This window comes from Corvus kubaryi, unplaced genomic scaffold (assembly GCF_017639235.1).
Source record: "Corvus kubaryi isolate FWS band 111438036 unplaced genomic scaffold, C.kubaryi_AGA036_p1.0 74, whole genome shotgun sequence".
In the NCBI taxonomy this organism is placed as follows: domain Eukaryota; kingdom Metazoa; phylum Chordata; class Aves; order Passeriformes; family Corvidae; genus Corvus; species Corvus kubaryi.
Genome location: NW_024582061.1, coordinates 12,368,401 through 12,512,579, shown reverse-complemented (window position 1 = coordinate 12,512,579; position 144,179 = coordinate 12,368,401). Strand labels below are relative to the sequence as shown.

The window sequence follows — 144,179 nt, the reverse complement described above, 5'->3', positions numbered from 1 at the left end:
TCATCATCTGATATGGATTCTTCTGCTCTGCAACACCGAAAGATAAAAAGCATGTTAGCAGATTGTTTCTTTCAGCTGCTCCATGACTGTCTGGGTAAATTCAGGAGCAAGGGAAGAAGGGGACTAAGGACATACACCATTCAGCAAAGTACTCACACAGGTATAAAAAAAGGACAATTTTCCAATATAATGTACAGGAGGAAGAAAAGATTGAGAAAAGATGCAGCTTACTTTTTATGACCCCCACCAGTGACATCTGAAAGTAGATTTGGGGGCAGAAACAGGTGAATTTACACTCTTCCTGAGTGAGTCCCCACACTACTTCCCACATAAAAGGAACATTAGGCTCTGCATGTAACAGGAGCAAGCCTGGACTGCTATTCCCCCAAAAGATGACTGAAAGGGACTGGGTGTCTGTGCTGGCATGCGATTGTGGATGAAGAGAGAGAAACTTTCACAGCAGCTATTACAGAAGCCAGAAGCTGTTACAGGGCCTCTCTATAAAATGAGGCACTGCAATTCCTGAATTCGGTTGTTTGCAAACCAAATGCTGTTTTTAATCCCATAAAATGGGCAATTAATTCTCCTTTAACTTTAGGGTAAAATCACAGGGCAGTCTGTAGATCAATAGAGAGTCACTGAGGTTTGATTTGTCCCAATTATGTACTGTCCAGTGTAGCTGCACTGGAGCAGGGGGTAAAGTAACCAGCATTGATGTGAAGAAAGATGTAATACAAAAAATATAAGGAATTTATTCTCACTCCTTCAGTGTACAATGCCTGTGCTGCAGTCTCAGTCTGCGTCCCAACATCAGTGTTCACACAAATCACTCACCCACCTTTGATTAAATTTGGATTTTGAGCTCTACTTCCATGGCTGGGTATGGATGGGGCAGCAGCTGCACTTTAGCTTGGTCTGCAACCAATTTATTTATTCTAAAAGGTTTATGTGCCTACAGTTTAATCATTGGGGCTCTATGTCCTTACAGAGCACTGAAGCCAATGGGATTTTGGCCTGAAGAGCACAGGGCTCACAGCAAGATGCAGTCTTAAGTGCAAGAAAATGGCCTTAAACCTCCTGGGAGGGCAGCAAATGCCTTAAAAATACTGCTACAACTTGGAAATTTTCTTACATCTACCTTCTTTCTAAGGGGCGGAACATTACCAACCATCCTTTCTGCACGACCACAGTGAATAAGGGTACACAGATCCTTTTAATAGTAGAGGCTTGGAGTAAATCTTATTATTTTGCAATTTTATTTGTGCAGGGCATAGCACTCTTCGTCTGCTGTCTGTTTACATCTTACCACTCAAGAAAGACTGATCAAGACTCATTCCCTGGCCCTTCTGCCACCCCTTCCTAGAGGAACTAGAGCCACTTCAGAAGGCATTTCCCATCTCCTGTCACCCCATGTGGTCACCTAAGTCATCTTACTGTCCTCACGCACACAGCCAGAGAATGCAGAGACATTTTTTCTTGAGGACTGTGAAGCTGCTCTGTCCTAGTGTGGGCCAGTTTCTCCTGAAGAAAATGGAAAGCCTGTGTATATCAGTGGGTGGAAACGAGGATGCATTTTCAGGAAAAAAAAAAAAAATTCTACTTTAAGAAAGGGACTTTGGGTCCCAAAAGATTACAGTCATTTCTGTTGAACCAACCGAATGTGTCACAGGACTGATTTTCTCATACAATTGGGAACATTTTCTGTAATCCAGATTAACCATTGCCCAGAGAAAAGAGTCCTTTAAAAGCACTGACAACTTCATGCACAGCTTGCAGCCTCTAAAATGGAGTTGTAAGAATAATAATCAATATTGTCCAACAGGAAATTAATGTCAATGTTTAAAAAAAAGAAAAAAATTCTAGTAGGAAACAGGGCCATTTTCTTCTGTTCCAGAAATGTTTTGTAATATGGCATCACAGATCATTACTCTAATTCTCTCACCAAAACAAATTATCCAGCTCTATGATTAAGCAGATGAGGGTTTTTAAACACTTTGCTTTCTTCCTTTCCTCTTACTAGCTATAAATCAAAGCAGTAATTTTGCAATACCTTTTTCTTCAAATGTACGACAGCAAAAATAATCTGGGATTGTACAGACCACAGCTCTTGGGCTGGGTGATGACTGGGGGCAAACTGTTGTGGCCCTGCCAGAAAAGAGGGAGTGAGCAGAGTTAGGAGGAACATGGGAGTGTGACAGGGAAAAGAAAGAAAAATTCTGGTGATGGCACTTAAGGAAGAAGCCATTTTACACACCTTTCTGGGGGCTCAGGAAGGAATGCTGCCCCAGTTTATTTACTACACATATTCACACACCTCTTGCCTTCACACATGGTGGCTCTGATGCCATGATGACTTTTTGCCTTTTCTTTTATACCCCTGTTATACCTTTTTTACAACTTCTGTATTCTTAGTGCTTTTTGCCTATATTCTTGGAGTCATTTGTCAAGCTGAGAGACTAAACATTTTAGAAGCTTCGTATCTAGGGATCAGTGTGCCCCAGACCCCAAGGTCCTCTCCAGAGCACATTCTGTAAACTGAGATAGAACCGTCCAGGGGAAGGCTCCTTGGGGAGGGGAGCTCACTTGAGCCTCTCCTTGGGGAATCTTTGATAGATATGCTAATTAGTAAAACCTATAATGTTATACCTGATCTTTTGGGGGTGTGCATTGTGGTGTGCATTTTGGTGCATTCAACCTGGACATAGTGCACCTGAGGATCCTTAAAATAAATACCAAGGTAAAATCTCTTTTCCCCTTCTAACCATGTTTGACTCTTGATTTTAACACCAGGAAAAGGCATGAGCTCAAGACCCCTTTTGAAAGGTGCCCACTAATTTCACACGTTTCCTGTCTGCTGAGCCACTGAGGCAGGTGCTGCTTCTGTGCCCAGGCTGGGTGAACACAGGTGGCTCTGGGGAGCAAAGCTATGACAGCAATGCTCAACCACGTGGGAGTGCGACTGGAGAGAAGCTCCTTTGGTTTCAGCAGTGCTCCCATTGCCAAGTCTCCTGGGCTCAGAGACATGGATACAGGAGTCCAGTAGTCCTGCAGGGAGAGCAAAGCTAGGATAAGCTTTTCTGCACCAGGAATAGACAGCAAAAGGAACTTAACAGTCCAAGGTGCTTTGTGCTGATCAGCTGCTGTGTCGCTGCCTCAGATGCTGTTGACATCTGCAGAAGAACTGAGAGCACAGTTTTCAGCAGGTAGCATGGGCAGTCCTGGAGCTAACAGGCAGATTTAACAGCAAGTCCATATAACAGCATTCTACTTTCAGCTGAATAAGTGTTTCTTTTGGTAAGGTTTTGTCTGTCCCAAGAGGCTTCCTGTCACCCAAAGTCTGAAAAACAAACTTTGTTCATATGTCAGCTTTTACATCCATCAGTCCTATGTCCATTTGATGGTAAAAGAAGCTACCGTTTCTCACTTATTTTAAATGTCAAATGACAGGCATTCACACTAACTCATTCCATCCACATTTTTCTTACCTCAGCTTTTATGACTCTGTTCGTGCTGAGCATTACACAGACTCTTTCTAGCTGTGCTCAGTAGTCCCACCAGAAATGATTCCTTGAACTTTGGACAAGTGACAGACAACTACTCCTCAGATTCTTGGTGTTTCTTGGGAACAAGGGCCTGCCATTTGTATTTGATGGATTTCCTCTCAATATTTTGAAACAGGCTTGAGCTGTTGTGTCCTTTCCTTCCTGCTGTAACTAATCTTCCCCCAGACTTAGCCACACACTGAATATCGCAGGCATTGCATTACTTTGCAGCATATCCTTTACTTCTCCTACAGCTAAGCTTTTCCAGTTAGCAGTGATGAATGCTTCTTTATTAGTGGGGCAGGAGCATGGGCTGAAGCTGGCTGACAGATTCTGGGCTGGAGCACGGAGGGCAGACGCATTCTCAGAGCATATGTCCTTCTTGTCGCCACACAGCCCTCAGTGTCACAGCGCTTTGCAGAGGAAGATCATATCATCATCCCTGTCTTACTGGTGGAGAAACTCCGGGCCCCTAGGGCAAAGCAGCTTCCCTGCAGTCACCCAGGAGGGCTCAGAGCAGGATCCAGCCCTCTCTCCTTCCATCTGGCTGCTTACTCCAGGAGACATGGTGCTTTGGCAATGAGTCACAGTCAAGAAATGAGAAATCTCACGTTAGAATAACCAGATTCAGTATCAGAGTATGCTGTAAGGATGGACACACCTAAACGCTTCTCTGGATCAGAACTGATATGACTGAAATTTGACAGTAAAAAAAAAAAGGGGGTCATTTAAAGAGAAGCTTTAGCTGATGAAAGTAAAAAGGTGTAAAAAGCTTCTGTGGATCTATAATGTTAGTTAATATAAATCTGCTTTGTTCATTTCTATGAAATAAAAATAATTTTTCTGATATTTTACTTCCTTCATAAAAATCTTTTGTTAAATATTAGAATGCCTGATTAGGGCTTTTGGGTCATCACTGCCATTCCTCATTAGTAGATCTGTGTTTCTAACATCTGATGAGAAGGTTTTAGAAGAAGATGCTATTACTCACATGGGTTGTTTGGCTGGCTCCACTATCCTTAATCTGAATGAGTAATAGCTCCAGGATTGACCCTTCCCCTTTGTTGAAGACTGCACTAGTAATTAATTTTTTTCTAAGTTATCTCAATACTATTTTGAAACATGACAGATGAACTCACACTAATAAGTAGGATGCTTCCATTTTAACTCCTGCAGCCTGGCTCTATAAATGCTTACACACATATAAACACAGTTCTACACATCCCCATTCCTTCAAGCACAGGAACATGCCTACTACATTCATAATTTAACAGTGCGTGCGATTCTGAAATTTAAAACTACTGATAAGCAAAGAGAAAGATGCAGTTCTAAGTCAGTCCTTAAATCATCTAAATTGAACAATAAAAAATATAAATAATATCAATTAAACCAGTGGGTTTGTAAATACAGAAGTACTGAGGGCAGTGATGCTGCAGGCTGCATCAAGAAGAGGTTCCTTACAAGATTGCCTTCTGTAATTTATTTATTGTCTGGCACTGCAAGCCCAGAAAACAGACTACAGAGGTAACACAGATCTCAAGAGTATCTGTGGCAACAGTGTTGATCAGCCAAGTGACACCTGTTAGTTCTCAGCTGTGCTCTGTAATAGCAAGGACAAGCCTGTTGTTAAGCTCTTCTCTCCACTTGTTTATCTGACTTGACTGCCCTCATTTCTACACCAGGATTCCTCCATCTAATTAGAGTAGTTATTCCAAGTGAAATAAATAAAACAGAAGAATGTTCCTGTTGCATAACATAACAATCTTTCCCAGGTCCCTCAGTTGCAAACTCCAGTGGCAAATACCAATTACATGAAATAGAAGAAGGCAAGACCTCGGGAGGAGTTTTTATGGTTTCCTTTGATAGAAAAATAAATTTATGGCTGAATAAAGCTGTGCCTGTACACTTCTGTATCAGCAAATAAAAATAGCTCTATAAAAGACTTTGCACATTTGGAGAAAAACAGGATGGGTAGGGCTGCCCTCTGCTAGCCTGCATCAACCTAATAGATACTATCTTTAATGCAGAGAATACCTAGAGAAGGTGGGTACTTTGAAAAGGAAGTTGGATGGGTTAGTGGGTCTCATACAAAGAGGGGAAATTTGTCTCAGTGGCTTTCTAAATCTCTCACTGGGCCTGGTGGAAATTTATGTGCTGGCTTCATACAATTACTTGGCCTATGGTAAAAGGTGCACTGGCACACGACAGGGAAAGGCAGTCTGAAGTAACAAAACCACCTCTGTGAGACAACTGCCTCAACAGAAGCAGAGAAAAGAAATTTCTGTTAGAGAAACAACAAGCAAAGAAATCTGTAGAAAAGTAAACAAGACAAGGAGTTGTTTTGTGGAGATGAAAGCTGTCACTAAAGACAGTAAACATCTGGTAGTGTTGATTATACGTTAGGAGCCAGATGAATCATGTATGACTAAATCTGGTGTAAGGCTAGTAGGACTGAAAATATGTCCAGGGTTATATACTTAAAAGAGTAGAGTAGAGTACTTACACATCTTTTGTAGTCCCTGTAGCACCTAGGAAAAAAAAAAAACAAAAGCCAAACATGTTTACCAGGTAATGGCATAATCCTCTAAACCAACCAACAGTGCAGTAATAGTTTTTCTGTCTTTCTGTCCTAAACAACACAGTAGCAACAAAAATTTGCTACTGTCAGATTGTTCAGATTATCCTTAATGATTATCCATACTATCCCTTAAATCTATCACATCTGGGCCAGACTCTCAGTGTGTGAAAATGATGCTGCCGTGGACCAGTGCCCAGGTGCAGTCACTCAAGATAGGAGCAGCATAAGAAAAAAATAATCCTTCTGAATTTTATATCCTTCACTTTGCTCAGTCCTCTGGTGGCTTTGTCTGCTACAAAGCTGGCACAACTAACCAAGCAGTTACTCCCAAATGCCTGATTATTCTGCCATTTGATGCAGTTGTAGAGCTGGCACTACGTGTGTAAAATGCTGCCTCGTTCTTCCTGCCAGATAAACAAAGTTTTATAAAATGACTAGACAGAACTAATATAAACATCGGGACCCAACCCATCCAAAGCCCGAGACATCTAAGGAGATCAACCAGCCCTTAATTCATCTTGGTATTTAACAAAAAACCAGAGACAAAAGCTGCCACCTGCCTGCCTGGTATAAGGGACTGACTTTTTTTTTTTGTGACTCAGATGTTTCTTGTTGGGAGAGAAACATTCACTGAAGTAAAAACTCTTTCTTGTTCCTTCCAAGTTCCTAATGTTATGTTGTTCTTGCTAGTCTATAATTCAGCTGAGTAACCAGTAAATTATCCCTTCTGTTAATTACAGAAGTTAGGGCAGACATTAGAAAAACCTTTCACTTCTCCTTTCCTCTTAGTACTTAGCTGGAAAAGGTGATCTGAGCTCACTGTGAAGAAAGTGCAGTAGCCAATCTCAAAGAATTTTTGAGTTTGGAGGTAGGTTGGGGTTTTTTCTCCTATGATACTTCATTTCTTGGAAAACTTTTATTTTTTCTGCTGCTGAAAAATATACATAAACAGCAAATACCTTTCATCTCACTTTGATGTGTAAGAATATGCCTTCTGCATTCTTATTTTAAACAGGAGGAAGAATAGTCCTGCAAGGCTTTCCAGCTCTGTCTACCTGAATGGAATGCTTGAATGGCAGAAAACATCACCCTCTACAGCTAATTCCTGAACATAATATCATTCCCATTTCCTATGACATGACTATCCCTCCTTTTCCCAGCAACAACACAGACTAGACTCGTACAAGACTGTACACATTTCTGTGGCTAGTCTTGCTTCCAGAGTCAGCAAAATGTCACTAGGGCTGTACATATCAGCAGAAAGCCTTAATTAAGTTGGACAGAGTATCTCTATCACAATAAGCTCGCCCTTGCTTTAGAACTTTACCAGGCAGCCTTCTGAGACTTTTTAGCTTTGCAGGCACATCTATGAAGCATTACATGTAAACCTCTCAAATTAATTGTGTCCAGGTGGAAGGCTAGCATTGCTGTGTGAGCTCAATCTCTGCCTCTGTACAGAGACATTTTCTGCTACCAAGGCTAGTTCATCCAGAGTCAGCTCAGCAATGAGCCTTCGGGGCACCACCCTGTACACCTAGACAGAACCCAGGCATCAGCAACACTTCAGACAACATGCGTTTTGAAAAGCCTAGCTGGAGCTAGCAGGATTTTTAATTTTTTCCAGAAGAAATTATTCCTTTGCTGTGCCTGTTCTGCACGAGGGCCGTGATTTTCCTATTTTTGGTCTAAACTTATTGCAATCAAAATCAGTTTCTCTAAAAAGGTTCATGGTCCTTTTTGAGGCCTTTGCTGAGACTTTTCTAAGTCTAAGCACCCTGGATACCCATCTGAAAAAGGTGTCTTCCTTGCAGGAAGTACAGCAAAAGTACGGAGTGTTTAATACACAAACTGAAATCTCAAGCTGAGTGAGAAGAATTGTGTGCCTACAGTACTGCTACACTCCCCAGAGGTGATTCTCAAGTTCCAGTCAATCACAGGGCACACTTCAGCATCATATCCATGTTCAGTGCCATGCCCTCTTCAATGCATTATGGTACCAACACATTCTCCCTCTGGAGACAGGAGATGTCCTTCAGACCCATCAGCCTGGGCTTTGTGTAGAGCTATACAGCCATGAACCTGTGTTTGGAAATATGCCACTAACAATCACACATGGCAGCACTTTTTTCCTTGGGACATTAGCAAGGGTACCACTGCTGAAAAATCACTGCAGGGTTTTGAAATGCATGTCACACAAAAACTTTGAGAACTGAGTATGATAAAAAAAAAATTCACTTTTTAAGAGATCAGTTTTACCTTTATAATAAATATTTTTTTAAAAAAACATATATAAAGAAATACATTGTTTTCTACTTTTTTATAAGGACAGCAAACCAGTTTATCCTCACATTCATTGATGGGATTCCATTAATTTCAGTGGGGTTATTTCTCATTTTCACCAGCAAAAGTGAAACAAGTGTTTGGTTCAAATTCCTTCAAGTACCACTAAGGTAGCTGACTACAGATCTGAAAGTGTTTCCAGTTAACAAAGGAGTTTTCTTCCTGTGAGAGTTCTGAGCTTGCAAATGAACATCATTTTACCTAGGTGTACCATAAAAAAACCTGTGTAAAAGCTTATAAGGTTTTGTTCATTAGGGAGCTAGAACACTCCTTATACACAGATATTATTTCTCAAGGAACCCAAAAACATTTCATTTCATAGGGACATGTTTATTTGTAAAGTCCAATCCATTCACCCTCACCCCGTTACTTCACTGACATATTTGTCTAACTCTTGCGTGTTTAGTGAGCAACACAATTTTATATCTACTCAAGTGCCTTCTGCCAGGAGTTCAGCCAAAGAATCTTGTTTACCACCAATCAGCAAACACTCTATAGCTCGTTCCATAGCAGCAAGGCTTAGTGCTCTCATAGATACGATGGTTTCCATATATGACTTGACAAAAGCCTCACATACTTAAAAGCTTGTCCATTTTTTCCCACTGTATCAGCCTGGCCTAAAAAAAGGCAGCACTTGACCCTACAAGCCTTGTCTTGATAGGCCCTTGTTCGTTTGGTTTTTCAAAACCTGCCTAACCTCAGCAAGAGATTGAAGAGTAGCCATGAAGCCACATCCATAAAAAATAGGCAATAGTGAATTGTCCTGAATGACCTCTCTGCTCACACCATTTACACAGCAGGACCACGGGTGCATTTTGGCATTTTAGAGCTGCAGAAGGAGAAGAAAGAGTACAGCCTGCAAATAAACATGGCCCATTCAGCCACACATTGCTCTGAGCCCCAGTGATTACAGAAGAAAAACATCCTGTCTAGAGCGTTGGAGCTGTGATCCCTCAAAAAACCCTCAGAGCATTTAAACAGTCGCAAATCAAAAAGAAGAAGAATTTATCCCAAAGCATCTTCCATTAGGTGAGAGGGGGTTTTGCTCTTCCAGAACAACAGCAGCTTCTCTCGGTGACACTGCAGGATTTCAGTAAATGCAGGCCTAATGTGAAAGACGGTTGAGAGAAATTGATAGCCACAGACGATATTGCTCTGTGCTGAGAAATGCATCAGGAGTGAAGTCAAGAGACAAATCTTCAGAAAAACATAAAAAGCATGAGAGGCAACCATTCACATGAATAAACACATGGATACAAAAAATGCCAGGACCTGACTTTAGAGCAGATTACAAAACATTTTCCTAATTTTTTTAATGGACAGTGCCCTAGGACATTTTCTTGCACATCAAATTGTTACAAAAAGCAAATAAATCCCCTCCAAATTATACATATGTACATGCAACTGTTAAGATTAAAAATGAGTTTTCTACTGTAGTCTCCTTTGTGATGTGCTCCAACAGTCAGCAATATGGAAGTGCGTTCTAACATCAACGAGTTTATTCTATTTATACCCCACTGTAACTGCAGACAGGATTATATCAATTTGTTTCAAAAATTATAAAAATTATTACTTCAGCTCATCAGGTGGGAGTTCTCAACACAGACTTGACCCAATCAATGGAATGGCACGATGTCTTCCTGGGCATTGCACCAAACTTGAAGTTAATAAATCTCTTAAAACTTGGTGTGAAAGTTCTCCTTCATCATAACGTGACTGTATTTGAAGCTTTCCACAGACTAACAGCTTCTCTATATATTTAAATTAAGGCTAGACTGACAGCCTCCTAAGAGTACCATAATTTAAGGTGCTGTCATTGCTACTGCAATAGATACGGAAAGGAGGAGGCAGTTAGAATTTTTTAGTGAAGAATCACTAGAATGAAGGGAAATGCCTTAACTCAGAAAAAAAAAGTAAATTAATGTTTAAGAGCATATTTTTAAAAGAAAAAAAAATGAGCTATTTTTGAGCTTCTAAAACTCCAGGAAATATCATGAAAGAAGGATATGTAAAATGAGATAACAAAACATAAGGAAAACAGCAAGTTGAGAAATAAAAAATAAGTATAATCCATAGCTAATACATAAAATAGCTAGGTAATTTAAGAAGGTTGTATATACACCAGTTTACTTAGATAACTGAAGTTGACATTTCCCAATTGAAGAGCTTTTTGCCACTGTCTGATACTCCATAAAGAACATTTGAATGCTGTGAGTTATAATGATGTTCTGGAGTACTGCACCACAGCCTGAAATGTTATTCTAGATCATGTCTATTAGTTTAGATCTCACAGACCATAGAGCTGAAAGCTCTGATGTCATTCTAGCCATGAAACAGAAGATAATATCATTAGCTGAACTATCACCATATATACATCTGCTTAGGAAAAATCAAATTAGGCTACAATAGAAATTTTACCAGAGTAAGAAAATGGGGATTGGCGTAACACATTTAATGTATTCCGTGAAGTACGCTACAATATTGTACTTAGTCATACGATATGACAGAGAGTGCTACAGGTTAATTACATGTTATGCACCTCTAGCTTTGACATTACTGACTACACAATAGTCATAACTTTAGCATTAAAGATGCAGTCATGCTGTGCACGCCACAAAATTAGGTTGTATTTACACAGTCTTCACATCTTTCGGTTAAATTGTGAGTTGCACTTTCCTTGAAAGCTCGAGGATTCAGAATAAAAATGGTAAGTCTTGTCCTTCCCTTCTATAAAATAATTTTAGTTTTATTAGACACACTTTGTAAGGAATGTTAAATGAAGTAAATAAATAGTAAACATCTGACATCTTACTTTTATTACTAGCTGTTCTTTATTGTAAGATCATAGACTGCACAGATTAATTTCTGACTGACAGTGGTGAAAGTGAGAAGAGAACTGGACCTTTCAGAGCTGCATTCAATATGGGGAGGTCTATCAGTGCAACAGTAATAATTCCATTATAGTAATGATGTGTTTTATGTGGCATGGTTGGTTTTTACCTGCGCTAAGCCCTTGGAGATCTGTGGAACATTTCTGAAGAGCATGTGAAAGGTTACCAAAAAATGCAAGTTCAAATATTTTATGTATAACGTTATAAATAAGTTTAACTATCAAAGGGGTCAGACCTTCAGTGAAAATACTTTATGTATCTACAAGCCAAAACCTGTTGAAGACAACTACCTCTAATGCAACGGGACACCTTTAAACAAACTTTGAGTTCAAAATAATTCACTAAATAGTACTGCTGTCAGAGTTAGTCTGTTTGACATTTACCCATTTGTACCCTGGTACAAGTTCCACAGGGCAGCCAGAGCAACATTAATTTAGAAACTACCACAAATGGACTAGTAATTGACTCAACATTTTTGTCTGAACGTCTCTGAAGCTTGCACTGGTGCTTTTAGCCAGCAAGCAGAAAAGGGATGTGAACAAGCATCACCCCAGTGGTATGAAACTAGACTGGTCATATACAGAAAGAACTTCCAGTCACAGCAGTGTGGGAATCAACTAAAGGGAGAGAATTCATGTGTGCAAATAGGGCAGCTCTAAGAAGAGCACTGAATGTTCAAGCAAATTCACACAGTGCATTCTTTATGGATGAGAGAGGCCTCTGATAGACAGACACAGTACCTAAAACCCAGCTTACAATCATTTAACATAAACCGAGTAAGGAATGGTAGAATCACATTCTCCTCTGAGTGTGAAGTGCAGAGTTGAACAGGTAAACCAGCAACACACCCCACAAACGTACACACATAGGTACACCCTAGAGAAGGCAGCATCATTCACATTCACACAGGCATGACCAAGTCAGCACTGCCCAAGGCACCACGGAAGCTCTGGTTAAAGCAAGTCAAAACAGTAAGAGATGGGGACCCAGTAATTCTAAGTGGTCCAACTATTATTTTGCTGTGTATTTTCAAGAGCTGAAAGCTCACTAGTGCATCTGAAAGACTTGATAAAGGTACTGGAACAGGTGGCAATGTTTGCCAAGTGCAGCTAGGATGAAAAATGATTGAGAAATGCTCATATTATAATTACAGGGTGAAGGTCCACTTATCAGTTTCCATGTACTTTCCTTTTCTGCGGGGGCTGGGGGGAGGAAGAGCACAACAGCACCATCTTCCCAGATCTTATCTCTTTTGAAAATAGCAGTGAACAAATAAGGGAGCCAGCTGGACGCACCAGCCAGCAGTACACATTAACATGCATGAAACCTCAATCATGAAATAGCCTCCAACTTCTCCAACAAGCAAAAGGAGAAGATGTGGCACAAATTCATTTCAGAAGTGGCATTCGTGGCCTTATAGGGAAGCGAAGAGGATGGAGCTGACACCCCCGGCGGGATCCTTACGTCCAGCTCCCGGCCTGGGCTTGCCGTGCCTTGGGCAGCTGCTGTCGGAGGTGGTGATTCTAGCGACAACCGGGCACCAGAAAGCCGCCGGTGCCCGCGGCAGGCCACATCACCCTCTCTCCCCTGAGCAAGCGGATCAGCCTCGGGAGAGGAAGATGCTCTTGCAAGAGGGCGGGCAGTGATTCCCGCGGCTCGGACGGGCTTTCCACGAGCCGGGGGCTGTATCCCCGCCGGGTGCGGGTGCGTGCCCGCCGCCGCCCCCCGCCACGCAGTCCCCGCAGGGCTGCCCCAGCACGGCGGGGATGCTCGCCCCGCCGCTCGCCCAGCCCGGCCCGGCCCGCCCCGCCGCCCTACCTCGCCCGCCCGCGCCGCCGGCCGTGGAGTTGCCGCAGCCCATGGGCGCTGCCCTGGCCGGCGCTGCGCCCGCCGGTGCGGTGCGGTCACGGGAGACAGCCGGCGGCGGGCGGAGCCGGGTGGGAGATAAAGCCGCGGGGACCCCTCCTCCTCCTCCTCTTCCTCCTCCTCCTCCTCCTCCTCTCCTCCCCACCCATCGCCCGGGAAACCGCCGGCCCCGAGAGCCGCTTCCCGGCCCCAGCCCCGGCCCCTCACCGCACCCCTGTTCGTCCCCAAGGAAAGCCACACCCCGCTTCCCGGGCTGTCCCCTCGTCCGGACGGGCTGGAGCTGCTAAACCGGAGACATGGCTCAGCCCAGGCTCAAGCCTGCAGGACTCCGAACGACCTCCACGGCAGGCAACAATCCTAGAGCCTCCCCGGGCAGTGGAGATGCTCCCCGGCTCACACGTTTCACGGGAGCTTTGGGACACCCCTCATTCACCAAGGGGAACATCGGTGTGACCACAGGACCGGGCTGCAAACCCTACATCTGCTATGAATAACATCCTGTTCACTATTTCAAGCAAGTCTTTATTGACTGGTTTGCATATTTCTCTTCTTATAAGAAACATGATGGTGAAACTGAAGACCCATTGAGTTGAGAAGAGCTACAGATTCACTTTCCCCAAGTAATATCAGCAGCACTGAGAAACATGAAAGATAAGTTTGCAAATTCTTCAAGCAATCATTTTCATTCAACATTTGGTTCATTTACCAAAAAGAAATTGACTTTCTGTTAACCCGAACCTGTCTTCCACACAGAAAAGTAAAATACTTTAAAACTTTGATGGCTTGGTTACCCTTCCTCTGTCCTCAAATGACCAGGAAGCTGAAATCCAATGGATACATCTAGATACAACTGCAAATACTCTACATAGATAGATACTACTGCTACAAAAAAATTGTTTAAGGGCTCAGAAAGATGTTTTAGGGGTGTCATAGAAGCACCAGTACGAGCAACACATATGCATATGAGTGATAATTGTCTACTACAAAAGGACCAGATATAAAGTGCTGCTGCCTGATCTTGCAGTCTGTTCAGAGAAGGGGAAAAAAACAGACATCACAATTCTCTTACAGGTTTCCCAGGAAGTACACATTAGAACAAAGCAGCTCCACAAGCAGCAGAGGCAGTAACATCCAGTCTCCTATGGATTTTTGCCCTAGGGAGGAGCACTTACATGGGCTCACTGATGTTCACCTCGGGACAGGGTGTAAGATCTTCCTCCTCTGACTGGCCACCTATTTTCATGTCAACTGTAGAAAGTCAGTATTTTCAGGGTCTTTGTCTATAACTTCCTGACAAATTGCCTGAACCTGAACAATTAGCTCAAAATTTAATAGTAAGACAGGGCTAATGGTATAGGCACATAGGTATGGCCACACAATTCCTTCACCACCACCAGCCCTAAAGCAGACAGACAGCACAAATGTGTGAATTTTTCTTCAGAAAAAAATCTCACAAAGGCTCAAAACCACCTCTTTTTGATGGCCAGTTTTCTGAAATTCACACAGAAAATAAACCCTCAGGCCAAGCTTTTAGCACCAAGCATCAGCCCAAAGCAAATTTTTAATGGCAGAGTTAACAAAGAAGACAGGGTGCTCTGAAAGCAAGGCTGAAAGACATCCTGCTTAAGACCCCCTGTGGTTTTCTAAAATAAAAACAAACAAAAATATCTCATCAACCCACACTGACCATAGATTTGCCACATTTCGATGTATCTGTGAACGTGTTTCTAATATGCAATTTACCTTGGAGGAAGCAGTTGTGATGAGCACAGAAACCGAGCCATGTCCTTACATATTAGAAGAGGCATCTGGGAGGCAAAAATCCCCTGGAGATGCCTTGACACCAAGCCATTGCCCTGCCCTGGGAGAAGATAAGAGGCTGGTTCAGAAACCTGCAGCGGTATTAAGGATGACAGGAAGGTGATGTAACTTCTAAGTGCTCTCACTCCTCCTACAAGTTCAGTGTATCGCACACAAGCCAAGCACCCTGTGTGCACAAACCAAGGGCTGCATTAAGTTCAGTGAGGCAAGAAATTTCCAGCACAACCATCCAAAGCTGGAGTTAGTAGCAATTTCAGGGGACTTCAGACAACAGAAGTGTGATGTATTCCTCTATATACTGTCTGGGATTGTAATGAGTCAGCCCCTCTCTTGGCAGCTCTATTGTAGTTGCCTCCTACTACAAATGAGAAGGTACACTTTAGTTTCAACTTTACTTGTGTTTTACACAAACAGAGCATTTCACTTCATTACTGAAAATAACTGGTAGCAAAATGCAGTCACCTAAGCAAGTTAATTAAATGAACACTTGACATTAAGGGAAAGGAGCAATGTGTTCCTCGCGTCAGCAAACTCTTGGTGTCTGCCATCACACACCCTGTGTGTGTCATCTCCTCTGGGAGATGTATGGATGTGAACTTCTGTAAGTATTTCAGAAGGTGTAGTGAAAAAAGATTTTGTTATTCTTTGCCTAAATCAACAAAAAATTTACCCAGCTGGGAAAACAGGTTGATTGATGGGATTATCCAAATCTGAAATACCAGTGATTTTCTGTTTTTTGGACATTTTTGCTAGTCTGAGTGCTTAAAATCCAAATAATCTGTCTGTCAAGCTGGTATGCAAGTCTATGGAAAGGATCTTTAGAACCCATTACTTCTGGGTATTAGGGAACAGCCCTTATTTGCACAATAATGTATACTTTTCAAAATCCTTTTTTATGTAAGTATCCACACAGAAACATTATTCATCCATGATTTCTTTCTAACAAATCATTTGCTTACAAAGGCTTGGATCTCAGCTTATGGAAGTATAAGAGCTAGACTTTGATGATCCTTGTGGGTCCCTTCCAACTCAGGATATTCTACAATTTAATAGAAAAAATATAGTGCTAATTAGCATCTTCTGGGTGTTTTCTTTTGAACAGCATCTTTTAGATATGGATGTTCTCAAAACCACAAATGTCCTGAAAAAATTGTCAGTTCTTCATCAGTAGTTAGCACTGTGAGATAAACTTTTCCCTAATCAAATCTACAACAGGAACTCAATTTAGACAAAACTTGCCCTCTTTAAGAGTTGCACTGCAAATATGTGCTCAGAGTTTACCAGTGCAACCACCTTGTTCATGGCTGATTCTCAATTCCACTGTTTTCAAGTTCTAATTCCCATGTTTTCAGGCTTGTATTATGTTTCTCCCTGGACAGTTCTACAGTCTTGCCACAGCACTGTTGTTTTACAGCTGGCAACCTGGGCTTGTAGGTTTCACTGACTTCTTCAAATATCATGGTAGAGCATAGATGGTGCTTGTGAACACTTAGCCACCAAAGGACAGACAGTTACGACCCAATCTCCCAGTAAACTTTCAAGGATGATTCTTCTTGAAAAAATTCAGTAGTCCAAGCCCCAGTCTAACAAAAAAATCCCACTCTTGTGTCGACTGGAGGTTGTTTGTTTTACATGTCAATAAAAAAAAAGACCAATACATCAAGATACTAAATTATTTACATTAATATAAAGAGAGGGAAAAATCAAGAACTTATTAGTAAAAGATATCATGATTCCGCAGCCCTTGAAGTTGCTCACTACATGGCAAAGGGAGACATTGAGAAGATGTCTACATTGCTGGGAACATTTTATTCTTAAAAGGGTTAACTAATTTGATTTGGGTTACAGAAGCCAAATGACAATCATAACAAAACCCAGAGGCCAACAAAAAGAAAGAAACCCACAACCCCCCGTGTTTCCACACTATTTCTTAATAATGGCTATGTTGTGGAAGCACTTGGTCACACCAGGCTGCTCCCAACTGTGCAAGGTACTATCTGGACACATAATGAATGTTCATCTTTGCTGGGAGTCAGAAAGACAAGAAACAGCTGATGGATGAGATAATAGAGAAGCCAAAGCAGGAAGCAGTGAGATAGCATTGCTATTTATAAAATGGATGTGCCTAACAAGAGCAAAAAAAAAAAAAAGCTGTATCAGGTCACAGGAAAGATTCACCTTGTTCAGGATCCTGACTCTGACAGGACTGAAAGAACACAGGAAACTCATATGGTATGTGCCTCCCAAACTCTCCCATCCTCCAGCGTTTTCAGGCCACAGTCTGCCCGAGGCAGGTATGGTTGCCATGTTTCAGCAACCCTTAACACATTTCTCTTCTATGAACCTGTTCCACCAACCCTTGAACCCACGTAAGACGCTGGCACTTGAAGCATCCTCTGTTCCACTTCTCAGCCACATGTGAATTGAAGAACCTACTTTTGTTTGCTTTGAGCCTGGCTCCTGACCACTTCAGCTGTGGGTGTTTTGTTCCTTGTACCAGGATAAACGCTGAAGAATCAATTCCCCACCTCACACCATTTATGATTTTTGTTCTTCATAGTAGAATAAACACCCAAGAATCAATATGCCATGTCCCCTATCCTCACCTTTAGTTAGCAGCAGTGGTAGCAAGTTGTCATTTTCTGGCAGTTGATCAATAGGTAGTTAAAACACTTTGAAAGAGATTTTCTGTGAAAGGATTTAGAAACCCTGCTCTAGAGACTAGCTTCTTCTAGTAATACCAAGTTTATATGAGAAGCAGTGCAGGGACCCTGCATGGAGGGAGCAGCCAAACTGCTTTGCCCATCATAGATTTATTGTAATCCACACAGTGTATCCCCCCTTGCAGTCCTTGTTAGCAAGGAGAAAATGTGATAAAAACTCTCTATATTCCACTCTCTCCCTTCTTCTGGCTGCCTGGCAGCCCCACACTCACCATGGGAGTTTTTCAGCACCAGCCCTACACTCCTCTGAGCCCTGAGCTGGTCTTGCCTCACCTTGAATCCGCCACCATAGTGAGTAGCCCACAGAAGGGCCAGCTACCATCTAACCTTAAATTATCTACATGGGCATTATTTATCATGGCAGAACCGTGAGGAACAGAATCAAACTGCAAGAACCTAGGAGGAAAAGCAATTTGTCTTTCTCCTTATAGTGACAGTAGAAAATCTGGCTTGAATATTTCTTTTAAACAAAAATAATGACTCCTTCTACTAAAAAACCCCCATAAAATGGTGGAATGTGTAGGTTTATAACAGTCCATGGAAGCAGACTTAAAAAATAATATTTAAACACCTCACTTTAAAGTAAAAAAAGAGTATTTGCCAAGACCAAGGGGTTTTTTTCATCTTAAGTCAAGATTTTAATTAATCTATCTGTTTCTGCTCTCATGAAAGTCATTAATAAAATTCTCATTATTGGGCCAAATCAGACATGAATTGAGACAAAATCAACAATTTCTCCTAAAACATCTAGTAAGCAATAAACTAGGAACCCACTGGCCAGTCAATAAGTGCCAAAGAAATGTGAATATTCTGTTAGTGGATATGACAGCTTTACAGAAATTTCTGTGCCCCCCCCCCCCCAGATCTCTGACAGAATAAATAACAATTAATTTTGCAATAATTCTTTCTGAATGTGATTATTGTCCATAGTCCTGAAACCCCCTTTGTTTTCTGAGCTTATGGGGCATACAATTCTTAGCTGATTTACAAGGAAGAAATGGAGTTCAGGACTAAGACTTTCATAGGTAAGTTGATGTGGGAGAAATAAGTCATAATTCAACATTCACATCAGTGTTATGTCTGTTCCTAAAAAGTCTAGATTTTAGCACACAGACCTGAAGAATTTGCTGTTGAGCTCAGCTATTACCCGCAGCCTCCAAAGATTTTTCTTTCAGAGTCATTTTCAGGTGCCCTTGAAAATAACAAATGGCCAAGTGCTTAAATTGGACATTCAGAAACAGTTTGGAATCCTTTTTGTGCCCAAAAGTTTGATATATATGATGTATTAGATTCTCCTATTAGAGGTTTCACAAAAATACAGGACGTAAGTAAGAGTGCTTCTTACCTCTGAGATCACTCAGGCTTCATTTTACTATATCTGCTAACAGTCTCCCAAAGCTCTGTTCCAGAGGAGAAAAGCATCTTACTCTCTTATTTTAATATACTATACAGACAGATTAATGTCTTTCCCGTCTCTCACTTCATAAATTAATTTGCAAGATGCAGCTAAATCAGCTTTTACAAAGACAGGATCACAAAATGAAAAGATGAAAAAATGGCAAAATGCTAGAGAAAGGACCTTTATACTGAGCTATCATGAAGATGTCAGTGCAGCACTGCATCCCTTTGAAACAAAGTGCGTGCATCACTTCAGGCACACGCGTACCTAAACCACACTTGCTCCATTTGAAAAGCCTAAATTAGTACTCAAGTAGTGTAAGACAACTAGATCCAGATCCAGGAAAGGAAACTCTCTTTTCCTCAGAACTGTGTATGAGAAAGGCAAATCTTTTGTCTGGAGTCCCACACTTTTATTTCAAGAGGCCCTTCTGAACACATAGCTCTTATTTGTGCAGTACCGTGGGAAGATGATATCCCTGCTTTATGATGTTTTATTTTCATGCACTTTTTCAGATGTCACTTTTTCCTCTGTTGTTGATATAAATTTCCATTACAGTTTTCCACACATAATAATTGCTTTTGCCCTATATTGGTTACGATGCCAACCAGCACAGTTGCTGCCTTGTTTTTGTATGCAGTGTGCCTGCAGACTATGGAAACAGCAGACACATCCTCACCATGAAAAATGTCTTCATCAAAGCTGTATATTTATACACCTCTGCTTAATTAATACCTTAGCTTTTGAAAACCGAGGGAAGCTAAAATTTGCCAGTCTTTTTACAGTAGCTATATATAATTCACACTGACTGGGACTTTCATAACTTGCATGTGACATTTTATTGAAGTAATTGAATTCTGCTCCAGCAAATACCAGCCAGGATAAGAAAAGATAAATGTACATCAAAACAGCACCTCTCTATCTAAATATGGGTTTAATACAAGAGGATGCTAACAATTTTGATTAATCAAAACTTCTGTCATACTAGGCATACAGTAAACAGAAGTTCTTACAATTAGCAACATGGAAGCAGTGTGTTTAAGGTCATTAAAAAAAAAAGGCACCCACAAACACTGGCTATATATTGTGCTTTGACTGCTTTTAACACATCATTTTAATTAGAACATGGTTCTTGACAGATAAAGTACTAGCAATTTTTAAGCACTTAAAGAAGGCTCTTGTATGCATAATTTCAAATATTTGTAAGAGCAGAGTATTTGTACCCATGAAATAAAACACACTGTAAACAATCAACAGTAGTTACACAGTGTCCTCACACGATGTTCTCATAGGAGACATCCTTTTAGCACCTATATAAGGGTGACAAACTCCTCTCATTTATATTAATAAAGATTAGGCAATTCACCCTTGTTAAACACAGAATCAGCTTCTGGATCCACAAGTACAGGCAGATGGTAGACAGAGACATAGAAATGGACAGTTTGGGAATTTCTGCATTAAATACTTTATCTAGTTTCATTTATTCCAGGTTTAACAGCAAAATGGAGGCAACACACCAAAACCATCTGTTCCTTAATATATACCTGGAATTACTCCCAAAACACTGCTGTTTTGTTTATTAATATCAGCCTTGCATTTCAAAATTCATGAGTTGGGGCTCCTAAAATGTACAGAATTGTGTGAAAATGATAAACGTAAGATTTAATTCTTTGATTTCTGACAGTGAGCATTTAAGATTCAAGGACTTGCTTTTCTCTTTCCTCCAGAATAAGAAGGGCCAGTCATTTTCCAACCAATCCCAAATCTCTCCCGTCTCATAATAAGAAGCACATGTCACTTGGGGAGGCTCTGACAGGGAGCTGACAGCCTGGTAGCCCCTCACAGTAAACCTGCCCTAGGAGGCTGCAACATGGTGAAACCACAGGAGCTGGCAGCACCAATCCAAATGTACAGCAGCATAAACAAGAAGAGATCTGGACTCAAACTTAACAATGACCAGAGCACTTATTTGAAACGAAGCCACTCTTTTTTGATTAGTTTTCAAAGTACTGAACATTGCTCCATTTGGCAATGCTACAACGCAGTGCAAATCATATCTGAAATTCTGTATGCACAAGCAGTTCTCTTCAGGAGAGGAACGAAAAACTCTGGTGACTTCTCTTTTGTCACAGATTTCTTTCAAAGCATTTGAGTTAGTTTAAACACTGATGAGAACATTTTCCATTGCATTATTATTCATGTTCTCGCAGTCACAGATATGATACTGCTCTTATGTTTGGGGCTTTTTTCTTTCTGCTATTTCATAAAAGCTTGATTTGAGAGGGTGAAAAACTAATTAGAAACCATTGGTCCCTTCTCAGAAAAACTCATGTATATTATTAGGTGCTGTTGACTCTGACTGCAGTACATGCTGTCTGCGTGCTTCATGGTTTTCACTGAGAGATACTTGCTGACCTAGGATCTTGTCAGCACTTATGTTTACAGAGTATTTAAAGATAATAACTGTATATGACCCTTGAACTAAATGTTCTTGTTTCAAAATGTGCAAGAAAAACAAAGAAAAGCAATGTGTTACCATAAATGAATTTGAAAGAACTGGGAAACTATTTACTGATCCAGCCAACATTTATATGCCTGATTAATCTCCAGGAATCTGACAGGCTAAACACAAGTTTCTAAGTTTGCAGGACTGGAGCTGGGTTGTCAAGTGCACAGGTAACATACAGCACTGCTGCAGGGTTACAAACCACCTGCCTGCACGGCAAATCACACGATGGAAAGCAAAAGGGCAGGGCAGCTTCTCAGCTGCAAGGTAAATTCTACACAAGTTCAGGCGCTTGAGCACTCACATACGGTGGGCACTTTATAGCCCAAAAGCTGCCCACAGCCTAGTGAGCTAGTTCACCTTGCTCCTACCTTGCTCACAGTGACCTTTATCCTGGGAAAATACTGAGAGAGGTTTGCCAACTGGAAGAATTATTTTGCTAACAGCAGCAGTCAGGCCCTGCTGTCGGCCTCCTAGGGGCTGTGCTCTCACCCATGCTGTAAGGGCAGCACACCTTGGAAAGACACTCCAAGAGCTACAAAGCTACAAAAGGCAATCACAATATGTGGCTTGCAACCTCTCCTAGAATGATTCAACTCTGCTCCCCTCATACTCCTCACGGGCCCCTACTGAAGCAAGTCACCAGCACACCATAGAGACAGCCCTGCTTCCAGCAGGAATGCTGGATGGAGTGTCTCAGTGTACATGCTGCAGAATTCCAGCTTTCTGGCATGCCCTTCATTTGCGGCAGTAGGTCCAGTCATATGACAGGAAAGGGTTTCCAGTATCTGGATTTCTCCAGACAGCAGAAGAACTTCTAAGTAGCCGCCACGGGAAGAAAAATTGGAAACATCTGATCTTGCGACACTGGAAGCATCTGAGCACTGTGGAGGAACACAGAGCTCATGAGAGGGTTCCTGCTGAGCTGGACTGGGGGTGCCCAGCCCTGCTGCCTGGGCAGCAATGCAGCACTGCATTTTCCTTGTATGACTGCACTTGCTTGTATACCTGTGCTCCTGACATTGTCTTGGCAGCCTGCTGGGAGGAGTCACTGCTGATAGTGGTGTCAGTGCCCATTTGGGTGCTGCCTAGAGTTTCCTCATTGCTTTCTGTATCATCCATCCTCTGGGGTTTTTGCTGTTTCTCTAAAAATACAAAAGACATGCTATTGCATCACCACATCCTGCTCTGCCTTTGCCCTGGGCAGCACACACAGGCTCTGCTCAAGGGGGAAGCAGGCCAGAGAGCTGTCTGGGGCCTCTGTGGTCTGCAGTAGCCTCAGTTATGGACCCAGACCCCTCTGTGCTATGCTGTGTATAGAGAACAAAAGGAGTCCAAACAGAAAACAGGAAGATCAAAAAGGATATAATCATGCTGGCAGACTTTTGTGGACTCCTAATAGGCCTTAAGGTATGTTCTGCTATGTATAAATGTTAAGACGCTATAATTCAGCTTTTTTAGCCTAACCAGCCATAGAAAGATGCAAGTGATCAGAATAAAGGGAGTGATCAGAATAAAGACAACATGAACTTTTCAATTGTGTTGTTCAGAAGGAAACACAAAAGTGCAGGGCCTGATCAGTTCATGTGATCTCATGATAAAAAAAAAAACTAAACCAAGAGCTGGCTTTAGATACAGTGATAAAATTAGACTGCATTTGCTTCTGATAATTGTATTGATGTTATGAAGACTACAAAAGCAGGTTCCTTCTGACAGTCTTTTCTACGGATCCAGCCTGCATTTGAATATGGTATTCTGACTTTTGGTAACCTCTATGCCAAACAGGTTATTTATTGGCACTTCATAATCATGTATCAGGCATTAGATGTCTCTTATTTTAATGTACAGAATCATACCAGATATGCCTTTCTTTGATGAAGTACCTGTATTATTCTTTCTGTCACTTCCTATACTTCACCCAAAGATTTTTCACCATTCCTCAGACAGCCCTGAATTCCATTGGACCATCACCCGAAGCAGAAGGTTAGAAAGCAACATACATCACAAAAAGCAGAGGAGGAAGGAGCCTGTATATTGACATTTCCATTGCAAAACCACAAAAATTTTAGCTTAAAATATTCCAATAATTGTCCAACAAACTACCCACTCTCCCATTGTTCCTGTTTCTTGCAAAACAAATGCAAACTGTTAAATCAAATGCCCTCCATCAGACAGGCACCCAAACAAAATTTCGTGGCAACACTATCCGAGTCCATGCAGCACAGGGCAGAGGCAGGCGTGGAGGAAGCGGTGGCAACACCTCTGCCTGGTATTGCCATCAGTGACTCCAGCATCTGAAACCATATTTTTATTCTGCATCTGGGTGGAGGCTGCTGCTGTGCTTGGTAACATGAGGGGACTTAATTGTCCTTCAATTACATGAAATTAAAGATGGCAGTTATACCCTTCACCTTCAATGAGGTTTTAATTAGATCCATCCCACCAGCCAGTCCATCTGTGCATATCCATTTTGGCATATTACTAACGTGTTTAATGGAAATAAACAAAGCCGTGTGTTTTACGTTAAAACAAAAAACATGACATCTTGGTTACATAGCAATTAATAATTTCAGTGGAATTTTATTTCAGCCCAATATTATGTTATGGTTCATACACAAAATCACAAGATACTCCTTTTCTATGTGTCCAAGACATGTCCTGTACATCAGATGCTGTATTATTAATTCAACCAGTAATTTATAAGAGACTGTTAAAAAATTTGGTTTGGGATGCTTCTGGTAGGGAAAGTACTAAGAGTTTTTTTCCCCATCTTTCAATTGTATTCATTTGAAGCAATTTATTGCTACTATCATATAACATATCCTCTGTATATATATATATTTATATAAAGCTGCACAACTTATGGTAAATTATTACACATCTAAAAGTCATCTGTAGTTCAAGAATTTCTTTGTTACTGAGCACAAAGAAAAAACATGAGGCACTGTTAAATGCATAAATAGACTCAGCTGACTTAGCAAACATGTGACTACCACACCACTGCTCAGAAATTTCTTGTAAAGTATAAGGTAGGAAGCCAAAAAGGAAGCATAATGCAACATGTTCTTTAAAGTTATAATGGAACATATGAGAATGAAAACACAATGCAGTATGACTTACTCTGTAACTAGTCTAACCAGAAAAAAATAATTATAGCCAGCTCTCCATTAATACTGGGTGGATTATCAAATTTGGAAATAAATTAGGCTAAGGATGCACAACAGCTGCCTTGTTTCCAAACAGCCCAATTAAAGCTGGCAAGGCTTATTAACTCATGCACGGCACCACCCAGGCTTGGCACTGCTGCTTCCAGCCCTGAGCTGGTGCTGGGCAGTTAGATGGGAAAGCTTGAGCAAACCTGGAAGCGCAGCACCGAGACCTTCAGTCCTGCAGAAGGCACAGTCCCAGCTGCCCATCTCACACCGTGGTCCTTTCTTGTTACATGGCCAGCCTTGACTGGCTGCTTACCAAGGGATGTTCCTGGCCATCCTCCAACAGGAACAAGACTGTCCTGTGTAAAAGCCCAAATCCAAGTTTGAAGATGCACCTACAGTGCACCTACAGTCATACTGGAAGATTTTACATCATTTTACCAAGAGATTTGTTTAGCAGACAAATCTGGAATTTCCAGATGAATTCAAACTTTCTTCTTCTTTCTTTCAAAATTGATCATTCTCCCAACGATAAGACTTTTTGACTACAGTCAGGCTTTTGCTGGAAGGAAGCATCGTCTTTTCTTAGAAACAGTACAATTAGTTTATGTAATGAATTATTTCATACTCAATGCTCAATTATTTATTGATTTTACTTGATGCCATGATTTCTCACTAGTTTTATAAGCAGTATGTATCAGTTTAATTGTAGCCATTCCAGGGGTTTTTCTTTAAGTTTCCATGCTCTAAGAGCCATATTTCTTAACATAATCAAGTCATCTGTAGGTTACAGAATACACATATAAAAATTAATTGTGCTGCTTCCTGGACGTGATCTCCAGCTCAGTTCACACTGCTGCGGCAGGTCTTTTGAGCATTCAGGTGACTGATTCTGGGTGCTGTGCCTACTGTTTCCCTATTCTCTCTCCATATGTACAATGTTCCTAGAACGGCTATAAGAGTCCTTTTCACTAGCAAGACTTTTTGTAGTAGCTGAGTATATTGCATTCAGTACCTGGATATAGAACATGGAAACTCAAGAAACCCAGAAACTGTGGTTTTTTGTGTCAAAGAATGAGACACCTCTACCCAAAGGACTGCCCATGCACAAGGTACCTAACTTTTTTTTATAATACTGCTAATGCTGTACAAATAAATTGTTGAAATGTTTGGTAGTAATACTGTGGGTTATTTTAATTCTTTCAAAAGCATTACTTGGAATTACCAAAACTGAAGAATAATCCTTGAGACCCAATAAAACCAAGTGACTAGGAAATTAATTTAAATTACTAATAGGCAATTTTTTAAAATTCAAAGCCACCTGGACTGCATTGGGAACATTCAATAAAATCATTTTGATCACTATAAATAAGTAATCTGCCAAGTTTATAGCTGTGTAAGAAATGATGCAACAAAGAGTGACAACTAGTAAAAAGCATCACCCTTCAGTAAGTTAATGAAGTGCTTTTTGTTTTATTTAAATAAAACTAGTGGAACCTGTTCTGGAAATAACTATCCTTTAGTTTGGAATGACAACAGGCTTCCACTCTTGAGCCTCAGACTAAACAAAGCCATCAAAAGGAAGAAGATAAAACCTTCCAGGTTATTGCACTGATGTGAAATAAAACCACAAACCACCTTGATGCTTTCCTGGTGAAGGAAATAGTTCAACCCAATGGGTAAGAGCTGTTGCTGAACTACTTCAAGACTAGAGGGGGAAAGAAAGAGGCAAGAATTGTAACTAAGGTATTTGGGAAATATTAAAAAATGCCCTGAAGCTACTTTAACAGATACAGAAAATCTGACGAAGTGTGGTTTTCTTGTTCTCCATGAATTTCAAATAACGTTTTCAAAATCTCTGATGAAAGAAAAATAAGACTTAACAGAGTCTGGCAAAATTGGCTCAGATGGGATCATGGATTCTTAAGCCTAATGCCTAACTGGTGCCCTATTTCATATTCTGTAGGAAAAAAACCCACTCTGACCTCTTTTCACTATTCTAAAATTCTCTGAAACATTATTACGATAAATCTGTATCTATTTTTATTTTCCCTTTATGTAAATACATACTGTCATCCTTGGTATTTTTGGTATTAGCTAGAGATTCTTATTCTGGTTCAGTGTCTTTATTCAGGCAGGAAAGGGACTGAGTGTGAGACCTCAGTTCTTACTCAAAGGCCTGGAACAGGGAGTCCAGCTTCAGGACTGGTGGAGCAGTCCCACTGTTACGGCTTGGCACATTGGGTTAAAGGTCCCATCAAAAGCTTCAGAAGCAATACCAATCAACGTCAGACACACAGAAATACCTTAGCCAAAATTACAGGGTTCAGTGGTCTTTCTCATACATAATTAAAGCAAACAATCATCCAGCCAATCTGCAAAAAGTCTTTTAATCAGAAAAAAACCCCCAATCTTTATTAGCAATCACCTTGTCATATAAAATGCTTGCTATTGCTTAAGAATGACAGAAGTGGAAAAATCCACTGGGACTTAGATGCAAAAGGCTGGCCGATATTAATGTTTGGAGTTCTTCTACAACTCAAGCTGCATTTTTCAAATTATTTTTCTTCTTTTAAAAGAGGTCAGCAATGTGAGTTATCCAAGATTGTGAAATTTCTTCGAAGATGCTAGCATCTTAGAGCCAGTATTTTTGTTTGCATAGTCTAATTGGCAGGATTCTTCCTAAAGTCTTCAGAAGTTGGTTTTGTTTTTTCTTAAATGAGATTCTGGATTTGAGTATCTCCATTTTTACCTCAAGGCACACTGGAGCAGCAAAAGCTACAGCTGACAAGAATAGAGCAACTTCCCTGCAAGATCTGTAACTCTGGACTTCTGGAGAAGCCAATGCATCCAAAAAGCAATGGCCACCCTTCAAAAACATGTACATAATCAAATACTCACAGATCAAGCTGTGCTTACTTTGAAAATACTAATTTTGTTTAACTAAGCATCCAGACAGTATCAAAGCAGTCATAAAAACATAGCTCTGTACATGAAGGACTAGGAACTTAAAATGCATCCCTTCTAACCTCCCAAGTGTTACAGAGTTACGGGCTATGGCTGTGCGGGAATTAGCCTGTCTGGAGCACAACGAGGCCCCACAGTTACACTTGCAGAGTCGTCCATGGACAAGAACGAATGCAGATGCCGCAAACGCGGGTCACTGATAAGCAAGCGGTTGTGATGATCTCACAAAGTGTCCCTATCGTGCACCTGAGGAGAGCACAGCAAGGGGCTCGCCCACAGCCGGACGTCCTCAAGCCCCACAAGCTCAGGCTGGAGCGTGCGATCTTCCCCTGGTTTTTATCACACCCACGCACCCTCAGAGCCTCTCTCAGCTGAGGGGGCATCCATGGCCCCTGCTCCATCCCTCCTTCCGCCACCCTGCTCTCCTGGGGCCGGGGCTGCGGGAGGCCGCTCCACCCTGCCACCCGCGCGGGGAGGAGAGCAGGGGCCGCCCTCCCTCTGGGCCCTCCGTCCCGCTGCCCGCCGAGCTAATGGCGGCAGGAAGCCTGCCCCCACCGGCCCTCCCCGTGACTCGCTTCCTCCAGCGGACGGGAACTGGGCGGAGTGAGCGGCCCCGCCAGCGGAGCCGTCCGGCCGTGCCCCGTGCCTGCAGAGTGCCGCGGCCGCCCCCGCGGGGACGGAGAGAGGGAGGGCCGCTGCCGAGCCCCGCCGCCGGGGCGTGCCAGCGCCGCGCACCCCGCTCCTGCCAGGGCTCCGCCGCGCCGCAGCGCCAACATGCCCGCCGTCGACAAGCTCCTCCTGGAAGAGGCTCTGCAGGACAGCCCGCAGGTAGCGGCCGCTGCCGGGACAGCCCGGACCCCGTCCGTCGGTCGGTCGGTCGTTCGGTCGGTGTGACGCACCTGAGCGCTCGGTGCCGGCGGGCAGCCCGTGGGTCTGGCCGGGCCGGTACGGGCTGACAGCTGGCGAGGGCCGGGGAGCAGCGTCCCGTGACGGGGAGAGGGGTGCCGGGGGCGGTGCAGCGGGACAGAGCGAGGCAGCACGGCGGGCGGGGAAGTGGGTCAGGGTGAGCTCGGCTGTCGGGGCCGTCGGGGAGCGCTGAGGCGGGCACACGACACCCGGGGGAGATCTGGGGTCCCGCAGGGCATTCGTCGGGGGAAAAGCAGGCAGAGTCTGCTCCTGGGAGTCTCCCGGGAGGACGGCTGTCCTCCAGCGCAGGGAGTACTGCGCCCTTTCTCCTCACCGCTCTCAGAGAAACTTTTGTGGCGTTTTTCTCGCACCGTCCCCCTTGGGTGTGCGCTCGGTGGCTGTAAGGGTTGCCCTGAGCAGCCGAGGTGTGTCAGGGAAGGACAGGTGGGCAGGGCTCAGTGCGCTGGCTTCCCCCGAAGGGAAAGGGACACCTGTGCGCGGTGTCACCTGGCCACGGCGACACAGTGGGCTGGAGGAGTGTCACCGCCAGCGTACCTGCTCCTCCTCAAGGGCCGCAGTTCAGGTACGGGAGCTCCCGTGAGGATGAATGAGGCGCATCCCACCGAAGATGACCTCCTTCTGAAGGGGTCTGAGGAACGAGGAGAGGCGGTCGCCGCCCTTCCCTTCCCGAGTGCAAGCACGGGGGGACGCTCCTCCTTTTGCCCCAGTGCAGCGCCCTGTGCCCCGCTGCCCGGAGCCGGGATGTGCCGCAGCTGCAGAGGGGACCCCTGGGACTGTGGAAGCCTCACAGCGAGGAACATGCCATGTCCTGATGTGTTCAGGGGCTGGTTAGGTGGAAGAGAGAAGTAGAGGGAAGGGGAAAGAGTGGGAAGTTCACTGAGGGATGGGGAAGGTGCGCTTGGGGACAAAGCGTGGGGCAGAGAGAGATACAGAAGTAATTGGTGAAGCAGGGAAAGACGTGAGGGCAGGGTGGATCAGCATGGATCCGGCTCCCAGGTAGCCCTGTGTTGTAAGCCTGACTCGTCTGCTGATGGATCAGGAGGAGGAATGAATAGGTAAGCTGTGGAGCAGATTGCTGCAAGGTGTTACAGAGTCTGTCATGAGACATTTTGAAGGAAGGATTGGAAGTGCACCTGTCAGGACTTAATAAGCCTTGGGCCTTATCTTAATTGCCTCATCTTATCCTCTTTTTTTGTAATTTCATGAAATCCCATTCTAGTAAGAAAGATTTCCATCATGTGTTTGATGTGGCGTATTTGTAATCATCCTTGGGAATTTTAAACACTGGATTGGAAAAAGCATTGAGTAACCTGATGTTACATCAAAGTCAGCCCTGCTTGGAGCAGAAGTTTGGACAAGGTGACCTGCAGGGTTCCTTACCAGCCCGAGCTTTTCTGTGTTCCACAGTTTACCGGAGTGTGCTAGATTTATTATGGGTAGTTAGTAACATTTTTAGTGTTAGCCTCCCCACTGCATCCTAAAGCTGAAGAACTTGAGACGCAGGAGAAGTGAACTAATTTACTTCTTCAGTCAACACTTCCTTCAACGATTAAAAATGTAACACTGACTGAAAGCAGCTGAACAATGCACTGAACTGAATTTGGAGGTCGTTGTCTTTCCTGTGTCCTGAAAGGCAGGCTGTTAACATCTCCTTTGCAATTACTGGAATACCAGGCTGTGCATTAACCTGAGTATTGGCAGGATGTTTTGCCTTGGTTTGGTCATTGCTTTTTCTTCAAGCTCTACAACTTTCGGAGGGAGGGACATGGTTTAATTTTTATAATGGCTCAGCGTTGCTAAAATATATTCTTTTGATATAAGAAAGCAGGAGTGGTTTTTTTCAGTCTTTTATATTTTTATTACTTTTTTCACTGGGGAGAGCTTTACATTCACAAAATCAAGGCAAAAAGTTAGTCTCTGTTCCAGAGAAATGAGCAGCATAGCCTCTTACAGGATTATTTGCTTCTGTATGAAGGAACCTGATTCTCTTCTGCTCTGTGCAGTGACAGGAGTGCAAAGAGATGGTGAAATGAGGATATAACCTCACTTTTTATAAACTGTGTGAAGCATGTGATTTACATGCAAGACCGAGGAGAATTAGGCCAAAGTTATTTCTTCATCAAATTTCTAAAACTTGATTTATCTCTCCCCATCAATACAGTACTTTTGTCTTGATTTGTCTCCAGACACTGGCTGAAAGAGGCCATAAGAAGTGTCTTAATTTTGAGGTGTTTGGCTACAAAATGGAGAAAAATTTATGTCAGCGGCCATGCTAAAATCAAAGGAAATACTTACATGAAACTAGAAAGTTTTTTCCTATCTTTCCAGAAGCTGAGATAATGTTGTGAATAATGGGGCCTCCTAAATGTTAGCTTAGTATTTGGTTTACTGGTTTATTTCAGCAGCCTTAGCTGCTCTTCCAGAATTTGTCAAAACAGCAGCAAAGAAAATGCACACATGCTGGTATTTTGTTGCAGTGATTTCAAATGGTATTCTTAAATGTAAAAGTTTCCAAGAATAACTTCCAAACTGTCTGAATCATTTATTGTTTTTATTATTTTTGAACAATGTGCTAATAACAGAGGCCAAGACTTTCAGAAATTGGTTGCTGGAGCTGTTCTACCTCAAGCCATATTTAGACAAATGAAAAATCTGAACCTGCAAAAATTCAGTAAGATTTACGAATGTAGCTGACATTCCTGTATTTTGGAACCTTTTCCAGCATGCAGAATTGTGTGATTTGTAGCCTATTCCAGGCAATTTCTTTATAACCTTTTAGTTTTGGCTTGAGATTTGGCTTGATAAACATTGTATCAAGTTTTATAATTTTTGCTTTCCCCAGATTTATGTTTTAACCATCTTTGTTCTCTGTACTTTTCATGTGCCATTGTAACTCAAAACAAGGCAGCTGAGCACTGTATAGGTACAAGATAGTTTGTTGATGTTATTTTGCTGGTTATAATACATCATTGAAGACAAAACATTTGGAATCAGATATTTTTGAAAATCAACATGTTTTCAGTTACTGAAGTAATATCTTAATGTGGAAAACTCTCAAAATCATCCTTACAGGGAAGTTCTGTACAAAGGTCCTTTAAACATTTGGGTTCCTGATACCCATTTCATTGACTTGGACTGCTCTCCATTCTCTGGTTTTCATGTTCTCTTTATTTGAAAACAATACTTTGTAGTGTGTATTCCCTTACATGCTAGGATCTCAAACTGGCTTCCCAAACTCTCGCAGGTAGGAAGTGTTGTAGCAGCCTAGCACATTAGCAGAGTGAACTGTTGAGAGCTTTTAAAGTTACTCAGAGTAAGAAGGTACTGAAGAGAACCCAAAGACTGACTTCCAGGCCGGGTATTTTAACCATTGAGCAGCACTCATTTCTGGCTTAGATACTTCTCAGCAGAGATGAAATGATAGTTAATCATAGGCCAGGATTCTTGAAGGATGCTGATGTTGTGTTTTTCAGGACAAAGGAAGTCTGGGCAGAGAGTTTTGCAGAGAATAAATGCCTTGGAAAAATGCATGTGCCTTCTGTTAAAATAGTGGAGTATCTTAAAACTTTAAAAATAAATTTCCCAAATTTGAACCTGGATACTTCAGGTATATTAGAGATTCCTGTAATGGGGGTAGAGATAAAGCACTTGCTCTTTTACAGGACTGACATGCCTATGAAAGTACTGGAGTTTATGCATGACCCTCATGTAAGCAGATGAAGCTCATTAATGTCATATAAGTCAGCTTACAGATGGAGAGACATTTCCAGTTAGCATCAAGTAGATTGGATTTATCAAAGTTAAGACTAAGGATGGATCATGACTTTGTTAAAGGGACAATCTTTCTTTAATTTTTGTAAAGATCTAGCAAATTCTGGAGCTCAGCATTATTCTGAGATATCTTTCCCTTCTTGGGAGCTGTGTCAGCAACATAATTCTTTATTCCTGACGATTCCACCAAAACAAACTAAGGGAATTCACGTCTTTAAGATAACACAAGTTCTTCCCTCCTCTTCCTGCTTGCTGACAAGCATGAGTTAGCAGAGTGAAGAGAGTACAGGGTATCTCCGGGTGGGTGTATCCTTGTGTGCCTGTTGGAGATGAGCACTCAGTTGTTTTGTCCAATGACATCAGCTCGCTTTGGCCGTGGCCCCTTAAGAGTTGCTCAAGACAGTGGAGAGTGAATAACAAAAGTGTAAATTATCTCACTGGAAAGGGGTGCTTTCAGTGCAGTCTGACACTGGAGAAGTAAAGTGAGCAAGCAGTGGTGTTTGACCCCCAGTCCTTAACATGGTTTGAATTACTGTCATCAGAAGGAAGATATTCAGGATGTTTTACATTCCTAATTATGTTGGAAGGACTGTGTGTTAGTAGAGGCAAGAGCCTGGAGTCAGGATGTAGCCATAGCATTTTATCAGTTCACTTCCTTGTGCCTCAGTTTACCTATCTATAATAAAAGAACTACTTTCCACATGTTTAGAGATTCTGAATAAACAGAATTGTGCAAGTCAAGGGTGTATTATTTCTGATTGATTTTTACTTTTTACTACCATCTCTTTGTAGCTGTTTGTGGTTCTTTTTAATATTTCCACTCAGGACTAAAACCATTTGCTTTTTTTTTGTTTTTTTGAAGACTCGTTCTTTGCTCAGTGTCTTTGAAGAAGATGCAGGAACCCTTACAGAATACACAAACCAGTTGCTTCAGGCAATGCAACGAGTCTATGGTGCCCAGGTAATTGTTCATTTGTATTTCTTTTGTTCAATGTGGAAGAGAAGATAAATTGCTGTTATGATGCTGTTGTTTACATTTAAGTTGCTAAGTACCTGTACCTTCTGTGGTTTAAGAGGAGTTGTGGGTGTTTTTCATCTCGTAGCTCAACCTCTTTCTGCCTTGATGCTCAGAAAAGTTGTATTCATAAAAAAAAAGAAAGTTACTTACTTTGTCTCCAAACAATTAATCAAAGTAAAACTGTGCTATGTCCTTACCTTATGGTACATTGGGAGGCCAGCCTTGACAAGATCGCTTGCCTGAATGTAGATACAGTTCCCAGGTCTGCACACTGACTTTAGGCACCTAACTTAGATGCTGTGACTCAGCTCATGGAGGGAACTGCCCATTTCCACTGATTACAGAGCAGATGTGCACTTTGGGTCTTGCTAAAGTCGAGTACCTACAGTAGTCGTGAAAAAAACACGAGCAGAAGCAGAAAAAATGACATTTTCTGGAGTATTTACATGACCTAGATGACTAAATCCCTTTGAAAGTAAAACCTGTAAAAGAAATTATATCCAGTGCTTTGGAAAATGTTACTGTAAATCTGAGTGATTTTCAGTGAAGCTGATTCCCATGTGCATAAAATTAGGTGTTTCAAAATGCCATTATCTGGGTCTTTAAAGACAAACACGGTGTCTCATGGAAGTTTTGCAAGTGTTTGTGTAGGTTTAGATCTTGAGTTCACTAAAAACAACAACTTTTCTATTCTTAAAGCAGTAAATCGGAGTACACAGAGAGATGAGGAGAGCAGGAGTATTTTGAATTTCCCTGAAGAATGCCTGATCCGTACATTACTAGAAATCAGCTCAACTATAAGTCTACTGCAAGTATATGTCCATTTGGTGGGATTGGTCTTTGGGTGACTGATAGTTTGACATGGAAGAACCATATGCCTAGGATTTGGCTGCCTACACCTGGAAGATCCAGCTTTGGAGAGCTTCCAAGTCTTCATGTCCTGGATGTTGTGCAAATGCAGAGCAACCAGAGGTTTACAGCACAGCTTAGGTACATAGGAAATGATGCAGGGCGTGGCTGGGGGCTCGAGAGGCAACGGGAAATCAGCACTGCAAGTCAGGGATGGCCATTTTGGTACAGTCACTGTGCTTTGAGAGTAACAAAGAGCATGGGCACGTTGGATGGTAGGAGTCTGACAGCAAAGACTGGGTAGGATTGAAATGGATGAAGAAGGGAATCAGGAGATCTGATTTTCAAGTGTCCAGCTTGTAGGCTGCATGTCCCTTTCCACTGCTGATTGCATTTTAGGAAGTGGTTGCTCTGGTCTGTGATTCAAGAAAAAAAAATGCTTTATCTGCTTTTGTTTGCCTCTTCCTTTTCATCTTGGTTTTTAGCATTCTCCATTTCTGTTTCACCACAATTACGACATTTCCTTTTTCTTCCCATCATCTCAGTACATTTACCCATCAGTATTTTGCAGTACTACTGAGTCTACTTCATTTTCCCAGCACTTTTTGGCCACTTCTTTCCTGAACGCTGCTTTAGTTTGATGGAAATATTCAGTCACTTGTGAATATTGGATATATTCTTTGAAATAGGTCTTTGGAGTTTGATGTAATTTTGAGATGTAGGAATAGAAGGGTAATGCTGAATTGCCTACTAAACATAAATGGACAGTTAAGAAAAAGGTGTGTGATATTTCTTGGCTGCCTAATCACAACTTGAGAGAAAAAGCACTTTTGTTGATGTGTTATCTGGGCCTCAATAGCAGCATATTAGGAGGTGTTACCAACCCTGTAAAAGCTGAGAGTATTGAGAAGCCACTTTCTGAATTTGCTTTTTTATTTTCCTGGCTTAAATTTTGTCTCTGCAAAGTCAAATTTTCTCTTTGCAAAGTCATCGTCATCCCCTGCTCTGATTTCTATATCTGTAAAATAGAATTTCGGTTACTGACCTACTTTAGCAATGGCCATAAAATGAGTGGGATCACAGTTGTGGCAGACAGACAAAGCAGCAGTGGGTTCTACCAGTCTCCAGTATTGAAAATTCAGGGTTTATGCCCCCTCAAAACACTTAGGACAGTTTAAAAAACATTAATTTTGGTTTCTTCCATAGTTTGTTCTGAACTTTCACATTTCCCAGATATCTTAACCATGTTTTCAAGATCTTTTTGACTAGTTTACTAGAAGTCTGGTGTTTTTTGTGATGAAAACTCAAATGTTTATGTAATTCAAACCACCGTAACCTGTGATCAAATAACAGTAGTTAATGGTTCTGAATGGATTCAGTGCAAAGTCTCAGGGGAGTAGCAATTAGTACCAACTGCATGCTGTTAATTAACCATGTGGATATATGCATATAGCTGTCTCATAACACTGCTCTGTGTGCAGAGCCACAGTAAATCTGTAAAGTGACAGCTCAAGCTGCTTTAAGCACTTGGATCAGCGCATTTGAAAGGAGTGTGAAAAAGAAATACTTGCCCATATTTTTAAAAAAACATTTAAGAAAATAGGAATCTTTTAAAAGATCTTTTCAGACTTACATGCATTCAAGCAGGACTTTAAAAAGAGTGTAAGGAGGGATGTGCAGCATCCTGTGCAGCAGTGGCTCTGCTGTCTGGGCTGCAGCTGGGTGGTGCATGGGTAGCAGGTTGCCTTGGCTGCAAGGCCCTCAGTGCTTTACGGGCCTCTGATTGTCCTGCAGGATGAGGACAGTGCTCTCACCTCCCTGGGCACCCACACCACATGGGATCAGGCGGTGACTCTTCTGCACATGGAGCTCTTTAGTGAAAAAGAGGCTGTGATGCTACAAGGAAGATGCAAGTGTGTGATGCCCTGATTAAGGAGAAGTCACAGGACCCAAAAGTAGCACTTGAGGAGTGAGGTTTGGTTGATCTGGCAAACCCATGTGATTAAATACAGTAAAGCATAGTGAAGCATTTTTATATCCATCAAATAAACCACACCCATGTGAGTACATAGTATATTTCCTGCTGTAGTTCTCCCAGCTGTGCTGTGGTGCCCTGAAGTAGTTACCACAGTAGTGGTCTTATACAGGAAATCTTCCATCCAGAGTTTATTCCTGTAGTCCTTCCTTCTTGCAAGCAAGCCCTGATGTTTCATCTGGCATTAGTGCTGATTTCTGTGAATGTTGTGTTTGTCTGGGGATGAGAAGAGTCTGGATGTTTTATGACCTGAGCAATATTATAATGCAGCAGCAAGCAAGGACTGTTAGCAAATTTAATTTGCTTAAGTTACAATGCTGAGGCTCTTGCAATGGTGTATGAGCAAAGTGTGCCCAGTTTACCTTCCTGACCACTGTCGTAGTAAATGGTTTTCAGAGCTTTACTATCATTTCCGGTTGTCCATCATGCTCTAGAAATGGCTGAGCTGGGAACCTTCACTTGAAACAAAATGCCTTTAGGAAACTCAGGAGACTGTCGTGTCTCTAGTGACTAGTAGGAGGGATAAACAGTTGAGCGGGTGAGAGGAAAGTAAAATGCAGTATTTTGTCATTGTAAAGTGATTTCATCTCGTGTCCTGACAAACCTGTCTGGATACTAGGGCAGTGATGGCAGAAGAGGAGTAAAGAGAAACACATGTTGTCTTTATCAATATATCTAGAGAGGGAACAGCGTGGGAATTGTGAAGCATAATCCTGTTCAGCATCTGTGTCTCTGTGAGAAGTTGTCTTGTGATTCCAGGCAAAGCAGCAATAACCTCAGTGGCTCACTGCCTTTTTATGTCCAGGCTCTTAGAGAAACTTCTGATAATTATTGAATAGTCTTGGTTTATAGGTACCACGTTACATGGGTGTCAGAACAGCTTGAATCTGTCAAGCTGTTTTAGGTAGTGCTTTATAAGTGTTATTTCTCTCTGCAAGTTAATGATGCCTCATGTCTGCATTTTTCAGCAGTGCTGCTTGCTTGACTTTCCTGTGTATTAACTTCAGTAGGCTGTAACTTGGTTGTTGGGTGTCAGGCTCTCTAGGGTATGCATGGACTTTCATATTTATTATGTTGCATAGCTAACTCCAAGTGTTGAGAATTCTTGTTTAATTAACAAGTAAGCACTGATGCAGCTTTTCTTTTAATTGCTTTCTTTTCATATCAGAGGGAAATATTGTATTACCTTTTCAAATGACAAGACTTTTTTTTTTCCTAAAACGTTTTGAAGGAACAAAATTTAAGTTAGCATTTTATAAACTTTCAGTTCTACATAGAGAAGCTTCAATAGAGTGTTAGATAGGACATTTGCAATAAATTGCAGTTGTCAGCACTGACTTCTGTGAAATACTGTGTGTATTATTGTTCCATACTCGGTGTAAGTTTGCATCATATACTTCTTACCTTCCTGAGGCACATTCACCAAATGTTGCTGACAGAGATAAGCAGAAAATTACCACATGAGAACTAATGTATTTACAGAGGCATGGGAGTTGGGTTTAATGCTGCCTGTAAGTCAGAATTGTCACTGTGCCTGGAAGCAAGTTAGCATTGTGCTAAGGAGGATCTGGAGATCCGAGGCAGCATAAATGTATGGATACCCTGCTGATAGTAATTGTTTTGACAGAAGAGATTCTTTCTGTACTGAGCTAACCATCCTATTGTAGTTGCTTTTGGTGTTTTTCAGCAGCTTTGACTGGCATCTTCTCTTCCTTGGAGCTATTGGAGGATCCTTTTTGGAACTGTTCCCATTTGTAAGGATGGAATGCCGTGCTGTGAATCAGCACCAGGGCAAGCCATATGTTAGCCTGATCTTGTAAAGTGCTGTGCAGCCTGAGCACCCTGGTGAGGCTTAGCTTCCTGCAACCCTGGATTCATGTTTCCAAGCCATTTAATATGCAAACCTAAGCCTGTAGGACTTTGCCATTTACTAGATTGCTGGATAATTCTGCTTTGTAGGAAGATAAGCATATGTAAATGGAGCTGCATAGAACTGTTGCCTCAAGACCCAGTTCTTTCTGTGCTGTGCCTGATTTTGAAGGTAAATGTGTTGCCCAATTCTGAAGGGGTGGACAGGGTGCTACTGCCTCCTGGGTCTTCCACTTCAACCATGTATCTGGGTCTTTTTCCTCTTTTATGAGGCATTAAGTTTTCCCAGATGTAAGCTAAAATTTATTATGTGTCATTCTGCACGTACAGAGTGCACGAATAAATACCTTTACCAGAGTCTTGCTTGTTTATATGAAGCAGCCTTTGGCAGTTCTGTGTGCTAGTTACTTTAGTTTTAAAAATTCCAACTATAGCTGACGTAGGAAAGTTGCTTTGCAGAAAGCTTCATTATATTGGGATTGCACATGCTGGAATAGTTCTGTGTCTTTAGAAGTTAATTTATAGCTCAGCTTAATCCTTTACATGCCCTCCAATCTGTAGTCTGTTAGACAACTGTCTACAGAAATATCTTTGGATTTCAGCAGATTAATCCTCAGAGTTTATTTTGGAAAAATACAGGGATCCTAAAAATGGATGGACTGCCTCACTAGGAAATAGTTAATGGCATGGATATTTTATTACAAAGAGGTTATAGAAAAGTCAGTCTGTTCTGAGGATATGAACAGCTTACTGAATAAAAGTGATAATGAAGAAGGTGGAATCAACCACATGCCTTTGCTCTGGGTACTAGCTCAGAAAATAAGTTGGACTTTTTTTTTTTTCTGCTGACTTTTTTGAAGGCAGGGTGAGATATTTCAATAACTTGAGAATTAAACAATATTTTTTAAGCTAGTTGTTTTTAATTTCTGGTAGATTAATGCTAGATTCAAGACAGCACTTCCATTACCTTTTCCATTTGAACTGGACTTACAGAAATCTATTCCTAGGGCTACCATGCCAGTCAAGGTTAAAGAAAAGGAAAAAAAAGTCAGCACATCTGTAATCACGAATGATTTCATTATACTTATTTACATACGGTCTTTTTTTCCTTTTGGTACACTTTTTTCCCATAATGCTGCCAAGATGTTTTCCCTGTTTAGTAGAACCATCTAGTGCAAATGAATGTATTTCCAAGGCCCATTACTGGTTAAGTTTGCCTTCATTTAGAAGGCTTCAATTTCTGTTCAGGATTTTATTGAGTTTTTGCTTGCTATATCATCTCATTGATAGCTCTCCCACTCCATAAATGCATGATGAATCCTAAAATGTCAAGGTAATGTGGAAGAGATGTGGAGTCAGGCTTGTATTGTAGTTTTTCTTTTGCTGTGGTGTATTGAATTGCAGTCACTTCAGGACAAAGGAAATCAATGTTGCTGTATCCATGGGAAAATGCCTTGGAAATAGATTAAAACCTGTTAAAATAATTTGCCTGGATTTAGTGGATCTGTCAAGTGAAGCAATGCAAATAACTTCTAAGTCTTGGAACTGAATGGCAGCAGGACAGGGGGAGGGGAAAGGGCTGATTAGGAAGAAATGAGAGGAGGATTAAACCAAACTTTCCCAGATTAGTGTGCTTAGCAATGCAGTATTACCACTAGGTCAGCAGAGCACTTTGCCTGCTTCCTGTTCCTAATGCAATGGACTGTGTTTCAACTTGCTAGCTTAATTTGTTTTGTTTAGAGCTTTTGGGTGTGTGTCTGTTTTGTTTTGATTTTTGTTTGGCTTTTTTCCCCCCAAATGATACAGTGAATGATTTTGTATCTCCAATGGGAACTAAGTCTGGCAGGTGTTGGGAGGGAGGATGAAGGACCCAGGATTAACTCTTCCACATGGGTAGGGATTGAGTAACAAGTTTCTTTGTGGTGTTCTGACACAAAGAACTGAGCCAATAAATGAAAAATGTGACCAGCTGGCAGCAGTGGGTTGTGAGTAATGCATGGAACTGTTGTCCCCAAATCAGCCTAAAATCCCAAAGTAAGTTTTGTGTCAGGCACATCTTTCAATTTGTTCTGTATCTGGAGTAGCATGCTATGAATGTCTGCTTGGGGTCTGTATTATTAACTGTTGTCACCTGATTGAATACTTGGTAAGATGTTATTAATTTACACCCCTTTGAGATCCTCGGGGTTTATGTATTCCCCCATTATCCTGTCACATTCTGGAGACTACTCCTGGGGAGTGATGATCACTGGAAGGTGCTTATTCCACACACCTGTTTACATTGCCCATCTTCAAACTGCCCCACATAGATGAGTAGAAACTTTGGGAATGGTTAACACTTATGTCTTTGGGCAGGTTTTGTGCGTTTTGTTTTGGGGTTTTGTTTGTTTTTCAGCCTATTATTCTGAAGCCTCTTTTAGTGTTAGCAAATATAAGCCAGAAGCATGTATTTTCCTGATTCAGAGCAGATCATGAAACTGCAGACTTTGCAGGAATAAGTAAATTGAAACAAATGGGGAAAAGAGGCATGTTTCTGATACTTGTTTATTTCAAAGGATTTCTTGCACCCTGATCCAGCTGTACAGCTTACAGGTGGCATCACAGTTGCTGTGTGAGGACTTAGAGCTGGGTAAGAGCTGCAAGAAGACTCTTTGAGGTTGTGCTTATGAAAAAGATGCCAGGTCTGAGAACCTCTGGTTCTTTTTGTAATCTTAATTTCCAGCCACATGCATACAGACAAACCTTTTAATGTCTTCTGTATACTTGCAGGGAGTCCCATCCTCCCTGTCATAAACTCATTGCTTGCTAGCTCCCACTTTGAAGGTAGAAAAGTCTCTCTGGTGTTCTTACTGCTTGGGGGCAGATAATTAAGGCTCATTTCTATCCATGCCTGAGCCCTTAACAGGGTTTGTTTTTTATAATAAGGCAGAACATCCTTTTCCATCCTCTGGCTTGGGAAATCCTTAAATACCAAGTGTTTGTGTAAAGCTTTTTCATTTTAAAAACTATGTACTCTGCACAACCAACCTGCAAATCTTACAGGAATCATTGACGTTGTTGTATGAAAGTGTAGTGCTTGTTACTAATTGGGCTGAGACAAGAAACAAGGCTAATCCGTCACTGTGAAGTGAGAATAGTCATGAGGTGTGCACGATCCGAGCGTGGGCCCACGTTATCTCAGCTCCGAACTCTTGTTTGTACCTCGGAAGGCCTCTGCTGTGCCATCTCCTCCTGCCTGTGAGTGTTGTCACCACGGCATTTTAAGATGATCAAAATTATCTCGTTCAGCTTTCCCTGTCATGTGTTCACATGCAGCTGCTGGTACCTAGGCTGTGGCTGGTTTCTTTTGGCTTTCTTTTTCCTCCCCTGAGCACTTGGGCACACTTTAACACTGACAGTGTTGGGACCCTGCTGTCCATATGAACCCCCATTCCTGGCATGCCAAGGCGGTGCGGAAGCACCAGGCTGTAATGCAGGATGTCACAGGTGGCAGCAGGCCAAAGCAAAGGGTGTTTCAGAGTCTCTGGCCCAGATAGTTTGCTGTGCTGTGCTCTGCTTGCTCAGGATGACAGGGACAATAAGAGAGCATACAAGCTCTGTCCCAGTTTTAATGGTGTTCTGTATCAGCCCTAGTATAAAGAGATCTATTAAAGTAGTTCAGATATTTGCTCCTAGTTTTACAAACTCTCTTTGGCCTTATATATTTGGAGACAAGAATAGTTTATGTTAAGGTTTAAAATTAAATTTAAAGTTACTAGTTTTCTGCATTACTGAGGATGAGAAGGATCTGATAGGGGTTAAGACAAATGCCAGTTACCCCCTTCCCTTTTTTCCTTTATTTTAGTTTTAAGTCCTTGTTAACAAACCAGGGACAGAGGTGTTGATATGCTAGTATTAGGAATACATTGATTAAAGATTGGCATATCCAAATGCTTGTCTGGTTTTTCCAGCTATCAAGCAAATTTACACACCTTCCCTACAAATCTTGCCTGGTGTAAGCATGTCTTAAGTGTGTGTGCACTTTCATTGGCTGGTGCAGCCAGGAGAAGAGAGATGTGCTGGTTTGTGCTCCTGTAGCCACTTAAAGTGCTGTAGTTACACTGGTACATTCCCTGAGCGTGAATGCATTATGGAGGCACACCTGCTGGTTCACTTTATTGATGTAGATTTTGGGGACAGATGATAACCCAGAATGAAACATTCTTATGCTGGTATGGCAGCCTACGTGTTTGAGGTTCTTCTAGTTTTGTTATTTTCTTGTGGTGGGGGGAAACCCAAGGCTAAAACTAAACCTCAAATCTTAGCTCTATTCAAAGAAGTTAAACTGTAGATCTGAAGTGTGTACCTCTTACTACTGCTTCCCTATTTTCATGGTTTAAGCCCAGCTGGAAATTCTGCCAGCCCTATTTCTGGGGCTTGTTCAACCCCCTTTCCATCCCCCTCACCCCAGTGGAACGGGGCAAAGAATCAAAGTAAAACTCGTATGTTGAGATAAAAGCAGTTTAATAATTGAAAATAAAGTAAAATACAGTAATACTCATTAATGATAGTAAAAGGGGGAAAACCCCCAAGTGATGCACCCTGCAGTTGCTCACCACCAAATGACCAATGCTAGAACCCCTCTTCCCGAACCCAGATTGGCCTCCCTTTGGCGTTACTTGTCCCAATTTATTTACTGGGCATGCTGCTCCATGGTGTGGAATATCCCTTTGGTCCTTTTGGGTCATCTGTCCCAGCTGTGCTCCCTCCCAGTTTCTTTTGTGTGCCCTCTCACTGGCCGAGCGAGACAAGGAAAAAAAAACCCTTTACTTAGGATAAACACAACTTTGCAAAAATCCAAAACATCAGTGTGTTAGCAGCACTATTCTTACTCTGAATCCAAAACACAGCACTGTAACAGCTGCTGAGAAGAAATTAACTCTATCCTAGCTGAAAGCAGGACATCTGTGCAGGTATGTTGGGACTAGCTGCTTGCACACAACTGAATGTTTTTGTGGGTAGTTTCAGATTCAGTCAAGACACTGGTAACAAAGTAGTGGTAACAGCAGCACTAGGGACCTTTCATTATTTCTATTAACATGGCATTTTTGTTTGTAGAATGAAATGTGTCTTGCCACACAACAGCTTTCGAAGCAGCTCCTTGCCTATGAAAAGCAGGTATGTTCAGCACGTGACTTTGATTTCTTTCCTGCCTCAGCACTTGTGAAGAAGTCTGTAAATCCTTTGTTTTCTGGAAGTGCTCATGCCATTTGCTTCACTTGGTTTCATGTGACGGCAGTTGTGAATTTCCCCAGGATGTTTAAGGGAGTTGGGTCATTTCTGAGAGTCTTAAAAAAACCCAGAACCAACCAAACAATTAAAAAAAAACCCCAAAAAGGTACAAAATCTGAGTTAATAAATTTATGAAGATAAAGTCAGTTTGTTCCAGTTCTATGACTTTAAAATGAGTATAATGAGAATTAAGTGTTGTCCAAAATCCATTCATTTAACACAAGAAGAGCAGAGTAAAAGAAGTATATTAATGAGTTTCTGGTTTTACATTTATTTTTATCATTTGTTTCATTTTGTAGACATATTCTTTCTTTTTGTAGTAAAATGTGTTGTATTTTATATTCATCTTTATTGATTTATGGACCAAACATGTGTTTCTATTTCCAGCATTTTGCCTTGGGTAAAGGAGATGAAGAAGTGATATCCACCCTTCATTATTTTTCAAAAGTTGTGGATGAGGTAATTTGAATTGCTAATATTCTCTTTTTACAATACAGAATATTAGTGGTTTTTCTTTGGGTCTGTCCTTTTGATTCAGAGCCTTCCCACTGAAGGCTAGATTGTGCCTGGGTTTTAGAGCCATTTCATTCTGGATAAAGAAGTTTGATAACACCCTTCCATAATGGTTAGAGCTGTTTCTTTGGCTTCATCCTGTATGCTATCCTCAGAGCAAAGCTGAACTTCCTAAGGGAACTTAAAAAGACACTAAACCAGGATGTGTCATCTAGGCTAGGACAATCTTTTATTTAATTCCATATTAAAATGACACTTACATTTCTAAGCTTTAAACACTGCAGTTTGAGCCAAAACTTGCTAGGTATGGATGCAGGGCAGCTGTGAATTGGTAAAGCTGCAGTTTAGTTGCTGTGAGGTCGTGCAGAATCCAGAGATGTCTGGGGAAGGCTGCAGTACTGTGTGGTGAAGACAGTGAAGCCGCATGCAGTGAATACCCCTACTCCCTGGAGGTTTCTGCTAAGTACTGGGAGCCTTTATAAATGCTTTTGTTAGACCTGCCCGTATAACATTTCAATATAGCCTTGGTATCTAGGTCCTTCTTGCTTAGGTTTCATTTGTCACATCACTCTCTGCTGTGAGCAGCGCTGTGCCATCAGAAAAGTCTTGTTCTTGTTAGTCTACTTCCAACTTTGATTAAGAAGGCAAAAGGCTGTACTGAGGTCTGCTGTTTGGAAGGGGAGAGAGGGTTATGGGACAAAAAGTAAGTTAAAAATTTTAGAGCCCAAGGATAAACTCTAACGATGTAGTGAGAGGAATCCCAAAGGTTTGCTTTGTTTTTTTTAGGCTTTTCTTGCTGCATGTGTGCTCTCAGGATACCTGAAAGGAGCACTTGTTATCACAAGTCTTGTAGTTGCTTATGTGAACTCCAAATAAATCAAAACACGAACTTTCTCCTTCCCAAGTACAAGAAAAGAGTGCCATTTGGGGTCAGAAAGCTGAAAGCCTCTGCTCTGTTCTGTCAGTCATGTTTTCCCTCACAAGAGCCTGCTCCATTCCTCAGCCTCCTTTTCTGTGTTAGCTACCCCTTGTGCCTGTTTTAGTTGTCTGTTCTATCAGAATTGAATTGTGTTGCCTAGTGGGAAATCCTGGCCTAATCCTTACCTGCACGAGGCTGCCTAGAGGTCTCCAGGACACTGTGAGCAAACAGGCGGAATGTCCCACCAAGGTGTGGCACCCTCCTGGTGCTCCTGCAGTGTGATCGATAGCTGTCCTACCTGCACCCATCTCATCTTCTTAGCATGCCACTGTTGACATGAGAGCCTTGCCTGCCTTCATCCTAAATAGTGGCACATGGGTGCTTTAAAACAGCTGTGTGCTGAAGTTTAGGAACACTTACAAAAACAGGAATAGGGAAACCGCTAGGAAGGTAAAATATTTGAATGGGACCCTTCATTGTGGTTGTCCCCTGTTGTGATTGTGGGTAACCCTTGTTCATGGAAAGACATTGTAGTCATGGTGGTGGGATTGTAACTCCATGGCATAGAGACTTAACAAAAACAGGTTAATAAAGGATAATTACAGTTTAAATCCTGTTGGGTTAAGCATTAGAATTAATGGTCAAGTGAATTGCCCTAATCCGTTATGTGGGAACTGAAGTGTTCTTGGATCCTTGGGAAATACCAGGCAGGAATGAAGCATTTAGGGAGACATCCCCATCTGTCTCAGATACCTTGAGAAGTGTATTTTAAGCATTGAAGTACATTATATCCACTGGGCACAAATGGCTGGTGTGTTCTGGTGTTTTTATTTACATTGTGTCTTAGAACATTTCTCTGTTTCAGCTCAATATTCTTCATTCTGAACTGGCAAAACAACTTGCAGATACAATGGTTCTCCCAATAATACAATTTCGAGAAAAGGATCTCACAGGTAAATTTTATTCTAAGTTTCTGTTTTCCTCATGTGTTCCTTCTTGCTTATTGCACCATAAACTGAGACATAACGCCATGTATTAATTTGTTCTTTGGTGATTCACAGAAAAGTTTTTTAGGTTTTTTTTTCTGCTACAGAATTTCATTGACAGGTGCATGCTTTTACTCAGACAAAACCAGTTCAAGTTCACCACATAACATTTTATGCACCATATGGTGCAAGTTTAAAAATACAGCTTTGTTCTTTGTTGGGTCACCCTGCTTTTACACCAGTGTAATTTCAGTGAAGTCATTGATGTTATAATTGCCAGAAGAGAAATTCAGCAGTGAATTGGGCTTGCAAACAGTATTTATCCCACTTCAGAAGTTTGGGGCTGTTTGACAAGCACAAGCAAGAATGTTGTTCTAACTTCAGAGAATAGTATATTCCCTCCTTTTTAAGGAAGCAGTCCTCTTTAAGTCCTTGCCATGCAAGGGTAGTTCCAAGTTACCTGATTTCACAAATTTGGAAATTCATTACTTAAACAGCAAGGCAGTAATGCAAATATTTGATGTAATTTCAAAAGAAACAAGCTCATATTCAAGGTCAAGGACATTCTTACCTACTTATGCAATAGAAATGTGAGTTTTTATAGCAGCATTTCTTTCTTTCTTTCCTTTTTTTTTTTTTAAAGCCCACTGCTCATTTCACGTGTTACAGTCCCACTTGCGTCCTTGTAGACATCATTTTGGTGGGAGACAAAGCAACTACAGCAAAATAACGACTGGTTTAAGTTCCTGATAGTATCTGATTTGAAATTGTGAAGACATCCAGGTGTCTATGTTAATGAATACATTGTTTATCATAACTGTTAAATATACAGTGGGATTTGGATGGTAGGATGTTGATTCTATAAACACTTCCCCACCTCTTTAATGTGACTCAGAGATAGTAATTCTGTTTCCATATTTATGGGTTCTTCCCGCTTTTCATTAAAAAAAGGTACAAAAAATGCATATGAAGCCTGCAACCAAAGCTTCAGCTGCTGCATGACAAAAAATGAAAGTTTCTTCAAATTTCCTGGATGTCAATTTTTTTTTTATTCTATCCATCACAGCATCCATTTTTTTCTGATGCAGTTTGTAAGACATGATTTTTAGTAGAGACTTGGCCATATTGGAATTTCATAGAGGGATTAAACAAGGAAGCAAGGAAGATTAACTCTGTCACTGTTTTTACTTTTGATCTTGTTACATCTACACATTGAATACTGTTGAAACCTTTAGATACAAGTTAGTTGCATGTGGAAAAAATTTCTGTCTTTCTGCATCTGAGTCATAATGAAGCAGTCTGGGGAAAAAAAGGGGGAGTGAAACTGATTAATGAGTACGATGTTAAAAATAATCAGAGACCATGATGACATCCTACAGTTTCCCCTTGGTATTTTCACAGTTGCATAATGTCTGTTCTTGTGATTGTGCTTTCTTTGTAGCCTTTTGAGAGAGTTTTGCCAGTTGTAGCATATGTTGGTGGGGACACTAAGAGTAGTTTGTGCCCAAAACTTGTGAAGCTAAAGTTGCCGGTTTAGTCTGTCTTCTCTCTACCTGTATCAGAAACTCATGGCCAGTGTTTGTAATGCAAGCATCATAGCCAGCAGTCAGGTGTGTTAGATATGTATCTCTTTTCACAGAGCAGCTTAGCAAAAAATGTTCCACATTACAGATTCATGTACAGGGAAAGGCTTTAGTTCATGCATCTCTGGATCTTAAATTTCTCAGTATCACTTAAGCACTGTCAGGAAGTTGTTCAGAACTGCTAGTTTTTTATGATCTTTTGTCAGAATAAACATACTGAAATGGTGCTTCTTTGGAGAAATGACACTGGCAGATAAGGCATCTTTTTCATAGTGACAACTTGCTCAATAAAATAAACTCACTCCACCCTTAATCTGCTTATTCATTTCTCTAGCAGCTGATCTGGTTTAGCATTTTCAAGATAGGTGCAATGTACAGATCTCTGCTGTGAAAGGGCTGGAGTGACTTGGGCAGTAAATATGCCATAAATGGTCTCAGTTGAGCCAAGTGTTAAAAGCTGATTTTACTTGGAATATTTTGTTTCTCTTTTCCAGAAGTAAGCACATTGAAGGATCTCTTTGGCCTTGCTAGCAATGGTATGTGTCCCTGTTTTGTTTGTTTCTATTCATATGCAGCATGAAGACATGTTTAATCTGTGCACACACACATCACATTTCTAAAAAAAAATAATATTCCTTGTCTACAGAACATGACGTGTCCATGGCAAAGTATAGCAGGTTACCGAAAAGGAAAGAAAATGAAAAGGTAACAAATGTGAAAGGGAAAATGAAATGTTTTCATCAGCCATTTTGTCTGCATCATTGTTCATTGTGAACTTTGGAGAGCTCATTGCTTAAATTCACAGTAGCTCAGTAATACTTGTGATTTCATTTCCAAGCAGACACAAAGCTTTTAACCATCAACTCAGCAGTTACACCTGTTTTCGCCAAGTTAGGCGACTGATCAAATATTGTGCTCAACTAGAGCCCTTCAGATCCATGGGAGCTTTTCAGATAGAGGCAATCCAAGTGACGATAAACAGCTTTGTATGGGCCTACTGTTGTACAGCTGAGGTGGTGATGCAGTATCACTGAGTACAATTCTTTCTGAACTGCCATGAAGCCTTGTGTCTGCTGTTCCTAAAGCATTCCATTTCTTTGCATGTATCTTCCTGTTAAATTGCTCTGTATGGACTGTCATCCCACTTAACAATGCACATAACTCTCTTGGTGGGATTGCTCTACATTCCTCCTCCTTTGCCCACTGGACTGCTATTCTAAAATACATCCCTTTGTCAAAAAGTGTATGGCTGGCCCTGTCCTGAGAGTGAATCCGTTCTACAGGATGGTCCTTGAAAGGAAATGCCTTATGGAACACAATGTGGTATAGCTTGCTGTGAATTATTCACCTCTGAATTCTGCACTTGCAGACTTGTGTTGTCATCTCAGCTGCAAATAAATTTCTTGCACAGAGATCTGATCCAGATTTTTAGTGGTGGTGGTAGTTATGTAGTTTGTAGTCACAGGGGCGCCTCAAATGCTGAAGGGCTGACAGAGAAGGGCTTGAAGTACTTGCTTTGGGTTTTGGATTTGCTTTCTTCGTTTCTCATCCTTCATTTTAACCTGGAGAAGCTCTGTAAATGAGAGTGATTTAAAAATAACTTGAAGATCATCAGCAAATGTATCCATATACACAGTAACACTCTGTCAACCTCTTTATCGTTTTTTATTCAGCTTAAGGCAGAAGCAGCAAAAGAAGTGGCAAATGCAAGAAGAAAGCAGCACCTTTCATCCCTGCAATATTACTGTGCCCTGAATGCTCTGCAGTACAGGAAGAGAGTGGCAATGATGGAACCTATGCTAGGATATACACGAGGACAGGTATTGACAGTAAAGTGTCTGTATCACTTAGACATGTTCCTGGGAAAAGTAAAACATTGTAGTTCTGGATTTATTTTGAGAACTCACAAATTACAATGAGGGTGGAGGGGAAACAACTTGCATTCAGCTTGCCTAGATTCCAACGACAGATTTTGTTTGTGGCAGATAGCTGAATGTTTAGATATTCAGGAAAGACACTAATGAAAAGAAAATCCAGTACGCTTCTATGCAAAATCAGTTTAGGGTTAGATTTTACAGAGCTGAGCTATCAGTGCAGTAGCAGTTACTTCCACTGTTTACTCAGTCTACACAAACTCTCCTATGTAGCAGTTCCCTTCCTGGCACGTAATGTTCAGCATACTGATGAGCAGTGTGCACGATGGGGAACAGAGCATGCTCTGGAGAGCTGGAAGGGCAGAACAGTAGAGAGGATTGAGCATAAGGCTGGAAAACCCTTTTTCTAATTTTTATTTTACCAGCAATTTGATAGAGCATTTCTCAAGTCTGGATAAATGTAAGACTGATAGTCTGACTCTCCAGGATATCAGGAGGATCAATAAACTAGTATTATCACAGCACTTGATTCTCATTATCACCCATTTTAAGGATCTTGTGTGCTTTTGATTTTGATGAAAGAAGGTGTTTGGAAAATAAGAATTGGGCTATGAAAAGAGGAAAAATTGATGTGCCCTGTTTGAGATTGTAGTGTGGCTCATCATGTACATCATCCTGTCTTTTGCAGCACATGTGCCTCATTTAAAATAGGTAGTAAATGAGGATTCAGTCACTTTCCCCACCAGGAGAGTTCACACTGCTTCTCTGCTGTAATTATCCTAACTGAAAGAACTGCATTGGTTTCCTTTACTGGAAGCCAAACAGAACTTTCTTTCCCAGTACTTTATCTGGCAAAACTGCCTATCTCAGTGCTTTATACAGGGAAGTCTCAGGCTGTCATGGGAATGACTGAATAACCAGAATTTATGTTGATGCTTAAATATTGTGAACTGCCTTTCAGCCCAAATATGTATTTTCTTAATCAATTACTCAAAATACATGTCTCCTGTTTCACATTTCCAACAAATGAGCAGTTCATTTGGAATTTTTGGGAAAAGCAGTGGCTAATAGAGGGTTCATTTGACTGAAAACTGGCATCAGCATCTAAGCGAGGTGTGCCAGTCTGTCATGAGTGGAATTTAGAGCTCTTCCCTCCTGAAGTAGACTTCAGAAATAGAATAGGTGAATCATTCTTTAGGAGGGCATTCTTTCTTTCCTTTGTCTGCAAGGGTCAATAACATGGTTGCAGAAATCTGAATCTTGGGAATCCTACATCCCAGGGTTGGGGAGTGAAATCACGATTAGAAGTGGATGAAATAGCTAATAAATTGCTTAACATCCAAGAATTTGCTTTTACATCTCTTCCCAGAGTAGATCACTGATTTTTATGTGTTTACCCTAATTAATTGCAAACACATGCTAGCTGAGTCCATGTTTCACTCAGTTGCCAGTAGGCTCTAATGATGACTGTGTGCCCTGCAGCAGATAATTCAAGGTCAAGTCTATAGCAGGTGCTCTCCTTCTGTTGTGTGCCTGCTGAGCCATACCAGCTAAGAGAATTAATCTTCTGTCACAAAATGTGCACTTTGGCCCTAGTAGCATTTTTTAGCTCCTTCAGTAGAACAAAACCCGTGGTAAAACTGTAGTTGATATAACCAATTACCCTGGAGTTTTCTGTAAGCACAGCTACACTTTCCTGACTGACTTTGCCACAGCACTTTGAAAACTTGAATATTGGAGTTGGTAGTCCAGGTTTGACTACTAAATCTAATGGATGATTTGTGTCCCATTCCCTACGATATGATGGCATTGCACACAGCAGCTTGTAACACCACGAGCCCCAGCTCTGCCCAGTGCTAGTGTGAGAGAAGCTACCTGTTCTCTTATTTGAGTCATTCAGCAAGTTCATTAGAAGCATACCTGTCAGCAGCTAGCAGCTTACCTGTGTGTGAAAGGGTGGAGAGTTGCAAAAGTGGGAAGTGCCAAGAAAGGCAACGCAGCTGTTTTGCCTTTGTGTTTGATCGCCCGCCAGAAGTACCAGTCAGAATGGGAGCACTGTTCACACTCCCACAATCTGTTACTTGTCTGCCGAAGCCAAGAGAACCTTCAGTGTCCTTTTTCTTGGTCTTTTTCAGATTAACTTCTTTAAGAAAGGAGCAGAGATGTTTTCCAAAAGAATGGACAGCTTTTTGTCATCTGTTTCAGACATGGTTCAGAGGTAACCCAGTGCTTTTGTTTGCTTTTGTCGTTCCACTGGAGTCCGAGCAGTAGTGCTCTAACCTTCACCATGTACCAGAGAGTGCCTCTTTTTCTTTCCAATCAGATTCATTCCATGCTTCCATTGCATAGTTGGGCATATTTTGTTAAAGCAACAGATAGAAAGGAGATGTTTGTACACGGAGAAGAAATTGCTGTCTGTACACTGCAGAGAGTATTTTTACAGTACAGTCAAAAACTATATACTGTAAAGTGTTCACATGCTTTCTTACATCCCTGTGTCTCTTCACGAACACAAAAGCATGGAATTTGGGCTAGAAATGAGTTAACAGTATTAATACAATAGACTTAAAGTGCTTTCTGAATTAGAGGTATTTATATTTACTGGGTCTTCTGTAATAATACAGCAACAATAACCATTAACCTCTCAAGTAAGGATTTAGGGCCTAAAGGGTTTGATGGTGTAGCTACACAAGGCAAACAAAACTCCTCACCCTAGGGAACATATTCATTGCATCCAGTGTAGGCTGTAGTAGTCCACTGAGTTCAGCCTTCTGTGGCTAAGTCCTACATTTCAATAAACTGCTTTTGTAATCCTAATTTTGTGATCATTTTTTCTTACACCTCCCTTCCAGGTCTTCTACTTGTAGTGAAGATTGACATTTTCTTTATAATTAAGTTGCTGTAAATGTAAATTTTACACTTGAAATGTAATCATAATAGAACATTTTTCATAGAATCATAGAATGTTAAGGGGCTGGAATGGACCTTAAAGATAATATAGTCCCAACTGAGTCCTTGACTTTTTAATGCTCCATACCTTTCATATTAAGCTATAGCCAGATCATTACTTATTCTCACTCTGGTGGCACTTTAAATAATGCATACTTGTTAATTTGAGAACCGTGCTACAAACAAGTGCTTTGTACAGTAGATTATTTCACTAAATGATTCTTTACTTTCTGTACTTTTATACTTACTTACATATCTTTGCACTCTCATTTGTGAAATAAATCCTTCCACACAGTCCATACAGCATTTTTACAGACTGGAGGACAGATTTTAAACTCCATTGAAATAGTGTCTTTTGTTTAGTAAGTCCAAGGCATCTTGTGTCTTACAGGCACAGGGAGGATCCTGCCATTGGATCCTCACCGTAGAATAAGCCCTTGTTTTCCAAAGTCTGATGGGTTTGAGTTCTGGACAGTGTACAGTAGTAAATGGAAGCAAAAATAGGCTGCTGTTATTTTGCTGAGTCTGGTTTTTGTGTTTTAAGTCCGTCACACAGTAAAGCTTGAAAGTACAACTCAAATGTAACTAGTAAAGGAGTGTGATGTCTTTGGAAAAACCAAAAGAGAAGCTTGTAAAATTCTGAATGGCCCTGTGCAGCATAGAATTAGTGACACAGGACAGGGTTTCGAGACTTCGGTTTGCACAGCCACTGAAAACTCTGCTGCCCACTCCTCTCCTTCCTTCGTGCTGGGGATCACAAGGCCTCAGTCACATCTGCTTGCTAGTCAAGCTAAAAGCTTTTCATTTGTCAGATTTGTTCTTTTGGAACAACAAGCTGATGTGACCCATTGTGCAGCTACAGAATTTCAGTGGTGATGAGGTCTTGCATCTATTTAAGCTCCTTGTGAAACTGAGTCCTCGAATTTAAAAGCCACATGGCTCTCTGGTCCTGTTGTGTATACCATGTGTTTTATGCTTATGTTCTTCAAAAGGTTTAACTGCTTGGGCAGGAAGTAGGGAGGAAATTACTGTGGCATAGGTACAGGTATTAATGACTTTCTAAGGTATGCAGCAACAAGAAACCTTATGTATTCTAGCCTGGATACAGTTAATAACTCCTCAAGTTTGGAAAATTTAATAATATCACCAGTAGCTGGGTACCAGCTGGGCTTTGTCTCACTGGTTACAACCCTTTCAGCTCAGTAGCCCAGCCATGTTTTCTACCCATCTTGGTTGACTTCTCCAGTTTGTACTTCACCAGTTTGGGTATAAGGATATTGTGGCAAACCATGTGAAAGCTCTTGCTGAAATCAAGTGAAACAGCATCCACTGCACTGCAGCATATCTGTATAGGTGCACTTTCTGGGTTAAATTTCACACTGATACCCCTTCACAGTTACCGCTTTCAGCAAATTGGACTTCTACCAATATATTTAAAATGAGCTCAGTTTAGCCAAGCCTGCCCCAAGGATGTTTTCTGGATCACACCAAAGCAGAACACAGTATTAAAAACAAAAAATTAATGCTAAAGTGACACTTGAGATATTGGTTTTGTTATGTATTGTTTTGACTTAATGGAAAACTTACCACTGGAAGTCCAGGACCAGTTAATAAGTGGTCTCAAGGCAGGAATTCCTGTGTGTTACAGACTTGCAGGAATTAGACAAAATTCTGTGAGAGTCAAGAGATCCTCTAGTACAGCCTGCTTTGAACAGTGCCACTACACCAGGGCAATGTCTGTATGTGTTCAGCAGTGTAAATTTATAGAAGCAATACTTTTACAAGCTCTCTCAAAAAATAAACTGAAGTCTTCTTTCTCAACACTTAAACATTTCTCATGTGCTCATTTCAGTATTAAAAACCAGTATTTCCTATAAAGTCTATTTGAAAAATAAATTTCATCTTTGCACTACCCTCCAAGGTAATCCAAGCTGGTATTTTTGACTTACAGATGTTAACTGTGTCCTGGTATAAAATAGCTAATGGTGGCTTTGGGTTTCTTTTTGTGTTGTTGGTTTTTTTCTAGCATACAGGGAGAGCTGGATGCCGAAGCTGAAAAAATGAGACTATCCCAGCAGGATTTAATTGCGGTTAATGAATCTGTTTATACCCCAGATTCTGATGTAACTTCACCTTCTATCAATAGAAATCTCATCCAGAAGGCTGGCTACCTTAATCTTAGAAAGTAAGGAGATTGTTGTTATCTGCTGGTTTGTTCAGTGGCTAGATTTTTTTTTAGGGGGGGTGGTCATAAAGACTCCTCAGGTAATGATGTTTGAGGGTCGTAAATCGGTTTGGTAGCTCTACTTTTCATCTCCTGAGTATCTCTGTCATCTTTGGAAATGTGTTTTTGAAGCTTTAACCAAATTAGAGGCATTTGAGACTATTTTTCTGAAAACAGAAGTTTGCTTCTGATTGAATTTACCTACAGGAATAATTTCCTGCGTTCAGCTGACTATAAATTAGAAGCTGATGAGGCTGGGTTCAGATTGTTCCCAGATCTTAAAGAAGACGCAGTGTTTACAAAAACAGACAGCTACATTTTGTAGTTAATACATGTTTTCATAAATGACCTCTTTTACATAAATAAAAGCTTTATGGACAATGCAAGTTTGTAACTTTGAATGTGTATCATATGTAGAGTTACCTCTGCAGATTTTACATATAAAATTTTCCATAAACTTCCACAGGAGTTATGTATATTGCTGGCATATAATAACCCTATTTATGTGATTTATTATTTTGTTTATCTAGTAATTTTTTCTTTGTGGGGGGCATCTATTAATTTCTCATAGTATTCCAAGAGCTGGATTACACTATAATAGGAGTCTACAGCTAAGCAAGAGATGGACTCTGAGATACTACTGCAGTAGATACTTTTTTGCATTTTGATTCTTTGTGCTGAAATTGCTCATAGTATTTCATGTCAGTTACTCAATACTCTTTTATTCCTTAACTAGAAGATACCATTTTTAACTTGGATGTTTGGAATTAATTTAATTTTTCAGCTTTCATTAAGGATTAGTTTCTGCTAAGAACAGGTGCTGCTTTTTCTTCTTAACAGAGACCCATCATTAAAAAAAATGCCAGGGTGAACATAAAGTTCTGATTAGCATCAGGATGTGTTTGCAGTTTCATACCTGTTTGGAGTTATTCTAAACAGTAATGAGTCTTTATCACTGCATCTTCTCGTCAGTAAAACAGGTCTGGTGACTACAACTTGGGAAAGACTCTATTTCTTCACTCAAGGTGGCAACTTGATGTGTCAGCCAAGGGGAGCAGTAGCTGGAGGATTGATTCAGGACCTGGATAACTGCTCTGTTATGGCTGTGGATTGTGAAGACAGAAGATACTGCTTTCAGATCACTACTCCTACAGGCAAAGCGTATGAGACAGGTTTTGTTTGAGGACAGCCAGTCACACCTACCCCTTCAGATGCTCTTTCCTGTAAAACATGCTTGGTGTAGTAGGAAGCTTTTCTGGGTTTCCAGAAGGGTGTTTCCAAATTAAAAGCATATTCCTTCCAGTCCTCCCCCACAAGTGCCTGAATGGCACATGTGGTGTCTTTTAGCTGCAGCTTATTCATGATTTTTGTTCCTTTGGTGGTTAATGGATGCAAAGCTGGTGATATTATAAGCCCTGGAGTCAAACAGTCCTGGTATCCACTGTTAGCACTTACACACTGTGTTTGCATTTTAGGGGTATAACCCTTCAAGCAGAAAGCAAGAAAGAATACGAGGAGGTAAAAATATTTTCTTAATGTTATTATTCTTGTATGCAAGTGATCTCGAAGACTTCAGTTTCATTTTTCCCTTCCAGTGGATATGTGCCATCAACAACATCTCCAGACAGATCTATCTCACTGACAATCCAGAGGTGGGAGCTTGTTCCCATCTTTCAGTCCTTTCCTTCAACTTGCCCTCCCATTATTCTTCACATGGTAGTGTAAAATACATGTCTAAAAGAGCTGCTCTGTCTCGTTTTCATAGGCAGCTGCAATCAAATTAAATCAGACAGCCCTGCAAGCAGTGACTCCCATTACCAGCTTGGGAAAAAAGCACGAAGTTCAGCACCTGAGGTAACGTTCTCCTTTGCATGGAGCAGGGACCATGTGCAATTATATTGAGCCTGGGGCTGAGAGGTCTTAAAAAGATGTTGTGATTGTCAGTGAGAAGTGTAGACACAAGTGCAGGTCTCTGCTGGTAATGCAGCTGTGAGTATGGACAGGGCAGGGAGACAAATGGCTACCTATTGCTGAAAGTCAGCCCACACTCAGAGGTGATCTGCATTCAGGTCTAATATACCAATGTTTACTTTTATCCTAAATAATATTAGGTTAAAAAAGTATTTTATTAGAGTCCTCAGTAACAGGTAAATAGGAAAATACCCTACATGTCTGCATAGGTTCAGTCCTGCTTTGGATTTTTGAATAATCTTGTCTCCCTTCCAGAGCAAAGGTAGGGTGTCACTGATTGATAGAAACATACTTTTTTTCCATTTTCATTTTAGCCAGACTGTAAAGAATATGGAAAATGACAAAATAATTCCCAGTGAACCAGCTGGCATTCAAGACTCCACACAACTCATTGCTCCTGGAACACCGATTCAATTTGATATCGTGCTGCCTGCCATGGAATTTCTGGACCAGAACAGAGGTGGCAGGTATGGCCAGAGACAGTGATCCATCACTGTAACAGTGTGAATTCAGGCGAGATGAAGTATTGCAGCATCAGTTTGTGGTAATGACCAGAATCTGTAATTAAAGTTTTAATTCTTCTGTCACAGGCGTGCAAACCCATTTGGGGAATCTGAAGACAGCAGCAAAGATGAGGAAGGTCAGTGCTTCTTTCATCCAGATAAAATTAGTCATGATTTTAGCTAGCCAGTGTTTCTTAAGAAAAGCACCTGCCACCATGGAGCAGAAGTAACAGATCCATAGTAAAGTGACCTTCTGTACCAGCACATATAGGGGGCTTGGCTGTTCTCCTCTTCCCCTGTGCCTGGAACCCACAGCCCTGTCAGAAAACTGCTCAGAACCAAAGCAGTACCTACTGCTCTGAACATTCACCCTGCTTTCCCTTGCTCACCCCCAGCCATAGAATGAGCCTGTCAAGTGATGGCTGTGCTGCATAATGGCTGCTTAGTTGTCAGTAAGTCTTATGGTGACAGTCAAGGAAGGGTTTGGTGAAAACCTCACTGGGCCCAGCTGCATGGAAGGGCAGAAGGACATAAAAGAAAGGGAAGAATGTACAAGGCTTAATTGAAGCCAAGGCTTGTGCACAGTCCTAAATCATCACAGTTTATGTGCACCCGATAGCAAAACAGGCAAGGGAATTTTACTTAGCTAATCAAATGAAGCATAAAGGACCAGTTACACTTTTAAAGCTTCCAGGCAACTGCAAGAACTTCCTTCCCCACCTCCACACTGCTGCCTGTTCATGCAGTTTGAAACTGGGTCAGGGCACTGTGTGACTCATGGCAGAAAGCCACCACTCATGACAGTCACCAACCACAGGCTTACTGTTGAATTTCCAGAGTGAATGTAATAATTCTATTGATACTTTGAGCTACTGGAAAACTGGAGTAGCAGAGTGAAGGAAGTCATGGCTTTTCTCTTGCAGACTCCCTCCTGCAGCAGATGTTCGTGGTTCGGTTTTTAGGGTCCATGGCTGTTCAGTCCGATGAGACGTGCGAGGTGATCTATGAAGCCATGAGACAAGTGTTGGCTGCTCGGGCCATTCACAACATCTTCCGCATGACTGAATCCCACCTCATGGTCACCAGCAAGAACCTGAGGTACTGTAAAAGCCTTAGCTTGTCAGTATTCTGTTCTCTTCATACAATTTGTGATTAATTATGTATCATTGGTTTTGTTTTTCTAAGACACACACCCTTTGAGGAAGCAAGATCCTAAGAGTCACTTCACCTAGAAAGAAATGCATTTCTTACTGTGTGATATCTAGAAATGATCCTCCAGACAAAGTTGTAAGAGTGTCCTATCAAAATCTAAGGGATGCAGTGGGACTGTAAGACCCTGCAAAGATACAAAAAAAAAAGATACAAAACAATGGACTGGAAGATTCTCTTTCCTAACACTGTCCTTCCACAGTAGTGTCACTGTAGAATATGCTGATATCAGACATTCCCTTTAGCTGGGGTGTGTTTATGTCCCTCTGCATTTTGTGTCAACCCAGGCACTCAGGATCCTTTCCAGGTGACTCAGAAAGGTGCTCTGACCTGTACCTGTCAGGCAGCTGAGAGTCAAGGCCTAGATTCGAACCTTGCCAAGCACAGCTAAAACATCTGATTCTGTGCATGTTTCCTCATCTATAAAACTGCTAGAGTTACTGCCTTTCTATTTAAAAGCCCCTTGAAATTACCAGGAGTCACTCTAAAATAATTTTCTTTTTTTCCCCACCATGTAATTGCAGGTTAATAGATCCTCAAACCCAAGTTACACGAGCAAGTGTAAGTAACTTTTTCTATCACAGCAGTGACTCCTCAGTCACACGAACCTGAGCTAACTAGCTAACTTGAGCTGGTTAAAACAAATAAATTATTTATTTTACTTTTCCAGTTTGAACTCACCACTGTGACACAGTTTGCTGCCCATCAGGAGAACAGGAGACTGATTGGCTTTGTGATCCACCTCAGTGAGACTCTGGGAGAAGAATCCATGAGTGCATATGTTTTTGAGAGCAATACAGAAGGGGAAAAGGTTTGCATAACATTTAATAAAATTCATTTAGAAAACAGGTCTGTGGCTTCTTGGCTTACACATCTGGGAAACAGGGCTATAGAAACAAGAGCAGCTCAATTTCTGGCCAAGAAAACCTGTGTTAACATGGAAGTCTTTACTGGCTTACGTCTAAAAAGGACCGAATGAACAGATAATGCATGTACAAGGAGGAAAGGATGGGATTGCTAATTCCAGCATTAAGAGAGATGGGAAAGTGCTGTCCAGCACCAGCACTAACAAAAGCAATGTCAGCTATGTTGAGATGTGCAGCTGTGAAGCTTTCACAGACAAGGCAGCCGTATGTGCTAACACCACTGGCTGTTCGCTGCATGCTGTAACAGAAATAGGGAGTGGGGTGGAGAACTTCTGTCCCTACAAACAGTAACACTCCCCCAAGTGTGGGAATAAAGTCTGCTGAATAAAACTAACCAGGCTGAGCACAAAGATTTACCAGCCTTTGTGAGCTTTGAAGCTGAACCCCAGATAGTCTTAAAACCAGGCCTAAAAGCAGAGGTGGAATACCAATTTGCTATGCTAACTACAGATAAAACTAAGTCTGCACTGACACTTCTATGGTTTACTCTTAATTAAGGAACAAAAAAACTGAACCAAAACTGAACTTTACATGTATTTTTTCTTTGTAGATTTGCTATGCCATTAGCTTGGGAAAAGAAATTATTGAGGCACAGAAGGTAAGTTTGTTTCATTCCCCACATCTGTATGATACATCATGATCTGCTTTTCAGCTGCACTGTCCAGATACCTCTGGTGTGCATAAGAAAAGAGAACTGCTACTCCTCCTAAGGGCAAAGTTTTTCAGACATTATTTAACACAGCAAAAATAAACTCAGTTTTTCACAGTAGCATAATTTGAGATAAAATGTGCCACCCCAAACCAAATTCAGAATTATACAAATCCAGTTGTTCATGTCTGAAAGAAAGCTGTGAGCAAAGTTTTCAAAAAAACCAAACCAGCTCTTTGTAATGAAGCATAAATCACACAGACTGCTGTTTCACTGTTAGAAACTTAGATTCTTTCCTTCCCTAGGGATGAAAATCACAGTGTTATTCCACTTAAAATGAATGACAGAGTTCCCCTGTCCCTTGTTAGATACATTTTATCTATATAGATGTGACATTAGTATTTGCTGTATAGTTTTGCTGCTAAGACTTAAGAACAAGATGGGGAATGAGCTTTAGTCACAACCAATAAGCATGGGTAAAATAAATAAATAGACTTTTGTTACTTTTCTCCTTGTTTTTCAGTAACTAAAGAACAGCAAAATAAAGGCTCAAAATTAATTACTTTTTTTTCTTATATACCCAACGGGTCTTTAGTTAACCAAAAAGTATTGTTTATGTTTCAAATCTTTATTCTAAAGGTTGTTTTCAAAAAACCAAAAAAACCCCAAAGTTGCAAAACCTTAGCAAGAAGTACTGGGAAGTCTGTGTTCCTCAATGGCTGCTGCAGCTTGCTGACCTCTCTTTTTCTTCAGGATCCAGAAGCATTAGCTCAGCTAATGAAGTCTGTGCCATTCACAAATGATGGGAAGTTTATGCTCCTGAATGATGTGTCAGAAGAGGATGGAACCATGCATGAAGGAGGGGAGGAGTCAGAAGCATAAGCAGCTCCTGTCACTTCCTGCAGCCTGTGCGGGAGCTGCAAAAGCAGGGAGTCGTTTTGCAAGAATCTCTTCAGTCACCTGCGCACACCTGAGGCCAGCTGCCCTTTCCTGCTGGAGAGCACTGGCGACTTTGCAGGGCGTCCCTCTGGCTTTACAGTGGCAGCACAGCAGGACTGGGCCCTCGAGGCATTTTGCATTTGTGAATGTGTAGGATGGAGCTGTGTCTGGGGAGCTGACAATCCCATGTTTCGGCAGGAGCCCCACGCTGCTGGTGGGCAGCAGAGCGCAGCTGTCGGCCACCGAGGGTTAACGGCATTCCTTACATTTACAGGGCCAGCAGCCTCTCATTCCACTGAAATTCCTGTGAGCTGCCTGCTCCTCTGACAAGTATCAGGCCTCAAATTTCCTACCATAGTCAATTTTTATAGTTTGCATGATTATGTGCATCTGAATGAAGGTTAAAAATGCACTATCTACTTTATTTCAGATGAAGTTATTTTTAGTCTAGTTTAAGTGTAACAAGATTTACCTTTTGTGTTAGCCTATTTACAAAATTTGTTAAACACTAAATTTTTCCTATTAATATAATCTATTTTTATATTGCATATAGAATAAGCTTACAAAACAAATCTAAGTGCCTACTCTTACCTTCCAGGGGACCGCACTCTCACGCTCTTTAATTAAATAATGGACATAATGTATCTCCTTGATTTATTATTCTAAATACCACTGACATGCAAACCTCAGAAGGAGGCAACGAATGTGGCATGTTAGTTGTGTGCAGTTTTTCTATGGCTAGGTTTCTTGCCAGAGATGGTAATAGTAGGACAAATAAGTACTTTTGTAGTAAGAATTCTTTGTATTTTTAACATTGTGGTGACATGCAACAGCTGAGTCTACCAGCAACCTTTGGTTTTAAAAAACTGAGCAATAAAATGTTAGATTACAAGTCTACAATGTATTGACAAGTTTCGTAGTACCTTCCTAAGATTAGACACTAGAGAGATTTGGCTAATAAGTTTGTATTTTTTTCCCCTCCTGAAAACATGAGCAACATTACTCTGCAAGAACAAAGTAGACAAAATAAATACCTGTTACTAGGGGGGAGGGGTGTAAGCTGTAGCATAGTTTATATTAATCAAGATAAGATATCTAGAAAAAATGGCTGAAATTCCTCAAACTTAAATTAACTCTTCTCAGTCACTAGGAAACTAGATTTTCCATAAGCAGAATCTGTACAAGAGTATCTGAAGGATCCTGGATTGGAAGTGTTTGATGTGGAATAAATTTAATTTAACTGGTTACCGAATGTTTAAAAGTACCATGGAAGAAACTGTTAGTAACTGACACAAAACCTTCTTCATAAATAAAAGCTGAAGCTGTCTTATTAAAAAAATTAACACCCGCTGAACTGGTGTTACTGAAAACACTAAGAATGAGGTTCTCAAAATTGCATTTATTAACACAGTTTTATGTACATAATGTTCTCTACTCACAAACCAAAGAGACTGGAGTAACAAAATACCCTTTTGTACAATGAGTTAGGAAACATTAAGTAGTACATTTGGTCCTTTGTACCTGAGAAGCTGAAAACAGCTGTTGATGGACGTCTGATGCAACTCAAATTTCCTTCTGGTTCCAGACCTGCAGAATGTGCCCTTCAGCACCGTGGTGTTGCTGGGGCCACGCCGACTCTTGGTGTCAGGGCTGACAGGGTGTCCATGCTCTGCTTCCACTGCCCTGCGAGGGGCAGGGCACTGCAGCCCCGGGCTTGTGGCATACCGGGCACTGTGACAGGAGTGTGCACGACCCCTGGCAGAGCAGCTGCTGCCACTTCCAGCAGCCTTGGCACAAGGCTGGACACCTGAGGGCAGTGGTGGCAGCTGCCTGCCGGGGGTGAGAGCCTGGCCTTGAGCCTGTTCTGACCCTGTCCTGAAGGAAAAAACCGCTCGACATGTTTTATGTCCCTGCAGCAAATTCATCACCCTCCCTTCTGGCACCCCTGGGAATTCTGAGTGAGCATGTTTGGTTTAGTTTAGGGGATTTTTTGTTTTAGCTCCATTGTCTCATCTCCAGACAACCAGTTAGGGTTCATTTGGTTCCTGTAATTGCAACAGGAGGCCAAAAGCAATAGAAAGAATAGTAGCACCACAGCATGAATTTTGCACCCCTTCCATATCCTTGTGGGGAGACAAAAGAATTTAATGCAACTCAGTGTCACATGTGACATCCAAACCTAGGACCCACCTTGGATTTCAGATGAGAAAAATCTTTCTGCATGTCTATGCTGCTACATGACAAAGAGAAAGAAGGAAATACAAACTACAGTCCTGTATTAGCAAGAATAGCTCTATTATCACTGTACATATTTGTGTTTGTATATATTTTTGCCGCATAGAGTATACATTCAGTCCTCCCAGATTAAACAGGCGTCTATAAAAATAGTCTATGTCTTTCCTCTAGAATTTCCATCACCAGAACCACGTGAATTTGTTAACCACCATACATGAAGACAGTGCTTAGTTCACATTATGTTCAGCTGCAAAGTCTTACCTTAGCAAGATAGTGTTTTTCCAAAAGAAAAAAAAATGGAGGAGGGAAAATACAAATGCAGATTAGAGTGTGGGCTGTGTCTTGACTGCACACAGTGCCCTAGCAAGGCCATCCTGGGGGAAAGGAACACCATCTATGTGTGATTCTGCTGTTGCTGTGGAAGAAGGAAATGCAGCGCTTGGCCATTCCACTCCATGAACTTACATGACTTCAGCTGAGATGGGAATGTGGAAGGATGTGCACAGCAACTGCAGCAGGATGGGAAGCAGCAGCAAGAATGCTGATCTCGGCAGTGCTACTGAGCGTTCAGTGCGGGCACAGTTTGGTCAAAAAAAGTGTACACAAATTAAAAAAAAAACCCTGTATCAAAGTAAAAAAGCAAAAATATAAATCAAGTAATGCAGCATCCTTTAGGGCAGTTATAATGAATTAAAAATAAAAACTTTAATGAGCCCAGCTGATTTTAACAGTCCATGAAGCTTGTGTGTCGTGTTCTCAGAACCAACAAATGGAACGTTTGTATCAGTCTGGTCTTTCCAGTTGCGACAAAACATTCATCCTTGCTGTCTGAATGTTGAAGTGACTGGCAGGAAAGGACGAATCAGAAGTACATCAGGAATCGTTTTAACCAGTCACCCAAGAGTGGATGGAACAATTTGAACCATTAAAACAAGTATTAAAGCAAGTTTGGTCTAAAAAAACAGGAGTGCCAAAAAAACCCCCAAGGGTAGTTCTCTCAGCTGCACTGACTGGAGTAGTTTATTCTGGTTGGTAAGACCTAGAAGGGTGTTATGTTCTGGGAGATTAAAACACACCTGTGTATTTTAATAAAAATGGTGTTTTCTTTTAAGCTAATTCTAGCTACTTAAGTTAGGAATCCAAGTAACACTTGCACAATCTAGAACCTCTACTTGCAGGCATGGACAGATGTTATATAGAGTTCTCACAGTGTTCAGCAGCTTCTGAGCCTGCAGTGCAATTACTGTTAATAATCAGGCATGTAAGACTGTATGAACAACACATGGTACAGTAGACCTACAAAGGCTAGGAAATACAGAATTGAGGCTGAAACTTGCAATTAGGCACAACATATTCATGAACTGTAAGATCACTTAATAGTTACAGACACCCATAACAGTGTCTGGTCATAAAAGGAAGAGCTGATTGTGGTTCTGTCTTGGCTCTGGATTTCCTTACTTCTGTGGATGCAAATCAGACCTTCGGTATGAAATGAGAAGTAATTTGTTATGTTAACTTTCCTTGTTTTCCCATTCTTTGATAAGGGGGCAAAAACAGGGGAAAATAAATGCCTGACAGGATCCTAAGTTCCCACAGTACAAATACTATCTATAGTAAGAACAAGGTAGTTTGGAATGAAACAGTAATAAGCATTTCCATTTTGTGTAATGGATTTAACATAAATTCACAACATACACTGTTACACCCACAGTGTAACCTGTGACTGCATTAAATGCAACAGGACTGCACAATGACACGTCTGAATAATTTTTTGAACAACAGATACATCCAATATCTGGATTCAATTTTTTTTCTCTGGTTGAAGAGATGCCAGTTCAAATCTTGGACCAACAGCCTATGGAGTTTGGGGTTTTTAAATGCTATGATAGAGATGCGAGAATGCATCTAGAAATAATTAAGGATTTTTTTTATCTGCACATCTGTACTTTAAAATAACTACCTCCAAGGTCAACATTTTCTTAAATTATTTTCAATCTAAAGAAAGTGCTGTAAATAATACAAACTCCTGAAAAATAGGAGTTTCTACAGGAAATATAGACAAACACAGACCTAGCCTCACTGGATGCTAGTATACTACTGTACATTTCCTCTTGGATTTAATAGAGCAAGTAAATCAAATCTAGAGCTTTTACCCCTACAAAGTGTTACTGATGAAGACAAGGACATGAGTTATTTGAGTAAGTAATCATCACCCATACCAGCCATGTCATTTCACAACAGGCTCTGCAGGCGTAGAGTTAGAAAGATCTCCGTTGCTTGCTTTACCAGATTCTTCTACAAAAATAAAAAATAAAGACATGGATCATGTTTAACACTCTATTCGAAACAGAACCCCTCAAATCTTAGCATATATATATGATGCTGATGTCATAGCAACATCTGATGCAGAATTTCATGGTCACCATATGCAACCAGACCTTGCAGCACAAGAAGTCCTGACCCTATGAAGAAATTCATATTTGGGGTGAAAGGTTCTTCAATCAGCAGTACTTGTCTAAAAATTACATATACAATGCTCACACATTTCTCAGAGTCCAAATATCATGGTAGAAGACATAGATACTACCATGTTCAGAACTTTCCACCCTGGTATGCACCTCCAGCTTTACTCACTGCACAACACATGCCTGGGGAACTGAACAGGTGTCATAACAAAGAATATTTAATCTAAAATATAATTAACTGATGTTCTTCAGAATGGTCTCCTACAGACTCCAGAACAGCACATCTATTCTTACCACAATGCTTGGAGTTGTTTGGATTTGTGTTTGGTGGGTTTTTTCTTGAGCTGAGTATTTATTTGAGCAACTTCACTGAATATGATCAAATGTAAATTCATGCCAAGAGATTTTTTTTTCTTTACAAACTGTTTTTCTCATGTAGAAAAAACCTGAATCTTTTTCTCCTGTGACTGTAATCTCACAGGTCACCTGTGCCTTTGTCAGAACCACAGTGGAGAATTATTCACCAATTCAATTTTTAATATGCTGCTCCCTAAGTTTCTACTTGTGTCTGAACTGCATTTCTAGATCTTGATCCTTAGAAGTACTCTCATTTCTTTGGAAAGGATTTTCCCAAGAGAATCTTTCAGAATTCATGAGGGAGAATAGACAAGCAGGAATAGAAATGCAAAAGACCCACATTACCTAGTCAAGAGACCACACCACGAATTAAGATCTTACTCTTTGAATACAGAATTCAATAGGAGACCAAGTACATCATAAACATCTGAATATATATAATAACTGCATCATCTGCCTATGAAAGTTGAAAACCAGCTGGTACAATGGGTGAAAACCACTTTATTTAACACCAGCTAAGGTTGTCATTGTCAACACTGGTAATTGACGAGGTAAGTGTGATGCTGATCGACCCATGAGCAAGAAAGCAGCTATGAATAAACAAAAAGGACCTTCCCTATTAGGGCACACAATCTCCCTAGCCAAAATGTTCTACATACAGCATTCACTCACCTTCTTTTTCTTTCTTTTCCTGGCTTTCTTCTGCTGCAGTTTTATCTGCTCTGAAAAAAATTCTTGCACTACTTAGTGAGAAATAAAGGAGTTCAAATTCCTAAGGGAAAAGAGAAAGAAGAGGAGCATCAGAGTATCACAAGAATGAATTTGCAGACCGATATAAATGGGATTTTTCAGGAGCATCTTAGGCACCTAGATTTCAGTATCTAAATCACTTAAATGCTCTTGAAAATCCTTCTCCATTCATACCTTATTCACATGCATTTTACAAAGCAAATGTCAGCCTTTACACTAAAGGGCAACTTTAAGCAAAGCAGCATCACTGCAATCCATCACTGATCTGCTGAGGCTGAAAATGAGATTTGTAGCAGCAGTGAGAACTTAGAGCAACTTGCCCATGGAAAACCATGCAAGCCAATAATTTAAATGGCTACAGGCTTGATCAGTGTCTGAACAAGGTTCAGTGATGTGGTTTTTTAAACACAGAGGACCAAACACAGTGCACACTCCTGGATACCATGAGGGCATACAGGGCCTTATCTATTTCAACAAGACATTACAGAATGTAATCATGGGCTGTAAAACTAACCAATGACAGATTTGTCCCATAGGCTTCTCCAATCACGAGTGAGAAAGCAGCACACCACAGACAAAACCTGAGCTTCTGTGCTTCAAAATTCAAATACACCTTTCCTCTATTTGACAGCTAATGCATCATTCTATTCAGCAGCTCAGAATTAACACTCAGGCAACTCTGAGGGTTCACAGCGTTATGTGAAATCTTTGTCGTTAGAAGTTTAACCATTCTCTCCTGTTAAAGCATTTCTGGTTTAGTTGCATTACATTTCAAACTCCATGGGACAAAGAATTCCAATCAACCAGGTCTTCAAATAGCACAAAAACCGATGGCATTCCCTTCACATCATACACCTCAAGTATTTATGCTCTTTTTGCATTTTTGCTGTAGACAATGCTCTGGATTTTGCTCTCAATGAGCTCCATCAGAACACAGTTACATGATTTGTGATGGGTAAGCACTGAACCCAAAACAGAACAGAAATTGTTACCAGAACAGGTAACCAGGCCCGTGCTGTACCTGTAAACAAACTTCCAGCCGCTTGTGGGTAAGGTTCATAGTCTGTAGTAGTTTTTCATCTTGATTAGAGGACTGCACGTTCTGTTGCTTAGCTACTGCTCTTATTTCCTTCACATACTTCTCTCTAACAGACTGGAACCAGTGCAGAGAATCAAACTCCTGGTACTGATCCAAAAGCTTCAGAATGTAAGCCACACCTAGTCATTGACAAACCATGTACTAAAGTCAACATGCAATTTGCAAAACATTTTGTGAATGTCTTTAATGGATGAGCCTAAGCTGATAATTTCATGCAAATATAATTTAAACTGTTATTAACTTAGAATTATCTATCAGGAAAAATCACAATAAAGAACAAGCTTAAATTTTTTAAAAACCTCACAACTTCTCCAAATACTTGCATTCCTTCTCATCTGGATGAGAACCACAAGTTTTGAAAGAAACTAGGAAGCACCAATATATGTTAAAACTGTCTGCTCCCATACACAGCTATTCCATGTTTAGGAAATTCTGAACACAACCATAACCCTCAAATCCATTTTGCTGAAGCAAAGACAAACCCAATTAAATTATGGAATTTTTAATTATGGGAACAGACAAATTATAAACAGAACTTTTCTTGCAAATACCCATTATGTTGGCTTACCCAAAGGCTAGTGAGGGTGCTGAAACTTACCCATGGCAAACCCATCATCAGTGAAAGCTGCTCCACTTTTGTTCTTCTTATTCAATTTCTCCTTGCAACTGATCGAATGCTCTACAAAATTGAGGGTCTGAAAGAATGAAAGGCTGTCTTGGAATCACAAAGAGACTCACAAATTTCCCAAGGCATAGCCACACATGCTACTACAGTCTAATAACAAAATATTTAAACACAACCCTGATCTGACAAGCCCTTTTTTTAAGTGAGCCCTGGTGCAACGCACACACTCACCAGGGGGGGAACAATGATGTAGAAGTTCCGCAAGTGCATGTTCTTCGGACTGCGGAACTCGGGAGCAAAGACATCCACCAGCATTTTGAAGTACTCTGTTCCCTCTGCAAAGTTCCGCGTGAGGTCACTGAGCACAGAGTCCAGCTGCCTGCAAGGGATGAGCAATGGGTTACTCAGTTCTGCTAAAAGTCCCTCTGCTTATCCACCTCGGAGGATAACAACCTTCTCTTCACCCTTTGCCTACATCCAGAATCCAGGATTTGGAAGGGTACCCTACCTCTACAGCCCATTTGAATCATGTGTCTTTATTTAATTTTCTCAGAAAAGGTCTATGAATAAAATACTTGCATCTTTTTTATCTAAGACCCTGAACATTTTAGAAGTAGAGCTCAGGCACATGGTGAGGAAAGCTTGTTAGCTTTTAAGCAAGGATTTCTTCAAGAAACCAGGTTCTAAGTGTCTATTACTATCAATGCTACTTCACATTTTCTAAACAACTGCTTCTATTTGCTTTGCTTAAAGCAAATATTTTTGCATAAAAGCAGCTGAACTTTTAATATACACACACACAATTAACCAATAGCTGCATTTATAAATATAAAATGACAATTCTCTCATCCCACCCCTGCCCCAGACCTCAAAAGCATGATGTTAGTGTACCTTGCTGCTTTTTGTGTTTCTTCTGAGAGTCCTTCTTCTTTCACCAGCTCTTCAAAGTTAACAATATCTTCCAGATCAGGAACAAACCTGAAAACTCACTGTTTGTTAGGATTATGCTCAACTGTCTGTGTTCACTGAAGTATCTACCCCAATTTATAATTCACTTAATTTCATCTTCGGGGCTTGAACTACTTACTTCAAATTATGTCGTATCTGTCACACCATTCTCATCCAGGCATTATTAACCTCACTTCTAAACACACATCACTATTTGTACTTCTGTTTTTACTGGACTACCATCTCCTCTCTCCAGCACTTGATACTCTTGGTAACTCTAAGTTTACTATTACTTGCAAGAAAACGAACTATTTCTTATTATGTAAAAGTTACTATGTTTTCATGACTGTTCATAAACACAGACAAAACCTATACAGAAAAAAGTATGAAAGGAATGTGTTTTCCAAGTTCCTCAAGGTTTGTATTACTTTTCTTTAATGCACCCTTGAAATTATTTAACATCACAAATTGCTGGATTAAGGACTAATGCCATACATGTGCATTCTATTAACTCTTTTGCCATGTTTTCCCATAGAATTTGTGGGTTTTTAGTGATTTATGTGCATGATTGTACAGTGCTGAATCCCAGCACTGTCTTCAATAATTCCACTTAAATGAAGGCATATAAAGGGAACTTTTCAAAATGTATGGGGGATAGGTAAGGGCATAGGGAATATCAGCAAGAATAGAGAGCAAGGGGAAGAGAAGGAGCAAAGAGGAAAATGAAATATTTGTGGAAATACCTAATTGCACTACTACAGCAGTGAAGTCCACCAGATCTTATCATTCGTACATAGCCCATAGCATTGCCTTTAAAAACAAGAAAAAACAAGGAAGCAGTTTATAATTACTTAAATACACACACACTCTCACAGCCTATAGGAGCTATGAAAACGTAAATTAAAGTTGCCACGTAGTTCTGGCAAAGAACTTGGCTCTGAAAGCCAAGTTATAAAAGTTAAATTGAGCCCTGCTATCAAAAGTCTATGCAGAGAAATAAAACAAAAATACATCATCAAGCAAGGGTTTGTTCACTTTTGTACAAACTCTTTTCACTGGGCACATTAAACACTTGCAAGTTCAGATCAGTCCTGCACATCTACAGCATCACTGGCTGAAAATAGCATTGTCACATCATGCATTACTCAAGGATACTTCAGCAGGATGAATGGCCATTTTTTGAAATACATGAACTTAACAGTAATTGGTTTTTACTAGGAAACACACTCAACATGGATAAAAGTCAGTTGCATAACAAAGAACTGAAAGGGAACAGGAATCTATGCAATCTGTAACTCTGTTGGAGATTAGGACATGCAATGGCCATTTCTGTGCAATTAGATGAGAGCATTTATGTAGCATGGGCTACAAGTGAACTACTTTCCATCTGACTGGAATTAAATCTACCTTTAGCCTGAGCTAAAAGGTCAGTTACTAGCTGATGAAGAACTCTTCCATTTAAAAACATTTATAACATCTTAGATAGCATTTCATACCAATCTGACTTATGAGTTGTCTGAACTGGTCAAGATAGCTCTGGCCATCCGGGGTTATTCCAAGTTTTCTGATGCCACGGTTGAATTTATCTGCTCTTTCAAAGGGATACTAGAAAAAAATTTTAGAATAATTTGTAAGAATAATTACCTACCCTTAGAAAAAAATCTTTTCATCACATCAATAGAATTCTATTTGTAATTTAGTTTTACCCCACATTTACAGCTTTATTTTTTTATAAATCATACACCTGCTCGTCTGTACTAGTTCACAAGGCTCATTTTACTGAGTCACTTCTGCAAGGTGACAAGTGAAATAGTTTTACTGTGAACAAGAAAGTATTCCTAAAACAAATAAGCCCTTGACATGCAAAGAAGCTAGCAGTCTATTTTACTAAATACATTGTCTCTCCCATTTTTGAGAAAATTTTCTAGCATGCAAAATCAGACCCTCACTCCCAAATCCTGACATACCGGAATGAGTATTTTGAATCCAAAATGATCACATCATTTTGGATTCAATTCAAGTAAGCTTATTGTTCAAAACTGAAAACTCTTATGCATGAGTTGGACCAGAAGTTTAGAACCTCCAATAGACTACAACTCCATCAAATCATCCTTAAGACATGGAGAGAATGATTTTAGCCAACTCCATATTTACAGAGCAGACAGAATGAAACAAAGGCCTCCTGAATACAGGTATTGGTAACACTGCATTTTGCTAGGACAGAAGCTGTCCCTTTGTCAGGGGATACACATTTAAATAATAGGAGTGTTATGGTTTGGTGCACCTTCAGTCACATGAAAGTAGCACTTCTTTTAGCAAATTACTCTACAGCCTTCAAAAACTACTATACCTTGTGATCATTTTGATCCTTGACTTCCCTGAAGAATCTGATGTCTTTGATAAGTCTGGATTTGATATGTTCATCATACATGAACTGGCTAAAAATGTAAAACTTTTTCCTCAAGAATTGGTAAGTGAAGTTTACCTAGAAGACAAAAAGAAAGAAAACAGTCAAATCAAGAAAGTTAGCAAAGTAACAAACACATCTAACACCCTGTTTTCACCAGATGCCTAAGTAACTTCTAATGCAAGTTCTCAACTTACTTTAATTTCCCTGTTTTCAAAGAATAAGGAAAAATGAAAAACCATTCTCCTGGAAGGCCTACTCTCTTCCAGGAAAGGCAGAGGGACCAAAGGACAAGTTCAGTATTTCAGTTGATCACCTGCCCTACACAGCCATTAGTTTGTTTGGAATATCCTGTAACTGTCCTTTTGAAACAATACAAGCATCAAGTTGAAACAGGCAGACATGACCAACTTCCTCAGTATCTGCATAATCTCCTGGCACCATTTTTTCACTTCCTCAAAGTTTTCTAAAACATTTTCTCAAAAGGCAGAAGTACACTTCTATGGTACATATCTCAATACTTCTCATGTCTGCAAAAATAACTTCACTCACAATCAGAAGTGAATAAATCTACATCACCAAAAAATAATTTGAGTAGCAGCATTTTCTGAAAAAGTCCCCACTCTCCCACAAAAAGTGAAAGAAATCATTAAAACTTTATTTTTAATAATTCCCACTTCGAAAATAATGACTTGAGAGTGGGTTCAATATTTTAGTAAGTTCCTTTCTTTTGGTTTTCTTGGGGGTTTTTTTTTGGGTTTTTTGTTTGTTTTGGTTTTTGTTTTTTGGTTGGGTTTTTTTTTGGTTTTTTTTTTAATGGAGCTAGAAGAATAGAAAAAAGGAAACAGCAACAACGTGGAAGTTAAGCAGCAGACTGGAAAGCACTGACCTGAAAACACCTTTATCATTGTATCCAAACATGAGAATCCCAATGATAAAGTCCGGCTGTAGCAGACACAAGGCACCTCTTTGCATTTACCTTGCAAAGAGGCAAACGCCTTTGGCTGTTAAAATGGCCACCTACACCTCAGACATCATTAAAAGCGTTGCAATAAGAAGTCAGTTTTCCAACAAGTGATTAGAGGTCTGTAGCTTTTATTTTGCAAATTGAAAAGCTGATAGTTCTTAAGCATAGCAATTACAAGAAGAACTTAAAAAATTAACATTGCATTTTCTCAAGATTTGCTTTAACTGCAGCAAAAGTACCTGTCTACTAAGCAGCAAATCAGGCCATAACGTCAAGAACAGTCCAACCAGAACATCTGACTCTCCTTTGATGTAGTTTTAAATCTCTTCATTAACTTTTATATAACAACTGGAAGTGATAACACTCCCAACAGATTGTGATATCCATTTGTGCCACGTCCAAGAACTGATTTGTTTTATTAATTCACACAGAACATTACTACTGCATTATTAAAACTGCATAACCAAATAAACTATTAGGAGATGCAAGGAGAAGGTCTATGTGCATAATCACAAACAAGTAATCCAACAACAGTGCAAAAAGATACTCACTGTTGTGTTCATGATTCCTGTTCCGTGAGTTCGAATTGAATTAGCAATGTGTCGGATATTGATGGTATTCAAGTGTTTGTTATTACTTGTTCTTTCAATGAAGATCTGGGAGGCAGGGAGGGAAAAACAAAGTTAATTACCTAAAACTGGTTCTGTGATAAATTACTGATCTAAATAGCCTATCCCTTATTTCTGAGAGCAGCTAATATCTGGTACTTAGGGAAAGAACCAAGAAAATAAAGCATGGATACAATGAACTTTATCTGGTAAATTTTTCTGATTTCTACAGCTGTAATTCAACAATTCCAAGGCAGATGTTGCACTCAAGACTCCCATATTTATTGAGATTATATCCTACATTAAGGTGTCTAAACTCTTTTGGCACCTGTTTGTACTTTTGACCCCACACAGACCACAGCAATGAGTTCCACTACTGAATTATGAGCTATGAAAAAAGTACTTCTTTTCTTTCAGGAAGCCACTCATTTTTGTAGTGAGCCCCTCATTCTCACATTGTGAGAAACCCCAAAGGTTTGCTCTCTGTCCATGTTCTCCATGTCAGCCACTACTTCATCTCTCCAATAACCCATTTTCAGATACACATTTTTCAAGCTCAGAAATCATGTACTTACTATGCCCTTATAGAGCAGCCAATTATCCTTGCTGCCTTCTAGTTTCACTAGAAAATTGACATGGAGTGATCCTACTGCCATAACATATCCAAAATATGCTACACAACAATCTAGAAGACCAAGCCACAGCATCCCCAAGGATGTTTATCTAAAGTAGCAATACTATTTTATAGCCTCTCACTACACATGTTCAGCCTGGACTTTTCTTTCATGTACTCTACTCTGCATTTCACAATCCCTTCAAACTGGAGCCAACTGCCTGGAAAAGTATGGGAAATACCTTACCTGATTGTTCAGATTGTAGAGGTAGCGGGATACAAAAACATGAATATTTCTCATGATTTCCAAAACATCCAGACCCTGAAACAATATTATTTATTGAGAATGACTATGGTAAAACTTCTTCAAGAACTACTGACACATCTAACCACTAAGGTGCAGAAATACTGTTTCTGCAGTTACTTGAAGGTATTTTAGAAAGCAGTGGGTTTTCTCTGCAAAATGAAGAACCTCTTAACACTTTTTGTTCAGTGTCTGTAAGATAATGCTTAGAGGAGAAAAAAACAGCTCAACCCATGTTTTAACATTTACACTTCTGCCTCTTTCTTTCCAGCTTCCCCTGAAAGAGAGGAATCCTCCAGCCTATTCCACAAGGCACAATTAAACAATAAAAAACCTAAAAATTGAGATTTGTCTGTTTTCAGATTCTAAAATATAGAATCTTGCCTTAGAGATTTCTACAGACATATAGATGTCTATGGAGAAATAAGCACCTAGCTACTTTTATTTAATATTGTTTAGCCCAACCTAAAAGACTGAGGTTTGCTATTTACAATATAAGTTTTACAATTGTTTACACATTTTTCCCTAAGGAATCTCTTAATTATCATTGGGCCTAGAGATGATGCTATTTAATTTATATACCCTATTTCCAGTTGTGCCAGGGATTTTATCAGGCTTTTGAGGCTGGGGGTTATGAAGTGTGGGGTGTCTTTGTTTTGAAGTAAAGCTCATACCAGAATGAATGTTATGAAACCAATGTCATGAAATTGTTTAATTCTTTGTAACAATGTACTGACCAAATATGGCCAGTAGAAAACCAAAGCTGGAAACAGAAGCTGATCTACAGCACTTTTGTGCCAAAAATCCAGCTGGAGTACTTAGTTCTACACCCTCTTTCAACTTAGGAAGACACAGCCATCACGAACATTAGCAAAAAAGGGGCTGTACTTCTAAGAGCTTTCACCAATGTGTTAACCCAAATGAGGGAATGAAGCAAACTGCCAAAAATATCCAAGATATTAAAACTCTTGAAGGAAAGTCTTCAAAATATAGACCCTGTAACAGTGAATATCATCACCATTAACTTGATGGCACTACAACTTTATTCTGAATGGCACCATCTTTAGCAGCTTTTAGGAGGCTCTGAGTCACTCTCCTATAATCTAATTCACAGATGTCCAAAAGTCCTCCATGTCCAGCCTGGGAAATAGTTTCTCTTGATGATGACAAAGCAGAACCTGCTAAAAAGCTAGCAATAAACTAGGGGAAAAGACTCACCACTCAAAGGTCATTCCATGCTTTTAACAGTTGTCTGGATCTACTGCTTGCCAAACTGCTAGCTGAATTTTCAAGAAAACATTCTCTGACTTTGCATACTCAATTAATTTCATTATGTTAAAAAAATGAACAATACAAGCCCAACCTGATGTTAACTGATATCAGTGTGATCTCCAAAGGCAGATAAAGATCCTGCCTCACAAATCAACCAGAAATTAAAGGTCACTTATTCCAAAGAGTTCTCTGCTCTTGGGTACTTTAATTTCAATTACTCAGTCCTATGACAGTGGAATGGAAGAAGTTCTATTCCTGTCCTGTGGGCACTGTACCTGCTCCAGAGTCTGGCTGGGAAGGTGTGCCTCAGTCATACTTAAACCATAGCGCTGGGTCGCCAAGTTTCTCATCTCACTGTAGGTGGCCCAGTCGTGAAGAGCTACAGTCGTTAAGTTGTAGAAGGTCTTGTCCAAGTAATGAGTTACATAAGCTGTGAACACACAGAAGGATGAACTAAAATAATGCTACCTATTTAGTTAGGAAAGTGTGGAAAGAAGTGAAAAGATATACAAAGCCAAAGTATAAGAGATGAAAATAACAGAATCAAGCAAATGTACAACTCCCCTCACCTTTTATGTCAATGAATCGATTGAAAAAACGTATTGGGTTCAGAAAGAAGAAGTGAGCCAGGTCCTTCATGCCAACTCTGAAGGGGTTTCTGTCATCCAGCTTCAGGTGTGTGTGAACTGATAAGCGCAGGTCCTTTTCTATCTCTTTACACAATTTGTCCAGCAAGTGCTATTCAAGAAGTTTAAATTTAAAAAAAAGAAAACACACCAAAACCCCAAACAAGCATACAAAAAAGCAAACCACAAAAAAATGGTGATGTTCAGTGTCCATTTACAATGCTTGGTTAGCAGAATCAACACTTCTCTGCAGATATGTGTAACACTGATGAAACTAGTGAAGAAAGCTTTGCTTTGGTAGGGCCACACAAGTCAAAGTCAATAAATACTTGGGAACCAGAAAGATATTCATTTCCTGTGCTCTTGTTCCAGTACCCAATGGCAAGAAAAAGTTACACAGTTCAGAAAAGGTAAAGGTGTAACTACTCAAAGCCATCTTTTACATGACTAAAACTTCCACAGGAGTTTAACACAACTTACACTCAAGTATTCTCATTTCTCATTTTAAGGGGAACTAGGCTTAGGGCTATCTATCTAAATAGTAAGAACTAATTCAGTGAGGAAGAGTCTTACAATAAGAAATTTGGTCTGATTCTCTGAATAATCTGTAATGTTTGGTCTTGAACTAGTCAAATAAAAAGCATAGTTCAAAGGTTAAAAACTAGGACTCGGGAAATCCAAATTTGCATTTTCTTTGTAAAACCTCCTTCATAATTCTAGATAATAATTCAGTCAAGAGGCCATCTGTATTTGCAGACCCTTCACTACTAAAAGCCATGCATGCACACTAAGAACAGTAGCATTTATTTTAGGCATTCATCCAAACAGAAGCTAATCTGACAAAAAGCACTCCTCTGTCTGCACAGTCAAATCTGTAACTGAAGTTTTGTTAACTTACATAATTTAGAGTGCAGTATTTTCATGTTCCCAGCCAACACAGATACCATTAAAAATGGGTCTTAACCAACCAAAATCATCAGTCAAAATAAACACTTTCTTATTTATTAAAATAAAGAACCAAAGTTCTCTGTGCAATTTTTACAGATCATATCAGATTTGCTACAGTAGATGCTAATCTGAGCTAAAGATATTTCAAGCACAGTGCTGTGTTTAATTCCCAACCACAACCAGTTACCTCATTGAGCACTTCCATGATTTCTTTGTCATAGCATTCCAGAAGCACCTCGTAAGATTCCAAGTGTCTTGCATGCATCATAGCAGGTACACAGTCCCGTAGTGCACTAAACATATACTTATTAAAAAATATATATTATTAACAGATAGATATATCACCAGCAACTCAAATAGAGTTCAAAGCTAACAAAAATCAGAATCACTAGTCTGCCCATTTTTATTAGAAATGGACTTCATAAACCCTACTGAAGTGTCATGTCCTTAACCTGAAGTATTATTTGCTGCTGACTGGAAGATCCCAAGTATTAGCTATTTCATCAGAAATTATTTGCACTTTATTCATTTCAGTACTGTACAACCATGGAACAGACGATTGATTTTTATCAGGATTATCATGCCAAAGCACGATTCACATCTGCAGCTAGTACATAGTACTTCAACAAGGGGAGAAGAGATAAGGGGTGGAAAAAGCTACAGGACAACTATTCAACACAGAATCACTGAACACAGTGATACCTGCTTTAGAAATATGTAACCACAATGACAAACAAAGGCTTTTAATGCTGAAGTCTAGCAGGTGTTCATTTCAAATTAGAATGAAGAGAGGAACAAAGAGACAGGCACAGAGATACAGAATTAACAACAGCAACCTGAGATTTTTTAAAGAAATCTAACAGATAGATTTAGAACAAAGATTGCTTTTATATCCTCCAGACTGAGGAGAAATGTCTGACTCAGTAGTAGCCAGGGATTTACTTTTTGAGCTTTCTATTTAAGAGCTTCAGTCTAAGGTTTATCATCTCTTCATCTGAAGCTGTCACAACAGTTAGTAAGTTGTAACATTACTACTTACATGTAGTCTAGCAGAATCCACTGCACTTTCATAGACATCATCTAAATAGATTGGAAAGACGGCTCGATGCCAGTACAAGAAACAACAGTCACATTGTGCCCGAACTCTGGAATAAAAGATTAACTGTTAAACACAGATTTGGAAGAAACCATTCTTCTAACACAGTGAGTGTGTTTTAACTAAAGACAAGTGCATTTCAGGCCCAAGTTTTACATCATTATTTAATGTTCCAGATGCACTGACCTTCAGAAGTTCCTTGTTAAAGAACTTTTTATTTCTTTTTTTTCCACTAGCCTATTTATAAATAAAAAGTACCTGCTTTAGTGAAAAGATTTACTCAGTCTCTGAAAGATTTAAATCTTACATTACAGTGAAGTCCTAAACAACCATTTTCTTATTACATGCCTTAATTAGTAGCCTAGAGATCAAACATACATTCTCTAATTTTCTCCTGTGAGTCAAAGGAGAAACAGGCCTCTCCCAATACAACTTGTCTACATTATTCCCAGGATTTTATCTCATGAGTCAACCACTGAAGGTGTTTTTCTCCCTCCATAAAAACTGCATGGAACCCAGATATTCACCTGGTTTACAAATGGCCAGCATGGTATAACTTGAGTGTGCACTGAAACTACAGCAGCAGTAAAAACATGTGAACTAACAGCCCAGTCTCCCAAACAGACTGGTACTAACTCATAAATTTTGGGGTTGGGTTAAGGGGAACACTTCAGCTTATCATAAAACCAAGTCATCCAAGAAAGTGATAGAATTTCTAAACAATCAACAGTCAGGTGAAATATAACTTGCCCAAAGACAAGTGAGCTTCAGACCTAATTCTGGAATTCTTTCTGTCCATCCCTGGTCTACAAAACATGCAAAAATCTCCACCAGCATGCAGAGACCAGATTTTGACATTCATACAGTGAAGACCCAGCTGCCCCAAGACACTGCTGCCTTCTATATACTGCTGCCACTGCTTACCTCTCTGTGAGTTCACTGATCAAGTCCAGTTTTTTCAGAACTAACTGAAGGGGAATAAGTTCCTCGTCTTTAAATGTTTTCTTTAGAAATGAAGAAAAAAAAAAATAAACACAAGATCACAAGATGATATTTTTTCATAGGACACTCTACCAAACAAATGAAGGGCTTGGAACAAGCATGGCACTCACCATCTGTGTTCCCACACTCAGTGCAAGGGAAACAATCAGTCGCCTCTGTTTCGTACTTGGCCCATTTAGGGTGTTCTCAGCCAACACTAAAGCAGAGAGGACATCCAGGCGTTGCTCACTGTACTTTTTATCAGAAATTACCCTTTTCTTGATGACAAAAAGACACAGAAATTCAGAGAAAAGTTACCTAAGCCCAAAGGCAATAGCTTACTATTTCTTCTTTTGTGGACTTGTCATAAATTGAGTATTTCTGCAAACAAGTTATGTTTTGTGAACAGAGGTAACTGAATGCAGATTCACTTACTCCGTCAATTCAGTGATATTACCTACCTATGAACTTGGAATATGTGCAGCCAACATGGACATAGGGTAGGTCATACAGTACACAAACACTGTGCAAGTTGCATGAGAGTGCATGGCAGTTTTAGTTCTAACGGACATGTAATTTAAATTTTTAATCAATGACTCCCAGTTGTTGATAACAAAATTCAGTTTACAGCTGAAAAGCCATGAGACATATAAACATGGTAATAACGACAGCTTACAATTTTCTACAAACTCTAATGTACCAGGAAGATGAAGTGCAAACTTATTTGCATGAACAAATGAAAGGAACCAAGTGTAATGGCAAAAAAGTGGAAGTCACAGATGTATTTGTGAGTAGCAGAGGGACACAGAAGAGGAAGTTTCACAAGAGTTAAATAAAACATCTTCCACACGTGTTGTGTGCTCAGCATGAAGCTCCTAACCTCATCTGCTGCGTGTCTTAGACCTTACACCACTTAGAAACAAAGCAGAGCAGATAAAAAGAGCAGTACTAATGGATCCTTCTATTTACCAACATTTTGCCTTTTACATATTTTCTGATAAGTAGTCAAAATATCAAGGACGGCTCACATATGTGTTCTTTCCAATATCCTTCAACAGAAGTCTTAGCATATTTCTATGCATTTAAAAATAACTGTAATGTAATTACAGATACCATTTGAAAAGTTTCTGAAAGGCATCTCTCTCTATATATGTGTACTCTTTGAAGAGAAACAGTTTTTCTTAGTAACTTTAAAGTTTGGAACCTCTTCAGTTCATGCTATTCCTGCTACATATATATATATATCTATATATAAATTTTTTATAAGTACAACTATTTTTTTGCTTACCCTAGAAAATATAGAGATGCCAGATACATAAATTGAGATTACAGCCAAATAAAAAGGAAATTTAATAGCTGCACCAGTAACAATAGCATACATCCTTTGTAATTCTGCTACTGAATGTGATGAAAGAATAAAACCAATCAGTAATACATCAGAACAGGCATACTAAAGTCTCATTTTCCCACTTGCCCTGAATTCTGAAATTCAAGATTTGATAAGCAAAAGAAGCCATTTTATCCCACAGTGAAATAGAGAATTTATGCCCACAGTAGGTTCCTGTAAGCCATCATGTACTGCTATTTTCCCAAGAAGACAAAGACTTAAATAACAGGCTGTTTGCTTAGACCTGCAACAGATTGCTTTATGAATGTGCATCAGAAAAGAGGTAAGCAAAGGTCAGTTTGTGAAAATTCACCAGAAATAAAATCTAAAAAGAACACAAGAGGAAGATGACAAGAGATGCAGCAGTTTAGAGGAAGAGGGGAATCATTCTTGGTCAAAAAACAGATAACCATCTATGCTGTACAGTTTTCTAGGAAGAAGCTTGGAACTACAGGAAAGCTTATAAATTTTGAAACTACCTAGAGAGGATGAAGATTAATTATTAGAACTTGGATTACATACCTTGGCCACAGAAATAGAGTGAAGAGCCTGATACTGCAGATGCTGAGTGATGTGTGTCACAGAGTCTGCCACAACCATGCTCCTTCGGTAAAACATATGTTCTATTGCCTGAAGTCAATCCCAAAACACATTAGTTCATGTAGTTACTAAAACTGCTGCCTTTAGAATCTGGCTTTATGTGTGACTCATCCACACTGCAAATACAGACTCTTTCCACTTTGTAATGTGCTGCCACTAGCATTTACAATTAACCCTTAGAAACCAAGAAGACCAAGCTATTCAGGAGCATAAAAAAGTTTTAGGGTTGATTTAAGTTTTGTTGTTTTGGGGTTTTTTTTTTCAGTTTTGTTCACCACTGCTTCCAGAATTCATCCCAAAATAGAGTACCTTTCTTTTGGAAAAAATACCAGGAGAAATGTGCAGTCCCCCATCTGGGGAGGAACAATATCCCCCATATACCAGTATATACCAGGAATCATCCATCATACCAGGAAAGCAGCTTGGAAGGAAGAACCTGGGGGGTCCTGGTGGACAGCAGGTTGAGTGCAAAGCAGCAACGTGACCCTGTCCCAAAGAAGACCAATGGTAGCTTTGGCTCCAATGGACAACACTTTGCTGGCAGCTTGAGGGAGGTGACCCTTCCCCAATTCAGCACTGGTTTGGCCACATCTGGAGTGCTGGTCCAGTTCTGGGCTCCTCAGCACAAGAGAGACATGGACACACTGGAGACAGTCTAGCCAAGAGCCATGAAGATAATTCATGGACTGAAGCATCTCGCATGTGAGGAAATGCTGGGAGGGCTGAGACTGTTCAGCCAGTGGAGAAAAGGCTTGGAGGGGAATCGTATCATTGTACATAAATACTTGGAGGGAGGGTGAAAAGAAGATGGAGCCAGGCTCTTGTCAGAGGTGCCCAGTGACAGAACAAGGGGCAATGGGCACAAACACACACAGAAGTTTCCCTTTGAACATCAGGAAACGCTTTCTTACTATGAGGGTAACCAAGCACTGTCACAGCCTGCACAGCCTGGCTGCCCAGAAAGGTTGTAGAGTCTCCACCCTTCGAGATATTCAAAAGTCGTCTGGACACTGCTCTGGACAACTGGCTCTAGGTGTCTCTGCTTGAGCACAGATAGGATGGACCAACGACCTCCAGAGATCCCCTCCAACCTCAATCATTCTGTGACATCAACTAAGAAAGCCAGTTAGAAGCTATGAATAAAAAAAACCCCAAAACAAACAAACAAATGAACAAAACCAGTCCTAGCCCTCCAAATCTATTCTCTAACCAAACCACTCACAAACAAGAAGCCAGGCATGCTAAACCACTTTCCATCACAGTTTTTTTTTTTTTAAATATGGGATATTTGGTCAATGTTCTCTGTAATTCCTACATGAAATAGACAATTTTCATCCAGTGACCTACCTTCAGAAGCTCCACAAGTCTGCACAGGGCTTTTACTGAGGTTTTGGTCACAGGTTTTTGCATTGACATGTAAAGATTCATTGTAGTTTTAATGATGGTGCTAAGACTGTATGCATAAAGAAAACCCTAAAAATAAAATGAATACAAGGGGAAGAAAAATTAAAAATTAATATTTCCACAAGTCAATAAAATAAGTCCTCTCTGTTTTGTTTCATACATGACAGACAGCTAACTTTTGCCCCTGCACAACAGAGAGCCTACCACTCCACTAAATTAAACAAGCATGAGATCCCAAAGCTGAATGAGACCCTTTTATTAGCAGACACTACGAAACTGCCTATGACTCATTAGATCATCTGATTAACCTCTTCTAAAGCCATTCCAATTAAACACAGGTTAGTGAGTTGAATAATCACAGAGCCTCAAAACAATTTCAGTCTATTGTAAATCAACCCATCAAACAATTCCCAACTCACCAAGAAACATCCCACCACAAAAACAATCTAAACCTTCCAGATTCTGTGGAATAAATACACTGGCAGTATTTACAGTTTTACACTTTCTAAATAGAAATGTCCATCCCACAGTAAAGATACCAGTCATCTCTACATAAACACATTCTAAGCTTTTAAATACAATGCTGATTATATACAACATGACAAAAAATTACTAAACTTATTTCAAAGAAAAAATAGTAATGATTAAAAAAAAGAGAAAAAGAGACTAGGAAAAGACAGAAAGTGGTGTAGGGAACTCAGTTCAGTATGGAACAAATTTTTAAGTCCATTGCAATTAATTCAAATGTAAGAACCACAGAGCCTAGTACATGCTTGTTTTTAGCTAAAGAAGATTCAAGATCATGCTTTTTTCACACACCTATTCTCATCAAATTTCTGTCAGGCAGATAGATACTTATAGAAACTAGCAAAAAATAAATTCAGAAATAAGATGCATCTTACATTAAGACTACATGCTGTTAGTAGGCCAAAAGAAAACCAGCTGTCTTGGAACGTAGTAAGATTCTTGTAAAGTATCATCACTAGGCAAAGCACAATGAAACAACACAAAACCTTTACTGGGAGTATGTATTGTCCTAAATAAAACTAAATTAAGACACTGGTTCAGTCCACCCTACATACCTCATGACTCAAAAGGAAAGAAACCCAAAACCTTTACTACAAGAAAATGAAGCTTTTTGGTTTCCTAAGTCAAGAGAAAAATCCAAAATTCTAGCCACTGAATATTTAGTCATAGTCCCTTTCCCCATATTCTTTATCAAAAGACCTTTTACAGATTTTCTTGGAAGAGTACTGGGCTTTACAAGTTTTATAAGAATTCCCACACTGTGAAATAACACACCAATGATCACAGAACTGCTGTGATTTCTTTTTATGTTCAACAACTTGCACCAAAACATCAGATTGCTGCACCACCACATTAGAAGACTGCACACCTGGATGAAGACATTGCAGCGGTTAGAAAGATCTTCAGAGAACTTCGTCGCGCGTTGCTCCTTGGACAAGACAGATTCCATTTTTGTCATCCACGAGCTCACAAAAACATAGTATGAGTGCATATCTCTGGGGAAGGAAACAGGGAATGTTGCTCACTTCAAGTAAGAAGATTATGAAGATTTTCTTTTCTTATTTCTTTCCAAAACCTTAAGTGTTGCAAGGGAAATATTTTAAACTTTCAGTCCCCAAAATAAAAACTCACCATTCCTAAAAGTATCAGAACCCTATACTCATTTACATTTTAATTCTCTGTAGGCAAGGATTAGTTACTCTGCCAATTATATCTGTACAATGAGTCAAAAATCATCTACTTTTCAAGAGAATGCAGGGCCCTCTTAGCAGTGCATATATTACACTTCCTTAAATTAAAAGGCCACACAAAACTGCTAGAAAGTGCTTTTAAACACTAGACAGAAAAGTCCAACACTGGTGCCAATTTTTTTTCCTCCAAGTTTGAATTTCTGCTGCTTACACACACCCACAAACACACACACCCACAGACAAACAAATATAACTTGTCATTACATCAATGCCAGACTGGACTGCTCTTAAGTAACATCATTCTACAGAAGTGTATCTGTTTGAATTACACTAGTTGTAATTAAATGGTTAAGTAGAGCTAAATAGAGAATCGTGACACTGCAATACAACTTCTTACAGCAGATGTAGCTGGGAAGTATTCAGGTCATTGATTCCATTGCCAAAAATTACACTTCTAAAGAGTCCTCATATTCAGGGAATAGTCCAATGCAAGGATTTGTAAACAAGCAAGAAAAGGTTACTTGCACAGTTCAAATCAGCAGATGCAAAATCTGGATTTTATTACAATATCCTCAAAATTGTGTGTACAAAGTAGGGAAACAAAGCTGGAGAAGGAGCATAAGCCCTGCAAGAGAGCTGAGGGTGTTCAGCCTGGAGAAAAAGAGGTGCAGGGAGACCTTACTGCTCTCTACAACTCCCTGAGAGGAGAGTTTAGTGAGGTGGGGTCTGGTCTCTTCTCCCAAGAGGAGGTTTAGATTGAATATTAGGAAAATTTCTTCACCAAAAGGGTTGTCAAGCACTGGAACAGGCTGTCCAGGGAAGGGGTTGGGTCACCATTCCTGGAAGTATTTAAAGATGTGGGCCTTAGGGACATGGTTTAGTGGTGAACTTGGCACTGCTGAGATACAATTGGACTTGATGATCTTTGAAGCCTTCTCCAAGTTAAATGATTCTGTTTCTATGAAATGTATTTGAATACCCAGAAGTTTTTCTCAACTTTTTCTTAATCTTAAGACTTGTACCACTGCCCAAGACCAGAAGCAAAGCAGCAGTGCAATTATGCCCTATCTAGGAATTGAAGCCCAGGAAAGAATTAAGGCCAGGAAAAGGTGGATTGAAAAAGAAACAGGGCAGAAGTGAAAATAATCTGTCAGAGAATCAGGTACAGAGCTGCTTTTTCTCCTTCCCTCCTCCCCTCCAACTCAGTTCTGCCAGCTTGCTTATTGCATTGGAAGGCAACGTGCAAAATATAAGTTTTTACTGCCATTCCACAGACCCCAGTCTCCACTTTCTTCTTTTATTCTGAAACATACAAACCTTAGCCCTGTCATCTTCCTGTGCAGTACACTTGTTCTTAAGACTAACAGCTAAAAATATTCCATCTCATCTTTAAGCATACTTTAGAAGAGAAAGAGGTGAGCTGCACACTACATGCAGAACACAAAACAAGAGAGGCTTTTTTCAAATACAGATAATTTCAAAGACCATTAAACAAGCAATAAAAACAGTCACAAAGAAAGAAATGCTTGCAAAGAAAATATCATCACCAAGCAGAGGTGAGCTCTAGTATAAGCCTACTAGCAGCTTACCTCCATAAACACATAGAAAGCAGAGAGCCCTAACAGAAAACAAAGCATCCCAGGTTCCTAGACACTAGTTTAAAAAACAAAAGGGAATTTGAAAATATGGAAACAGAAGTAACTGAAACAAATATTCAGAACTGCCAGGAATACTGTTATTTTGGTGTAATAATATATATTTTTCTGAAAGCATGACATGAAAAGCAGCTTAGTTTTGGCCAAAACTTTTTGCAGCAACACTGACACACACTCACTGCTGCAGTGAAGTGGAACAAGTGACTAACACCACTGAGAGACACTACACAGCATGTTACTACACTGAATGAAAAAGCCCACGTGCTTATAACATAATTGCCAAACAGCTTCATGAAGCAGTATTTAGGAAGCATACTTGGTAAGTGACTGTGCCCTCTGCTGTAAAAAGTTCTCCCTTTGTGTTTTAACTGTATGAATACTTTTCTTGTCCAGTAGTTTGGCAGCAGCTGGAATCTTCTGGATGAGAAAATTGTCAGCAAACCAGATAATGTTAGCTGTTAATGTAATGGCTGGTACCTGGGGAGAAAAGAAAAAAAAGAGGAGGAAATACTACCACTAAACACAATTAACACAGTTCAGTTTATTTCCGTGTAACTGTTTTCTACAGAGTATTACATTGATGTTAAAAAAAGTTTCCCTAGATGTTTACTAAGGACACCACGGGCAAAATTATAACCACTCTCAGCGATTCTAAACAATATTAGAGATTTTAATAATTTCTTCACACCATCCAATATGAAAAAGTCCCAGTCAACTTTGCACTTAGAGGTCTTCCAAAACAAATGTTTACAGCCAAGGTCAAAACCCACAGCATTTATTCAGCACCAGAGTACTCATAACTCTAACAGTTTTTTGTCTTCAGTGCCACATTAATCTTGAGAAGAAAGATTTTAATAGAAATTGCAAGTTTATTTTACCTTGCTGCTATGTGAGTGCACAAATTTTATACCATCTTTAAAAGAAAATGACGGGGGAGTTATAAGAAGTACAAAATTCTTAACTCTGCTCTCTGACTTCTTTGTGTTCTTTCTTTTCCCAAGTCTGTCCTATGCTATGTAACTCAGAAAATTACCTGCTTCATTACTGAAAGACAAAAGAATAAAGCATTCACCTTTTTACAGACATCCAACAATGACTTGTAAAATTTCTTGTCTACGGTCCGAAAAATCTGAAAATGCAGTACAAAGAGGCCACAGATGCCCACATATTTATCTCTCTGGTCAATTTCTGAAGGTTCACCTGAAAAAATACACCTTTGTGAAGTTTACTCCCACACAAACAATATAAACAATTTTAGACACAGAGAAGCTGGCAGGAAAAGCATGAGCTTGCATTACCGAGTTTGGCTTCAACGTTTGCGAAAGCTGTGCGAAGAGTATGAGCAAATTCTTCAGCAAATGTGCTGTTCTTTGACACTGACACTCCACCATTTAAAGAATCAAACTGTTGCTCTATACAAGCCTGAGTAAAAAGGGGGAAAAATATCAATATATCAAGATAATGCCATGAGATTTGGACCTCAAAAGACTACTGATTTTCAAGAGAATACTAGAAGAGCACATTTATTTAAAACTAACCTAAAGTAAGCCTTAAACTTCTACAACATACAGATTCTTAACTATGCTTCCATTTTTAAGTATAAAACCAGAAAATATTAAAACACTCTTACACCTGACATTCAAAGCCCCATTTTATTTATTTCCCCATTTCCTTTAAGGAGCATTTTTAAAGAAACCATTTGATGAGCTAGTGCTAAGAAACTAGATGCATATTTGTATTATCACGTTATAATATGTTACTAATTGTCCTTTAGCAAGATTATCACACAAGTGTCTTGTAGGATGTGGCTCATGACCTTGTAGCATAAAATCACACACTACTGCTGGCAGTTTAAAAGAGCTCGCAAAAATCCCATGACAGTCAAAAAATAGAGGCACATTTCATACTTCCCAAAGAGATTAGAAATGTCCTTAACAGGACTGCATCCAATCTTTTAAATGAATTTTAGGAAGAGGCATTTGCAGGACAGGAGGGGAAACTTCCTGAATGAATACCAGTCAAATCCTACTGATGTTTCAAATATATAATGAAGTCTTCGTACTTATACAACATTAAGGAAATAAAACATGAAAAATGGATAGCTGGTAGCAACATCCTTTGAAAGAATAAGCCAAAGTGTGCCTAATTATTTACCTACAATTTTCCTTTTGAAAGCTTTTATAGAACAAGCCCTTTTCCCCTATGCCACTTAAGATGTAATGGCACGACCTGAGCAACTGACTCTGCTTTGACCAGGTTCAACAATATTATCCTCTGCCCACTGTGCCACAACATCCCATTTCAGTGTCTGTAACATACACTTTTCTAAAGAGATGGATTCTTGTATGAACACATTTAATTTAACTGTATTGAAAATGTAATAAAATCCTTCTCATCCACATGTGCCCCCACATGTTTCAGGGGTATGTACCACCACAGTGGTCCCTAATGACAGCAACCTGTCTTGTATGCAACAAATGACAGGTCACACTCAAAATATTTTAAAGATCACTGAAGTGACTAATTGATTTGCAGCTAAATTAAAGACCTATGCTATGTAAACCTGCTCACTATTATGTGGACAAAAGCAGAATTCTGATAATACACAGTCCTAATGCCAAGTTGTCTGTGTTTCTCTAGTTTGGCAGAACAGTCCGCATTTACTGCTACCATTCAAAGCTTGGCACAGTTCAAGCACATGAGAAGAGCAAGAAAGGATCTTACAACAGAGCCTTTTTTCTCCCAGGCACAGATGCAAGAGCCAAACTCACACATCGCTGTAACCAGAACAAAAACAAAATACAAACAAACAAACCACTCATTCTGAAAAGAGTGTTGCTTTCATGTAAGCTTCCTCTATCATACTGGGCAATATTAAGTTCATTACCTGAAATATCATTCCATCAAGTAACTGGCATTCCAGTTTTAACAGCAGTTTTTCAAATGGTTTTAGTTTATCTTCTTGAATCCCAAACTTAAAAGGATTGTGATGGACAGATTTCAGCAGCCTGTAAGGAGTAGGTGTGGAACACACACATAAACGTGCTCACATTTTTGTCATACCCTGAACTATTTTAATAATAGATTTTGATTCCCACACCTACCCTTAGCAGCATCCCCAAAATTAAAAAAAAAACCAAAATAAACAAACAAAACCCCCAAAAACCCCACAAAAATCCACTAGGTCTGTATAAGCGATTTGTATTTGATTAACTCCCATTTATTTGGGTTTTCAAGGACACAATACTCCACACAATTAATACTCCACTAATTTAGCTACCTTTACAATTGTTGACTCTTTAGCTTTTACTTAAGGTACCATCCCTTCTTAAAGCTGTATGCCCATTCCCATGGTCAATATGGATAGGGATAGTCTTAGCTCAGTTCTGTACTACATTTCTTACTGAATATTCTTTAAACCCCACCAACTATTATATTGTTTGCCAAGATGCTTACCCTGCACTGAAAATGTAACATTCAGTACTTTAAAAACTTACTGATACTGTTACAAGGACACCATGGGAGTTTAGCCCTGTTCTTCACTGAAATTTCTGGAGAGACTACCAAAATCCATGTTCCCACACTGACTTTCTTGTAACGTACACAGACGCACATGCTTTTATCTTTTAGGCTGTGGGAGTATTTGTCACATCAGAGACACACCTCTTATACATGGTCCAGTGCTCTTTCAGCGTGGCATGATTGTCAATTATTTCATCCAGAGTGATCAAGACTGTGAGCAACTCTCCTAGATGCTCATACATTGCCTGTTTTTGCAAGGAGAAAAAAAAGGAAAGAAAAGGACTGTAATTATTAGAAAGTTTACTGCAGTCATATGTGGCACATAAAATTTCAGTTCCTTTCAATGTATTTTCAGCCAACATGGTACCAGCTAGAGAGTTAAACAGGAAATTTTGTGGTTTGGCAGCTTAAAGATTTTATTTGTAGTGACACAAGGAATATTAAAGGGGTGTCTGCACACAAACTAAATTCCCTGATCTATCTTGACACTGAAAGCATAATTTTTAATATTGCCTGTATGCAGAGGCACACATTGCAATAACAGAGCATGCAAACACTTCACTTCTAAGAAAGCTAGAATATGACAGACATGGAGATACCAGGCCTTCCCACATAAAGGCCAGAAAAAGCTGATTAATAAAATAAAACTTTTAAAGGAGATTCCAAATTGAAAGCTGTCTTCAAAAGTCACTTTCATGCTGTTTTTCTCAGGATTAATCATCAAGACCTAGATATATGTTAACACAAGCAAAAGAGTTCCAAATCATTCCCACCTGAAAATGAACTCCAGATGTCTCTATAATTTTAGGTGCATTCCTGTAAATAAAATAAATATTTTAATGCCTTTTTAATCTTTAGAACAGCTCATATTTATCATGGCTGTTCTGTGAAGAATATATGCCAAGATTTACATTTTAAAAACAGACTGTAGGAGTGATCTGATTTTTAATCTATGTAATCAAGCAACAGGAGGAGCATCTCAAAAAGAGCAAGGATGAAAAAAACCAATATTTCTTAAACATAAAGACTAAAAATGACAAATAGTTAAATCCTTGCATCTTATTATATACAAACACTATTTTTTCTGAAAATAAACCAAAACCACTTCCACAACCATTTATGAAGCCCAAACTTGCACAGCAAAGCACTATATCTCTAATTCCAAAAATGACCATGCCTTAAATATAACATTCATATTTTATACATTTAACTCTACATAAAAATAAAACAGCATTTTAGGGAATAATTACTTGTTGCTGGTATACAGAACAGCCAGCTGATGCACTACATTCACCACCACTTCGTAACATCGGGTAACAAAGCAAGACAGCTCCTGAAATACAAGAAAATAAAATGCACATAAATGCATAGATCCTCCTCATACACAAGTTATCATTACACCTAAAACATCAAACATAAACTACAGAGTTTGCAGCTCAAGCTCCAACTATATCCGTAATCCAAGTCAGCGGATGGACCTACAGCAGGATGGAAAACATCCCACTAACAGCTCTGAAAAAGGATCTGAGACTAAGCTAATGAACTACCAAACACAAGCTTCCAGTACAACTCTGACAGTTTCTACCATCAGTTCAATTTATCAAAGACAGTAAAAGTGACCTGACAACAGAGCCCAAGTACTTTCAGGGACACTATCCCTGTTAGCAGAGGCTGTGCTTTTTTCCCACTAAGAGTCACACTCTGGATGCTGCTAATAGCCAAGTTCAAATTAGAAATTACCACAGAAGCCTGTGCCTACTGTAAGAGTGATAAGCCACAGAATACTGCTTTAAAACAAAGTCAGTGTCTTTGAGAGGTTTGCCTGACCAAGACAGAACTTCAGCTCAGTTACGTAACAAAATGAGTAAGAATGTGTCAAGTCTGACCATATAAAGGACTGTTTTAATTTCTACAATGGATTTTAACAATGCATTCCTTGAACAACAGGATAAATGAATCTGAGTTTCCCTTAACTGCAATAATACCTGCTCATTAATTTATCTTATAAATGCCATCAGGGAAATGTCAGTGTGTGATAAGTCTAGCCAGTCTGCACACAGATGGCTTTATAGCAGACAGCCCACACTGGCTGAACAGCCAGCCTGCCAGGAGACTGGCTAACAGCTGAATTGTGTCTTCCTCTCCATCAAAAATAGATCTTATTTGGGCTTCTGCCTTCTATTAGTCACCAGTTTTCACAAAACATTACTTCTTGTACTGCTCTAACAAATGCAGCTGAAATAAGCCAACAGATTCCAGAAGAATGGATTAATACATAGCTGAGATCATGTTTCCTGGGGAGGCAGCACGAGCTGCCATTTTAAAATTTCTGGAAAGTAGTCCAATTCAACAGCACATGCATATTAGCAGCTACATAATACAGACAAGATTGTAATTTTAAACTAATGTTTCAGAGCATTATTTTGATAATGTTTTTAAAATTTTTTTTTGCCTAGCAAATTTGAGGCTACTGCATCTAGCTAATTCCAGAAGGCTCAGAAGAGCCAATAAACCAATACATGGACATTAGCTCTATGAAAAATACTTTTCACCTCTTTTTGTCAACTTCTTATTTTCACACCACCCCTGGGAATATGCTTATAACAGTGACCAGAACAGCATTTCCTAATCTAGGGATATAGAACACGAAACAGATTTCAGAGAATACCGCTGCTGAAAAGCAACAAACTTCACAAGCAAACCCTTTTCCTCATAGCTTTACCCTAAATAGCACACATCTGTTAGCACAGTAAACCCTCCCTTTGCGGTAACATCCTGCATGTCCCTTCCTTCCAAAGTTTTTCAACAATTCCTAACACATCACAGCACAGAAAGTGGTCTGAGAAGGAATACTGCTGTATTTTTGTGTAGTGTTTACCCCATAAATATACATATCAGCATAAATCCCTTAAATAAACAGACTTATTTTACAGAGTTCATTTGCAATGCACATAGAAATCCAGACAGCCAGAGATCCTGCTCTCAGCTTCCACCTGGACAGAGCATCCTAGCTCTGGAAAAACACAAATGTACAGTAGCCCCACCTGAGAATCACTAAAAGGTCTCAAACATCTGCTAGGAAAGAAACAGAAAATGAAGGTTGAAACCTACAAAGTTGATAAAACAAAGAGCTTGGAAGACGGGGAAGAAAACCCAAGAGATCCTAACAATTCACTGCAGTTCACCATGGTAAAAAGTTGAGAAATTACTTCCTACAGCATTTGACTTGTCATGACACAGCAAATGATTACTGCCATGCTGCTATACATCAAGAACAGGAATTTTAACTCTTGTTAAACCAGAATTTGTTTAAACATTCTGGAAGCTTCCTCTATATTCTCTGCTTCAACACAGATGTTTCATTATAGGCAATATTTCATAAAAATAGAAACATTTTTGGAATGGGACAGTCACTTAAGTTATATTAAGGGCAAAAAACTCCACAACAGACTGAAACCCAAGAGCACAGGAAATCCTCAGAAGACAAACAGATCCTGTTTTCATGCAAAGGATCCTGAACAACCAAGCTGTATAAGTGTTCTTCCAAAAACATTTGAAGGAGACACAAGCAAATTTTTTCAGGTACATACTTTGATTTTGCTTTCTTCTACCAGCTAAAAAAAACCCAAACGTATAAAACAACCCATTTCCAGTGTTCAATGAACACTAAAACTTGTTAGCCAGACCCATAAAAATAGCTACCTTTAACATCAGATGAAAGCAACCTCAATTTATCTTCTCCTATTGAAATATTTTAAAAGTAAATTCTAATTCCTTCTCTCATTAGATTTCCAGTACAAAAAAATCCCTAAACAATATGTGATATGTCAGCTGGTTGTGACAGGTCTGCAGGCAAAACATAGTAACATATCAAATGACTGCTATGCCTTTCAGCAAAATGCAAACAGGATATGGATATGTTAAATCTATTTTGCAAGTAAAATTAAGATTACAATTGCTGTCAAACAATCAAAACATACTCTACCTGTAAGAAAGAAACAAATCTTCCCATCTGTATTTGGCAATCTCCCTCCACCATGCTGGAATCTGTGGCTTAAAAGAGAAACATTTGTCAACACTTTCTAAAGCCTGTGTTGTACCTGTTAAATTGATGTTGAAGCTTGGCCTCCAAGCCATTTATTTGTCATACAAGTAGAGTGCACTGTTATAAGTATTGACGGAGCCCCAAAACCTCTTAATTTTGCTGTCCTAAGGTGGACTTATTTTTGGAGTTTCTTTTTCATTAAAAATTACATGGTTTATAAATTAGATACAAAGCTGGGAAAAGTCTCCTTCATCTGAAAAAGAATAAAACCAGTAATTCTTTAAAGGCATACTTATTATGTAACTTCATACAAATGTTTCCATTTTTAAGAAATTTGCATGAAAATATTACGTATTTATCTTGCAAGAAACATCCAGGTGGTTTTTTTTGAAAGAATATTCTACATGATTAACCAGAAGGAATTCATTTTCTTTTTCCTACATATTCTTCTGCACAGAAGAACAGGCTTACCACCATAGCTTCACAGCATTATCAGTATGACACAGAACACAGAAATGCAATAATTACATCACCCATGCCAAACTGTTTCAGTCATCTGGAGTAGTTTGAACATCACCTGACAAAATACTGTCTTCCCATTGAGACAACAGATGCTGTAGACTCGAGATTTTTCTTCTGGGTCATTCTGAGCAAAAAAAGCTCACTTAAAATTACAAGTTTACCTGCCTAAGAAATGCAGGTCTTCTTGCAACATAAAATATATTCTTTTAGAGCTGTCAGAGATTAGAGTCTCCATACTTCTCTAACATGGAGCTTTGGGACAAGATACTAAATATTGCATTGCTTCCTCTTTACACATTTTGTGCAAACTTTAATCTCTTCAATGTATGTCCTAAAAAATCCCATCCAACTACCTAAAGTTCCTAGACCTACTCAATGCAAAGACAAGATGAGGGAAAAATTTTCTTTACACAGATGGAACAAGCCAGCATAGTATTTGTTTAAATTTCAGCCATCCTTGAGCCAGTAACTTTGCCAGTTGTTTAAAGTAAGCAAGCTTGCTGTTATCAAAGCAAGTGCTACAAGTAGGGACATGGAAATAGAGAACATCATTTCTGCATTCCTACCTAAACCTCAGAAGGCCGACCTCTCAGTTCCTGCCATTCCCAAGCATTCCCTGCACCACCCCCATCAGGAACAAACTGCTGCTGCAGTATATTAATCTGCTACAGTCTGACTTTTTCATGCTAGAGACATGGAAAATTCTGAGGGATCTCCCAGTACCATTTTGGCAGTGTATGACTTTAAAACCATATCTGATAAGACATGCAAGTCTGCTAAGAAAAGAAGGAAAAAAAACCACCACACCAAAAAACCTCCCATATAACAAGCTAACAAATCCCCCACTTTTCCATGCTCCTTAACCACAATAGTCATTTTATATAACACCTAAATGAATGTTAAACAGTCCTGAGCTCAAAGATTTCACATTCCCTGATATTTCCATCACACACTCTCGTCTCCTGAAAAGCTTTAAGGATGCCCTTTTACAATACTACTATGAAAAGGCTTTCCCTCTCTTTCAAATTACTGAAATACAAACAAAGTTGGGTGATAGGTCTCTGAAGCAACTCTTTAATATATTCAGTCCTTGTGACCAAGATCTGTGCTTATTCCCACACTAGTATCCCTTAAGGTGGAAGCTTAAGGCCAGTCATTCAGGAGTTACCAGTTTAACTCCAAGACAAAAATCAGCTTTCACCTAAAGCAGGGTCTTATGATCTGTGAATTGACTTAAAATTACTTGTGCCCATCTTATGCCATGGTCTAAACATGTGGTGTGAGTTACCTGCTCTGGAAGGGCAGGTGACATCAATACACTCCAACTTGTGGAATACTAATTGCATAAATGAAGAGGTCAGGACTTTGGTCAAATTATTTGTTAATGGTTTCATTGTTTTACTACAATTAAATCACAGAGTTATTGTTTTACTACAACCAATGTCAAATCTAGTCCCAAAACAAAATAAGTTGGTTTAGGATGTGTTTACATGTGAAAAACATGTTTTCAATGCCATACCTTGCAAAACAGCTGCTACAGTAGACAAGCTGTACATAAGATATTTAATACAACCTCAGCAGCTCACACTCCCTACTTCCCATGCAAATAAGGCTGCAACAAAATTTCCTGTTAATGTAACAATACTTACAGCAGGTAACAAGGCTTTTCAGATAAACCTTATTATTATCTTAGGCTAACTCAGGACAGCTACAAGACACTAACATGTACCCCTATCCCCTCAAAGTTCTCTATTTGGTGTGCAATAGTTAAAGACACAGAGAAAGCACGTATCCACATTATAAAATTACAGATATTGTAGCATTTAATATAACCTGAAGCAATAACGTAAAACTACAAACTTTTACAGTAAAGGGAGCTACTTACCTCCTTCTCCATAAAACAAGAGGCCATTATAAAATTTAGTTTCTGCCTAACAACAAAAGCAGAAATTTGTTTTTTAATAAATAGGATATATGTAATCAAGCTGCAAAAATTATTTAGACATATCTTGTTTCTTTACTACTAAAAATAAATCTATATATCAGCTTGCCAAATTGCAAACCTTTTCATATATAATAATAAAAGTCAGCTGAATTTACCTCATACTTTAACTTCTTGATTTCACAGCAAAGAGCAGCATACACAGTTATAACTTTGTTTAGAACCTAGACTCAAAGCAGGGGGGGAAAAGAAAAAATCACACAGATTACAAACAAGTTCACATTTAAAGGGCTTGGGTTGAAGTTGAACAACTTTTTTTTCTGTTAAGCATAAAGCACTTACCTTGTTTTCTGTCTTTATGAGCTCCAGTAGGGAGGACTGTTCATATGGCAAAAGCTAAAATTAAAATAAAAACAAACAAAAAACCACAGAACAACCAAACAGAAACAACAAATAAGCAACTTTAGAAAACATTAGTCAAAAATACATTTATCCAACTAGGTAAATATTCCCCCAGTTTAATCTCAAATAGGGTCAGTAATAAGAGAGCCACAATTGCACATTACTGGTAACCTGCACTGCAGGAAACCTTCACTCTTCACCTTTACATGGGAATACCTTTCCTTTCACTCTAGGCAGACAGGCAAATAACTAGGTATATTACATAGCATTTATAACAACTTACTTACAAAACTTGAAAAGCAAAAGCATGGTCATTATGGCATATGTAGGAAAAAAACAGCCCAGGAAATCTAAAACATTAATTAATAATCCCAGCTGCCAGAAACAGGAAGCAGAAAATACATCTGTATGCAGGCACTGACAATATGTACTTAAGTCAGCCTGATTTTGACTAGTGCATAAACATCCAGTACTGTGGTGGCCCTACACATAATTTATTCAAATTATTCAGACAGATGATTGCTTCAGAGTGCATCTTCAGCACAGACAAGTTTCATATGGCAACAAAAGCGCTTTTAAGCTATGTCTGGAAATTCAGTGAAGACGAAAAAATAATGCTCCTCAGAGGAGAGAGAACCTGTGACCAAGAAAACAGCCAATTCTGTACCAAGGCCATTAGGTCAAAACACAACCTAAAAATACACACACAGTTTGCTCTACAGTTTTACAACTATTAGTGAGCTCTCCTGGAACCCCGGCCCCCAGATAAAAACACCACCAGTCACAGGGAAGAAGTCTGCTGAAACCAGCCTTCCCAACACATGAAGAATTGGAAATTCATTTAGCTTCTGCTAGTATCCATAAGACTAGAAAATAATAATATGAAAACATCTTCTCTTATGATATGCACCAATTTATTAATTACTTGATAATTAAAGTCATATGGGATAGGTTTCTCAAACACAAAAGTCAAAATTTTAAGAGCACAAATGCATCAAGCTTTTACTGCTGAGGTTCTGAAGGGAAGAACGACCTAGAAAAGTAACAGTTACAATGTATATATATATATTAAATATATGAAGACCTTCAAAGCAATGGGATCAAGACTGAAGTCCCAAACATCTCCAACAGAGTCATCCAAAGCATCTTCAATTCTCTTCAGCTGAGATGTATATTCCTCAAGAAATTTTCCATAATTCTTCAATTGCACTTCAGCATGAATTTCTGAGAATTGATAACATTTGTACAGTTTTATGGACAATTCAATAAACTGCAATATCAAAAAACTTTATTAAAAACATTTCATCTGTTGCTATTCAGCTTTAGTCCTGTATTCCTCATTTAGCTGTGGCATTTTTCTTTAATAAAATGCAGCTTTAATACAAAAATCTTATTTCTCTAAAAAAATCCCATAAGTTATTGTTAGTTTAAAAGAAATTAAAATACTACTTAAAGAATATCAAACATCTAAGCAGTACACAGAAAAGTTTTTATTTTAAGGCACATGTACTGTCAAACTAAGACCTTAACAATCACATAATTTGCTGAGCAAAGAAATGACTGTAGAAATTGTAACACAGCAGGTGACTCTACCCCTCAGTACATATGCATTTATATAAGAACTTTGAGACAATCTGTCTAATCATTTCAGCCTGAGTAGCAGCTGAATCTCCAGCAATCCTCTTTCCACTTCTCCCTCCCAGCGAGCTATTTGAGCATTACATGGAAAGCTTATGGCTTTTAGTCATTCCTTCCCATTTTCAAATTCACCCTCCTCAAGCAGAATTTTTCTTCTGCTGGGCACTGAAATGCACAGCAGTGCTGTTAGTGTCAGAGGCAAGTAGGTTCAAAGGGACAAATAGGTTCAAAGGCTAACATTCAGCTGGTCAAACACCAACAACAGTGGTCTTAATTAGCAAAGTAAATGTAAAGGCAATTGGTGCAAAGAACAGTTTCATTCTCTCTATCCTGATCTTTTTTTCTTCCCATACTAAGATGCTCCCCACTCCCCCCCAAATCATACACAATTACTGACTTAGCTGCATAATCTGAACCACAGAGTAAATTATTATAGTTCAAGGCTTCTACACTCAGGAAGAACAATCCTTTTTCATGTGAAGACTGAAGTGTCTTCTCCATAATTAGATAACAAATCTAACAGTTTACAATCTTCTGTTATTTGTTGAAAACAGGATTGTCTAAAAAAAGTTAGAGAATGCAGGTCAACTGAACAACTGAACTTTTCTTACACAAGAATTCAACTCATACATAGCTTTATATGTGTCCATTTCAGCAAGTAGACTGGCCTAGCAAGTTAAAAATAATATATTCTTTTATTCTGCATGTTCAACTTCTTACTCATCCTCATTGCAAACAACTGAGCCAAATGGTAGCTGTTGGCTACTTCAGTGGGAGAGCTGAATCAATTATCATTTAAGCATTTTTTGCAGAAAGAAAATATCTGACTGAGACACTGTACCAGGCAGAAAGAGAGGAATGAATAAAGACAAATTAATAAGGAAAAGATGAAAAGGACTACATACAGGGAGGTTGAGACTGAGAAGGAAAAATGACTGCAGTGAAGACCTGAATTAATTTTAAGATAGTACTCTGAAAGCAGCAGCAATGCCAACCATAAAGGCACACAGACAGCAAAGCCCACCCAAGGAGCACAGCACACTCTCCCACATTAATGGGCATAGATAGGGCACAAGCACAGTCAAGATCAGGAGACTGAATTTCATGTAGAAAGATAAGCAAGTGAACAAAACACTCTCCATCAGCAGCACTCCTGGCACTGATGCGTAGCCCTTAAGTTGTATCATCATATTATCCTGTTCCATCAAATCCATCTCATCTTTCAGGTTCTTTCCATGCATCTTCTGCAAGCTCTGCTGCAGCAAACCAGCAAAACACTGATAGATGCACAGCCCTGCTGAACGGATTTTAACCAGCCACCAAGCCAGCTTCAGTGCTTTACTGCTAGAAAATCTGGAGTAGGGGAGATATTATAGAAGTGTGCTGTGGTACTTCCCCAAGCACATCTCCTCCCTTCACACACAAGACAAACTAAGAACAACAAAACTGACAGTCATTGGGGCTTTATAGGAAAAAGAGAAAAATTTCAAAGTCATACAAGAGTAGGAAATTGGCACTGCTGTTCAAATCAGTTCCCTATGAAACAAAAACATTGAGTATTTGAGCATGTCTCAAATAAAACCTCACAACAGCACGCTGCTAGAGATCCACAGACTGTCCACCTTTCTAGCAGACAAATGATGGATTTGAACAACACTACAGCTCATTAAATACTTCCAAATACTTAATTATTTATAGCCATCAATTTGTCACCTTGTACTGATCATCTATAACACAAGAGACAGGTGTGAATCATTTCTCACTTTCTTAGTGAAACAAGAGAGTGAAAGCTCTTTTCTAGCCAGAGATAGCCAGAGTTGCACAGATAAAAAATGACTTGGAGATGAGGGAAGCTTTCTAAGATGCAGAACATTATTCCTAAATAAAGTGACTCACACAGATGAAGAAAATGAAATCATAGAAAGCAGATATCATTCTTTTCTTCAGAGCAGCAGACATACTTCATAAAGTAGAATGTGTTTACAATAAAGTTTGATTTAGTTTCTCCTCAGGTGATAAAACTAAAGCATTATAGTTGGAACAATGCAAGAGATGAACTCAGCAGCACCGATCCCCCACCTTAATCTTAACTTCTTCCACAAAATCAGCAATATCAATATTCAATGAACTCATAGCTCACAGGACTTGCAAGTGCCATGCCCATACATATCTAGGACAGAGATGTAACAAACTAGACTTACTTAGTATCTTATGCCCTCAGTTGAGAAAGTTGTAATTGCTAAGTGTTAGTGATACAAAGTGAAAGTAGACAACAAGCACAAAAAAATGCCTTTCAAATCACAGGAATTGGTTTTGGCTTTTCTCTAGAAGGCTGTGTGCTGTTCTGGATGGAAGATCAGCCTGTTTGCTCACCCTTGAGATGGTGGTAATGGGGCATATTAAATTTATGCTAAAGTCATGTAAATTTCTTCGAGCTGCACTTCATGTCATGGTTAAACTAGTGGAGATCTAGCATTTTGAGTAAAAGCTATGTTTTCCTTTCCACAACTAGAGAATTGATAAAAAGCTCTGCTCAGGACAGCTTCAGTTTCCACTGAAATCCAGACTAAATGAACATGGCATAAACAGTATCACCCCTTGGGATAACATTATATGTGAAACAGTTGGTCCATGAGTGACATATTTTCACAGCAACACCTGGTATAATTAATTTGGCACAGTTCAATTTACAGTGTGTATTACAGTGTGACAGCCATATAAGTTCCCTGTTTAGAAACTAGGTCACCTCCACAGGCTGAGTAAAACGTGGATTTTGACGGGCTCATGAATCCACCGTGAAAGATTTCAGCATCACAAGGTCTTATTCAATTATATTTTAAAGGTGAAACTGCAAGTGACCGCCCGACTCCCGTGACAAGAGCCTTTACCAATGAAAGCGGAGTACAACTAACTGCTTACAACACATCTTGACGTGACTTCTCTGGATAACCAAGGAAGCCGCTGCAAAAATTTGTGAGCCCCGAGAAATGACCGGGAAGGAAAGAAACACCGTCCCCACGACAAGCCCCGTTCGTGGAAGAAAAGAGAGGGTGGCACAAGCAGCCTGGCCCTCCCCGCCACACGGAGGGAGCAAGGGATGAAGGGCTGGAAAAGCCACTTCCCCCCCGCCCCCCCCAAAACAACCCCGACAACTACGGAGAGGGTGGTGGGAGGAAAGGTCACAGCGGCCGCCCACCCCCGCAGGCCTGGCCGCAGGGGGATCAGCGCTGGGCTGGCGGCAGGGGCGGGGGCAGGGTCCGGGGGGAGCCGGGGAGGGCGACCCCGCTCAGCTCCCGCACTGCTTCCTCCTCCCTCCCTTCCGTTCCCGGCAGGGATGCAGCGGGGGGGGTCCGGGTGGAGCAGGTTCTGCTCAGCCCGCGCCTCCCCCCGCTCCGAGGCGGCTCCGCCGCACCCGCCCCGCCCGGCCCGGCCTCCGCGGGCGCTCACTCTGCGAGCCGTCGTCGAGGCGGTCGAATTCCCAGTCCGGGGAGAGGGTCTCCAGCGCCATCGCCGCCGACCCCGGCAGCGGCCGCCCGGCCGCCCCTGACTCAGGCGCACGGGACTTCCTGCCCCGCGCCCGCGCCGCACGCCGGGAAATGGAGGCGGAGGGGGAGCATGGGCTCCGGGAGAGGAGGCGGGACAGCGCTGGCGCCGCTCCGGCGCCCCTCCCTGTCTCCCTGCCTCCCTGCTGCGCTCCCTCCGCCCGCCGCCACCGGGGGTCGGTGCCGGCCGGCGCTGCCACAGCTGGGGGGGAGCGCGGGGAGGCCCCGCGGGGCGGGAGGCGCTGCCCGGGTGCCCGCGGCGGGGCAGGGAGTTCGCTCCCTCCCCTCTTACCGCCGACCCCCGGCAGCTTGAGCCGGTCGTGCTGCTGAGGCAGGGCCTGCCTCGGGAGCTTTGGGATCTGTTCTGCTTTTTCCCTGGGGCTCGGCACCCCAGCCCCATCCCTCTGACACTGACTCCGCACCTCTGCCCGGCTGCTGGCAGGAGGGAAAGCTCTGCTGGCTAAAGCCGATATCGTGACAGCCCCCGCAGCCGCCCCAGCGCTTCCCCTTTCTGGTGCTGGAGGAAGGAAGCTGTGCGAGGAACTGTCCCAGCTCTGGGACGGTCTGGAGCTCAGGGAGAGCTACAATTAGCACCCGCTAATCATCCCGCTGTCATTTGTGGTCACAAGGGCCATGAGGTACTTACCTGCGTGCCACGGCTTTTCTTTATTTCCAGGGCCCTGGGGGGTGTAAGATCAGACTAAAAATAGAAGCATTTGGGATAGGGAGAGAAGTAGCTACTCAGGGCCATTAACAGTGACCACAGCAATTTCATTACCTCAGCAGAATCTGTAGCATCAGCAGAAAAGGAAATGGCTTTCAAAAGCAATATTGCCAGCATCAGCAATGGCAGTGGGAAAAGAGCAACAAAAATAGCAGTTCGGATGAGAGATGTATCAGTAAGCGCAGGACCGTCCATAAAGGCTAACTAGGTAATGCAACAGTTCTGAAAATAGCACCTGCTTTCTGATTGCTTTATGATTAAAAGGAAGCCATTCTTTGGAACCTATTGATTTTGAAGTTTCTAGGGATGAAAGATCTGGTTGGTTGAACGATCGCATTTATTGATGAGTTTTTCTGATTTAAAGTGCATTTTAAGAGGCCATTTTGGGAAAGAAGAGATCAAGTTGAGGTTTGTGTGAAATGACACCAACAATGTTTGGAATAAGTTGTTTGTTTGTTTTGTTGGGGGGGTTGTACAGGAGAGAACTCTGATTTGGAACATGTCAAATAATCGTGATGTGAATATGTCAGTACATCTCCTCTACTCATTGCCTCTTACGGAAACTGAAGATGTTCACATTGGGTTTTAATGGAACTAGAAGTTTAATTGTGCAGGACATTGACAGCTGGCATTGAACATAAGTGTCTCTAAGGAGATGATAAGTATCACACAAAATGAAAACACAACATGCTAGATTTTAAGGATTTCATTCTGTCTGTGCAGCTTTAATTGGACTCAGTATAGCTGCTATACATTTACTCAAAGCCAATGTATGTCTTCCAATTTTTAAAAATGAAATAAAAAAATAGAGGAGTTTTCTTTACAAACTATGTATGCTTTCTTTGAAACAAACACCATTTCTTTCAGCTGTGGAGGACTGCACATGAACAGAGGCTTTCAGACTGCATAAAAAGTAGTCACCAGGCCTTTTGCTCTCTGTCTCAGAAAAAGGTGTCCTTAAATTCTGCAGGATGATAAAAGGGAGAAACTTGCAGACCTGGCACTTGGTAGGGCCCTCACTTCCCACATCTAAACTGAATTTGTAAAGTAAATATTGCAGCGTTGTTTGTTGCAAGGTTGTGAGATCGTTAAAATTGGATGCAAGGTAATCCAACTGGGTGGTCTGTGCAATGGCTGCACCAAAGGGCACACTGTGATCCCCACAGCATAAGTGGTGTAGCCCTTATTTTAAACATGGAAAAAGAAAATTATTTTAAAAGAAAATGTATTGAAATATTACATTTTTCTAAAATGGAGCAGGAGGCTCCATAACTGAAAAGAAAATCACAATCATACTCAAGTAAGTATACCAGCTAAATTTATGCTGCCATTCATGGTCCACTTATTTAAATGACTGATGATTGGCTTTTCCTTTGGCTCCCTAGGTGGCAGTGTTTTGTTGCTCACACTGGAATTATTTAGGTCATTTGTAGATTCTGCTAGAATTTCTGTTTTCTTTGAAAATCTGATTTAGACTTTATCTTGAAGCTCACTGGCAGCAAGACTGGCTTGGATTTGATTGATAAGTTTGCTGGGCTGTCTTATCGTTGAATGGCTTTATGCTGTTTGCTCATGTGAATTTACTGACATTTTACAAACAATTTCTGTAAGCTGGGTGACACAGCTGCCATTTGTACCTTTTATGTGGTACAAACTCATAGGAATTGCTAAGATTGCTCAAACATCTGTTAGAATCTTCAGGCAATAGAGTAGTAAGAAAAGTCTTTAGACTTTGTTTAATAGACGGTGATTTCTAACCTGACCATTACTGAACACAGACATAGCTGATAAAACAATCATTTCTTTTGGTCAGGCCAAAATGACCATGAAATGAAATTTCCTGGTGGACTTTCACAGGAAATGAGTGAAATGTGAATACAGATATGTTCCAGCTGAAATTACTTGTTGCACTTGAGTACTAGAAAGGGTAGGTGAGAGAATGAAGTCCAAAATATAGCAGAATTAATATGGTACTATGACTGTTTTGTTTATGAAGTGGTTAGGTATCTGTGAATTCATAAATCAATGGGGGCTTTATTGCATGAGATACTAAAAATCCTTTTTCCTTTGAAATAATCCCAGTTGGAAATGTCATTTTACAATGGACAATACAGTTGCCTGGTATTTGAACAGTATTTTTCTGATAGCTGAAAGCATATTGGTAACTTTAACAATCCAAACAAAAGCCATTTTATTTTTTAAAAAAAGGGTGAAAAGCACCCAGAGCAGAAATTGCTTCTCGTGTACACAAGCAAAGCTCCACCAAGATTAACAGAGTGAGTAATTACTAGAATTGTAATTACTTACAGGAGAAAGAATTTGACTTGCTGTATGTGCAGAAACCCAACTATTCTATATGTTCTTGTCTGTGGAATGTTTGATGCTGAGCACTGAAATTTTTAAATAAAATAAAGATCTTGCTCAAAGTTTTTGTGGCAGAATTCCCAGAAAGGTTTTACCTTTGATCTGCTCTTTGCAGCTCTACTCCACAAAGACAGCAATAACTTTTACAGATGTAGTTTCTACTCTATCCTATGGAATCTGAGAGACTTCCATTTATCCATGTGAGTAAGGCATCTGTACATGATAGTTCTTGCCACTTGTTAAATTGGTGAAATAATCTCCTTTCCTCATCAAATATGTATACCTCCTTTTGATTAATCAGGAAAAATAAAATGTCACGTGTTAGGTTTTAAATGGTTAAAGTCTAGTTAAGACCCTCTGGGAAAAAAAGATTTAAAATAATACAAATTTTACATATAAATGTTGCAGAGATAACACACAAAGTAACTTTCCCGTAAAATCTTGCTTCAGCAAGTGGAAAAATGGGAAAAGTTTTTATTGTATAAAATTTTAGTTGAAACTTGTCATGCAATTAACATACTTAGTGAACAACCATACAAAGCCTTACTTTATTTTTTTAATTACTCTGTCTTTAAAACTGGGTGAACTCTAAAGTACTCCTGAGGAATTTGAGTCTGAACTATGACCAAATCTTTAATCATCGTGAAAAGCCCCATCAAGGCTGATTTCCAACAACAAAAAGCCTATGCAGAGCTAATTTAGTTTACTGAGTCCCAGGGCATGATTCTCAAAAGAAAGCAAATCCTGGAAGATTCCAAGAAGTTTCCAAGCACTTCAGTATGTGGACTCTGTGTGGAATACAGTCTTTCCTAATGATCTTGCCAAGTCTTGATGAGGTCTTCAAAGACACTGAGTAGCTTCTGCTTCACAGAAATCAACAGGGATTAAAAATATTCAGCTGCATTAGGTCTTACATTTGTTCTGTACATTTCTGCACATACAAACACGTTCTGCCCACATTTGGTATTGAACAAGCACATTTAACTCCTGAAGAGTTTTTGTAAACATATCCCCCTATCAGTTTTTGCCATTTACTGACAAACATCTCTTGAAAATTTGGTAACACAAAGGAAAATGCCCAAGCTGAAAAGCTTTCTATGGGTAGCTGCAGTTTTTTTCCCAAAGCTAAAATTTGGCATTAGGAAAAAGGATCAGAACTGGAAGGAAAAAAATCAAAAAAGAAAGCTTAATGTATAAAATGTGCTCCAAAAAAAGTAGCCACTGGTGCTAGGATTTTTTTCCCAGATGAACAAAAATTGATAATTTGCAAGGTACTTCTCTGACTGGGGTACAAAAATTAATGGGTAGTACTTTGTGTCATTTTTTCCAACAACATAAAGCCCAGAGGAATGCACTGTAACTGTTGCAATGTTTAACACTGATGTTGGAGTTTACTATGTCATACAAGACCTGTCTCAAAAAGGTCATTTTTTACCAAAAATACTAATTGTAACTATTTGCACTTGAAATTCTAAATAGACAATTTGTTAAGTGGTTGTTAAAACCCATTTGTATGAATTCATCACTCTGATGATAAGTGTGAAGCTGATGATATGTAGACACCATCCTTGTCTGTTTTAGCACACCTTTATTCCCGTTCATGTCTCTGCCTCCCTTATTGCTGTGAAATCTAAAGTAAAGCCCATGTCTTCCTTCCCAGCTCTTCTTTATAGCATAACTCTGATGACAACACACATCTTCTCTTGTGATTTTCCCTTTTGTCACCTAACATTTTAGTAGTCTGTAAAGTAAATGAAGGTCTATTATTGTCTCACTAGGTTAGGAATTATGTTTGGAGATGAAGGTGTGCCAACTAATTAGACCTTGGTGCTTTACGCTTGCATTGTTGTACTGTCTATGTTGTGTGTGTATAGGGAATAGAGCCACAAGTCATTACAAATTGCTTTTCCAGGAAAACAAGGTATATTGCCGTAAGCTTATATGTCAGTGGTTAAATGCCAAGTGTGTAGTGTTCTGGTTGGAGAGGATTTTGGATCATGAACCAAGATTTGAGGTTCTGTGAACTTCAGCAATGCTTTAATCCAGTTCCAAACCTTGCATTATAGGACCATTTTGATGCCAGCTGTTGTAATAGAAGTTGGTTGCACTCTATTGTATGGAATTTGTGCAACTTCCATCAAGTCATGGGATACGACACACACATTCATTCCTCCTAATGTCAGAGGTAGTGCTATTATTCTTTTAGTAAGGACAGTCAGTACTTCTTATTTGAGCAGATTGTGGGTTTGCTCAGCTGCAAACTGAGCCATGCATGAGCCTGTATAATCCTTGTATTGCTACTACATGACCTGTCAAACCATGCAGTTAATCTTGCTGAAGGAAACTGCCAATTCAAAAAGGAAAACAAGATACTAACAACAGGTATTTCAGAACAACAGCTCCTGTAGGAGTTAAGTGATGCATTTTAGCCCAACAAAACTATGAGTTTTAATGGTTTTATTGTACAATTTAAAAAGGGAGTATTTTAAAGAAACAGTTTTAGCAATGAAATGTGGTAGATTTTTTGTGAGATAATGGGAAGATATGAGGCTGCATAACCATGGAAGTAGCCAATAACAATACAGCATGTACCATTTTAAGAATAAGCCACAAAGCAGAATCTTTTAACATTCTTAATGAAAGTCTGGAATTACTGTACACCATTCTTTTTAAGCCCACAGTACCACAGATACTAGAGAAGGTACTACTTGTATAAACATATTATCCCACTTTGTTAATAGAATTTTTTGATGAATTTTACTTGTTTAGGTTTTAATACCTCAGAGCAAAGAAAGTCACTAACTCCCTTGGCCGATTATTCCATAATCTAATAAATCACCACACACTTCACATGACACCATCAGGAGAAGAATTTTCACTGAAGTGGCCAACTACCCCTGCAGCTTTTTCACCCCATAGAGAAGAAAGTATAGGAACTGACTAATGATTTTTCTTCGTTGAATTTTCTTTGCAAAACTGAAGTGCAGTGGTTTATTTTAATGACAAAGTTTTTGATATGATTTCTGTTGTTTCCACTCATAAGTGCCACCTACACTTATGGGACCGCCAAGAGCCTTGAATAAAGGGCAGGATATAGTTTTGCTACGCAGAACTGAATCAGGGAATGATTAATGGTATGAGAGTCATCATGCAAGCCCTTCTGTAACTTTACTCTGTGGGGGGACTGTGTTGTGCCAACCTGACTTTCTTTGGGACTGGCACAATTCACCTCTTGCAGCACCTCTCCTTCCTGTGCCCCCTGGACAGGGAGAGAACAGCAGTACTGCAGCAGTCCTTGTCCTTAAGGTACTTCTCAGCATTTGAAATACCCTGAGGAAGAGGGTGGGGGCCTGGGACTTCAAACCCTGGTGACTACTATTGCAGTTCTTTTGCAGGAAAGCATAAAAAAGTCTCACTGAGATATGGATGTTTGCATGTCTTAGGTAAGATTTTGTCTACTCTATTTTCAACTGTAGCAAGGTGACTGCAGGTCATCATTTTGGCTTAAGCATTGCCTCTGACCTCTCTGACATAGTTCACAACTTATCTATAAGAAAAATTTTTCCGTTTTTGTCTTTGTTTTCTTGACAGGAACATCATGTATTTCAGTTTATTACCCACCCCACGTTCTTTAAGTGTTGCTGGGGCTTAAACCTGACTTAATTTGCAATGATGCTTATATTACTGCCATGCTGTCTATTCTTGCTTTTGCTATTCCTGTCCCTTTTGGGGTCATTTTCACTTGCTTTCTGGTCTTTTTAGCACCTTGATTTTGTATTTCCAGGATCTTCTCCATACCTCTAATATGAAGATTTTGTTGTAGCTTCTGAATAATATTGAAGTTGAAGCATTTTTATGAATAGAACTCAAGAGGTAGATTTTTAAAAAAATCATTACATAGATTGAGCTGCTTTAAAAATACTTGGCAATGTGGTGGTGATACGGATTTCCAGAAAGTCATTAATGTTCTTTAACTGCATTGCTGCCATGAAATAAACTAAAATTAATGCTGATAATCTACGTGATCTTTGACTGCCACAACAGATTCAAGGGAACGTCTTGCCAACAACCTCAGTGAAGAGGGCAAAGGTGAAGGTGAGAGGCTCTGTCCCCTCAAGCTGTAAATGGCCAGGGCGCTGCTGGGGACACTGCACACATCTCAGACCGCAAAGTGCCACCTGGGTGGCCGTGACTACATGAAAGACGAGGATGATGAGGGGTCTGGAGCATTTCTCTTACAAGAACTGTTTAGTCTAAAGAAGGCTGAGAGGGGAACTAATTAATGCATACAAATATCTCAAAAACGGGTGCCTAGAGGGTGGTGCTGGCCTCTTTTCAGTTGTGCCCAGCAACGAGGAGCAATGGCCAGAAACTAAAACACAAGAAGTTTCACCTCAACATGAGGAAGAACTTCTGTACATTGAGGGTGGCAAAGCAGTGGAACAGGCTGCCCAGGGAGTCTCTCTCTGTGGAGACATTCAAAATTCACCTAGACGCATTCTTGTGTGATCTGCTCTGGGTGACCCTGCACTGGCAGGGGGGCTGGATTGGATGATCTCCAGAGGACCCTTCTAAACCTAACAATTCGGTGATTCTGTGACTCCCGTGCTCGCGGACCGGGAGCCCGTCACGCCACTCTTTCGTCCCTGCCCTCGGGCCCCGCGGCAGCAGCGGGAGGGCTCAGCCACCACGGCAGGGAGCGGGGGGCAGCGGCGCTCGCTTGGCTCCCCGCCCCTTCCCTTCCCTCGCCTCCCTCCGAGCCCGCTCGGCCCCGCGACCCCCGCCATTCCCCGGCGCCAAGGGGGCGGCGGGCGCGGCAGGTGCGGGGCCGCCCCGCTCCCCCCGGTGGCCGCGGGCCCGGGCGGGGTTGCGCCGCCGCGGATGCAGGCGCTGGTCCGGTGCCAGCGGCGTCGGCGCGGGTTGCATCAGACGAGGCGTGCTCCGCCGCGGCCGCGGAACCGGCTCGGTGTTGGCCGGGCGGCCGCAAGATGCTGCGGACAGCCCCCCGGCTGCTGCGGACCATCTGCACCACGGCCGCGGTGAGTAGCGCGGGGCCGGCGGCCGCGGACCCGGGTCCCCCCGTGCTGTGCCGTGCCGAGCCCGGGAGCGAACCGGTCGGGGGGCGACCAGGGGCCGAGCGAGGAGGGGGATGGCGGGAGCGGGTATTTTCCAGGATGTGATGAGTATTGTCTCTGCCGAGGATATTGTCAAGAGCGTACAGGCACGGGAGGGTCGGGAAAGGGCTCGGTGTGGGTGCAGAGGCTGCATCTTGCCCGGCTGTTCGGCAAGCGGGATCGCAGCCATCATCTTGGCGCTGCATCTTGCAGGGATGTGCCTGGAAACTGCAGGGAACAGGCATCAGCGTTGCTGTGATAGTGCCCCGTAATCGTGTGTCAAGAACAATGTGATGCAGCCCTTCGCTGCCTCCGTCATGCTGGATTTGCCCTGCGAGAAGCTGAAGGCTGTCTTCTCAGTTAGAAGGGACCATGTTCGTTTCCAGTGCCAGAGAGAATCCCCCCGCTCCGGCCTGTTTCGTTTGTGACCTTCTTATCGCTGGTTCATAGCTCTGGGATGGTGGGCTGCTCAGGGTTGAAGTTGATGGCCTAAATTCCTTTGCACCCCGTGGTTTAGTGTTTTACAGCTCTGCGCATTTGTTTCAAGCCATTTTCTTTATGTCTTGTTACATATATAGACTGCAGAACTCCTTCAAGTAACCGCTCCCTGAAAGCCTTGTCCAGTCCAAACTGACCAGATGTGTTGGTTTGGCAAGCTGAATGAGGCTGGGGGGTTTTTTTCTTTCCTAGGGATTGTTCATTGGTTCATGTTTGGCTACTTAGTTTCGTGTGAGGACAGCAATCCTCCGAGGGTATCTGCATGGAAGGCGTTAGAATAAGGAGCTTTAACAGAAGCTTTTCGGAAATGCAACCAGCAGTGCCAAAAAAAAATGCGAGTGAATGAACGGTGGGAACACATTGCCCTGGGTGTGTATGTAGATGGGGGCGGGGCTCTACTATAGGTTTCTATTTGCAGGCACTGGAATTTAGCACATGTAGGGGGATCTCAACAGAAATAAAGTTGCAGTACTGCTTTTCAAAAGAGGCATCTTTCTATGATAATTTAAAAGAGATGTAACATTCAAGTATTTTTAGCTTCACTAAATTCTTATGCAAACTAAGTAAAATATTGTAATATTTTTGATATAACCTTTGTAAGCCAAGTAGCAGTTACTAAATCTTGATTTTTAGGAATTTTAAGTAGAAACTTATAACCAATTGAAGGTTAGATGCACATACAAAAGAGGCAGTAACAGAAAATTATTTTTACCCAAGAAATAAATATTCTCCTGTGGAGAGATTATGTCACTTTAGGCTCTTCTTAGGGAAGAAAATGTAGGTGTTGGACTTATCTGCCATTTCTAGGAACTAGAACCTGACAAGACAGTTACCAGCATTTTCCAGGCTGCTATATATTCAGCGTCTAATTCTACTTATTAGTTTTATTTTTGGTTAAGTGCTTTGGAGGAAAGAAAGAATTAGAATGGAATCAAACATTAAAATACTGCATAACTTTTAATGAACCATTGTAAAATAAATTCCAATACGGTATCAACAGATTGTATGGACAGAATATTAAATATAGAAGTTAAAATTAAATCTGTCCTTTTGTATTGAGGTGGTGAAACACATGTGAACTTTCAGATGCTTTGAGCATTCAAGATAAGGCTGCTTGTACAAACACTCCTCGGATTTTATGCTTCTACCTTTATCTTATTTTCTTCATTCAAATCATGAGTACTTGAGTCAAGAAAACATAATCACTGTTATCTGTATTCTGTTATAAACAAAATAGAAGGTTAAAGAAGAAATTAAAAGTTCAGACAGTGAAAACAACAGAGTTACAGCAGAGTGAAAACTAACTTTCTAAAGTCTTGTATTTTGGTGGCAATGTCATAATACCTATGTTATTCTATGATTAACCATAAAAGAAAGGCCAGATCTCCCTAAACCACCTGAACTGCATTGTTTACTATAACTAGGAATTGGGTAATCTTACCAAAGTGCAGCCAAAGATCCACTCTGATGCTACATGACCATTAACCTTCACATGCGATGCTCATGCATGCTACGCGTTCATAGTCAGCCAGACAACTGCAAAAGAAATCTAATATACTCTCTTAACATCACTGTCAGAAGCAATAAAGTTTAATCTCTGTGTATGTTAGTGATAATGATGGAGTATCCATTTAGCACATTATTCAAAACCAAGATTGTTTTGGTGTTCTTTAACAGAATTCCTTTCTAAAGTTTTGTGATGAATGCTAGTGATGGCACACTGTCCAAAATGTGCCATTTCTGTAAGACAGAAAACACCAAACTGTTTTTCTTTTCTGTGTCATCTTATAGAACTTTCCATTTTAATTGGGTGTTATGTCCACATTAAATTCTTCTACGGGAATTTCCCACTTCCACAGGTTTAACTCACCTTAGATAAAAATGTGTAAGGAGATTTTTCAAAAGACTATATGAATGGCTATAAGATCTCATGCAGTTCTTCAACTGTAATTTTTCAAATAAAACAAAAAATGAAGGACTGAGCTTATGGTCTGATCATGCAAGCCTTTCCACACAGATTTCTTTCTTCTTTTTTTACTCAGTAGAAATCCTGTGCATGGCTGACTTGTGGGTTTGTCTCCTGCTTTCTACTGATGGTAGTGTATGGTAATGCATGACCACTCTAATCCAGATGTCATGCAGTACTTATGTACCATTCACTGGAAAGATATACTCAAGAATCACTGGTCACAGCACCATTGCCAGATCCATCTTGCAATTGAAACCAGTCCCCATTTGAGTTACTTTCTGTAAGTGTGAGACAGCAGAGCTGATTTACTGCCAGACTGATGTTTTTGTGCACTACAGACTTACCCACTCTGCAATCTTCTCAGTCTTGCCAGTTTTGGTTTGGGTTTGGTGGGGTTTTTTTATCTGTTGTTCATTTGCGGACTGTGATCTCTTTGCTTGTCACCATTTGTGGATTCAGTTCCACAACTAGCACAAATTAAACGTGTAGCTTTACTGAAAGTATGTTGATTTATAGCGATTCATGATTAGGAACTGGAACTGATGTGCCATTCCATGTGATATGAGAATCAGATTTATTCACTGGGAAACATGAACTGAAAGTTTAGGAATAGAGGATCCATATGTTATTAAGACTTTGTGAATAAACTCTTTGTGAAAAAATAACTCTTAAAGTGGTGATACATTTGGACTTAAAATTACAAGAACATTGTCCAAGTATCAGAGAAGCAGGAGAGTACAGCAGTGGTTACTTTAAAAATACTTTGAAAAGGAGGTCAGGTAGATTTATAAAAGCAATCATATGACATGATTGTTTGTGACAGCAGAGGAGAAGATTTATTAGCTAAGAAGATCCCTTCCAGTCTTGTGTTCTTACTGAGAGATGTCAGCAGAAGGACAGAAGTAGAATAAGTAATTCTCATCTGGACTATTTCTAATGTTCATTCAATATACTAATTGGGCTACCACTGTAAATTAGCATAGTACAGAAATCAGAGGATTTCATACCATGCCAAACATCTTCAGTGATCCAGCAGGTTAATCTTTCTCCAATTTGCCTGCTATAGTTAAAATACTTGGGAAAATCTAATAATTGTTTTTTGTAATGCAGAAACGTTTCTTCTGTAAAGGTAAAGACATCCATCATAAAGCATTGTTAATGAGCACTATCTGCATCTGTTTGGCCTTGCTGGATAAGGCTTGCAAGGATAAGTTGTGCTCATGGTAACTCAGAATGAGGTCTTGTGTTTATTAAGATCAAAATAGTGGACTGATTTTGGTATAGCTGCCAGCTGTGCATTGTTGGTTATCATCATCAGTCTCACAGACGCTTTTTACCAGCCAATTATAACAGTCTGATTTTGCAAGGAGTTATGTCCACTTTTGTATCTTACTGCTTGTTTCTACTGCAGTGGCACTAGCGCTGAGTAATGCTGCAATACAGGACAGTTTTACTATGGAGTTTCATTGTGAGGGAAAATATTGTCTCTGGTACAAACAGTTATTTTCTATTGTTTCATATAAAAAATAAAAAGCAAGCTTCAATATTCCTGTAATGGAACCTACCAATTCATCACTCCCTTTTCTAAAGCCAGCTGTACAACAAAAATGTAATTTGAAACCAGTAAAATACATCCATAATATGTCAGCTGTGAAATGAATTGCAGTGGATTGTGGTTTTGAGTAACCTGTTTTTCAGGACATTTCTCTTTGTCTTATGATCTGATGGGCAGTGCAGACCATTTGTTATCCAATCAGTAACCCACTCAGTCAAAGTATCCTCATGTCCCAGCACCCTAAGAAAGGGGAGGGAGGAGATAAACATACTAGTGCCAACTTAGAAGCAAAACAAATGTCAGTGGTGAAGACATTCATACAGTGCTTTAATTCCTCCAATGGGTCATAAGGAAAAAATGGAAGTCAAAGTCCAGTTGTGAGAAATGAAGTTAAGAATAAAGGTGAGGACTACATGGATTTATTTCCTACCTTTCATTCAGGCCTCCTAAGAGGAGGGATCTATATGGTTTGAGTCTAGCAATAGTTTGTACCAGATTCAGCTTTGAGGAGGATAAATTTTCTGTTTATTCTGTGAGGACTTTTCCTTTTTAACCAGGTCTGATACTCCATTTGTTTTTCAAAAATTTCCAGTTTTCATTTTCCAAAAGCTGACTAAAAGTGCAAAGACAATGCATATAGAGACAGTTCCACCCTTCTGCCATATTTCCATGCTCATTCCTGCTCCCTCCTGAACCTATGTTAAGACTCATGGCAGTTCTATAAAGTAGACCAGTGAATAGATCCAGTTAAGGATAAGCCACATTCTTTCATGTCAGTGCCTGCTTGCTTCAGTACCCTAATCCAGTTCTTGCAGCTACAGGAGTACCAGTTTTGGGAAAATGAGGTATTAGAGGTGAGGGACTGGAGGTAGGGTAGGGGAGGAGCACAGCTGTCACATAAATCTAAAAGGACTCTGAGGGAAAAAGTAATTTTCTCAGGATGCAATTACTTGAAAAACATAGCAGTATCTGATATTCTAATATCATCATAGTGTTGTGATTCTAACTATCATAAATTAAAAAAAAAATGGAGGTGGTCACTTGCACCTGCTCAGAAGCTTAAATCGCATGTCCAGTGTACTGGGATACAAATGCAGCAGGCAGTGGAAGTTCATCAAGGGAATCTCACTTTTAGTGCCTTTATTTGCTTGTAGGAGGGTCAAATGGATGATCATCACCTTTAGCTTTGCAGGAACAATGCAAGTTTGTCTTCTTTAGTCTGTACATGTTAACCACAAATAATATACCACTGTTTAATTATAGGGATTTAGAGGGCATGTTCCAGGCATATAAACCATGCCTAGAAAAAGTGGTTTGTGTATGTTTCGAAAAATGCATTTGCATTTCTGACTATGGATCAGACCATGGATCCTCTTATAAGAAGCAATGGGTCTGTCTAATGAAAATTATAAAAAAGCACAGTATCAGATGATACTTTTGTGTGAAGTATAGTCTCTCTGAATTGTATGTTGCTTGTCATTAATTTAAAAAAAAATTCTTTCAAAGGTGATTAGGTTAGAAAAGACTATTCCATTTTAAATCAAACTGAACATTGATAAAGAAAGAGCAAGAGAGAAATGTAAGTAACAACATATTTTCTTTGCATCCTAGAACATGCTTTGTTTTAATTCTTTTTACCAGGCTTATCAACAGAAGCTAAAGCTAGCCCTTATAGGTCAAAGTATTTTTGGACAAGAAGTTTATAACAAGCTGAGAAAAGAGGGACATAAAGTTGTGGGCGTCTTCACTGTGCCTGACAAGAATGGACAAGCTGATCCTTTGGGTAAGTGTAACCTTAACCCGAATGTTAAAATTGCAGATGTACATAACAAACTTGCCTTTCCATATGAAGGTTCTATCTATATGGGAATGACTTGCATATATTGCCTTTGTTACTCTAAACCCAGTACAAGAACTATGCCTTAACAAACACTGGTCCCAGACACAGTTTAACCCTGTCAGTTTGTCAGTTCTTTAAAAAACAACCTCAGAAGTTGTTTCTAACCATGCAGAGCTATACATTAAGATATTGGAAAAACAAAATTAATCTGGATACTTTATTTGAATGTTCATCCTGAACTAGATCTGTATCTTAAAGCAAATAGCTGCTGAGCCTGTATTCCAGTGCAAATGTCTGTCACCTTCTTCACTGTGCTGGCTGGGACTCAAGACATGGAGCCAAGAGAGTTTATCCCTGGCTCTCTGCCGTTTTTGACAAGCTGGCATGTGGCAGTGTACCTGCAGAGCCTATTTCTCTTCCACTTGGACTATGAAAAACACATTCAAAAAGTTGGAGGAGGCTTTGCTCTCCCTTTTTCCAGTGTCGAGCTGCGTAAGGATTTTCTAGGCTTCCTAAAGAAAGAAGTTTTGCTTATACAGAATTTTACTCATTGTATTCAGGACCCAGCATGACAAAGAAGATAATTTGAAACCATCTGAATTGTCACTTTTCTTTGTTTTTTCTTTCAGTGACACAAAGACAGTGAGTTAATATGATTAGCAAATAGAGGTGCCAGAATGGAATGTTCTTTCATGGATAATCTGAAATCAAAACTACATTCCATGAGCTGTCTCAAGTCTCTTTTGGTTTTGGTTTTTGGGGTTTTTTTTTTGGTCTGGTCCTGACATGTTTTTACAGAACTCTCATAAGGGAAGAATCAAACATAAATTTTGCTTACCGGTGCTATGGTGCTCACAGACTAGCATGTAATTCTCAACTCTATCTCCTTAAAAGATTTAATCACACTTTGGAAGAATTAGAGGAGGCAACTATTAGCTTAGAAAATGGAAATTTGACTATCCAAGTCTGGTTGGATTACACTATATAAAAATTTTATATGTAATGTAGCATAACTTGTTTACATTATATGAATTATTCTTGTACAGTTATTATGCTAACTAATGCAACAAAGTAAATCTTCCAATCTTTCAATCGTATATTTATTTTAACTAAAACTACAGGATTAGTTTAGTCTAATCTCTCCTGATTGGAGGAAAAAAAAAAGGTAATTAAATTGCTAGATAATTTCTTTTTACTTCCAGATGACTCAAAAGCTTAAGTCTCAAATGAATGTGTTCTAAAGTTTCTGTACCCTCAGACAGCTACAGTCTTTGTTGCTAAAACTAACTTCAGTACACACTAACTTCTATGGAATGACATTTATTTTAGTATTTACTTAAGACCTAAGTCAGCAGGCTAAAGATGCTTCAGGTCAAGCTCAAGATTCAATTTCATAAAAGAATAAGAGAAAGTAAAGTATAAATACATGTTTAGAAATACAAATTAAATTAGAAACAGAAATTAAATTAGGTGAATTTTCCATACCTCTTCTTGTTTTCCTTTTTTTCCCGCTACACTTAAAACTCAAAGATATAAAATTTGACTTTACTAGCCCGTTCTGTGGTAAGTTATTAAGTGGTTGTGCAATGGAATTTATCAACCATCTTAAGATTCTCCCTGCAATTACTGCATTTTTTTCTCACCTCTGAGCCTAGTTTTGGGTGTTTCACAGATAAATGAAAGCATACCCAGAAGGTGTCAGTAAACAGAATTTTGAAGAAATTACTGATGTCCGCTAGCATCTGTGATTATTTGCACCACGTGACAAAATGCTGCTGACATAAGTGAATCTTAGATTTACATAGTCATATTCACATAAAGATTGCTGAAGTAGAAAACTGAGTTCTGCTAAACCAAACCAGTTCCAGGCAAATGTAATGAGTGGACAAGAAATGAGATATCACTGTCCAGTAGTCAATAACATTCATCATTCTTTTCTGCTTTCGTTGGTGCTTACTAGCCAAGTCATAGGAGTGAACTGAAAGTTGAGATTGACATAAGATGTAGGAATGAGAATCAAAGAGGTAATGAATAAAATATATCCAAGCACAAAGGTTTTTTAACAGCATACAGAAGGGCCCTCTGTAGTCATACACTTCATGATCTGCTTGAGTTGTCATGCAATATGCCTCTGAACTCAGTTTGCATTTTTAACACAAAATGAAAAAAATAATACTGTTCTTGCCCCTCAGCACTGGCAGCAGAGAAGGACGGCACTCCTGTTTTTAAGTTCCCCAGATGGAGAGCTAAAGGCAAGCCTATCCAGGAAGTAGTTGCAGCCTACAAATCAGTTGGAGCAGAGCTAAATGTCCTTCCATTCTGTACACAGTTTATCCCCATGGATGTTATTGACTGTCCAAAACATGGCTCTATTATTTACCATCCATCCATCCTACCACGCCACCGAGGAGCTTCTGCAATCAACTGGTGAGTTCTGTGCATCAAAATAATGTGTTTGTCATGTTAGGATGTTGGTCTGCACCCATTACTCTTGTAAGTGCTGGCACAGCTCTGTTGACTTGCAACTCTCTGAAGGAGCTTCTCTGGAGCAGCTGACTATTTGGCACATGAACTGCACCTCATACCTAGGATTCATTATTATTTCCAATGTGAGTTCAGCTGTTACTCTGGGAAGATCAGTGGTGTACATTCATATATTTTACTCACATGCACAGATCAACAATCTGGAGTTTCCATAAGCAGGACACTGTCCTTGTGGCTCATCCCCACAAACACTAGATAACTATCACAGTAGGGTTTGATACAAAGCCTAAGATTTCACAGAGTGGAAGGGAGAAGAGAGAAGAGAACCCACAAGAATAAAACCCTATCTCACTGTCCTCCAGAGCAATGCACAAGGTAGGTTCAAATCATTACCCTGAAAGAACTACACTGCAATAATGACCATGATAGATTCAAATCTGGCATTCTTGTGACAACAGAAATGACATTAGTACTGGGTCTAAGTTCAATAAGAAATTGTCTAAATATGAAGAAACAATTTTAAAAGAATCTTACAGGCAGCATGGTGATTATCTGAACCCACAGTGTTGTGGATTCAAGGTAAAATTTTGTTTTGTTAATTTTAATCCTTCCTGTTAAAGGTACTAAGCTGAAATACTTAAACAGAGGTGTTAAGGAAACTACTAGAGAGGTAAGGAAATCCTTCCAAAAGTGTCAGTTGTGTCCAAGTGTGTAAAGTAAAATAGCATAAAGTCAGTGGAAAATGAGAGTGAGACAGTCCAGCAAAGAAACAAAGAACCAACTTTTTAAGGCACAAAATTTAATAACAACAATTCCTCCAAATATGTTAAAGGTGTGAGGTATGTAAGTGCTAGAGGTGTTTGATTTAACAAAGGTATTTATCAAAGAGAATATCACAGTAGGAAATCTGTATTGGTATTCAGGATGGAGGAGCTTAAGATGTTACTATCCTACAGTCCTTCTTTGTGCAGAATAAGTGAAAACAATTCTCTTGAGCTGAACTGTGAGTAAAAGAGATGTTAGGTAAACTGATGAATGAGTAAGAATCTTTGTCAGGACCAGGGGACTTAAGCAAATTTGAAGTTACAGATTTGACACAACCTGCAACATTTCTGTTTGTTAAGATTATGTTGATGCAAGTGACTGGGAAATAGCAAAAGCAATACCAGTTTTAAAAAGGCTGAAAGAGAAAGCCAGGAAACTTTATATCAATGACTCTGATTTGAATTTGTCATAAAGAATACACTTTCTGTGCAAACGGGTAAATGTGATAATGTGAGAATTAGAAAATGAGAGGTCAAATTCAAAGTTAAAAAGCATAACACAATGCACACAAGGGGCAAACCCTCCTGACTATATGTAAGCAGTATTAAAGTCAATTGTTTTTACTCAGAAAAGACACCATGGAAGGATCCATTCACTTAAGAGTTGGACTCGATGATCCTTGTGGGTCCCTTCCACCTCAGAATATTCTGTGATTCTGTGATCTTAAACACTGTCTGCATCTCAACTGGAACATGGTCTAGATAAGTTCAGGGAAGGCTAAGATAGGACAAGGGTATAGGACAGCTTTCACATGACTGGAGACAAATGATGTAGTCTTCAGATTGGAAAAGAGGTCATTGGGAAGGACATATGCTAGCTGTGTGTTGAGCCATGAAAGACACGGAAAGGTGAATAAGGAATGATTGCTCATTCTAAACAAAAGTCAGGGGAAAGCCAGCAAAGAGATCAGGTAGTAGGATTTTACCAAATAAAGGAGGTACTTTTACTCCATGCAGTATGTTATTAAATTGTGGGACCTCATGTCTAGAGAGCTCTAAAAGGGTGCTTTCATGGATAAGAAGCTCATAAAGATGTATTTCACAGGAAGGTGTAGATACAAACTCTCTTTCAGGAAGTCCTTGAGATGAAGGTTTGCAGAAACGGGAATGTATTGCAGTGCTGTATCACTGTGTTTTGCTCTATTTTGCATATTCCTTCTGCAAAAGGCATCCATCTGCTCCTGCCCTTCTCAGGTAAAGGCTGTTGTCCCGAGGCCTTTAAACTAAACTAGGATTTGGCCTTGGCTGACTGTTCTTGTGTTTCACCCTCTCACCCCTTGCTCTAATCACTACTTTCACATGTCGTGGCTACAGCCCTGGTGTTGATCAGATCCTTTATCCGCACAGTATAACCAAGAAAGCCTTTGAGAATTAGGCGTGGCTAGACATAACCAGGTACAAACAACTGCCCTGGGGTGCAGAGGGTTCCTCACTCACTTCCTTTATAGTCTTTTCCAGCTGCTGCCACTCTGTTATCAGCAGCCCTTTGTGGAGGGAGCTGGTGGACAGAGGAGGGGGCACACAGTAGTTCTTATCTTGTCACCTATTTAGCATCAGAGACATTTGCCCATGAAACCTTCTTCTCCGTGCTGAGGACATCCATTTCTCACTAGAGTGCTCTTTTGGAATTTTTACATAATAAAAAGCAGAAGAAATGCTGCTTAAATGTGTGAAAGATCTGATACGGGCTAGCCAAACTTCTGCAAGCTTTCCCTTCGTTATACCTGCCAACTTCCCCAGTTGTCTTTGGAGTTCACCCCTTGTTCAGCACATATGTGGGCTTCACTCGTTTTAATAATGTAGTTTTCAGAGCTTAAAATTAATAATGAATTTTCCTGTGTATAAGCCAGATCTCAGACGATTCTCTTACAACAAGGACTGCCAAGGGAACACATGAGATATGTATTACTTAAAATAGCATTGGTGTTTGCATGCAGACAAATGGCTAAAACCATGCAGGACATATTTCTCTCACCATTTCTGGCTGTTCCCTTAAACACACTTCAGCCTGATTTTCCATCATTCTGAGACACGTGCCAAAGGAGAGCTGGAAAATTTAAGGTGGCTGAAGTTCCCTTCTGATGCAGAGGCAGATCCTGAGCCGAGGTAAAACAGCATAGGTCTATTGTAAGCTGCACTAGTTTGAAAACAAACCAGTGGGAGGCACTAAGTCAGAATAACAATTTAATGGAAATTAAAGAAAAAGGGGGAAAAAAAAGGTAGAAGAAAACACTGTCAAACTGACAGAGTCAAGGTACAACCTGACACCCTGTTAGGCAGGGTGGTGGTAGCAGTCTGGTGGAATGGTGGCTGCAGTCCTCTGAAGCAGTGATCCTGTAGTAAAACAGTCTGCTCTTCCTCAGGAAGTCCAATGGTGGCTGTGTAGCTCCTGTCCTCTGGAAATCCAGTGGGAAGCCCGTGTCTCTGGTGTTCAGCCTCAGATTATATCCACGATGGGATGCTTGGTTCCTCCCTCTGGGCGGAGCATCTCACAGTGGGGTAACGAGTCATGAGGCCAAGTGTTGATTAGGCTCATTAACAGGAGATAGTCCGGAGGGAGTTATCTCTGAGTCAGGCGGCAGGACAATGGTGGGCAATTAACAGAAAGATAGTCTGGGGGGAGGAGGCAAGGAAACACTGCCCCACCTGGTTTCAACGGCTCCTGAGGATGGTAATAGAATACACTGCAACCCAGGACATAAGCCTTGCTATGTTCATGCACAGCAGCTGAGAATCTGGCTGGATAGCCTTAATTCCCTTAATAACTTTGCCTTAAACAGTTGCATGTACATAATTTTCCACTCTGAGTTTAACTCTTTTTCAGCTGTGTGACAAGTGTACTTCCCTTGTTGACCTACAGATGAGCCATGAGGCTTAGCTAATTAGAGTAAACAACCATGAATTATTAAGATAATATTCTGTTAGATAATTCTGTCTTTCTAATTCTGTCATGACTGTTGCACACCTTTTGCTCTGAGTGTCTTGCCACTAATAATACTTTTAAAATAATTATCACAATGAACCATATGAGACAGCCGGGGTTCAGTTGCAGCATTTCTTATGTCACTTTGTGGAAGCCACACATCAACAGTGTCAAAACTGTGGGTCCCTGACTGTGAAGTGAGCAATGAAAGTATAGCAAAAACTGTTAGGATTTTTTCTTCTATCTTCCTGAAGAAAATGTGTAACACATGAGTTGATATTCCCAACTAATTTAATTTTGTCTGTATTTACTGTAAGTCTTTTTTTATGTCCAGGACTTTAATTCAAGGAGATAAGAAGGCAGGATTTACTATTTTTTGGGCTGATGATGGTCTGGACACTGGACCAATACTTCTGCAGCGAGAATGTGATGTTGGCCAAAATGATACCGTGGATGACTTATATAACCGATTTCTCTTCCCAGAAGGAATAAAGGCTATGGTATGTTTAGCTGTTCTAAATACCAGCTTTTTAAGAGGAAAAGAGGTTGAAAGTAAAGGAAATATAGACAAGATATTTGCATTTGGAAAGACAGAGGTTGTGGTACTCAGCCAAATCTTAGACTTCACTGGAGCTGTGCGGCTGCACAACAGCTGAGGGTGTGACCTCAGAATATTTGTTGCTGACAGCAGGCAGAACGTATTCTGTTTCCACAGATGGCAAGAAGTTAAATTTGTTCAGAATGTGGCTCTTTCCATAGATTTCTTAAATGCTTTCACAAGACAAAATCTTTTAAAGGCTCAGTGAGAAAAAAGTTAGGTGTGAGATTTTAAAGAATAAAGGGCAGTATGGTGTATGAAGCTCAGAGTCCTGGTAGATTGGCTTTGAGTTTTCTATGCTTTTCATTTTTTGTATTTTTTTGAAGTGAATAAAAGAAAATGCACAAAAAGTACTCAGCATTGTTCTTTAGAGATTTTTTTTCTCTCTCCATTTAAATGCAGAAAAATAACTTATTGCAGAAAGAAAAAGGTAAAAGTTGAACGCAATCATACTGAGCCACATTCTTGTCCTGGAGAATTCAGGCAGCTGTTCTAAGTTTGGTGACTAGGTACGCCCATGAAATTCTGGAGGCTATTTCTTTCGTCAAAGAAGCTTAAGCAAATACACATTTTTAATCAGGGCAGCACTGGTTTGGAAATACTACGTTTAAAAAAAACCCAAACCAATTCACCTTGTGGCAGAAAGTCTTTTGCTGTCATTCCCAAGTATGACTGAGGAAAAAAAGGTGAACCAAGCTAACGTTAAATCTTTTACTTTTTCACATAGGTGGAAGCTGTACATCTAATTGCTGATGGTAAGGCCCCTCGCATACCTCAGCCTAAAGAAGGGGCAACATATGAAGGGATCCAGAAAAAGGAAAATGCAGAGGTAGTGTGAAGTAACACTGGTTTTTGGAGCACTAGAAAAGTTATTAACTCAGATTACAGTAGCAGTAATATGAAGTTAACATGATTTTTAACTGAGTTGTTTCCTCACCTCTTTTTCCTGGGATACCTCCTAGGATGCACATAATGGAGCCCTAGGTTAAGTTCCTTTTTCCTTTCAGCAGATACCTGTATTTAGAAACTGTGTCCTATTCGGGATCATGTACAGGCAGCTAAGAGGCAGATGCAATTTCAGTGGATTCTTAATATGTCATCATATATGTGAATACAATGTTGAGTCAAGATCACTCTGCCAACAGGCCGTATGAAATCCTCTACCAGAAACACGTTTGATGTCAGGAAAAGCAAGTGTTGGCACCTTTCCTTCTGGTTCCAGGAAAAAAAAACAACACAGGCCATATAAACAAACCAAAGATTTTAAAATTAATTAAATACCCATATGAGAATTATTTTATCTAAGCATCCCTACTGCATTAGATGATCTTGTTTGTGGTTGGGAAGGTGTGGTGATGCATCCTGGCATGTTTTGATTTCCTAGATCTCCTGGGACCAACCTGCAGCAGCTTTGCACAATTGGATTCGAGGGCATGATAAAGTGCCTGGAGCATGGACAACAATAAATGGCCAGGTATGCTCTGAAAACCAGAAGAATGTTCTTCTCTATACCCTCTTTTTGACTCTTTTTTATTATAAAATTAAAGATGCCTGCATACAGGTGAATACAAATGGGTGTTACATTGGTGTAGCTCTAATTTGATGACTATATGTTTTGTGTATATATAGAACAGGCACCTAAAGAAATATGCAGAACACAGTAGTTAAGACTATTTTAGTCACAGTTTCATTTAATTTGAAGAAAGATGAGTACAATATCTGGGAAAAAAAATAAAGCATGGTACAAAGGTACCAAGAGTAGAACCACACTGTGCCAGTTATTTTGTGAAGTAGGTATGCGTTACAGAATAATGCAGCCCACGCTGTACAGTGGCCAACATCACAGTATTGACAGCAAAATGAAACACTGCGAGCTACTGAAATAACAGAAAGTTTCATTTTAAGGAGATTTGGGCCTAGATAATCTGCAGAAATAAATCTATGTAATTTTATAGAGTGAGTGGTCCCTCACTCTGGGTATGCACTGACAAAAGCTGCTCCCTTTCGTGGACTGGTTGCAGCATGCTCGTTGTTACAGCTCAGCTGCTTTGCAGGTTTAGGCAACTTGAAAAATTTTACATGTTCTGAGTTGTAAAGATCTAGAACTGCTGTAACATGTTTTCCATATGTAGGTAATTATGTTTTATTTCTGTTATATTAAAGCTTCAAAACAGTATCATAAAATCGTTAAAATTTTACAGCACATTTAGAATCTGTGTGCTTTTAATTACATTTCTTTTTAGGTGGTAACTTTTTATGGGTCATCATTACTTGATGCTTCAGTGCCTGCTGGACAAGAGCTGACAATAAAAGGTGCTTCAAGACCTGGACTTGTAACAAAGAATGGTCTAGTCATTTTTGGAAATGATGGGAAGATGGTAAGTGCTCAGTCTGGCAAACATAAGCATGGATGGAATAGTTTTAGCAAGAAGGGCAGGTAGTGTGGAATTGACAAACTACACAAATCCAGGTGCTAACGACAGACAGCTAATTCACTTGGAGTTTATCAATCCTTTACCATCCTATAGAGAAGACATTCATGCTTTGCTTTTCATTCAGTCCATAATCATTTCCTATATGGAGTAAAATCTATTCTTACTAGCACAGAATCTGAAAGACAGGTATGAGTGGCCTGTGCTAAGTTGCCTGCATTGTATCAGCTTTCCTGGAAGCCATTTATTTCACCAATTCAATCACCCTATTAATGCCTAAAAACTCTTCACCCAATGATGTACTACCTCCCAGACTATTTAAAATCATGTCCTCTCATTTTTCAGGTACTAGTGAGAAATCTGCAGTTTGAGGATGGAAAAATGATCGCTGCATCTAAATACTTCTCTGCTGATGAAACAACTGCCCTGGAACTTACAGAAGAGGAGAAAAAAATGGCAGAAGATATAAGGGTAATTCACTAACTGCTTTAGTGGGATATTATTCAGACAAAAGCATTACATACTTATTTTTGGCAAGGCATATCTTTTATTTAGTTGTGCAAACAATTTTTTGATAAAATGTACTCAAAATGTATGGGGGGGTGAAGGTTTAGTTATTGACATTAATTCAGGTGAATCTGGGAACTCACTAGCCTACTTGTCTGTCACTTCACAAAGTTTCCTTTCACATACAAGTGATAGAAAAATAGTGATGGCAGGCTCAGCTATGGTAAATATCTATGAATGATGAAGGTGGGAGTAAGGAAAAACAAATAGTCCTTCACCTCACAGAAGTGAGGTTTTCAACACTGGCAGACTTGGACAGTTCTTCAAATACTTTCTTCACTGTGGTGTTAATCACTAGGATGTGCTCAGAATGGGCCTGTTGGACAAGCTCCAGGGAGACTCAGAACAGCCTTCTGAAAGCAAATAGCAGCAGTTTTCTCGCTGTACCTGTGTGCTTTGTCTCTTCTGCCACAATCACACACAAGGAGCTGGCTGGCAGAGGGATGGGAACAGCTGGAGCAGAAAACTCTCATAGCCAGAGAGGCTGCCCTCTCCTGAAATCCATCCCTCTGTAGTGTCAGGGGCTTAGCTGAAAGCCACATTTGTCATTAAAGTTTTGTGCCAGAGCAAATGAATCATAGATGTCTTCCCTTATGCTAACTCTGCTGCAGGGTTATTAACTTTTGGTACAGGTCGGGCAGCTTGATGTACTAATATTTTAAGCTGCTGCTCCAAGATTATCTTGAACCTGCTTGCCAGCAACCTAAATGCTGCCTGGAGCTATTGAATGACTGAGAAAATTATAAAAATAAGTATAAACTCATCAATTGGTGACACTGCCTGTTAACTATGAAACTCAATTATAATTAATTGAAATATTACATTACCAGTTATTTGACTGCTTATTTCTCCATCTCATGCACGCACCTTAAACTACTTTGCAGCTTTGGCCAGGTGCCTGAAATGCTCTCAATCCATTCACAAAGTGCTCCAGGCTGTCCTTGCCTATACTGATGACACATTCCATAATGCAATGGGAAGTTATTATTTGGACGATAAAAAACCTTTAAAAACTGGCCCTGAAAATTATTAGCATTGTACCATTCAGGTTCGTTGCCTGATTAGGTAAAATTACCATGGACAAAATACTGTATTTTGATCATCTAATTATACTGAAAAATTTCTTGTCCGACATGAAGTCTCCAGACTGTTTTAGACCCTCTTAAAATAACTTTGTGCTTTAGAAACATTTGAAGTAATATATGCTGTAGGCACAGATACCATAGAAAATGCAGTTTGATAAATAGTTCTTGCAATTACAGGATTGTTCATTATTGCCTCTGTTACTGTTATGTATTATTAGGCTATTTGGAAGGGAATTTTAAGCAATGTTGCTGTGATTGAGGATTCCACAGACTTCTTCAAATCTGGAGCATCCTCTATGCATGTTGTCAGGTAAAAATATTCAAAATAACAAAATTGTGAAGCCAAAGTTAATGAAAAAAAGTTGTTGTGGTGCCTTTAAATCAGAGTTGATCAAGTAGTGTGAAAGAAAGTAATCCCCCTATGTTTTCCAGTACTCTCCCTATTCCCTTTCTTACCTTTGAAAACATGTACGGTTCTTCTCCCAGAGTTATGAGATATTGATGTAATCCTGCTCTTTCTACTGAAGGAAAATTCCTCTTAACTTCAGGAACATCAGCCCCATGGGAGAGCTTGGTGATGCTCAAACCTGTCTGCATGCAGCCATAAGTATCTCCAGACCAGGGGGCTGAGTGGGGACCTGAGCAAAGAACTCCCCAGAGGGAAAGAGGAGCCTTTCACAGAAAGAATTGAGCCCATGCTTAAAGGTGCACTGAGTTTGTCATGGCTTGGGCCACCTCGTTTGCCTTCTTTTTGCAACTCAGGCCATAATATAAAAACAGCATTTTTAAACAAACTGATTATTGTGCTGATTTCTTACCAGTCTCAGTGTCCTCCATATATTGGTTAGAGTAGTCCCAAATACTGTTTTCCAATAGGAGATCAATGTCTTCTTGTAATTGATTTTCGAAAGTTTGCCTAAGAGTATTCCAGAACTGACATTTTCTTTTTCATAGCATCCCCATTTAAACCAACAGATTTCAGGAAAATGCACTTCTGCGCCCTTGTCAGAGAAACACGCAGACATATTCACATCCATACAAATTGAGACCCAGTTTTGATCCCTTTTGACCTTCAAATGATTCAATTATCTGAAGAATTCTTTCATTTATAATTAAACTTGCTCTTTCTTCAAAATCTTTAGAATGCTAGAAGAGATCAAACAGAAGCATGGTGGACTTCAGCTACAGAATGAAGATGTGTATATGGCCACTAAATTTGCAGACTTTATTCAGATGGCTGTCAGAAAACTCAGAGGAGAAGACAAAGAAGAAGAGTTAGCCATTGATTATGTAAGACCTTTTATTTTGCACTTATTTCTTAGTCTTTCTTGGGTTTCAAGGGAGAGCAGACTGTGCATTTTATTACACTGCTTGATGCAGTAGGTCAGCAAATAAATATTTGGTTATACAAACTTCTATATATTTGTATTTGGTTTCCATTACATTTTACTTCTAACAGCCACATATACAGGCTAAAATGTGTCTGTATATTGGCTGCAGATATCAAAAACTTGTTAAGCTACATTAAAATATTAGTTATTATATATTTAAAACAATTTGTTGTTAATTTCACCCAGGTTTCAAAAAATATTAACAACATGACTGTGAATATGCCATACCAATGTTTCATAAATGGGAAATTTATAAATGCTGATGATGGAAAAACATATGACACTATAAATCCAGCAGATGGATCAGTAAGTAATTTCTAAATATGATCAATACCAGTTTATTTCATTTTTTGCCTATTAAAAAATCTAAAACATTGCCTGAATATTGCTATTTATAAAATTATACACTACATATTAAACAACCTCTAGAAAAAATTTTAAGTTTCAATTTACTTCACATTTTCTGTATTCTACAATATTTTCCATTTGAGTCAAGCTGCAAAGCAAAAATAACCTACTTCCACTTCAATTACTATGTCAATTTCCATACCCAGCTGAATATTTTACCTTGATTTAATTCTTGTTTAGTTTTGCAAACAGAAATTGCTGAAGTTTATTTGCTAAGGAAGTCTTTCTTTTAGGATACTGTGTATATTTCCTGTCAGTAATCAACTGCTTTTTTTTTTTTTTTTTAATAAATCTGATACCTTAGGGCAAGTGTGACATTAAAATGTCCCTTTAAAATCCCAGTAAGAAAAATAACTTTTCAATAGGAAAATACATACAGTTGCACTTCAGTACTGAACTACCCAATATTGGTTGAGCAACTCGTAACTGTGAATTATAAATAAGAGAAGTGATTCTGATTTCCATGTAGTTGCCATTTAATTCTGGAGTAAATAAAGTCTGCTGAAATCAATGACACAATTTTCACTATCATCAGAAGTCAGACTCTGATACTTTTCCTGAACTCAGTATAGAATGGAATAAAAGTCATAACAATTTTGTATTAGGATTTACAACATGTGTATTTACAGAACACAATCAACTTAAAATACTGCGTGCTCATGGTGGTTTATGATAACAGAAGCTCCATTCCTTAGAAATGGAACATGTGGGAGTCGTTTTAGCATGTTTAGGTATTAAATTGTAATGCCAGATATAATGACTTCCAGCTTTTGTAATATCACATTGGTTTTACATATGGGAAGAGAGGGTGAGGTCCAATGGGACAACGCACCTTGCTTTGAAGAAGAAGAAAGACTGAGGAATCTGAGTCCCTGCAGTGTCCTCCAGATTTTGCCACCTCAGTTATGTCTGATCATTTGCAGCCTGGCTCACCTGTGACAACTGCCACAGTTGAAGATATAAAGTACTTGCTTATACCCAGTTGAGAAATTTGGGAGGAAGGAGTAACACTCTGCATCCCAGTGTTTCTTTTTGAGCTAATGCAATGCTACCTTTGCACAGGTAATAGCCAGTGTATCTTCTGCCTCACTGGCTGATGTTGACAAGGCAGTGGCAGCAGCAAAGGAGGCATTTGAAAATGGTGAATGGGGTAGGATGAATGCAAGGGAAAGAGGACGACTCATGTACAGGTATGTACGGGACAGCTTGCATTTGTTTCATTTTCTCAAATCTTGTTTTGTTTCTCTGAAGAATTGTATATGTTTTCTGAATGTGATGGATATTCATAATTCCACTTTCAGAGGATCCAGACTAGACATCTTTTCATCCTCTGACTAACTTCAGTGTACCAGCCTCAGGTCTTAGCTGACCAACCTTTCTTGTGGCAGAGAAGAATTTTGTGGTCTCTCATTGCCACCATTCTTTCATTACTATTTATGAATGGAGACAAAGAATTTGAGGAAAATATATTTTAAATACTTGATGTCTTCATTTAATCTATATGAGTTTCATTGCAAGGATTGAGAATTCCCTTGTAAACCTTCATCCTTCCATATAAATGAGACTAAGCTTTAAAGACAGTGTGCCTGGGTTAGGTAGGCAGAGATTTGACCTTGCTAAGCCTTGCTGCATGTGAACTCCCTACAGCAAACATACAGCTGCATTGCCACTAATTTTGAACTTTTGAACTGTAACTGATGCTAGATTTTTCCAGGATCATATCCCAGTAGCTGGATAAAGACCCACTGCAGGAGATTTGTTATGGTCTGCAATGGAAGAATTGTCCTGTGCAGAAACTCTCTAAGCTGAATCCAACATTTACCTGAGACACTTTTACCTCTTTTTTGTATCTGTCTCACCGTGTCTAGTTAACGCCTGGTTCTTATTTTTGGCTGTGTTTCTATTGGTTCATAAGATAAGCAGAGGTTTTGTTGAATTAATGGTATTTTAATGGTGGGGTTTGATTCTTGAAGGGCAAGAGGTGATCTTAGAAAGATGGTAATGCTGACTAGATAGTGTGAGAGTGATACTGGAGGCAGCTAATAAAACCCCAATTGTTATAGATTCTCCATATCCAGCATGATGCTTAACCCAAGCACAGGGGAACCACTGTCTTGCAGACTTCAGGTGACTAGAAGCATCAGAGCTTCCCTATAAAGAAAGCCTCATTTGTGGGCTATATGAAGAGCTTTCATTGCTTTTTCAAGTCTAAACATTCAAAGGAATGAGTAGACATGAGTAAAGAAACAGGTTACTACTGAAAAAATGCCACGTTTTACGAGACATTGCAGGCATCTTAGAAAAAAGAATGAAAGCAAAGCCAAAAAAGGGAAAAAGGCCTGCAGGACTCTCACAGAGTTGAGTAGTGATCACAAGAGAAAATGGGCAAGTCAGAACTGAACATTAAATACACCTGGTCACTTAAGTTTTTCACAAGAGGGCACATATTCAAAGCATGCTCAAACTTGTGTATAATTTGTATCAGGAATGTAGAGTGCTTGAGAGACGAAGTTAACTCTGACATGAAGAGAGATTTTTAAGGTGTGAGAACTCCAGCTCTGTTTTACACTTGGAAGATTTGCAAGCATAGCTATATTAGGTATATGGAAAATACAAATCCCCTTCACCACGTAGGTTATCCCTGGATTAAACTTTGCTTAGGGAACTCATTCTCTAGGATAAAACACCAGAGTGTTTATGTTGCAAACCATTCCCAGTGTGAATAAAAGCTCTCTCTGGACCACCTTAATTGAAATAAGGGCCCTTTTTCTCTGGCCTCTGTTCAAACTGGAGATTTTGAGTGCTGAACCAAAGAGAATGTGTGTGCCATTAAAGCTCCTAGCTCTGCTGCTTTGTCTTAAGGAATCGTTAATAGAAGACATAAAGTGCATTTTAAATGAAACCTTCTCCTTTGTCCCTCACATGCCCATATCCATTCTCTTACACAACACTGCCAGTGCCCTGACCTGTAGCTGGGTCTCCAAGATACACTTAAAACAGGTATTAGAGAGAATTTTTCTGAATCTCTGCAAATGCTTTAAATGGGCAGAACTTATATAACGGAAAAAGAGGTTTCACACCCAGCTTTGAATACTCTTTACAGGATCTCAAATGCGCTTTGTTAAGCTTTTAAAATCACATTGGAGCATTGATTATACGTCTGAGTACCAAATCACAGAAGGAAGCTGAAGAAAAACATTAATGCATGTGAGAAAATGCGAAGGACTGAATGTGAAGATTGATTGATGCAAACAGACCTGAACAGGGAACCACTAAACTAACAGTAGTGCCTTCTAAGTACAGGTGTCAATCAGTGCAGATGTATTTTTGAGACACTCTGATAGTTATTATCAACTTAGTAATACTTCTACTTATTCTTACTTACACCTCAGGTGAGTTTACACAGTTCATGTCTTCATTCAGTGTCTACTACAGCCAGTGTGAAGACATTTGCAGACTAAGGGGCAATTGTTCAATCCCTTACTGATGTTAAGGAGCAGTGGCTCCAGTGCTCCACCTCCAAATTTAGTGGGAATGCTCTTTTGATTATGTTTCTTTGCCACACTTACATAATTTCAGGCTGTCAATGGTTAGATATCATTTCCCTTTGATGCAGATTTTTAACATTTTTATTAAAGACTTGCAGACCTGATGGAAGAACATCAAGAAGAGTTAGCAACAATAGAGTCTATTGACTCAGGGGCTGTCTACACTTTAGCTCTGAAGACTCATATTGGAATGTCTGTGCAAACATTCAGATACTTCGCTGGATGGTGTGACAAAATTCAGGCAAGTGGATACGTAAAGGAAATGATCAATGGCAGTGCTTCTCTACACTTCTTTCCTGTTGTTATTCTTCTGAAACAGTGCCAAAAAGTAGTAAAAGGAAAAAGTAATTGAGGAATCAAAAACTAAAGCAAAATTAGAATTTTACCTAGAATGGGTCTCCCTGTCAATACAAAAGGATAGTCCACTTCCAGTTGGAGAATATGGATTTAGAATGTGACTCTAAATATCTAAGAAATCAGTTGAGGTATCACAATGGATATACTTGCTTGGTCAGCTCTTGATTATTCGTGGAACAGAATGTCACTGTGCTCACCACGCAGGTAAATGCAGAGACCTGTGCTTTGCTGCAGTCTGACCAAGGCTGGTGAATTTGCTTGATGGCACAGCGTGTGGCACACATTCAAGAGAATTTCCTCCAATGTCTTTGAGACCAATCAAGAATATCATCCAGCTTTTTTTTTTGTTCATCAGACCCTCACTTAATGTTCTCCCATCATGAATTGATTACAATATCCACAGTAGGAAATCATACAGCAGAAGCATCTGTGTCCCTTTCCCTGATGCAAAAATGCTTGTGGTTTTGAAGCATACTCTGTAACTTTCTGAAACATACTTACATGGCAAATATATTTATAATAAAAATTACTAATCAGTATGAAGATCTGTCCCTCCTCTGTCTTTTAGGGTGCTACAATTCCAATTAACCAGGCCAGGCCAAACCATAATCTAACATTCACCAAGAAAGAGCCAATTGGGTGAGTATCACTTCTTTCTTCTTAGTGACAGCCTTGACATGCAGAAAAGCCATGGAAGAGCTGCCAGCAAATATGTAATCTCTCCATGTTTTTTCCTACCTGAAGTGTCTGTGCGATTATTATCCCCTGGAATTACCCACTGATGATGCTTGCATGGAAGAGTGCAGCATGCTTGGCTGCAGGCAACACCCTCGTACTCAAACCAGCTCAGGTAAGAGCAAAAAATGATTTAGGCAAGATAGGAGATTTCACCCATAGATTAGTCTGTCATATGTACCCATGGATTGACTGTGTCATGTGTTGGAAAGTGCACATACAATAATACAAACTGCCATGGTGATACCAGATACTGATTGACTCCAGTTATGCTCCGGTGCTAATCTCATTTTCAAGAATTAATTTATTTCCACAAGAAGCCATCATTTCTAATTTGCCAATACTGTAAGAAGGTGAATATTGTATCAAAAATAAGATGTATTGAATATAAAAGGTATCATCGTGCATTTGATTAAAATAGGAGACCTAATCTAGATGTTTCTACTTAGGTCACACCTCTGACTTCCTTGAAGTTTGCAGAACTTTCAGCTAAAGCTGGATTTCCTAAGGGCGTTATAAATATTCTGCCTGGTTCAGGTAAAACTTCAACTCAACATTTTTCTGGGAGAGGTCATGCTAAAACTGGTGAACTTCTTCACCTTTTTGAAGACCTGTTACATAGGTATGTTCATAGGCACTAGGCTTGCATCTTTTCATGCAGCAATTTCACATGTTTCCAGAAGAGAATGGGAAAAATCTGGCTTCAGTTAGGGGTAAGAGCTGTCAGTCTATACCTTTTACAAGTTCACACAATTAACATGAACACTCTGGAAAATAATGTATTACAGAGAAACATGTTTCACTTGATTGTAAGACTTCAGTTTTTCTCCTAATTTTATCATCAAATGGAAGTATTTAAATGTGACTGTGAGACCTAGAGCAAGGTGCTAAGATGCATATTCATCAGTGTAGTCATGGTCCACACTGTGTTCCCTGATGTCACTATTTTCCTCCTTCCCCTAAGGAAGAAAAGTGACAAAGCAATTATATGGGGCAGGCTTGGTTACAAATTAGATTATTCCACCTACAGTGGATTATTAAGAAGCTCATTAGTCCAGACAGATGGGACAATTTGGAGATGCTAACAGGATCCAAGTTTTTCACAGTCATAGGAATAAAGCTGCAAATATAAATAAGGATGTGATACTGTATTTGATTTGTGGTGTTAGTTCCTTCTGTGTTACAGTGCTGCTGCTGGAGTAGTAAAAATTGCCCATGTACCATCCAGTTACACTGCTTTCCTCACCCTGATAGGTGGCTTAGTGGGACAGCACCTCTCTGAGCATCCAGATGTTCGCAAAGTAGGATTCACCGGTTCAACACCAACTGGGAAACAGATCATGAAGAGGTACTCTCAGCAAAAGATTCATAAATAAACCCTGCTTAGTCTGGTTCTGAAGTATCTTACTAGATATATTGTGCACGTAGAAATAATGAAAAAGTAACTGCATATGGTCGTTTACCACTATGTAGAATTCTACTAAGTCACTATCGGACAATAGAGGTTTATACATTTTCACTAGTTATGATTCAAAGGAAATAAGGGAATAAGATATTAAAAATTTGGTTTATATGACCGTTTTTATTTTTTACAGTGCAGCTGCTAACCTGAAGAAAGTTTCTCTCGAACTTGGTGGCAAATCACCATTGATCATATTCAGTGACTGTGAACTTGACAGAGCTGTTAAAATGGTAATGTTACTTTGAAGTAAAATATATTCAAAGACCTTGTGGTACATCCTCACAGTGTTGCAATATTCTTCTTGACTTGCCAAAAAGAATACCAGGGATCCTTTGCATGAAAAACCTTCAGATGTTTCTTTATGCCAGCACAATTTAACTGTTCATGCTGCCCCAAAAAGTACTACAAGCAATATACATTAGAAATTACAACAAAACAAAGAATTGAGCTCCCTATTGCCATGTAGTTTTTAGTTCACCATCAATCATAATAATTCACCTTACCTACCAGCCATATTTTGTTCAAAGTTCATAAATAAGATGTTGTATTGGTGATATTCTTTTACATAAAGCATTAGACTTTTAGGGTCACAAACACTGAATGCAACCTAACGGAACAGAATGAAAGGCAGACTGAACAAAATGCATATAAATATTCATGTTTTTTTCCTGATCAGGGTATGGGTGCAGTATATTTCAACAAAGGAGAAAACTGCATTGCAGCTGGCAGGCTGTTCGTGGAAGAATCAATTCATGATGAATTTGTTAGAAAAGTGGTAAGATATTCAAAGATTAAAGTTAAGTAAGTAGAGTTTTACTGTGGCAGAAAGATCCATGAGTTTTATAGACACTTGTGTTTCTTATTTTCAGTTGCTTAATTTTTCATTATAGCTTATGATAGACAATGCTGCTTCTCAACAACTATTTGCTATGTTATGTAACTTCATTTTAATTGGGTAACCCATAGGTTGAAGAAATAAAAAAGATGAAAATTGGTGACCCACTTGACAGATCTACAGATCATGGTCCACAAAATCACAAGGCACATTTGGAAAAGCTGCTGCAATACTGCGAAACTGGAGTCAAAGAAGGAGCCACTCTGGTGTACGGAGGAAGACAAGTATGTAGGCCAGGTAAAACACTTTCCAGAGGTATTTGGAACTTCTATGCTTTATGCAAGAGCTGTCACGATTATCTCAGCTGTATTTTGAGGAGTTGCAATATCATGGGAACGGTACCAGGTAAGCCCACAATACCACAGGGCTTTCACAGCTCGTATTATGTGAAGCTGTGCAAATGAAGTGTAAGTTACAGTCTGTCCTCTTTTTTTCTGCCATTTCTCTTGAAATGCATGCATTTCCATTCATACTTCATTCATATCTATTTTCTATTTCAAGTTGCAAGTTATTTATGACCTCAAAGTATGGGACAGAGATGGCCTGGACAACAGCAAACCCTCAAGCACTTTTACCATGCTCAAAAGCTGCTCTATGCTCTCTTTAGGTTTCTTCATGGAACCCACTGTATTCACAGACGTTGAAGACCATATGTATATCGCCCAGGAAGAATCCTTTGGCCCTGTGATGGTGATCTCTAAATTTAAAAATGGGTATGTTCTCATTTGGTTACTGTTAGAAACTTTATTTTCCCATTTTCACCTAAGGGAAGAAGTGATAGCATACAGAATATTTTATTAAATCTTGTTAGACCAATCTGAATACCTGGTAGTATTCAGGGAAATGTTTTACTGAAGTTTATGTGGTAACTGCAATAGATTGATCAAATTACAAAATGTGTATTTTTCCCAGTGGAATTACTTATTTTTTTGTGTTACAGAAGACTGCAGTGTTGTGTATGGTGTAATACTAGCCCATTACTGTTGCAAATGAAAATTCCTCTGTGTATTTTGTAAACTGTCGCTTCTAATATCTTTCATTCCAGATCATAAGAATTATTTTACATACAGATGAGATTAAAACCCTACATAGAATCTTAATATAAGTATTTCCATCAGGTTTTCCCTTCTGCAGTTTGATAATGAAGTTAAGAACCAGCCATGTAGATAACTCTTCACATCCATAATTATGTAGTCATAAGGGACTGTGCTGAATTTTTTAAAGTTTTAAACTACTACTGATTTTTGAAACTGTATGGAGATGAGATGCGGCTAGAAAACGGCACTCTGGAAATGGCCTGGGAGTTGTGTCTTGATAGAAGTTTGAACTTCAGCTTTTATTCTCCATTAACTTGTAAGGCTGGACAAAATTTTAGCAAACTGATTCATCATCTGCTTTACAGGCATTTTTGTATTGCTCTAATTCCCAAGTTGTACAGTAGCTGAGCAAAGTTGTATGCATACAGCAGCATTTCCCGTGGCATTTCTCAGTATAGATATTAACTGTTGAGATGTGAGGTTAAAAACTTCACAAGCTTGAAGCAAGGGTGTGAATTTCCATGGATCTGTCAGATTGACACACATATTTGCCCTTGGTAAGTCATCTTTAAAAAAGCTCAGTGGAGAAGAAAGGCCATGGGAAAAGTTGCTTCAATGACACTGAAGGTGGAAGGTTGCTAACACTTGTTTATTTTACCTAGTTGCAATTAGATAATTTCTTTCCCCCATAGGGATGTCGATGGAGTATTGCGACAGGCAAACGCCACAGAATATGGCTTAGCTTCAGGAGTTTTCACAAAAGACATAAACAAAGCTCTCTACATCAGTGAAAAGCTAGAAGCTGGGACAGTTTTTATTAACACATACAACAAAACTGATGTGGCAGCACCGTTTGGTGGATTTAAGCTGTCTGGCTTCGGGAAAGATTTAGGTAAGTTGTCTCCCTCCCTCATTTCTCATCTCAGAGTCCTAATCAGTGGAAGAAGCACTTTGCCTGGGTACAGTGTACCTAGTCAAACATGAACTATGGGTGCGTTTCCTGCATCTCCTACATTCCTCCAACTACAGTAATCCAATTCCTCTCCCTTTCCTAAATATTCCCACCTCAATACTTCCCATTCAGCCTTTCCTGTACATTTGCGAAATGATGCTATAGCTCTTGTGAGCAGACAAATTACAGCTTGTCCACAGCTGTGTACAGGCTACAAAATGTTGCCAAGTAACAAGGGTATTGGCCAAAATATTTTTTCCCTCAGAAAAATGCTGATTAATGTTTCTCCTCTGAGTAAGAGCATGGTAAACATTTTTATACCTTAAAATGTCACCAAAAATTGCCAAAAGCCACAGAAAAAGATGCATTAAAAGTATTTTCTTTTCAAAACAACTTTTTTAGAAAAGTGAAGTCTACTCTGCCAAAGAAACTTCACAAGTCTGGAAAGATCAAGCCTCATGGCACAGAAAAAAGGAAAACCAAATTTCATTCACACAACAGATTTTTGCCTTTGGAATCTCCAAAGACATTTCCTGAAACCAAAATGTCTGATGGTATCAGGGAAAAAAAGATTACTGATTTTTACACAGCTTCTCTACCTATGAACTTTAATAGAGGCAAAGCAAAGCTCATAAATTCAGCTCTGGGCCCCTGGTGGCCATCTAGAGACTGCTGCTGCTGATGGTTAAATTCCAGTTCCTTTTTTCTTCTACATCTGTCAGGCCTGGCCTCTTGTCAAACCAGTTCTGTAAATCACAGTGGGAAGGTAAGTAGTTTCCATTGTTCCTTAAGGACTCAAATATTGGCTACAGTGTTTCAAATTTTTTCTTAATAATAGTTACAGCCTGACAAAATTAATGTAGCTGCTGTTCTAACGGGTGAATATTGTGCTTGTACAGGTGAAGAAGCTCTTCATGAATATCTCAGAACCAAAGCCATCACTGTGGAATATTAAAGTAACAGCTTCACTTGGGAAGTGAACTTTCAGCAGAGTTTCAATCTTGATGACTACACGAAGCACTCTGCCACGCGTAGGATACGCTGTCTGCAGTGCTACAACCAACCAAACAAAACAAAACACTCATTCTATGGATAAGTTTCTATAAATTAGGTCCAAATTTTAGTCTGACAGACAATGGCTTTTGGAAATTACCCTGAAGCTATTTAAATTATGCAGCAGCAACAGTTGGTAGCACAATTTTCCCCCATCCTCCCAGATAAAAAAACCCCAAGAATATGGTTCGCTTTTTTTTTTTAAATAGAACTGAAGAATAAGTTCTCACATACCTACTTCATACTTCTGCGACATGTTTACATGATCATTTTAAATCCTTAGTCATTAGGCTTTTAAAGTTGAACTAAAATATACTGATTATGCCATTTTTGCTATAAACCAGTTCAGGTTTTATGGTAGCAATTAAACACTCTGCTCTGGTGACTTTTCAGCAGTACAGAAAACCTTTGTGCCATAAGAAGTAAATCAATGCAAGGAAGTGCACTTACTATGATCTTTGTATAGTACATACAGAGTTCAACATTGGTGTTAAACTATGCATATCAAGCTAAAGTTGCTGAAAATATTTTCTACCTTTTTGTTGATACAGAATGTGTGATCTGCCTGCAATTTGAAAGGTGGTTACATTAATGGATTAAAATCACTTTTTGTGTCTGTGCACATGGACTGTAATCACTGTTTCGTACTGCACGATTATTACTTTGTATTTCACGCTTTTGGTTTTTTTTTTTTTAATCTGTGGGAAAATCCCTTGTAAAATGTCCAAGGTCTGATGTTGGCTTTCAAACTTTTTTCAGTTTGGAAGAAATTTTCTATAGATTGAGACCTTATTTAACTAAGCCTGTTAAGACTCCTTGCTCTTAGAATGCAAAAAACACCCAAAGCTTCATCTATCTGTGGGCTGCCATTAAAGGTAGCAGTCTGATTCTTTGATTCCCATCCTACCCCTTCACTAAAATGTTCTGTGGTTTAATCAGTAGATCATCTCCATCCTGTATGTAAGCCACACTGTAAAAGAAAGACCAGAATCCTTGTTATTTCTTACTGGAAATATTACAGAAACAGATATTAAAACTAGAACTTTAAGTATGGGATTCAAAATAAATTCTATAAATAACTGCAGGTTTCAAGTCAAATATTAAGTTTAATATTTGAGCAAATACAGCATAGAAAAATTTTACTTTAATGGTGTAGAAAATAGAAAGTTCCTTTAAGAAACAGTGACATCCAGGAGCATGACAGATACTTCTGAAATGCAAACTGATCTGTGAAGTAAATGCAACAGCCCAAACCATTGTAATTAGATCAATCTGAGGTAAGTATGAATGAGACACACTGTCACAGATTCTGGTTTCACAATTGTGTCAAGCCAAATTAAGCACAGGCCAGCTGAAAATTCACCTCTTTATCCTTCTGAAAATGACGGATGTTAACAAAATGGAGATTGGAAATGTGGCAGGGAAATTGGGGGATGAAAAGTGTAGCTTAAAGCTATCGTGACACCCCAGAGGCAGACTTGATCCTTTGAGTATGGAAGGTATTTGCACCACATGAGCCTGTAACCCTCCCGAGCTGGTGTGGAGCTCAGTGCAGGCACACAGGGTAAGCAATCCTCTGCTGAACTCTCTCGTCATGGCTGTCCTTACCCAGGCTGGCTCAGCTAGAAACGAGCTCAGCCACTGCTCCAGTGCTCAGCAGTCACCGTCAGGAATGCAATGCAGACATACCTCTGGGGTACTTAAGGATCACGTTTAATACTGAAGATAGTGTACATAGCACTTCACAGGACATGGAATATAAAACGAAAGCTTTTTCCTAGCTAAGTCTCTCTTGCCCTTGAAGCAAAAACTTCTTCTATCAATCATCCTATAAAAAAAAAGTCTTTCTTCAATAAAGGAACAGAACAAGAGTTTTAACTTTCAAGTGCCCCTTACGCTAGCTGTTTTCTTAGTGTAATCTACTATGAAGTCCACTTCCCTGTTATTTGATGAATCAAATCACACTTAATTCTTCAGAAATCCAGCCTCCCACAGTCATGAGTGGATTCTGAACTCTCCAGAATCCAAATCTATAGCATTTCACAGGATCCTGAGAGATGCTGCACTGGGAAACAAGGTGGTTTTAAGGGCCAACTCTTCAAAGTGAGAAAACATGATTTGGTTGCTTTGGAGTTTTTTAAAGTAAAATAAAATGGCTTTACTCATTCTCTTTGCTGTCCAAAATTTCTATTTTGCCCTTTTCTCCCTTTTGTTTAGGAAACTTAATGTTGTCTATTGTCACTTCATCTGTTACAGCATCATCTTCATCAGATTCTGACTCATCTTCTGAAGTCAGCAACTCTTCATCTGTATCAGAATCACTCAGTTCAACTACAGCCACATTCTGGAAAAAAAAGATCTTGGTTAACACATTACATATACTATTTATATATATATATATACATGCATATATACACACACACACACACTATAGCACTTCTATCACTGGAGTAAAACATAAGGCAAACACACTAAACAGCCTGCTACCATAAGAAAACCACAGTCACAATAAAAAAGACCTCTGGGTTTTCCTAGGATTATGATGAATATCATGAAGAGATTCCTAAATATTTAAATTGCAATTTATATTGGCCTATAGCAAATCTAAGGCTATATTTATATCACTATCCAAGAAAGAACTGAGTGCATAGCTGATCTCAGATTGACAAAATCAGGTATTTAAACTGATGAGAAGCAGGCATCAATACCACTTTTCAGTAAAAAATTTAATTGAAACCATTTAGTGCATACAGGGTCATGACAAATACACAGACACACACACACATATATTTATCAATATAGTTCATATCTTATAATGTAATAGTACTCAGGGCACTACAACTAGTCTAAAACAGCAAGTAGTTTAAACCACCAGTATACTTTTTGAAGTGATCTCCTATATCCATATACAGAGCCATGATTTTTGAGGTCTGCTTAGCCAGAAGGCACTTGGCTGGATCATGCACATATATCACCTTTCTTATTTAAGCATGTGGCTGCAGCACTTCAATTAAAACCAGAAAGAAAATATTTATGTTACTGTAAATAAATAGACAAATACCAGCAACAAAGGATCACAACAACACTAACAACTTTTCTAAACCCAAGATCTAGTCAGTCCTAAAAATAATGACAGAGCAGAGCTGAAAGCCAGTAATTACACTTACACTAAAGCCTCCTGTTAAGCCTTACTAAGCCTCATATTGTCCAGTTGCTAAACCAAATTACCTATGAGACTTTTAAAATACAATTTGTGACTTTTGATTCAGAGTTGTTGATTCAAAAGCATGTCTTATTCTGTTCTTAAACTACTTTATCCCCAGTGATTAAATTCTGCAAGTATGAAAACCAGGATGTAAATTTCAACCAAATAAGCATCCTTATTATATATAAGTTTTGAATTAGCAGATCACAGACTATGGTAAAGACTTCACTTTATCTATCATATTACTCATTCTAAGATCGAGGAGTTATTTTAATCCCATCTAAATTTATGTTAAAATAAAAAACGTATTTACCATTTCTATAACTTTTTCTGTTTCACTGTCTAGATGTTCAATATCAAACTGATGAGCTGGTGCTGTTACCATCTTTCTCTTGAGCTCATCGTTTGCCTGGGCCATCTGTGGTAAAAAGCTCTGTACTCGGTCCAAAACTGAAAAAAAAACAATTATCACATTTATATAAAAAAGTTAAAGAGATGCCCATTAGTGTTCACATTTATACCTCAGAAATGAGCCTTTAAACAGATTCCATTTCAACTGTAATTTCCAGCCATCTACAATAATTAAGTATAGACTGAAGGCCTCAAAGAAGATGGAAAAATTAGCTGCAGCAGATGCCATGATAGACTAATGAAAGGTCTACACAATTGACTAAAGAAATTTTGAAATTAAGATGGTGGGAGAGAGATGGAAACTCCAGGCTGAAGTATAAAGCACTTATCCTCTACAGCTCAGTGGGACTTCACAAGAATTTTAAGGTAATCAATGCAATTAGGAGAATCACACTCCTATGCCTTCCACAGAGGAAGACAGTATTTTCACCTCCAGAGTTTCTTCAAATAAACTGCTCCACACATGGAGATGAGCCAAACAGTTTGCTTTCTTTGAGAAGAGGTACTATTCCAGGTGAGCTCCACAAAAGGAAACAGGTATAATCTACCTTTGAAACACTGTCATCTTTGTAGAGACTTTTATCTAACAAAGAATTTGATGTAACAATCTTTTTTAATTTCAGCTCGATCACAAAGCAGAGAACAAAATAAGTTGACAGGAATCCTTTTTAAATTAAATGCTTTTATACAACAAATATATCATACTGACAAATTACTTCTAAGAAGAAATAAGAAGCCCAAGGAACAACTCTGCACTGGGAAAGAACAATCTGTCCCTAAAACTTAGAGCTGTAATGCCTAGCATTGCAAAATCTAATTTTTGCAGCAGCAGCACTTACATGACTCACCAGCGGGACATGGAACTGTAATGGGAGGAGGACCTACCACCTGTAGACACTGAACACAAGAGCTTCTCCCTTTACCTACGCAAGGAAAGCACTGAAGCCAAAGTTCTGTCACAAGTGTTACCTACTACTTGACACAGTTACAGTACAAGCTCCTCCTTACTTACCACTGCTCCTTGGCAATTTAACCGTCTGTAAAGTTGTGGTCTTGTTGCTGCTACATTTTGAATTGATCAGCAAAATGTCTTCCAGCCCTGCAAACAAACAAATAAGTATTGCAGTGCTTAAGCTGACAAGTTCTCCGTAATTGTCATCTGCTTTTGCTGCTTTTGGAAGAAATACTGCGCTACAGGGGCCACAGCTCTCACCCTGCAGGTCACCTCTTACACACTCCTTAAGTTTAAGCTAAAGTTCCTTAAGCTGTTTTTGAGCCAAAGACTGATTAACCGAGAGTTATAACGCATAGAAAAACTACCTGCAACACCCCACAGCAAGGCATGGTGCGGTGGGAGCTGAGGCGTGCCAGCCGCACCGATTTAAATCCCTCCCCTCATCTGCGTGGTGCCAATGCCCTCCGCTATCTGAGGGCAGCAGCAGCGCCGCAAAACCCAAACGATGCCAGGGAATTCGGCATTAATTAGCCACATTAATCCTTATGACCACCAACGGAGCCTTCCGCCCGGTATCATTAACTAAAGCGAAGCGTTCTGTCTTTTAAACTTTTTTTCTGGTCTTATAAAAACGTTGTTACGACTGCCCATCGTTTAACGTGGATTTCCCCGCTCATTTACTTCGCGTTACCACAGCCCTGCCTGGGAAAGCAGCTCTTCTATGCACGCGGGATGCAATCACGAGTGGATCACCAGCAGCCCGGCGGCCTGACGAACCCCTCCCTTGGGCTGCCTGCCCGAGCCGAGCCCCCGCTCGCTGGTGGCCGCTGCCGGACTCACCTGGTCGGCGCCCCACGTCCAGCAGCTCCCGGGAGGCTGCCGGCCCCGCCGCCCCGCCGGGCCCCGCCATGCGCCCGCCGGCACGGAAGTGGAGCGGCCCACGCCCTAGGCGGCGGCGCGGGGCGCGCCCCCTACCGGACGGGAGGAGCTCGGCGGCGTGAGGGGCCGGCACTGCCGCCCGCAGCCGGGCGCGACAGCGGGGACAGCGCGCCGCGGAGACCGTCATGAAACGATTTAAACCTTCTGAAATCCAACAAGGGCAACTGCAGGGCCCTGCGCCCGGGGAGGAATAACCCCGCTACAGGATGGGGGCCGACCTGCTGGGAAGCAGCTCTTCTCTGCAGAGAAGGACCTGGGGGTCCTGGTGGACAACGAGCTGTCCATGAGCCAGCAGCGAGCCCTGGGGGCAAGGAGGTCCGTGGTGTCCTGGGGTGCATTAGGAAGATCATTGCCAGCAGGTCAAGGCTGGTGATCCTGCTCCGCTGCTCAGCCCTGGTGAGGCACC

The 144,179-nt window shown here is 39.9% G+C and overlaps 5 protein-coding genes across 12 annotated transcripts in view; 2 read left to right on the top strand and 3 right to left on the bottom strand.

The window, feature by feature from the left end:
* CUNH12orf75 (chromosome unknown C12orf75 homolog) overlaps positions 1–13,312 on the bottom strand; it is a 19,395-nt gene extending 6,083 nt beyond the window's left edge. For 2 of the 4 annotated variants that reach the window (XR_006020074.1, XM_042050894.1), the window contains exons 1-3: positions 13,170–13,305; positions 6,046–6,070; positions 1–27 (exon numbers count right to left, since the gene is read on the bottom strand). The exon at positions 1–27 is cut by the window's left edge and continues 9 nt beyond it. Coding sequence is in view for 3 of the 4 variants with exons in the window: in XM_042050894.1 (XP_041906828.1) it covers positions 1–27; positions 6,046–6,070; positions 13,170–13,212 (95 nt within the window). In the remaining variant the exon portion in view is untranslated. Of the gene's footprint in view, positions 28–6,045; positions 6,071–13,169 lie in introns of all 4 variants that reach the window. The other 2 variants (XM_042050896.1, XM_042050897.1) reach the window with 2 other exon arrangements.
* Positions 13,313–28,438: 15,126 nt separating this feature from the next.
* APPL2 (adaptor protein, phosphotyrosine interacting with PH domain and leucine zipper 2) lies at positions 28,439–62,113 on the top strand. 2 transcript variants are annotated; one of them, XM_042051206.1, is made up of 21 exons: positions 28,439–28,613; positions 33,346–33,444; positions 43,352–43,411; positions 43,913–43,984; positions 45,823–45,910; positions 48,021–48,062; positions 48,173–48,231; positions 49,200–49,346; positions 51,536–51,618; positions 54,376–54,534; positions 55,546–55,734; positions 56,049–56,091; positions 56,169–56,225; positions 56,339–56,427; positions 56,859–57,011; positions 57,135–57,184; positions 57,971–58,145; positions 58,781–58,817; positions 58,927–59,067; positions 59,733–59,780; positions 60,585–62,113. In XM_042051206.1, the coding sequence occupies exons 1-21, from the start codon at positions 28,560–28,562 to the stop codon at positions 60,711–60,713; spliced, it is 1,974 nt and encodes a 657-aa protein (XP_041907140.1). In that variant the 5' UTR covers positions 28,439–28,559; the 3' UTR covers positions 60,714–62,113. The 2 variants fall into 2 exon arrangements, with proteins under 2 accessions (XP_041907140.1, XP_041907141.1); XM_042051207.1 differs by lacking the exon at positions 28,439–28,613 and adding an exon at positions 29,254–29,274.
* WASHC4 (WASH complex subunit 4) lies at positions 45,961–101,500 on the bottom strand. Of its 4 annotated transcripts, none has more exons than XM_042051204.1 (34): positions 101,354–101,500; positions 97,353–97,492; positions 96,209–96,262; positions 96,025–96,090; positions 95,810–95,855; positions 93,343–93,410; positions 90,608–90,690; positions 90,131–90,173; positions 89,499–89,602; positions 88,723–88,843; positions 87,134–87,257; positions 86,908–87,035; positions 86,152–86,312; positions 83,859–83,985; positions 82,406–82,531; positions 80,981–81,088; positions 79,203–79,349; positions 79,015–79,094; positions 78,034–78,139; positions 77,182–77,298; positions 75,990–76,158; positions 75,696–75,850; positions 74,092–74,166; positions 73,175–73,279; positions 71,600–71,734; positions 70,746–70,854; positions 69,993–70,059; positions 69,193–69,279; positions 68,533–68,680; positions 68,275–68,371; positions 67,599–67,795; positions 66,500–66,599; positions 65,225–65,300; positions 45,961–49,099 (listed from the first exon to the last, which is right to left on the bottom strand). In XM_042051204.1, exons 1-33 carry the CDS (start codon positions 101,412–101,414, stop codon positions 65,233–65,235), a joined length of 3,522 nt encoding a protein of 1,173 aa, XP_041907138.1. In that variant the 5' UTR covers positions 101,415–101,500; the 3' UTR covers positions 45,961–49,099; positions 65,225–65,232. The 4 variants fall into 4 exon arrangements, with proteins under 4 accessions (XP_041907138.1, XP_041907136.1, XP_041907137.1 ...); XM_042051202.1 differs by lacking the exon at positions 45,961–49,099 and adding an exon at positions 62,150–64,484; XM_042051203.1 differs by lacking the exon at positions 45,961–49,099 and adding an exon at positions 62,150–63,626.
* Positions 101,501–109,402: 7,902 nt separating this feature from the next.
* ALDH1L2 (aldehyde dehydrogenase 1 family member L2) lies at positions 109,403–138,885 on the top strand. The gene is given in 24 exon segments (XM_042050928.1): positions 109,403–109,495; positions 109,498–109,575; positions 115,314–115,455; positions 117,705–117,939; positions 122,078–122,243; positions 123,069–123,170; positions 123,726–123,815; positions 124,585–124,719; positions 125,119–125,244; positions 126,644–126,735; positions 127,568–127,715; positions 128,003–128,122; positions 129,287–129,414; positions 131,863–132,013; positions 132,698–132,768; positions 132,874–132,979; positions 133,314–133,401; positions 134,119–134,212; positions 134,460–134,556; positions 135,003–135,101; positions 135,293–135,458; positions 135,829–135,934; positions 136,951–137,150; positions 138,110–138,885. Coding segments are annotated over 24 exon segments (2,874 nt in total). The 5' UTR covers positions 109,403–109,417; the 3' UTR covers positions 138,166–138,885.
* Positions 138,886–139,955: 1,070 nt separating this feature from the next.
* On the bottom strand, positions 139,956–143,773 carry NOPCHAP1 (NOP protein chaperone 1). The gene is made up of 4 exons (XM_042050929.1): positions 143,675–143,773; positions 142,892–142,978; positions 141,782–141,918; positions 139,956–140,607 (listed from the first exon to the last, which is right to left on the bottom strand). The coding sequence occupies exons 1-4, from the start codon at positions 143,742–143,744 to the stop codon at positions 140,422–140,424; spliced, it is 480 nt and encodes a 159-aa protein (XP_041906863.1). The 5' UTR covers positions 143,745–143,773; the 3' UTR covers positions 139,956–140,421.
* Positions 143,774–144,179: the final 406 nt, after the last annotated feature.

Coding starts and splice junctions, on each gene's coding strand:
- NOPCHAP1 (XM_042050929.1), bottom strand. CDS start 143,744: ATGGCGGGGCCCGGCGGGGCGGCGGGGCCGGCAGCCTCCCGGGAGCTG. Junction 142,979..143,674: donor GGACGTGGGGCGCCGACCAG/GTGAGTCCGGCA, acceptor GTTTGTTTGCAG/GGCTGGAAGACATTTTGCTG. Junction 140,608..141,781: donor CAGAAAAAGTTATAGAAATG/GTAAATACGTTT, acceptor TTTTTTTTCCAG/AATGTGGCTGTAGTTGAACT.
- WASHC4 (XM_042051204.1), bottom strand. CDS start 101,414: ATGGCGCTGGAGACCCTCTCCCCGGACTGGGAATTCGACCGCCTCGAC. Junction 96,091..96,208: donor TCATAAAGACAGAAAACAAG/GTAAGTGCTTTA, acceptor CTTTGAGTCTAG/GTTCTAAACAAAGTTATAAC. Junction 82,532..83,858: donor GCTGCAATGTCTTCATCCAG/GTGTGCAGTCTT, acceptor TTTTATTTTTAG/GGTTTTCTTTATGCATACAG.
- APPL2 (XM_042051206.1), top strand. CDS start 28,560: ATGCCCGCCGTCGACAAGCTCCTCCTGGAAGAGGCTCTGCAGGACAGC. Junction 43,985..45,822: donor TTTCAAAAGTTGTGGATGAG/GTAATTTGAATT, acceptor TCTCTGTTTCAG/CTCAATATTCTTCATTCTGA. Junction 59,781..60,584: donor AAATTATTGAGGCACAGAAG/GTAAGTTTGTTT, acceptor CTTTTTCTTCAG/GATCCAGAAGCATTAGCTCA.